Genomic DNA, 113,699 nt, shown 5'->3' with positions numbered 1-113,699 from the left:
CATTACACTCTCACCAACTTTTTCAGATGCACCGTAGAGAACATTCTTTCTGGTTGTATCACAGCTTGGTATGGCTCCTGCTCTGCCCAAGGCCACAAAACAAAACTACAAATGAAGCAGAGTCTTTCACTCAAGCCAGCCTCCCGTCCACTGACTCAGTCTACACTTCCCGCTGCCTCAGAAAAGCAACCAGCATAATCAAGGACCCCACACGCCCCAGACATTCTCTCCTCACCTTCTTCCTTCCTTCCTTCTAGGAGATTTTCACTTAAAGTCTGTCGAGAAAAATAATACGAAAGTCTCAGCTCACATCCCAACCGATTCAAGAACAGCTTCTTCCCTTCTGCCATCAGACTTTTGATGAGATCTACCTCACAGTAAATTGATCTTTCTCTGCGTCCTAATTATGACTGCAACACTCCATTCTGCAGTATCTCATTTCCTTCTCTATGTGTGGTATGCTTTGTCTGTATAGCTGTGCAAGAAACAATACATTTCCCTGCATACTAATACATGTGACAATAATAAATCAAATCCCAATCACAGTTTCTGTATTGAGAGAGTGCTGCACTGTCAGCGAATCAGTACCGGGGGAGCACTGCACTGTCAATGGATCTGAGGGAACGCTGCACTGTCAGAGGGTCACAGACTTCACAGAACCCTACAGTGCAGAAAGAGGCCCTTTGGCCCATCGATTCTGCACCGACCACAATCCCAACCAGGCACCACCCCCACATCTCGACACATTTACCCGCTAATCCCTCTAACTTACGCATCTCAGGACACTAAGGGGCAATTTTAGCATGGCCAATCAACCCAACCCGCATATCTTTGGACTGTGGGAGGAAACCGGAGTACCCGGAGAAAATCCACGCAGACACGAGGAGAATGTGCAAACTCCACACAGACAGTGACCCGAGCCGGGAATCGAACCCAGGTCCCTGGAGCTGTGAAGCAGCAGTGCTAACAACTATGCGACCATGCTGCCTGTTGAAGTCAGTACTGAGGGAGTGCTGCACTGTCAGAGGGTCAGTACTGAGGGAGTGCTGCACTGTCAGAGGGTCAGTACTGAGGGAGTGCTGCAGTGTCAGAGGGTCAGTACTGAGGGAGTGCTGCACAGTCAGAGGGTCAGTACTGAGGGAGTGCTGCACTGTCAGAGGGTCAGTGCTGAGGGAGTGCTGCAGTGTCAGAGGGTCAGTACTGAGGGAGTGCTGCACTGTCAGAGGGTCAGTACTGAGGGAGTGCTGCACTGTCAGAGGGTCAGTACTGAGGGAGTGCTGCACTGTCAGAGGGTCAGTACTGAGGGAGTGCTGCACTGTCAGAGGGTCAGTGCTGAGGGAGTGCTGCACTGTCAGAGAGTCAGTACTGAGGGAGTGCTGCACTGTCAGAGGGTCAGTACTGAGGGAGTGCTGCACTGTCAGAGGGTTAGTACTGAGGGAGTGCTGCACTGTCAGAGGGTCAGTACTGAGGGAGTGCTGCACTGTCAGAGGGTCAGTACTGAGGGAGTGCTGCACTGTCAGAGGGTCAGTACTGAGGGAGTGCTGCACTGTCAGAGGGTCAGTGCTGAGGGAGTGCTGCACTGTCAGAGGGTCAGTACTGAGGGAGTGCTGCACTGTCAGAGGGTCAGTGCTGAGGGAGTGCTGCAATGTCAGAGGGTCGGTACTTAGGGAGTGCTGCACTGTCAGAGAGTGAGCAAAGTTTGCTTCTTTCTTGACTGTTGACTGAATTGGTAGCTCTGAACCTTGTTCTATTCTGTGGTTATGAAGCTCTCGGCTCTCCCCGTCATTCTCTCTATCAAATTCTACAATCTTCCATACTTTCCCCGTCTGCCCTTTTCTGTCCTTCCCCCTGTGTATCTCTCTCTTCGGCACTCAGATGCATATATTTAAGTCTCTCTTACTTTGTGCGTCCCAGACCCATTGGTAATGCCTCCCTCCCTGTCACTTTCTGTTGTACTCGTTCATTGCCACTCTCATCCCCTCTCTCCGTTTCTGGCACTTGCACTCTCCCACCCTCTCTCTCTCTCGTGGCTCCACGTTGCCCTCTGTCCTCACCAGACTCTCGTGCAGTTGGCACTGCCCAGCTGTTTTAGTCAGTGCCTCCCTCAGTCCCCTCCCACCCAGTCCCAGGCCTCAATCGCCACCTCCTCAGCACCGTGACTACTTTAAAAGTCCAACAAGATGGGCCTGGAGGTTTGAATCGACTGATGTGTTCGCAATCGAATACTGTCGGGCAGAAAGACGGAGAGATAGAGTGGAACTGGAAAGAGAAAGAACGAGTGAAGGAGACGCACAGACAGAATGCAGAAATCTCAATGAGAATGCAAGAGGTTCATCCACTCTGAAATCCCAGCGACTCAGAAGTAGAAACACTGAGGCTCTGAGGTAGGTTCTCTATTCTTACTAATGACAGAATTCTCCCAATGTCAACACTGCCCCTTCTAGATGTTTGGGCGCCAAGCCCCGAAACTCAAAGTTGAGAAACAAACTAAATCTCCCACTAAAATGGTCCAGCAAACACTCCCAGGACAGGTACAACACAGGGTTAGATACAGCGTAAATCGCTCTCTATACTGTCCCCATCAAACGCTCCCAGGACAGGTACAGCACGGGGTTAGATACAGAGTAAATCTCCTGCTACACTGTCCCCATCAAACACTCCCAGGACAGGTACAACACAGGGTTAGATACAGGGTGAATCACTCTCTAAATTTCCCCATCAAAAACTCCCAGGATAGGTACAGCACAGGGTTAGATACAGGAAAAAAGTTCCCCGACATTCTCCGCATAAACATTCCCATGACAGGTTCAGAATGGGGTTAGACACAGAGTAAATCTCCACATACACGGCCCCATTAAAGACTCCCAGGACAGGTACGTCACAGCGTAGCTTAGAAAGTAATACAACCTGAGCATTGACACCAAGAAGAGGATGCTGACTGTCAGTATCAAGGGAGTGCTGCATTTTCAGAGGGTCATAATTGAGGGACTGCAGCAATGCCGGGTGGACAGTGCTGAGGGAGTACTGCGCTGTCAGAGAGTCAGTATTGAGAGAGGACTGACTGTCAGAGGGTTAGTACTGAGGGAGTGCTGCACTGTCAGGAGGTCAGTACTGAGGGAGTGCAGCACTGTCAGAGGGTCGGTACTGAGGGAGTGCTGCACTGTCAGAGGGTCAGTACTGAGGGAGTGCTGCACTGTCAGAGGGTCAGTACTGAGGGAGCGCCGCACTGTCAGAAGGTCAGTACTGAGGGAGTGCTGCACTGTCAGAGGGTCAGTACTGAGGGAGTGCTGCACTGTCAGGAGGTCAGTACTGAGGGAGTGCTGCACTGTCAGAGGGTCAGTGCTGAGGGAGTGCTGCACTGTCAGAGGGTCAGTACTGAGGGAGTGCTGCACTGTCAGAGGGTCAGTACTGAGGGAGTGCTGCACTGTCAGGAGGTCAGTACTGAGGGAGTGCTGCACTGTCAGGAGGTCAGTACTGAGGGAGTGCTGCACTGTCAGAGGGTCAGTACTGAGGGAGTGCTGCACTGTCAGAGGGTCAGTCGTGATGGAGTGCTGCACTGTCATAGGGTCAGTACTGAGGGAGTGCTGCAGTGTCAGAGGGTCAGTACTGAGGGAGTGCTGCACTGTCAGAGGGTCAATACTGAGGGAGTGCTGCACTGTCAGAGGGTCAGTACTGAGGGAGTCCTGCACTGTCAGAGGGTCAGTATTGAGGGAGTGCTGCACTGTGAAAGAGTCAGTACTGAGGGAGTGCTGCACTGTCAGAGGGTCAGTACTGAGGGAGCGCTGCATTGTCAGAGGGTCAGTACTGAGGGAGTGCTGCACTGTCAGAGGGTCAGTATTGAGAGAGTGCTGCACTGTCAGAGGGTCAGTACTGAGGGAATGCTGCACTGTCAGCGGGTCAGTACTGAGAGAGTGCTGCACTGTCAGAGGGTCAATACTGAGGGAGTGCTGCACTGTCAGAGGGTCAGTACTGAGGGAGTGCTGTACTGTCAGAGGGTCAGTACTGAGGGAGTGCTGCACTGTCAGAGGGTCAGTACTGAGGGAGTGCTGCACTGTCAGGAGGTCAGTACTGAGGGAGTGCTGCACTGTCAGAGGGTCAGTGCTGAGGGAGTGCTGCACTGTCAGAGGGTCAGTACTGAGGGAATGCTGCATTGTCAGAGGGTCAGTACTGAGGGAATGCTGCACTGTCAGAGGGTCAGTACTGAGGGAGTGCTGCACTGCCAGAGGGTCAGTACTGAGACAGTGCTGCATTGTCAGAGAGTGTGTACTGAGGGAGTGCTGCACTGTCAGAGGGTCAGTACTGAGGGAGTGCTGCACTGTCAGAGGGTCAGTCGTGATGGAGTGCTGCACAGTCAGAGGGTCAGTACTGAGGGAGTGCTGCAGTGTCAGAGGGTCAGTACTGAGGGAATGCTGCACTGTCAGAGGGTCAGTACTGAGGGAGTGCTGCACTGTCAGAGGATCAGTACTGAGGGAGTGCTGCACTGTCAGAGGGTCAGTACTGAGGGAGTCCTGCACTGTCAGAGGGTCAGTACTGAGGGAGTCCTGCACTGTCAGAGGGTCAGTATTGAGGGAGTGCTGCACTGTGAAAGAGTCAGTACTGAGGGAGTGCTGCACTGTCAGAGGGTCAGTACTGAGGGAGTGCTGCACTGTCAGAGGGTCAGTACTGAGGGAGTCCTGCACTGTCAGAGGGTCAGTACTGAGGGAGTGCTGCACTGTCAGAGGGTCAGTACTGAGGGAGTGCTGCACTGTCAGAGGGTCAATACTGAGGGAGTGCTGCACTGTCAGAGGGTCAGTACTGAGAGAGTGCTGCACTGTCCGAGTGTGTGTACTGAGGGAGTGCTGCACTGTCAGATGGTCAGCACTGAGGGAGTGCTGTACTGTCAGAGGGTCAGTACTGAGGGAGTGCTGCACTGTCAGAGGGTCAGTACTGAGGGAGTGCTGCAGTGTCAGAGGGTCAGTGCTGAGGGAGTGCTACACTGTCAGAGGGTCAGGACTGAGGGAGTGCTGCACTGTCAGAGATTCAGTACTGAGGGAGTGCTGCACTGTCAGAGGGTCAGTCCTGAGGGAGTGCCGCACTGTCAGTGGGTCAGTACTGAGGGAGTGCTGCACTGTCAGAGGGTCAGTACTGAGGGAGTGCTGCACTGTCAGAGGTTCAGTGCTGAGGGAGTGCTGCACTGTCAGAGGGTCAGTCCTGAGGGAGTGCTGCACTGTCGGAGGGTCAGTACTGAGAGAGTGCTGCACTGTCAGAGTGTGTGTACTGAGGGAGTGCTGCACTGTCAGATGGTCAGCACTGAGGGAGTGCTGTACTGTCAGAGGGTCAGTACTGAGGGAGTGCTGCACTGTCAGAGGGTCAGTACTGAGGGAGTGCTGCAGTGTCAGAGGGTCAGTGCTGAGGGAGTGCTACACTGTCAGAGGGTCAGGACTGAGGGAGTGCTGCACTGTCAGAGATTCAGTACTGAGGGAGTGCTGCACTGTCAGAGGGTCAGTCCTGAGGGAGTGCCGCACTGTCAGTGGGTCAGTACTGAGGGAGTGCTGCACTGTCAGAGGGTCAGTACTGAGGGAGTGCTGCACTGTCAGAGGTTCAGTGCTGAGGGAGTGCTGCACTGTCAGAGGGTCAGTCCTGAGGGAGTGCTGCACTGTCGGAGGGTCAGTACTGAGAGAGTGCTGCACTGTCAGAGTGTGTGTACTGAGGGAGTGCTGCACTGTCAGAGGGTCAGTACAGAGGGAGTGCTGCACTGTCAGAGGGTCAGTACTGAGAGAGTGCTGCACTGTCAGAGTGTGTGTACTGAGGGAGTGCTGCACTGTCAGAGGGTCAGTACTGAGGGATTGCTGCACTGTCAGAGGGTCAGTACTGAGGGAGTGCTGCACTGTCAGAGGGTCAGTACTGAGGGAGTGCTGCACTGTCAGAGGGTCGGTACTGAGGGAGTGCTGCACTGTCACAGGGTCAGTACTGAGGGAGTGCTGCACTGTCAGAGGGTCAGTACTGAGGGAGTGCTGCACTGTCAGAGGGTCAGTACTGAGGGAGTGCCGCACTGTCAGAGGGTCAGTACTGAGGGAGTGCTGCACTGTCAGAGGGTCGGTACTGAGGGTTTGCTGCACTGTCAGATGGTCAGCACTGAGGGAGTGCTGCATTGTCAGAGGGTCAGTACTGAGGTAGTGCTGCAGTGTCAGAGGGTCAGTACTGAGGGATTGCTGCACTGTCAGAGGGTCGGTACTGAAGGAGTGCTGCACTGTCAGAGGGTCAGTATTGAGGGAGTGCTGCACTGTCAGAGAGTCAGTACTGAGGGAGTGCTACACTGTCAGAGGGTCAGTACTGAGGGAGTGCTGAACTGTCAGAGGGTCAGTACTGTGGGAGTGTTGCACTGTCAGAGTGTCAGTACTGAGGGAGTGCCGCACTGTCAGAGGGTCAGTACTGAGGGAGTGCTGCACTGTCAGAGGGTCAGTAGTGAGGGAGTGCTGCACTGTCAGAGGGTCCGTCCTGAGGGGGTGCGGCACTGTCAGAGGTTCAGTACTGAGGGAGTGCTGCCGTGTCAGATTTGTTCAAAAGGAATGCTTTATGGGCTGATTTATTCTGAGTTTTATCTGCCCAAGAAATTTTGTTGGCTGTGTAAAGGAAAAGCTTCACTGGATACCTAACCCTGTGCATCACCCCAACTGCACTGTCTCTCGGGAGAGCCGAGAGCTTCATAACCACAGAATAGAACAAGGTTCAGTGCAACCAATTCAGTCAACAGTCAAGAAATAACCAAACTTTGCTCACTCTCTGACAGTGCAGCACTCCCTCACTACTGACCCTCTGACAGTGCAGCACTCCCTCACTACTGTCCCTCTGATAGTGCAGCACTCCCTCAGTACTGAACCTCTGACAGTGCAGCACTCCCTCAGTACTGACCCCCTGACAGTGCAGCACCCCCTCAGGACGGACCCTCTGACAGTGCAGCACTCCCTCAGTACTGACCCTCTGACAGTGCAGCACTCCCTCAGTACTGACCCTCTGACAGTGCAGCACTCCCTCAGGACTGACCCTCTGACAGAGAAGGTGGTAGAAGAGGGGGAGGCGTGGCATTGTTAGTCAAGGACAGTATTACGGTGGCAGAAAGGACGTTTGATGTGGACCTGTCTATTGAGGTAGTATGGGCTGAGATTAGAAACAGGAAAGGAGAGATCACACTGTTGGGAGTTTTTTATAGGCCTCCAAAAAGTTCCAGAGATGTAGAGGAAAGGATTGCAAAGATGATCCTGGATAGGTGCGAAAGTAACAAGATAGTTGTTATGGGGGACTTTAACTTTATAAATATCGATTGGAAAAGCTATAGTTCAAGCACGTTAGAGGGGTCAGATTTTGTCCAATGTGTGCAGGAAGATTTCATGACACAATATGTAGATAGGCCAACAAGAAGTGAGGCTACATTGGATTTGGTACTGGGTAATGAACCAGACCAGGTGTTTGACTTGGAGGTAGGTGAGCACTTTGGTGATAGTGACCACAATTCGGTTACGTTTAACTTAGTGATGGAAAGGGATAGGTATATACCGAAGGGCAGAAGTTATAGCTGGGGGAAAGGTAATTATGAGGCTATTAGGCGAGATTTAGGATACATAGGGTGGAGTAGGAAATTGCAGGGGCTGGGAACATCTGAAATGTGGAGCTTATTCAAGGAGCAACCGCGAGTCCTTGATAAATATGCACCTGTCAGGCAGGGAGGATGTGGTCGAGCGAGGGAACCGTGGTGTACTAAGGAAGTTGAATCTCTGGTGAAGAGGGAGAAGGAGGCTTATGTAAAGATGAGACGTGAAGGTTCAGTTAGGGCACTGGAGAGTTATAAATTAGCCAGGAAGGAGCTAAAGAGAGAGTTAAGAAGAGCTAGAAGAGGACATTAGAAGACTTTGGCGGATAGGATCAAGGAAAATCCTAAAGCTTTCTTCAGGTATGTCAAGAATAAAAGATTGGTTAGGGCAAGATTAGGGCCTGTCAGAGACAGCAGTGGGAAGTCGTGCGTGGAGCCTGAAGAGATAGGAGAGGCATTAAATGAATATTTTTCATCAGTATTCACGCAGGAAAAAGTCAGTGTAGTCGAGGAGAATACTGAGATACCAGGTAGTAAGATTAGACAGGATTGAGGTACATAAGGAGGAGGTGTTAGCAATTCTTGAGAGTGTGAAAATAGATAAGTCCCCTGGGCCGGATGGGATTTACCCTAGGATTCTCTGGGAGGCTAGGGAGGAGATTGCAGAGCCTCTGGCTTTAATCTTCATATTGTCATTGGCTACAGGTATAGTGCCGGAAGACTGGAGGATAGCAAATGTTGTCCCCTTGTTCAAGGAGGGGAGTAGAGACTATCCTGGGAATCATAGACCGGTGAGCCTTACTTCTGTTGTGGGCAAAGTTTTGTAAAGAATTATAAGGGATAGGAATTATAATCATCTGGAGAGAAATAAATTGATTAGGGGTAGTCAACAGGGTTTTGTGAAAGGTAGGTTGTGCCTCACAAACAAAGAACAAAGAACAAAGAACAACCCAGCACGGGAAACAGGCCCTTCGGCCCAACAAGCCCGCGCCGCCGCATCACCCTGTACCTATTCTACCCTGCGTGTCTACAAATAGAACCCCTAACTTAGCCAGATTCAGGGGAGAATAGTGTCAATTTGGTAAAACCAATCAGCCTAAGAGCACATCTTTGGGGTGTGGGAGGAAACCGGAGCGCCTGGAGGAAACCCACGCAACCACAGGGAGAATGTGCAAACTCCCACAGACACAGGCCCAAATTCATGTATCTGCACAGCTAGCAGTGCTAGTCACCGAGCTGTTGCGGCGCCCGTCTACCAGTCCAGGATCAAGCACACACACCGACACGAAGTACTAGGCCTTATCGAGTTTTTTGAAAAGGTGACCAAAGAGGTGGATAAGGGTAAGGCAGTTGACGTGGTGTATATGGATTTTAGCAAAGCGTTTGATAAGGTTCACCATGGTAGGCTACTGCAGAAAATGCAGATGCGTGGGATTGAGGGTGATTTAACAGTTTGGATCAGGAATTGGCTAGCAGATAGGAGTCATGATGTGGATGTAGCTTGGGAGTTTACTATCAAATAAATTGGTTGGACTAAAACCTGGTGTTGTCAGACTTTTAGCTGATAGAAGACAGAGGGTGGTAGTTGATGGGAAATATTCAACCTGGAGCTCAGTTACAAGTGGTGTACCTCAAGGATCTGTTTTGGGGCCACTGCTGTTTGCCGTTTTTATAAATGACCTAGATGAGGGTGTAGAGGATGGATTAGTAAATTTGCGGACGACACCAAAGTCGGAGGAGTTGTAGACAGTGAGGATGGATGTTACAGTTTGCAGAGGGACATAGATAAGCTGCAGAGCTGGGCCGAGAGGTGGCAAATGGAGATCAATACAGAAAAGTGTGAGATGGTTCACTTTGGTAAGAGTAACAGGAGTACAGAATATAGGGCTAATGGAAGGACTCCTAGTACTGTTAATGAGCAGAGAGATCTCGGGGTACATGTGCATAGCTCCCTGAAAGTTGGCACCCAGGGTAATAAGGTTGTTAAGAAGGCGTACGGTGTGTTAGCTTTTATTGGTAGAGGGATTGAATTTCGGAGCCGTGAGGTCATGTTACAACTGTACAAAACTCTGGTGCAGCCGCACTTGGAGTATTGTGTACAGTTCTGGTCATCGCATTATAAGAAAGTTGTGGAGGCATTGGAAAGGGTGCAGAGGAGGTTTACCAGGATGTTGCCTGGTATGGTGGGAAGGTCTTATAAGGAAAGGCTGAGGGACTTGAGGTTATTTTCATTAGAGAGAAGAAGGTTACGAGTGACCTAATTGAGGCATACAAGACGATCAGAGGGTTAGATAGGGTGGACAGTGAGAGCCTTTGACCTCGGATGGTGATGGCTAACACGAGGGGACATAGCTTTAAATTGAGGGGCGGTAATTATAGGACTGATGTCAGAGGTAGGTTCTTTACTCAGAGGGTAGTAAGGGTGTGGAATGCCCTGCCTGCAGCAGTTGTGGACTCACCAACTTTAAGGGCATTCAAATGGTCAGTGGATAGGCATATGGATAACATTGGAATAGTTTAGGTTAGAGGGTCATTAGATTGACTCCACTGGTCGGCGCAACATCGAGGGCTGAAGGGCCTGGACTGCGCTGTAATGTTCTATATACTATGTTCCATGACCCTCTGACAGTGCAGCACTCCCTCAGTACTGACCCTCTGACAGTGCAGCACTCCCTCAGTACTGACCCTCTGGCAGTGCAGCACTCCCTCAGTACTGACCCTCTGACAGTGCAGCACTCCCTCAGTACTGACCCTCTGACAGTGCAGCACTCCCTCAGTACTGACCCTCTGACAGTGCAGCACTCCCTCAGTACTGACCCTCTGACAGTGCAGCACTCCCTCAGTACTGACCCTCTGACAGCGCAGCACTCCCTCAGTACTGACCCTCTGACAGTGCAGCACTCCCTCAGTACTAACCCTCTGACAGTGCAGCACTCCCTCAGTACTGACCCTCTGACAGTGCAGCACTCCCTCAGTACTGACCCTCTGACAGTGCAGCACTCCCTCAGTAATGACCTTCTGGCAGTGCAGCACTCCCTCAGTGCTGACCCTCTGACAGTGCAGCACTCCCTCAGTACTGACCCCCTGACAGTGCAGCACTCCCTCAGTACTGACCCTCTGACAGTGCAGCAGTCCCTCTGTACTGACCCTCTGACAGCGCAGCTATCCCTCAGTACTGACCCTCTGACAGTGCAGCACTCCCTCAGTACTGACCCTCTGACAGTGCAGCACTCCCTTAGTACTGACCCTCTGACAGTGCAGCACTCCCTCAGTACTGACCCTCTGACAGTGCAGCACTCCCTCAGTACTGACCCTCTGACAGTGCAGCACTCCCTCTGTACTGACCCTCTGACAGTGCAGCACTCCCTCAGTACTGACCCTCTGACAGTGCAGCACTCCCTCTGTACTGACCCTCTGACAGTGCAGCACTCCCTCAGTACTGAACCTCTGACAGTGCAGCACTCCCTCAGTTCTGACCCTCTGACAGTGCAGCACTCCCTCTGTACTGACCCTCTGACAGCGCAGCACTCCCTCAGTACTGACCCTCTGACAGTGCAGCACTCCCTCAGTACTGACCCACTGACAGTGCAGCACTCCCTCAGTACTGACCCTCTGACAGTGCAGCACTCCCTCAGTACTGACCCTCTGACAGTGCAGCACTCCCTTAGTACTGACCCTCTGACAGTGCGGCACTCCCTCAGTACTGACCCTCTGACAGTGCAGCACTCCCTCAGTACTGACCCTCTGACAGTGCAGCACTCCCTCAGTACTGACCCTCTGACAGTGCAGCACTCCCTCTGTACTGACCCTCTGACAGCGCAGCACTCCCTCAGTACTGACCCTCTGACATTGCAGCACTCCCTCAGTACTGGCCCTCTGACAGTGCAGCACTCCCTCAGTACTGACCCTCTGACAGTGCAGCACTCCCTCAGTACTGACCCTCTGACAGTGCAGCACTCCCTCAGTACTGACCCTCTGACAGTGCAGCGCTCCCTCAGTACTGACCCTCTGACAGTGCAGCACTCCCTCAGTACTGACCATCTGACAGTGCAGCACTCCCTCACTATCCAACCTCCCTTGCATTTTCCCCCGGTTGAAAACTCAAACTGCCTGGATTGGTCACTTGTGAATCCTTGCATCACGAGATCTGCTCGGTCAGAATATCTGCAAACCCCCTTTCCCTCACCCAGCTCTGTCCCTCCAACCGCCTGACACTCTCGCAGTCAGAGCTTGGAAAGAAATCTCCCTTTGTGTGGCAGAATAGGACCCGTCATTGTTCAAATCGCATGCAAATCAGCTCAGTCAGAAAACCATGCACTGCTTCAGCACTGATTTCTAAAGCTTTCCGTGAGAGGGGGAGAGGGGGAGAGGGAGAGCCGATACAAAAGCATTCATTAATATGCACTTTCAGCCTTCTGAATTCTTTACTCAATCGCAGAGGGTTAGGATACGAGGGCATTCAGCCGAGCAAACATACACACGCAAACATTAATGAAACACTCCTTCTAAATATTAATGTCAACTTTGGAAGAATTCGATTCCTCTTCTCCAGAATACCTCTACACTGTCCTCAGCAAACACTGTGTGGAGATGCCGGCATTGGACTCGGGTAAACACAGTAAGAAGTCTCACAACAACCTGGTGTCTTGAGACATCTTACTCATCAATCACTCCCAGGACAGGTACAGCATGGGGTTAGATACAGAGTAAAGCTCCCTCTACACTGTCCCCATCAAACACTCCCAGGACAGGTACAGCAGGGGTTAGATACAGAGTAAAGCTCCCTCTACACTGTCCCCATCAAACACTCCCAGGACAGGTACAGCACGGGTTAGATACAGAGTAAATCTCCCTCTACACTGTCCCCATCAAACACTCCCAGGACAGGTACAGCACGGGGTTAGATAGAGAGTAAAGCTCTTTCTGGATTTTCAGAAGGCGTTTGACAAGGTACCTCACAAGACGTTATTGCAGAAGGTCAGGGGACATGGAGTTGGGGGTAGGGTGTTAGCGTGGATAGAGGACTGGTTGTCAAATAGGAGGCAGAGAGTGGGGGTCAATGGGTGCTATTCGGATTGGCGGATGGTGACTAGTGGAGTGCCCCAGGGGTCGGTGCTGGGGCCTCAGCTATTTACCATTTATATAGATGATCTGGAGGAGGGAACCGAGTGTATGGTGTCAAAATTTGCTGATGACACCAAGACTGGTGGAACGGCAAATTGCGCGGAGGATGTGGAGAGTCTACGGAAGGATCTAGATAGGCTGGGCGAATGGCCAGGAACTGGCAAATGGAATTTAATGTTGGCAAGTGCGAGGTTGTCCACTTTGGTAGGAATAATGGTAGGAAGGACTATTACTTATGTGGCGAAAAACTGCAGCAGGCGACGGTGCAGAGGGACCTCGGGGTCCTTGTGCATGAGTCGCAAAAACCCAGCTTGCAGGTGCAGCAGGTGGTCAGGAAGGCGAATGGGATGCTGGCCTTCATAGCGAGGGGGATAGAATATAAAAGTAGGGAGGTCTTGCTGCAGCTGTATAGGGCATTGGTGAGGCCGCAGCTGGAGTACTGTGTGCAGTTTTGGGCGCCGTACTTACGCAAGGATATTTTGGCCTTGGAGGGAGTGCAGAGGAGGTTTACTAGGCTGATGCCGGAGTTGAGGGGGTTGAGCTATGAGGAGAGGCTGAATAAACTAGGCTTGTACTCGTTAGAGTTTAGAAGAATGAGGGGGGATCTCATTGAGACGTATAAGATGATGAATGGGATGGATAGGATAGAGGTGGAGAGACTCTTCCCGCTCAGAAAGGATAGTAGGACTAGGGGCCACAGCCTCAAGATAAAGGGGGGGCGGTTTAGAACGGAGTTGAGGAGGAACTTCTTCACTCAAAGGGTGGTGAATCTCTGGAATTCTCTGCCCGTTGAAGTGGTGGAGGCTACCTCGCTAAATATTTTTAAGACGCGGGTTGATGGGTTTTTGATAAGCGAGGGGATTAAGGGTTATGGGGAGAGGGCGGGAATGTGGAACTGAGCCACGACAGATCAGCCATGATCTTATTGAATGGCGGGGCAGGCTCGAAGGGCTAGATGGCCTCCTCCTGCTCGTTTTTCTTATGTTCTTATGTTCTTATGTACACTGTCCCCATCAAACACTCCCAGGACAGGTACAGCACGGGGTTAGGTACAGAGTAAATCTCCCTCTACACTCTCCCCATCAAACACTCCCAGCACAGGTACAGCACGGGGTTAGATACAGAGTAAATCTCCCTCTACACTGTCCCCATCAAACACTCCCAGGACAGGTACAGCACGGGGTTAGATACAGAGTAAAGATCCCTGTACACTGTCCCATCAAACACTCCCAGGACAGGTACAGCACGGGGTTAGATACAGAGTAAAGATCCCTCTACACTGTCCCATCAAACACTCCCAGGACAGGTACAGCACGGGGTTAGATACAGAGTAAATCTCCCTCTACACTGTCCCCATCAAACACTCCCAGGACAGGGACAGCACAGGGTTAGATACAGAGTAAATCTCCCTCTACACTGTCCCCATCAAACACTCCTAGGACAGGTACAGCACGGGGTTAGATACAGAGTAAATCTCCCTCTACACTGTCCCCCATCAAACACTCCCAGGACTGGTACAGCACGGGGTTAGATACAGAGTAAAGATCCCTCTACACTGTCCCATCAAACACTCCCAGGACAGGTACAGCACGGGGTTAGATACAGAGTAAACCTCCCTCTACACTGTCCCCCATCAAACACTCCCAGGACTGGTACAGCACGGGGTTAGATACAGAGTAAATCTCCCTCTACACTGTCCCCATCAAACACTCCCAGGACAGGTACAGCACGGGGTTAGATACAGAGTAAAGCTCCCTCTACACTGTTCCCATCAAACACTCCCAGGAGGGAGACATGTGGATTAAGAGCAGCAGTAGACCACTCAGCCCCTCATGCACTCTCCACATTCAATAAAATCCGAGCTGATCTGACAGTAACCCGAAATCTGCATCCTGACCATCCCTGAAAACCCATCACTAACCCCTCCCCCCCCCACCTCCCACCCCACCGCTGCTAAACAAGGATCTATGCTGCTCTGCCTTCAAAATATTCAAAGTTTCTGCTTCCACTGCCTTTTGGGGAGGCAAGTTCCAGAGACTCCCCACCCTCTGAGAGAAAACATTTCTCCTCATCTCCGTCTTAAACGAGCCACCCCCTTATTTTTAAACATTGACCTCTTGTTCTAGATTATCCCACAAGAGGAAACATCCTCTCCACATCCACCCTGTCAACACCCCTCAGGATCCTAATGGCTTTGACCAGGCTGCATCTTACCCTTCTAAACTCCAGTGGATACAAACCTAACCTCTCCAACCTTTCCTCATAAGACAACCCACCCATCCTGATATTAGTCCAATAAACCTTCTCTGAACTGCTTCCAACACATTTACATCTTTCCTTTAATAAGGAGACCAATACTGTGCACAGTACTCCAGATGTGATCTCATCAATGTCCTGTATAACTAAAACATAACCTCCCTGCTTTTGTATTCAATTCCCCTCACAATAAATGAAAACATTCATAGAAGCCATACAGTGCAGAACGAGGCCATTCAGCCCATTGATCCTGCACCGATTCTCTGTCAGAGTGTCTTACCAAGTCCCTCTCTGCCACCCTATCCCTGTAACCTCACACACTTACATGGCTAATCCATCTAACCTACACATCTTGGGACATTAAGGGGCAACTTAGCATGGCCAATATAGTCAATAAAGTTAGTCACCCAAGCCAGGAATTGAACCTGGGTCCCTGACATGATGAGGCAGCAGTATGAATCATTGTGCCACCATGTCACCTGTAAATTTCTATTTCCTAATTACTGGTTGTACTATATATTAACCTTATTTAATCCATGTATTACAGCATCCAGATTTCTCTGCACTTCAGAACTCCAGTCTCTCACCATTCAGATAAACGTTTTTATTCTTCCTGTCAAAATGGACAATTTGACTTTGCGCACATCATACTCCATTTGTCAGAGTTTTGCCAACTCACTTCACCTATCGATATCTTTCGTAGCTTCCTTACATTCTCCTCACAAATTACTTTCCTCCCTATCTTTGTCTGATCAGCAAATTTAGCATCCATACCTTTAGCCCCCTTCATCCAAGTCATTCATACAAACTGTAAAATATCGCGGCCGCCACGATAATCCCTGTGGTACACCACTCATCACTTCCTGCCAACCAGAAAAAGACCCATTTATGCCAACTCTGTTTTTTGTTAGCTGACATATCTGCTGTCCATGCCAATATGTTACCCGTGCACCATGAGCATTTATTTACCGCAATAACCTTTAATGTGGCACCTTATCAAATGCCTTTTAGAAAGCTTTGTACACTACATCCAACAGTTCCCCTTTATCCACAGCACAGGTGACAGCCTCAAAGAGCTCCAATAGCTTGGTTCAACATGATTTCCCTTTCACAAAACCATGTTGACTCTGCCTGATTACTATGAAGTGTCCTGCTATAACATCTTTAATAATAGCTTCGAAAATTTTATCTGTGATAGATTTAGGCTAACTGGCCTGAATTTTCTCAATTTCTAGAACATAGAACATAGAAACCCTACAGCGCAGAAAGAGGCCCTTCGGCCCATCGAGTCTGCACCAAACACAATCCCACCCAGGCCCTACCCCCATATCCCTTCACATTTAACCCGCTAATCCCTCTAACCTACACATCCCAGGACACTAAGGGGCAATTTTAGCATGGCCAATCAACCTAACCCACACACCTTTGGACTGTGGGAGGAAACCGGAGCACCCGGAGGAAACCCACACAGACACGAGGGGAATGTGCAAACCCCACACAGACAGTGACCCGAGCTGGGAATCGAACCCGGGTCCCCCTCCTTTTTTGAATAATGGAATTACATTTGTAATCTTCCAATCTACTGGGGCCTTCCCTGAATGTAGGGAGTTTTGAGTAGTCAAAACCAGTGCACCAGCTACTTCATTAGACACTTCCTGTCAGACCCGAGGATTAAGTCCATCAGGATCTGGGCTCTTGTCAGCCCTCACTTCACTTATACCTGCGTCTGGGATGTTACTCATATCATCTATTGGACAGACTGATAAAAAAATACCTGTTCCATTCAAAATCCACCACCTTACTCCCCAGAGTCACTTTCTATAGGATCAATATTTCTTTTTAAAAATATTTACACAAACTCACTACCTGTTTTTATGCTTCTGACTAGCTTTCTCTAATTTTTCCCTCGGTATTCTTTTAGTCATCCTTCAATGTTCTGTCCAATCTTCTGGCTGTCTTTGCAAGATAAAATGCTTTATAAGAACATAAGAACATAAGAAATAGGAGCAGGAGTAGGCCATCTAGCCCTTCGAGCCTGCCCCGCCATTCAATAAGATCATGGCTGATCTGTCGTAGCTCAGTTCCACATTCCCGCCCTCTCCCCATAACCCTTAATCCCCTCGCTTATCAAAAACCCATCAACCCGCGTCTTAAAAATATTTAGCGAGGTAGCCTCCACCACTTCAACGGGCAGAGAATTCCAGAGATTCACCACCCTTTGAGTGAAGAAGTTCTTCCTCAACTCCGTTCTAAACCGCCCCCCCCCTTTATCTTGAGGCTGTGCCCCCTAGTCCTACTGTCCTTTCTGAGCGGGAAGAGTCTCTCCACCTCTATCCTATCCATCCCATTCAACATCTTATACGTCTCAATGAGATCTCCCCTCATTCTTCTAAACTCTAACGAGTACAAGCCTAGTTTATTCAGCCTCTCCTCATAGCTCAACCCCCTCAACTCCGGTATCAGCCTAGTAAACCTCCTCTGCACTCCCTCCAAGGCCAAAATATCTTTAAGTTTGATATTATCTTTAACCTTTGCAGTTAACCATGGATGATGGATCACTCCCTTAGACTTAAACTCTTGGGAAAAATCTATTCTATGTATTAAACATAGAAACTAGAAGCAGGAGTAGGTCATTAGGCTCTTTGAGCCTGCTCCACCATTCATTATGATCATGGCTGATCACCGAATTCAATCTCCTGATCCCCCCCTTCCCCCCATATCCCTTGATTCCTTTCATCCCAAGAGCTTTAGTATTCTGAAATATTCCTTTCAATGCTTGCCGCTGGAAGCCTAGTGACACTTTACAAGTTCACTTTAGTCCGCTCAGCGATTATGCCCTCATAATTGCCTTTATTAACTCAGGCTCACTTCTCTCTCCCTCTTAGGGGTCCATTCACTAAACCAGCTCGAGCATATCCTGCTCTCTAATGGGATCCAGAAAATGCTGTTTATAGAATCCTACAGTGCTGAAGGAGGCCATTCAGCCCACCGAGTCTGCACTGAGCACATTCCTACCCAGGTCCTATCTGCATCACCCTACTTATTTACCCTTCTAACCCCCGGGCACTAGGGTCAGTTAGCGCGGCCAATCAATCTAATCCGCACATCTTTGGAGCGCGGGAGGAAACTGGAGCACCCGGAGGAAAGGCATGCAGACACGGGGAGAATGTGCAAACTCCCCACAGACAGTGACCCAGGGCTGGAATCAAATCCGGGTCCCTGGTGCTGTGAGACAGCAATGCTAACCACTGTACCATCTTGCTGCCCTCAGGAAACTAAGAACCTATCCTTTCAACAAACACTTTGTCTAGTCTACCTTTGCCCATCTAACTTTTCCAGACTACATGGAAATTAAAAACTCCCAATATTATCCCCCCGACATTCTGACAATCTCTAATTATTTCAACCCTGACAGCCAAACATACAGTTACAGCATGTGGGTTAATACAGAGTAAAGCTCATGCTATACTATCCCCATTAAACACTTCCAGGACAAGTACAGCATGGGGCTTAATAAGAGTAAAGTTCACACTATATTCACCCATCAAACACTCCCACGACAGGTACAGCACAGGGTCAGATATAGAGTAAATCTCCCTCTACACTGTCCCCAACAAACACTCCCAGGACAGGTATAGCACGGGGTTAGATACAGAGTAAATCTCCCTCTACACTGTCCCCATCAAACACTCCCAGGACAGGTACAGCACGGGGTTAGATACAGAGTGAATCTCCCTCTACACTGTCCCCATCAAACACTCCCAGGACAGGTACAGCATGGGGTTAGATACAGAGTAAATCTCCCTCTACACTGTCCCCATCAAACACTCCAAGGACAGGTACAGCACGGAGTTAGATACAGAGTAAATCTTCCTCTACACTGTCCCCATCAAACACTCCCAGGACAGGTACAGCACGGGGTTAGGTACAGAGTAAAGCTCCCTCTACACTGTCCCCATCAAACACTCACAGGACAGATACAGAACGGGGTTAGATACAGAGTAAAGCTCCCTCTACACTGTCCCCATCAAACACTCTCAGGACAGGTACAGCATGGGGTTAGATACAGAGTAAATCTCCCTCTACACTGTCCCCATCAAACACTCCAAGGACAGGTACAGCACGGGGTTAGATACAGAGTAAATCTCCCTCTACACTGTCCCCATCAAACACTCCCAGGACAGATACAGCTGTCCTGATAAAGATGGAAAAGTAACATTCATGTCAGACATGAAGAACTCAATACTGCCGAAATCCGAGAGTAAGCGGATGAGCTGAAATGAAAAGGGAAGTTAGCCAAACAAAAGGGCTCTCCTGAAACAAATAATGAGAGGCAAAAATCAAGGTGGAGGCAAAGAAATACAATTGAAAAAAGAGTGGACCCTAAAAAGGAGGGAAAAGGTAACCTGTGTGTGGAGGCAGAGAACATGGTTATGGTTTTTAATCAATATTTGGGCATCTGTCTTCACGAACAATGCAGACATTGTAATTCAGGAGGAGGACTTTGACAAACTGGATGAAATTAATATAGGGAGAACATGTTATTAAGGGGATTAGCATCCTTGATGGTGGATAAATTACTCGTGCCAGGTGAAATGTACCCCAGGCTGTTAAGAGGAAGCTGGGAGATCATTGTGGAGGATCTGACTATCGGTTTGCAATCCCCATTGGAGACAGGTGAGTTCCACTGAGGGCTGGGTGTCAGCTAATGCTACAGCTAGTTTATGAAGGGGAGCAAGTGAGAGACCAAATAGCTGTGGATCAAACAGCCTTATCCTCAGCCACTGCAATCAATTCTGAGATCGGATAAATGTTCACTCAGAAAGGATCGGAATGACCAAGGGCAGCCAGCACTTATTTGCCAAGGGTAGCCCATCTCTGTCTAATTTGATTGATTTTTTTATTCAGGAAGTGAGGATTGATGAGGGTAGTGCAGATGATGTGATCTATATGGACTTTTATAGAACCCATAGAAGGAGGCCATTCAGCCCATCGAGTCTGTACCAACCACAATCCCACCCAGGCTCTTTTCCTATAACCCCACTTATTTACCCTGCTAATACCTCTGACACTAGGAGCAATTTAGCATGGCCAATCAACCGAACCCTGCACATCTTTGGACTGTGGGAGGAAACCCATGCAGACATGGGGAGAATGTGCAAACTCTGTACAGACAGTGACCGAGGCCTGAATTGAACCCGGGTCCCTGGCGCTGTGAGATAGCAGTTCTAATCACTTGGCTTTTGCCAAGTTTCCACATGGCAGACTGGTTAAGGAAATGGAAGTTCATGGGATCAGGGGAATGTAGTGTCGAATTGGCTCAGTGACAGGAAACAAAGGCTTTTTCCAATGGGATTTTTGTGCTCGATTTGCGATGGCGCAATAGTGGTATTATTGCTAGGGGGAATGACCTAGAGTGAAGGGCAAGGGTGATAGAAGTAGGGAACTCTGGATGACTCAGGATATTGAAGCCCGGGTCAAAAAGAAGAAGGGAGCATATAAACTGCATAGGTAGCTGGGATCAAGTGGGTCCCTTGAAGAGTACAGAGGGTGTAGGAGTAGAGTTAAGAGAGAAATCAGGAGGGCAAAAAGAGAACACGAGATTGTTTGGGCAGCAAAAGCAACGGGAATCCAAAGAGCTTCTACAATTATATAAAGGGCAAAAGAGTAACTGAGAAAGTAGGACGTCTTAAAGATCAGCAAGGTCACCTATATTATCTAAGGGTAAGAACCTAGATGAATAAATCTCAACAGTATTTACTGTTGAGAAAGGCATGGATGTTAGGAAACTTGGGGAAATAAATAGTGATATCTTGAGGAGTGTACATATAACAGAGAAAGAGGAGCTGGAAATATTGAAGAGGGTCGAGGTTGATAAATACGTGGATCTGAAGAAGTGTATCCCAGGACATTTTGGGAAGCTAGGGAAGAAATTACGGATCCCCTAGAATTTGACAGCCACAGATGTGGTGCTTGAAGATTGAAGAGCGGCAAATGCTGTGTCTTTCCTTAAGAAGGGCTGCAGGGAAAAGCCTGGGAACTACAGGCTGGTCAGCCTAATGTCTGTAGCGGGTAAGTTGTTAGCAGGTACTCTGAGAAACAGGATCGACAGGCATTTAGAAAGGCAAAAACTGATTAGGGACAGTCAGGATGGCTTTGTGAGTGGAAATTTGAAAATCTCACGAATTTGATTGAGTTTTTTGAAGGGATAACTTAAGAAGGTAAATGGGGCAGTGCAGTTGATGTTGTCTACATGGACTTCTGCAAGGCCTTTGACAAGGTACTGCACAGTAGGATGTTGCATAAGGTTAAATCTTACAAGATCCAGGGTGAGGTAGCCAATTGGATACAAAATTGACTTGATGACAGAAGACAGAGATGGTTGTAGAGGGTTGTTTTTCAAACTAGAGGCTGTGACCAGCGGTGTGCTTCAGGGATCAGTGCTGAGTCCACTGTTATTTGTCATATATATTAATGATTTGGCGGAGAATTTAGGAAGCATGGTTAGCAAGTTTGTAGTTGACACAAAGACTGGTGGCATAGTGGACAGTGAAGAAGGTCATCTAGAACTGCAATGGAATCTTTGGGCCAGTGGGCTGACAAATAGCAGATGGAGTTTAGATAAATGTGGGGGTGATGCGTTTTGGTAGATTTAACCAGGGCAGAACTTGCTCAGTTGGGGAGAGTTACAGAACAAAAAGATCGAGGGATACAGGTTCATAGCTCCTTGAAAATAGAATCACAGGTGGACAGGGTAATGAAGAAGACATTCGGCATGCTTGGTTTCATTGGTCAGGACATTGAATACAGGAGTTGTGATATCTTGTTGAAGTTGTACAAGACATTAGTAAGGCCACACTTGGAATAGTGTGTGCAATTCTGGTCACCCTATTATAGCAAGGCTATTATTAAACTAGAAAGAATACAGAAAAGAATTACCAGGATGGTTTGAGTTATCAGAGGAGGCTGGACAGAATGGGACTTTTTCCCCTAGAGTGTAGGTGGCTTAAGATTTTATAGAGGTCTTTAAAATAATGAGGGGCATAGATAAGGTAGATAGTCAACATCTTTTCACAACAGTAGGGAGTACAAAACTAGAAGGCATAGGTTTAAGGTGAGAGGGGAAAGACACAAAAGGGTCCAGAGGGGCAACTTTTTCACACAGAGGATGGTGAGTGTCTGGAACAAGTTGCCAGATGTAGTAGAGGCATGTGCAATTTTGTCTTTTAAAAAGCACTTAGACAATTACATAGGTAAGATTGGTACATAGAACATAGAACACTACAGCACAAACAGGCCCTTCGGCCCACAAGTTGCGCCGATCACATCATCACCTACCAACCTACAGACCTATCTATAACCCTCAATCTCATTAAACCCCATATACTCATCCAGAAGTCTTTTAAAAGACCCCAGCGAGTTCGCCTCCACCACCACTGACGGCAGCCGATTCTATTCACTCACCACCCTCTGAGTGAAAAACTTACCCCTAACATCACTTCTGAACCTCCCTCCCCGCACCTTAAATCTGTGTCCTCTCGTAGCGACCATTTCAAACCGGGGAAATAGCCTCTGAGAGTCCACCCTATCTATTCCTCTCAACATTTTGTAAACTTCTATCAGGTCGCCTCTCAACCTTCGTCTCTCCAGGGAAAAGAGTCCCAGCTCCCTCAACCTAACTTCATAAGGCATGCCTCCCAGTCCAGGCAACATCCTTGTAAATCTCCTCTGCACCCTTTCAATAGCTTCTACATCTTTCCTATAGTGAGGCGACCAGAACTGCGCACAATACTCCAAATGAGGCCTGACAAGGGTCTTATAAAGTTCCAGCATTACCTCCCGACTCCTAAACTCAATCCCTCGATTAATGAAGGCCAGTACACCATACGCCTTCTTGACCACCTCCTCCACCTGCGAGGCCGATTTAAGAGTCCTGTGGACCCGGACCCCAAGATCCTTCTGCTCCTCAACACTACTCAGACTTCTGCCCTTGATAGTGTACTCGTTCATCCCGTTGGTTCTGCCAAAATGGACGACTACACATTTATCCGCGTTGAAGTCCATCTGCCACTTCTCCGCCCAGTCCTGCATCCTATTTATGTCCTGCTGCAACTTTTGCCATCCTTCCAGATCATCCACAACACCACCGACCTTCGTGTCATCAGCGAACTTACTTACCCATCCCTCCACTTCCTCATCCAGGTCATTTATGAAAATGACAAACAACAAGGGTCCCAGAACAGATCCTTGAGGCACTCCGCTGGTGACTGACCTCCATTCAGAAAAAGCCCCATCCACAACCACTCTCTGCCTTCTGCAGGCAAGCCAGTTCTGGATCCACAAGGCCAAAGGCCCTTGGATCCCATGCCCTCTCACCTTCTCAAGAAGTCTTGCATGGGGGACCTTATCAAACGCCTTGCTGAAGTCCATGTACACTACGTCCACGGCACAGGGGGGATAGGGGCCAAATGTGGACAATTAGGATTAGTTTAATGGTAAAAACTGGGAGGCATCTACAAGTTGGGCCAAAGGCTCTGTTCCCTTGTTGTAAACCTTTATGGCTCTATGAGCAGGGAGTTTGCCATGTGGTTGATAGTGAGGAGAATTGTAGTCAATTGCAATAAGATATCAAAGGTTGAAATATAGGAACATAGGAATTAGGAGTGAGAGTAGGTAATTCAGCTCTTCAAGGGGGCTCCACCATTCTATATGATCATAACTGATCTCCATCTCATCCCAACTCCACTTCCCTGCCTTTTCCCTATAGCCCTTTATCCCACTTTTGATCGAATATTTACCTATCTCTTTTTTGAATCCATTGATTGATTCTGGATCCACTGCATCCTGGGGCAGTGAGTTCCATAGATTCACATTCTGCGAGAAGCAGCTGCTCCTTATTTCTGTCTTGAACCTGCCCCCTCTTACTCTACAACTGTGACCTCTTGTCCGAGACTGTTTTAGAAAGGGGATCATTTGGTTAGCATTTACTTTATCAATCCTGCTGAGTATTTTACAAACCTCAAACAAATCCCCCTCATTCTTCTGTACTCCAGCGAGTACAAGCCCAAGATACTCAACTGTTCCTCATGTGACAGCCCCTTCACATATGAACATAAGAAATAGGAGCAGGAGTAGGCCATCTAGCCCTTCGAGCCTGCCCCGCCATTCAATAAGATCATGGCTGATCTGAAATGGATCAGTTCCACTTTCCCGCCTGCTCCCCATAACCCTTAATTCCCCTGTCTATCAGAAATCTATCTACCTATGACTTAAATATATTCAACGAGGTAGCCTCCACCACTTCAATGGGCAGAGAATTCCAGAGATTCACCACTCCTTGAGTAAAGAAGTTCCTCTGCAAATCTGGCCCTATCTACTGAACTTTTTCTGAACTATCTCTAATGCCACTACATCCTTCCTCAAATAAGGTGACCAAAACTGAACACAATACTACAAGTGTGGCCTCACCAATGCCTTATACAACTGCAACAACACTTCTCTACTTTTATACTCTGGACCCTTTGCAATAAATGCCAAGGTTTGATTTGCTTTCCTTATACCATTCTGCACCTTCATACCCACTTTCTGAGACTCATGCACAAAGATACTCAGATCCCTCTGCATGGATCTGCATTTTGAATCTGTTTCCCATTTAAATCATAATTTGCTGTTTTATTTTTCCGGCCAAAATGAATAATCTACATTAAACTCGATCTATCAAATTCTGACCCATTCTCCTAGCCCGCCAATATCCATTTGTAAACTCTTTTATCTCCTCGTCACAGCCTGCTTTCCTACCTATTTTCGTGTTGTCAGTAGATTTTGCTATGTTGCACTCTGTCCCTGTTTGTAAATCATTGATATAGATTCTACGCAGTTGTGGTCCAAGAACTGAACCCGGCGGGACCCCACTACTTACAGATCGTCAACTGGAGAACACATTTGTCCCAACCCTCTGCTTTCTTTCAGTCAGCCAACCCTCAATCCAAGCTGATACTCTACCCCAAACCCCTTGGGATCTAACCTTCTGGATCAGTCCCCTTGTGTGGCATTTTTTTCAAATGCCTTGTGGAAGGAGAGATAGATCATTGGATCTCGTTATCTACCTTGCCCTTCACAAAACCGTGCTTTTAGGCTGATTGGTGTGAACAAATTGTCCCTAAATTAGACCTCTCTCAATCTGGCACACATAAAATTCTCTAAATTTGCACCCCTTTATTGTGGAGTCCAAGAACCGTAGACAAAAGTCATAGGTAGAAGAAGGATTGGAATGAGGCGCTCACTGAATGTTGAAATGGCGGCGTGGGCTCGGTGGGCCGAGGGGCCTGTTTCCTGTGCTGTGTTGTTCTTTGTTCTTTGACTCTGGAGAATCGAGCTTTGCTTTTCCAGGTGCTCAGTCACCTCCTCCTTAAAGATTGACAGCAGCAACTTCCCCAGCACGGAGATCGAGCTGATTCATACACTTCTCGCCTCTCACCTTTCTTGAACAAGGACATCACATTAGCATGTTTCCGGTTCACCAGTACGTTCCTGGAATCCAGGGAATTTGGGAATATCATAACTAATTCACTCACCATCTCTGCTGTCACCTCCTTTAGCACTGCAGGGTGTAGGCCATCTGGTCCTGGGGACTTGCCTACTTCCGTTTACTGAGTACCTTCTCCCTGCGTGTGGTAAATTCACCAAGTTCCACCGCTAACTGCAGTAGAAATGCGGCAAATGAAATTCTACTGGAAGAAGGACAAAGCGGTGCATTTGGGGAGACCAAACAAGACAAAGGAGATATACAACAAATGGGAGGGTAATGTGAGGGGTAGAGGAAGTGAGCGACCTTGTGGAGTATATCCAAAGATCTTGAAGGCAGCAAGGACAGGTAGATAAGGAGGTGTATGAATGTGAGAGTAGGGAGATTTTGTTGGAGCTGTATAAAACATTAGCTGGGCTGCAACTTGAGTACTGTGTGCAGTGCCAGTCACCTCATTACAGGGACAATGCAATTGCATTAGAGGGGGTACAGAGGAAATTTATGAGGATGCTGCCACCCAGGACTGGAAACTCGCAGCTCTGAAGAAAGATTGGATAGGCTAGCGTTTTGCTCCTTGGTACTGTGGTGGCTGAGGGGAGATTTGTTGGACGTACTAGATTGTGAAAGTCGGGACAGAGTGGGTGTAATGGACCTGTTCACCTCAGCTTAGAGGGAAGTACTGGAAGAAGGATAGGGTGCCGGGAGTGAGTGGGTGGAAGAGATGTGAAGGGATTAGTTGAGAGATTGACAGTGGATGAGGCAAGGCTTTTTCACCCAGATCTTTGTCGGGGTTGTCGAGACAGAAACCCCCAATTCATTTAAAAGTTGTCCAGACAGAACCTCAGGTGTTGCAGTCTGCAGAGAACATAAGAACATAAGAAATAGGAGCAGGAGGAGGCCACCTAGCCCTTCGAGCCTGCCCCGTCATTCAATAAGATCATGGCTGATCTGTCGTGGCTCAGTTCCACATTCCTGCCCTCTCCCCATAACCCTTAATCCTCTTGTCTACCAAAAACCTATCAACCCGCGTCTTAAATATATTTAGCGAGGCAGCCTCCACCACTTCAACAGGCAGAGAATTCCAGAGATTCACCACCCTTTGAGTGAAGAAGTTCCTCCTCAACTCTGTTCTAAACCGCCCCCCCTTTATCTTGAGGCTGTGCCCTCTAGTCCTGCTGTCCTTTCTGAGCGGGAAGAGTCTCTCCACCTCTATCATATCCATCCCATTCATTATCTTATACATCTCAATAAGATCCCCCCTCATCCTTCTAAACTCTAATGAGTACAAGCCCAGTCCATTCAGACTCTCCTCATAGCTCAACCCCCTCAACTCCGGTATCAGCCTAGTAAACCTCCTCTGCACTCCCTCCAAGGCCAAATTATCCTTGCACAAGTGTGGCGACCAAAACTGCACACAGTACTCCAGCTGCGGCCTCACCAATGCCCTATACAGCTGCAGCAAGACCTCCCTGCTTTTATATTCAATCCCCCTCGCTATGAAGGCCAGCATCCCATTTGCCTTCCTGACCACCTGCTGCACCTGCAGGCTGGGTTTTTGCGACTCATGCACAAGGACCCCAAGGTCCGTCTGCACCATAGCATGCTGTAGTTTTTCGCCATGTAAGTAACAGTCCTTCCTACCATTATTCCTACCAAAGTGGATAACCTCACACTTGCCAACATTGTATTGTATCCCATCTGCCTATGGACCCAGAGTTGGAATGAGGGATTAGGCTCGGGGAATAACTCATTTTTCAACCTGGATAGACACAAGGGACGGGTGGTTTCTTTTCATCATGAAAACTTTCAATGATTCTACACTGTCCCCATCAAACATTCCCAGGACAGGTACAGCACGGGGTTAGACACAGAGTAAATCTCCCTCTACACTGTCGCCATCAAACATTCCCAGGACAGGTACAGCACGGGGTTAGATACAGAGTAAAGCTCCCTCTACACTGTCCCCATCAAACATTCCCAGGACAGGTACAGCACGGGGTTAGATACAGAGTAAATCTCCCTCTACACTGTCCCCATCAAACACTCCCAGGACAGGTACAGCACGGGGTTAGATATAGAGTAAATCTCCCTCTACACTGTCCCCATCAAACATTCCCAGGACACATACAGCACAAGGTTAGATATAGAGTAAATCTCCCTCTACACTGTCCCCATCAAACATTCCCAGGACACATACAGCACAAGGTTAGATACAGAGTAAGTCTCCTCCACACTGTCCCCATCAAACATGCCCAGGATAGGTACAGCACGGGGTTAGATAGAGAGTAAATCTCCCTCTACACTGTCCCCATCAAACACTCCCAGGACAGGTAGAGCACGGGGTTTGATACAGAGTAAATCTCCCTCTACACTGTCCCCATCAAACACTCCCAGGACAGGTACAGCACAGGGTTAGATACAGAGTAAAGCTCCCTCTACACTGTCCCCATCAAACACTCCCAGGACAGGTACAGCACAGGGTTAGATACAGAGTAAATCTCCCTCTACACTATCCCCAACAAACACTCCCAGGACAGGTACAGCACGGGGTTAGATACAGAGTAAAGCTCCCTCTACACTGTTCCCATCAAACACTCCCAGGACAGGTACAGCACAGTGTTAAGTACAACATAAAACAGAGTGCATTGTAATGGTGAGAAGTGGGTGAGAGAGTTAATAACGCTCTGATAAGGGAACGGCTGCCCTGAAAGTGACTGGAGTGATATAGATCTGTATTAAAGATTTCAGAACATTAATTCGTTTCTCCCTTTGAGTGTGATACCCGAATGTAATCTCTCACTGCTTTGAATGAGAGACCTTTTCTAAGTGAAGCATAGATTTGTCTGAGATTAGATTCTCTAAGCGCTGTTTCACATAACCTTGGCTTGGCACCAATGCTGTACAGATTATACAGCTCACAAACCACTAAACATGTTTTCCCAGAGTGAAACTTAAGTAAAGCTCCCTCTCACTGTCCCCAGCACCAGGTTCATCGTAGGGTTAGATACAGAGTAAATCTCCCTCTACACTGTCCCCATCAAACACTCCCAGGACAGGTATAGCACGGGGTTAGATACAGAGTAAATCTCCCTCTACACTGTCCCCATCAAACACTCCCAGGACAGGTTCAGCACGGGGTTAGATACAGAGTAAATCTCCCTCTACACTGTCCCCATCAAACACTCCCAGGACAGGTACAGCACAGGGTTTGATACAGAGTAAATCTCCCTCTACACTGTCCCCCATCAAACACTCCCAGGACAGGTACAGCACGGGGTTAGATACAGAGTAAAGCTCCCTCTACACTGTCCCCATCAAACACTCCCAGGACAGGTACAGCACAGGGTTAGATACAGAGTAAAGCTCCCTCTACACTGTCCCCATCAAACACTCTCAGGACAGGTACAGCACAGGGTTAGATACAGAGTAAAGCTCCCTCTACACTGTCCCCATCAAACACTCCCAGGACAGGTACAGCACAGGGTTAGATACAGAGTAAAGCTCCCTCTACACTGTCCCCATCAAACACTCTCAGGACAGGTACAGCACTGGGTTAGATACAGAGTAAAGCTCCCTCTACACTGTCCCCATCAAACACTCCCAGGACAGATACAGCACGGGGTTAGATACAGAGTAAAGCTCCCTCTACACTGTCCCCATCAAACACTCCCAGGACTGGTACAACATGGGGTTAGAAACAGAGTAAAGCTCCCTCTACACTGTCCTCATCAAACACTCCCAGGACAAGTACAGCACGGGGTTAGATACAGAGTAAATCTCCCTCTACACTGTCCCCATCAAACACTCCCAGGACAGATACAGCACGGGGTTAGATACAGAGTAAAGCTCCCTCTACACTGTCCCCATCAAACACTCCCAGGACTGGTACAACATGGGGTTAGAAACAGAGTAAATCTCCCTCTACACTGTCCCCATCAAACACTCCCAGGACAAGTACAGCACGGGGTTAGATACAGAGTAAATCTCCCTCTACACTGTCCCCATCAAACACCCCCAGGACGGGTACAACATCGGGTTAGATACAGAGTAAATCTCCCTCTACACTGTCCCCATCAAACACTCCCAGGACAGGTACAACATCGGGTTAGATACAGAGTAAATCTCCCTCTACACTGTCCCCATCAAACACTCCCAGGACAGGTACAGAACAGGGTTAGATACAGAGTAAAACTCCCTCTACACTGTGCCCATCAAACACTCCCAGGACAGGTACAGCACAGGGTTAGATACAGAGTAAATCTCTCTCTACACTGTCCCCATCAAGCACTCCCAGGACAGGTACAGCACAGGGTTAGATACAGAGGAAATCTCCCTCTACACTGTCCCCATCAAACACTCCCAGGACAGGGACAGCACGGGTTTAGATACAGAGTAAATCTCCCTCTACACTGTCCCCATCAAACACTCCCAGGACAGGGACAGCACGGGTTTAGATACAGAGTAAATCTCCCTCTACACTGTCCCCATCAAACACTCCCAGGACAGGTACAGCACAGGGTTAGATACAGAGTAAATCTCCCTCTACACTGTCCCCATCAAACACTCCCAGGACAGGTTCAGCACGGGGTTAGATACAGAGTAAATCTCCCTCTACACTGTCCCCATCAAACACTCCCAGGACAGGTACAGCACAGGGTTTGATACAGAGTAAATCTCCCTCTACACTGTCCCCATCAAACACTCCCAGGACAGGTTCAGCACGGGGTTAGATACAGAGTAAATCTCCCTCTACACTGTCCCCATCAAACACTCCCAGGACAGCACTGCGTCAGTCGTGAGAGTTCAGGTATTTTATCATTTAAAATCTGGGGAGTTTTTGATGGGGACAGTGTAGAGGGAGCTTTACTCTGTATCTAACCCCGTGCTGTACCTGTCCTGGGAGTGTTTGATGGGGACAGTGTAGAGGGAGATTTACTCTGTATCTAACCCTGTGCTGTACCTGTCCTGGGAGTGTTTGGGGACAGTGTGGTGGGAGCTTTTCTCTGTATGTATCCGGATGTTGTACCAGTCCTGGGAGAGTTTGATGGGGACATGGATAATTATTGCTGAGAGTTGTCACTGGGACTCAGAGGGACCTTGGAACGGAGGTTTGGATAAAGACTTTGGTCTCAGGATCTCTTAGCAACAGGACAGAGGAAACGGCTGTTGACTGATTCGCTGTTTGTCTCCGGAGATTACAAATGTTAATCGTCAGGAATTGGAGGCAATGAGATACAGATCAAGAGAACAGTAGTCCCACTCTCCAGCTCCGATTCTCCATAAACAGCTCCCTTATTGTCCGAGCTGAGCTGGGAGAACAGATACAGCATGAAAACTGATCCCCGACAAACTACTCAGGATAGTGAATGGGACATTGTGGGAAAGCTCACAATCCTCAAATCCTCCCACTCCATTCAGAAAGTGAAGAGGGGTCTTACAGATTGGGGTCTCACTGTGTCCCCCTCGCCTCCACTTCTCTCTGCCCCTCCCTCTCAGCCCCTTGCACCCCTTCCCCCACCTCTCCCCCCTACTCATTCTCTCCTCCCCTCACTCTCTTACCCCCTCACTCTCTCAACTCCCTCTCTCTCACTCCCTTGCTCACTCACACCCCCTCTTATCCCCCTCAATCGCTCTCCCTTCTCTCACGCTCTCACACCCCCTCTCGCTCTCTCTCCCCCCTCTCTCTCCCCCTCTCTCCTCTCTCTCGCTCTCTCTCCCCCCTCTCTATCCCCCTCTCTCCCTCTCTCGCTCTCTCTCCCCCCTCTCTCGCTCTCTCTCCCCCTCTCCCCCCTCTCTCGCTCTCTCTTCCCCCTCTCTCACTCTCTCTCCCCCTCTCCCCCCTCTCTTGCTCTCTCTCCCCCCTCTCTCGCACTCTCTTCCCCCTCTCTCACTCTCTCTCCCCCCTCTCTCGCATTCTCTCCCCCCTCTCTCGCACTCTCTTCCCCTCTCTTGCTCTCTATCCCCCCCTCTCCCCTCTCTCCCCTCTCTCGCTCTCTCTCCCCCTCTCTCTCCCCCCTCTCCCCTCTCTCGCTCTCTCTCCCCTCTCTCTCCCCCTCTCTCCCCTCTCTCCCCCTCTCTCCCCTCTCTCCCCTCTCTCGCTCTCTCTCCCCCCTCTCTCGCACTCTCTTCCCCCTCTCTCGCTCTCTCTCCCCTCTCTCTCCCCCTCTCTCCCCTCTCTCGCTCTCTCTCCCCCCTCTCTCGCTCTCTCTCCCCCTCTCTCGCTCTCTCTTCCCCCTCTCTCGCACTCTCTCCCCCCTCTCTCGCTCTCTCTCCCCCCTCTCTCCTCCCCCTCTCCCCCCCTCTCGCTCTCTCTCCCCCCTCTCTCGCACTCTCTCCCCCCTCTCGCTCTCTCTCCCCCCTCTCTCGCACTCTCTCCCCCCTCTCTCGCTCTCTCTCCCCCCTCTCTCGCACTCTCTCCCCCCTCTCTCGCACTCTCCCCCCTCTCTCGCTCTCTCTCCCCCCTCTCTCGCACTCTCTCCCCCCTCTCTCGCACTCTCTCCCCCCTCTCTCGCACTCTCTCCCCCCTCTCTCGCTCTCTCTCCCCCCTCTCGCACTCTCTCCCCCTCTCTCGCACTCTCTCCCCCTCTCTCGCTCTCTCTCCCCCTCTCTCGCACTCTCTCCCCCCTCTCTCGCACTCTCTCCCCCCTCTCTCGCACTCTCTTCCCCTCTCTCGCACTCTCTCCCCCCCCTCGCTCTCTCTCCCCCTCTCTCGCACTCTCTCCCCCTCTCTCGCACTCTCCCCCCCTCTCTCGCACTCTCTTCCCCTCTCTCGCACTCTCTCCCCCCCCTCGCTCTCTCTCCCCCCTCTCTCGCACTCTCTGCCCCCTCTCTCGCACTCTCTCCCCCCTCTCTCGCACTCTCTTCCCCCTCTCTCGCACTCTCTCCCCCCTCTCTCGCTCTCTCTCCCCCCTCTCTCGCACTCTCTCCCCCCTCTCTTGCATTCTCTGCCCCCTCTCTCGCTCTCTCTCCCCCCTCTCTCTCATCCCTCTCTCTCGCTCTCTCTTCCCCCTCTCTCACTCTCTCTCTCCCCTCTCTTGCTCTCTCTCTCTCTCCCTCCCCTATCTCACTCTCTCTTGCTCTCCCTCCCCCTCTTTTGCTCTCTCTCCCGTCTCTCGCTCTCTCTCCCCTCTCTCCTTCTCTCGCTCTCTCTCCTCTCTCCCGCTCTCTCTCCCCCCTCTCGCGCTCTCTCCGCTCTCTCTCGCTCTCTCCGCCCTCTCCCTCTCTTGCTCTCTCTCCCCTCTCTCCCCCTCCCGCTCTCTCGCCCCACTCTCTCGCTCTCTCTCTCTCCCTCTCTCCCCTCTTGCGCTCTCTTCCCTCTCTCGCTCTCTGTCTCTCTCTCTCTCTCTCTCCCTCTCTCCCCTGTCTCGCTCTCTCTCTCCCTCTTTTGCTCTCTCTCCCCTCCTTCGCGCTCTCTCCCCCTCTCTCTCTTTCTCTCCCCGCTCTTGCTCTCTCTCCCCCTTCTCTCGGTCTCTCCCCCTCATGCTGTCTCTTCCCCCCTCTCTCGTTCTCGCCACTCTCTCTCGCTCTCTCCCCCTCTCTCCCCTCTCACGCTCTCTCTACCCCCCTCTCGCTCTCTCTCCGCTCTCTCTCGCTCTCTTCCCTTCTTTCCCTCTCTTGCTCTCTCTCCCTCTCTCCCCTCTCTTGCTGTCTCTCCCCCTCTCTTCCCTCTCTCGCTCTCTGTCTCCCATTAATGGTCCCCACATTACAGGAAGGATGTGGAGGCTTTGGAGAGGGTGCAGAGGAGGTTTACCAGGGTGTTGCCTGGTATGGAGGGGAGGTCCTATGAGGAGAGACTGAGGGATTTTGGGGTTGTTTTCGTTGGAAAGAAGGCGGCTAAGAGGGGACCTTATTGAAACATATAAGATGATTAGAGGTTTAGATAGGGTGGATAGTGATAGCCTTTTTCCTCGGATGGAGAAAGCTAGCACGAGGGGGCATGGCTTTAAATTAAGGGGTGGTAGTTATAGGACGGATGTCAGGGGTAGGTTCTTTACCCAGAGGGTGGTAAGGGATTGGAATGCCCTGCCTGCTGCGGTTGTAAATGCGCCTAGTTTGGGGGCGTTTAAGAGATCCGTGGATAGGTTTATGGACGAAAAGGGATTGGTTTAGATTAGTGGGTCAGTGTTTTTTTAAAAAAAACTGGTCGGCGCAACATCGTGGGCCGAAGGGCCTGTTCTGTGTTGTAATGTTCTATGTTCTATGTCTATGTTCCCTTCTCTCTTGCTCTCTCTCCCCGTCTCTCCCCCCTCTCGCTCTCTCTCCCCCCTCTCGCTCTCTCTCCCCCTCTCTCCCCCTTTTCTCGCTTCCTCTCTCCCCCTCTTTTGCTCTCTCTCCCCCCTCTCGCTCTCTCTCCCCCTCTCGCTCTCTCTCCCCTCTCGCTCTCTCTCCCCTCTCTCGCTCTCTCTCCCCCTCTCTCGCTCTCTCTCCCCCTCTCTCGCTCTCTCTCCCCCCTCTCCCCCGTCTCGCTCTCTCTCCCCCTCTTTTGCTCTGTCTCCCCCCTTTCGCTCTCTCTCCCCCTCTCTCGCTCTCTCCCCCCCCCTCGCTCTCTCTCCCCCCTCTCGCTCTCTCTCCCCCCTCTCCCCCCTCTCGCTCTCTCTCCCCCTCTCGCTCTCTCTCCCCCTCTCTCGCTCTCTCTCCCCCTCTCTCGTTCTCTCTCCCCCCTCTCGCTCTCTCTCCCCCCTCTCGCTCTCTCTCCCCCCTCTCGCTCTCTCTCCCCTCCCTCCCCTTTCTCGCTTTCTCTCTCCCCCTCTTTTGCTCTCTCTCCCCTCCTTCGCTCTCTCTCCCCCTCTCTCGCTCTCTCTCCCCCCTCTCGCTCTCTCTCCCCCCTCTCGCTCTCTCTCCCCCCTCTCGCTCTCTCTCCCCCCTCTCGCTCTCTCTCCCCCTCTCTCGCACTCTCTCCCCCCTCTCTCGCTCTCTCTCCCCCCTCTCTCGCACTCTCCCCCCCCTCGCTCTCTCTCCCCCTCTCTCGCACTCTCTTCCCCCTCTCTCGCTCTCTCTCCCCCCTCTCTCGCTCTCTCTCCCCCTCTCTCGCTCTCTCCCCCCCTCTCACTCTCTCTCCCCCCTCTCGCTCTCTCTCCCCCTCTCTCGCTCTCTCTCCCCGTCTCTCGCTCTCTCCCCCCTCTCTCGCTCTCTCTCTCCCCTCTCTCGCTCTCTCTCCCCCTCTCTCGCTCTCTCTCCCCCCTCTCGCTCTCTCTCCCCCCTCACTCGCTCTCTCTCCCCCCTCTCTCGCTCTCTCTCCCCCTCTCTCGCTCTCTCTCTCCCCTCTCTCGCTCTCTCTCCCCCCCCTCGCTCTCTCTCCCCCCTCTCCCCCCTCTCGCTCTCTCCCCCCCCCTCGCTCTCTCTCCCCCCTCTCGCTCTCTCTCCCCCCTCTCGCTCTCTCTCCCCCTCTCTCGCTCTCTCTCCCCCCTCTCTCGCTCACTCTCCCCCCCCTCGCTCTCTCTCCCCCCTCTCCCCCCTCTCGCTCTCTCCCCCCCCCCTCGCTCTCTCTCCCCCCCCTCGCTCTCTCTCCCCCCTCTCCCCCCTCTCGCTCTCTCCCCCCCCCTCGCTCTCTCTCCCCCCTCTCGCTCTCTCTCCCCCTCTCTCGCTCTCTCTCCCCCCCTCGCTCTCTCTCCCCCCCTCCCCCCTCTCGCTCTCTCTCCCCTCTCTCGCTCTCTCTCCCCCTCTCCTTTCTCTCGCTCTCTCCCCCTCTCTTGCACTCTCTTCCCGCTCTCTCGCTCTCTCTCCCTCTCTCGCTCTCTCTCCCCCCTCTCGCTCTCTCTCCCCCCTCTCCCCCCTCTCGCTCTCTCTCCCCCTCTCTCGCTCTCTCTCCCCCCTCTCCTTTCTCTCGCTCTCTCCCCCTCTCTCGCACTCTCTCCCCCCTCTCTCACTCTCTCTCCCCCCTCTCGCTCTCTCTTCCCCCTCTCGCTCTCTCTCCCCCCTCTCGCTCTCTCTCCCCCTCTCTCGCTCTCTCTCCCCCTCTCTCGCTCTCTCTCCCCCTCTCTCGCACTCTCTCCCCCCTCTCTCGCTCTTTCTCCCCCCTCTCGCTCTCTCTCCCCCTCTCTCGCTCTCTCTCCCCCCCTCGCTCTCTCTCCCCCCCTCCCCCCTCTCGCTCTCTCTCCCCCTCTCTCGCTCTCTCTCCCCCCTCTCCTTTCTCTCGCTCTCTCCCCCTCTCTTGCACTCTCTTCCCGCTCTCTCGCTCTCTCTCCCTCTCTCGCTCTCTCTCCCCCCCTCTCGCTCTCTCTCCCCCCTCTCCCCCCTCTCGCTCTCTCTCCCCTCTCTCGCTCTCTCTTTCCCCCCCTCTCCTTTCTCTCGCTCTCTCCCCCTCTCTTGCACTCTCTCCCCCCTCTCTCACTCTCTCTCCCCCCCTCTCGCTCTCTCTTCCCCCTCTCGCTCTCTCTCCCCCCTCTCGCTCTCTCTCCCCCTCTCTCGCTTTCTCTCCCCCTCTCTCGCTCTCTCTCCCCCTCTCTCGCACTCTCTCCCCCCTCTCTCGCTCTTTCTCCCCCCTCTCGCTCTCTCTCCCCCCCTCTCGCTCTCTCTCCCCCCTCTCGCTCTCTCTCCCCCCTCTCGCTCTCTCTCCCCCCTCTCTCGCTCTCTCTCCCCCTCTCTCGCTCTCTCTCCCCCCTCTCGCTCTCTCTCCCCCCTCTCTCGCTCTCTCTCCCCCTCTCTCGCTCTCTCTCCCCCCTCTCGCTCTCTCTCCCCCTCTCTCGCTCTCTCTCCCCTCCTTCGCTCTCTCTCCCCCTCTTTTGCTCTCTCTCCCCTCCTTTGCTCTCTCTCCCCCTCTCTCGCTCTCTCTCCCCCCTCTCGCTCTCTCTCCCCCCTCTCGCTCTCTCTCCCCCCTCTCTCGCACTCTCTCCCCCCTCCCTCGCACTCTCTCCCCCCTCTCTCGCACTCTCTCCCCCCTCTCTCGCTCTCTCTCCCCTCTCTCTCGCTCTCTCTCCCCCCTCTCTCGCACTCTCTCCCCCCTCTCTCGCTCTCTCTCCCCCTCTCTCGCTCTCTCTCCCCCCTCTCTCGCTCTCCCTCCCCCCTCTCCCCCCTCTCGCACTCTCTCCCCCTCTCTCACTCTCTGCCCCCTCTCTCGCTCTCTTTCCCCCCTCTCGCTCTCTCTCCCCCCTCTCCCCCCTCTCGCTCTCTCTCCCCCCTCTCCCCCCTCTCGCTCTCTTTCCCCCTCTCTCGCTCTCTCTCCCCCTCTCTCGCTCTCTCTCCCCTCTCTCACACTCTCTCCCCGCTCTCTCGCTCTCTCTCCCCCTCTCTCTCTCTCTCTCCCTCTCTCGCTCTCTCTCCCCCCTCTCTCGCTCTCTCTCCCCCTCTCTCGCTCTCTCTCCCCCTCTCTCGCTCTCTCTCCCCCCTCTCTCGCTCTCTCTCCCCCTCCTTCGCTCTCTCTCCCCCTCTCTCGCTCTCTCTCCCCCTCTCGCTCTCTCTCCCCCTCTCGCTCTCTCTCCCCCTCTCTCCCCCTCTCTCCCCCTCTCTCCCCTTTCTCGCTTTCTCTCTCCCCTCTTTTGCTCTCTCTCCCCTCCTTCGCTCTCTCTCCCCCTCTCTCGCTCTCTCTCCCCCCTCGCTCTCTCTCCCCCCTCTCGCTCTCTCTCTCCCCTCTCTCACACTCTCTCCCCCCTCTCTCGCTCTCTCTCCCCCTCTCTCTCTCTCTCTCCCCTCTCTCGCTCTCTCTCCCCCCCTCGCTCTCTCTCCCCCTCTCTCGCTCTCTCTCTCCCCTCTCTCGCTCTCTCTCCCCCCTCTCTCGCTCTCTCTCCCCCTCCTTCGCTCTCTCTCCCCCTCTCTCGCTCTCTCTCCCCTCTCTCGCTCTCTCTCCCCCCTCTCTCGCTCTCTCTCCCCTCTCTCGCTCTCTCTCCCTTCTCTCGCTCTCTCTCCCCCCTCTCGCTCTCTCTTCCCCCTCTCTCGCTCTCTCCCCCTCCTTCGCTCTCTCTCTCCCCTCTCTCACACTCTCTCCCCCCTCTCTCGCTCTCTCTCCCCCTCTCTCTCTCTCTCTCCCCTCTCTCGCTCTCTCTCCCCCCCTCGCTCTCTCTCCCCCCTCTCGCTCTCTCTCCCCCTCTCTCTCTCTCTCTCCCCTCTCTCGCTCTCTCTCCCCCCTCTCTCGCTCTCTCTCCCCCTCTCTCGCTCTCTCTCCCCCCTCTCTCGCACTCTCTCCCCCCTCTCTCGCTCTCTCTCCCCCTCTCTCGCTCTCTCTCCCCCCTCTCTCGCTCTCTCTCCCCCTCTCTCGCTCTCTCTCCCCCCTCGCTCTCTCTCCCCCCTCTCGCTCTCTCTCTCCCCTCTCTCACACTCTCTCCCCCCTCTCTCGCTCTCTCTCCCCCTCTCTCGCTCTCTCTCCCCCCTCTCTCGCTCTCTCTCCCCCCTCTCTCGCTCTCTCTCCTCCCCTCGCTCTCTCTCCCCCCTCTCGCTCTCTCTCTCCCCTCTCTCGCTCTCTCTCCCCCCTCTCTCGCTCTCTCTCCCCCTCTCTCGCTCTCTCTCCCCCTCTCTCGCTCTCTCTCCCCCTCTCTCGCTCTCTCTCCCCCTCTCTCGCTCTCTCTCCCCCCCTCGCTCTCTCTCCCCCCTCTCGCTCTCTCTCTCCCCTCTCTCACACTCTCTCCCCCCTCTCTCGCTCTCTCTCCCCCCTCTCTCGCTCTCTCTCCCTCTCTCGCTCTCTCTCCCCCTCTCTCGCTCTCTCTCCCCCCTCTCCCCCCTCTCGCTCTCTCTCCCCCCTCTCTCGCTCTCTCTCCCCCTCTCTCTCTCTCTCTCTCCCCTCTCTCGCTCTCTCTCCCCCCTCTCGCTCTCTCTCTCCCCTCTCTCACACTCTCTCCCCGCTCTCTCGCTCTCTCTCCCCCTCTCTCTCTCTCTCCCCCCTCTCTCGCTCTCTCTCCCCCCTCTCTCGCTCTCTCTCCCCCTCTCTCGCTCTCTCTCCCCCCTCTCGCCCTCTCCCCCCCCCTCGCTCTCTCTCCCCCCTCTCGCTCTCTCTCCCCCCCCTCGCTCTCTCTCCCCCCTCTCCCCCCTCTCGCTCTCTCTCCCCCCTCTCGCTCTCTCTCCCCCTCTCTCGCTCTCTCTCCCCCCTCTCCTTTCTCTCGCTCTCTCCCCCTCTCTCGCTCTCTTCCCGCTCTCTCGCTCTCTCTCCCTCTCTCGCTCTCTCTCCCCCCTCTCTCGCTGTCTTGCTCTCTCTCCCCCTCTCTCCTCTCACGCTCTCTCTCCCCCTCTCTCGCTCTCTCTCCCCCCTCTTGCTCTCTCTCCCCCTCTCTCGCTCTCTCTCCGCTCTCTCTCGCTCTCTTCCCCCTGTCTCCCTCTCTTGCTCTCTCTCCCCCTCTCTCACCTCTCTTGCTCTGTCTCCCCTCTCTCTCACCCTCTCTCCCCCTATCTCGGCTCTCTCTCACCCTCTCTCCCCCTCTCGGTCTCTCTCCCCCTCTCTCGCTCTCTCTCCCCCATCTCTCGCTCTCTCTCCCCCCTCTCTCGCTCTCTCTCCCTTCTCTCTCGCTCTCTCTCCCCTTCTCTTGCTCTCTCTCCCCTTCTCACACCCCTCCCCCTTTCTCTCGTCTTCTCCTTCCTCTCTTGCCCTCTCCCTCCACTTTCCCCACCTCTCTCACTCTCCATCTCTCTCACTCTCCATCTCTCTCACTCTCCCTTCTCTCTTGTGCTCTCTCTCCCCTATTCTGTCTGTCTCTCTCTCTATCTCTCCCTCTTCCTCTCTGCCCCTTCTTTCAGTCTCCCCCTCACTGTCCCCACCACATTCTCCCCTCCTCTCTCGCTCTCTCCCTCCTCTCTCTTTCTCCCTTTCTCTCTCTCTCTCCCCCTTTCTCTCTCTTTCCCCAGTCTCTTCCCCCTCTAGCTCTCTCTCCCCCTTGCTCTCTCACCCCCTCTTTCTCTCCCCCTGCCCGACCCTCTCCTCCCCTCTCGCTCTCTCTCTCTTTCACTCTCTCTCCTGCTGCCCTATTTCTGTTCCCTATTAGTTTGTAAATCAGAGGAAATGATCTGTCAAAAGGGAGACATGTTTGGGTTTACTGTGGAGAGTTGTGAATGGGGGTGAGAAGCCAGCAATTAATCTTGGTCACTCTCTGTCCGGCTCATTCACAATGTTTTGAGTGTTTGAATGCAGCGAGACTTGAAGCATTCTTTGAAATTCTGAGTGAATGGACGTTTAATTCCAATCTCCTCCCAAACACTATGGAGAATAGAGAGACAGAGACAAAAACAGAAAGAGTGCAAAAAGAGAGAGAGGGGCAGAGAGCAAAGAGAGAGAGAGAGCAAAAAAAGAGAGCAAAAAGAGAGAGAGAAAGGGGAAAGAGAGAGAGAGACAAAAACAGAGAGCGTGCAAAAAGAGAGACAGCAAAAAGAAAGACAGTGTGAAAAAAGAGAGACAAAAACAAAGAAAGAGCAAAAAGAGAGACAGAGAAAAAAGAGAGACACAAAGAGTAAAAAGAGAGCAACAACAGAGAGAGCGTGAAAACAGAGAGCAGAGAGATTGAGCGAAAACAGAAAGAGAGAGAGCGAAAACAGAGAGAGAGAAAGAGAGGGAAAACAGAGAGAGATCAAAAGCAGAGAGAGATTGAAAACAGAGAGACAGAGAAAACAGAGACAGAGAGGGAGCGAAAACAGAGAGAGGGTGAAAACAGAGAGAGAGCGAAAACAGAGAGAGCGAAAACAGGGAGAGAGCGAAAACAGAGAGAGAGAGAGAAAACAGAGAGAAGGTTAAAACAGAGAGAGAGTGAAAACAGAGAGAGAGCGAAAACAGGGAGAGAGCGAAAACAGAGAGAGAGAGAGAAAACAGAGAGAGGGTTAAAACAGAGAGAGAGAGTGAAAACAGAGAGAGAACAAAAGCAGAGAGAGAGAGAGAGTGAAAACAGAGAGAGATCGTGAAAACAGAGAGAGAGCAAAATCATAGTGGGAGCAAAAACAGAGAGAGAGAGAGCACAAAAACAGAGACAGAGTAAAAACAGAGAGAGAGAGAGCGAAAACAGAGAGAGTGAAAACAGAGAGAGAATGAAATCATAGTGAGAGCGAAAACAGAGAGTGAAAACAGAGAGAGAGCAAAAACAGAGAGAGACCATGAAAACAGAGAGGGAGCATGAAAACAGAGAGAGAGCACAAAAACAGAGAGAGAGAGCAAAATCATAGTGGGGGTGAAAACAGAGAGAGAGCACAAAAACAGAGAGAGAGTAAAAACAGAGAGAGTGAGAGCGAAAACAGAGAGAGAGTGAAAACAGAGAGAGAGTGAGAGCGAAAACAGAGAGAGAGTGAAAACAGAGAGAGAGCAAAAGCAGAGAGAGAGAGTGAAAACACACAGAGTGAAAACAGACAGAGAGAGCAAAAACAGAGAGAGCACAAAAACAGAGAGAGCGTGAAAACAGAGATTGTGAAAACAGAGAGAGAGTAAAAACAGAGAGAGTGGAAACAGAAAGAGAATGAAAACATAGAGAGCACAAAAACATAGAGACAGCAAAAACAGAGGTAGAGAGCAAAATCAGAGGCAGGGCGGAAACAGAGAGAGAGCGAAACCATAGTGAGAGTGAAAACAGAGAGAGAGCACGAAAACAGAGAGAGAGCACGAAAACAGAGAGAGAACGAAAACAGAGAGAGCACGAAAACAGAGAGAGAGAGCACGAAAACAGAGAGAGAACGAAAACAGAGAGAGAGAGCACGAAAATAGAGAGAGCGTGAAAACAGAGACAGAGCGAAAACAGAGATAGAACATGAAAACAGAGAAAGCACAAAAACAGATAGCAAGAACAGAGGGAGTGAAAAGAGAGAGAAAGTGAAAACAGAGAGAGCAAAAACAGAGAGCGTGGAAACAAAGAGACCAAGAAAAGAGAGAGAGCGAGAGCGAAGACAGAGGGAGAGCAATAACAAAGAGAGAGTGAAAACAGAGAGAGAGTGAAAACAGAGAGAAAAAGAAAACAGAGAGAGAGGAAACAGGCTGAGACCAAAAAAGGGACAGTGAGAGAGTGAAAACAGAGAGTGACAACAGAGAGAGAGCGAAAACTGAGACAGGAACTGTGAAAACAAAGAGGCTGAAAACAGGCAGAGAGAATGAAAGCACAGAGAGAGGGAGCAAAAACAGAGAGGGAGAGAAAACAACGAGAGTGCTAATACAGAGACAGAGTGAAATAGAGAGAGAGATAGTGAAATAGAGAGAGAGAGAGCGAAAACAGAGAGAGAGCAAAAACGGAGAGAGAGAGTGAAAACAGAGAGAGAGCAAAAATAGAGAGAGAGAGTAAAAACAGAGAGAGAGCAAAAATAGAGAGAGAGAGAGCGAAAACAGAGAGAGAGCAAAAATAGAGAGAGAGCAAAAACGGAGAGAGAGAAAGCAAAGAGAGAGAGCAAAAACAGAAAGAACAAAAACAGAGAGAGAGATCGAAAACAGAGAGAGCGAAAACAGAGAGAGAGAGCAAAAACAGAGAGTGAAAACAAAAAGGCAGCGAAATCATAGTGAGAGCGGGAAAACCGAGAGTGAAAACAGAGAGAAAGAGCAAAAACAGAGAGAGAGTGAAAACAGAGAGTGTGAAAACAGAGAGAGAGAGTGAAAACAGAGAGCGTGAAAACAGACAGAGTGAAAACAGAGAGTGAAAACAAAGAGAGAGTGAAATCATAGTGAGAGCACAAACAGAGAGAGAACGAAAACAGAGAGTGAAATCATAGTGAGAGCACAAACAGAGAGAGAACGAAAACAGACAGTGAAAACAGAGAGAGAGCACGAAAACAGAGAGAGAGCGCGAAAACAGAGAGAGAGTGAAAACAGAGACAGAGAGTGAAAACAGAAAGAGCGAAAACAGAGAGAGAGCGAAAACAGAGAGAGAGAGTGGAAACAGAGAGAGAGAGTGGAAACAGAGAGAGAGTGAAAACAGAGAGCATGAAAATAGAGAGAGAGTGAAAACCGAGAGAGCGAAAACAGAGAGAGAGTGAAAACAGAGAGAGAGCGAGAAAACAGAGAGAGAGCGTGAAAACAGAGAGAGAGCGAGAAAACAGAGAGAGAGCGTGAAAACAGAGAGAGAGCGAAAACAGAGAGAGAGCGTGAAAACATAGAGAGAGTGAAAACAGAGAGAGAGCGAAAACAGAGAGAGCGTGAAAACAGAGAAAGAGCGCGAAAACATAGAGTGAAAACAGAGAGAGAGCGAAAACAGAGAGAGCGTGAAAACAGAGAGAGAGCGAGAAAACAGAGAGAGCGAAAACAGAGAGAGAGTGAAAACAGAGAGAGAGCACAAAAACATAGAGGGAGCGAAAACAGAGTGAGAGTGAAAACAGAGGGAGCAATAGTGAAAACAGAAAGAGAGAAAAAACAGATAGAGAGAGAACAAAAGCAGAGAGAGAGTGAAAACAGAGAGATAGAGATAAAAATTGTGCGCAAACAGAGGTACAGAGTGAAAACAGAGGTAGAGAGCAAAAACAGAGAGACAGAGCAAAAGCAGAGAGAGCGGAAAGAGAGAGAGAGTGGAAACAGCGAGAGTGGAAACAGAGAGAGGGCAGAAACAGAGAGAGGGCGGAAACAGAGAAAGGGCAGAAATAAGGAGAGAGCAAAAACAAAGAGAGAGCGAAATCAGAGAGAGAGCAAAATCAGAGGTAGAGAGCAAAAACAGAGGTAGAGAGCGAAAATAGAGGTAGAGAGCGAAAACAGAGGTAGAGAGCCTGAAAACAGAGACAGAACGGAAACAGAGAGAGAGCATGAAAACAGAAAGAGAGCGAAATCATAGTGAGAGTGAAAACAGAGAGAGCGGAAACAGAGAGAGCAGAAACAGCGAGAGTGGAAACAGAGAGAGAGAGAGCAAAAACAGAGAGAGGGCGAAAACAGAGAGAGGGCAGAAACAGAGAGAGGGCAGAAACAGAGAGAGGGTGGAAATAGGGAGAGAACAAAAACAAAGAGAGAGCGAAATCAGAGAGAGAGCGAAATCAGAGAGTGTAAACAGAGAGAGGGGCAACAGAGAGAAAGCAACAGAGAGGGAGCGAAAACAGAGAGAGAATGAAAACATAGAGAGCACAAAAACATAGAGAGAACAAAAACAGAGGTAGAGAGCATAAACAGAGAGAGAGCGTGAAAATAGAAAGAGCGCGAAAACAGAGACAGAGCGGAATCAGTAAGAGAAAGTGAAATCATAGTGAGAGTGAAAACAGAGAGAGAGCATGAAAACAGAGAGAGAGCACGAAAACAGAGAGAGAACGAAAACAGAGAGAGCACGAAAACAGAGAGAGAGAGCACGAAAACAGAGAGAGAACGAAAACAGAGAGAGAGAGCACGAAAATAGAGAGAGCGTGAAAACAGAGACAGAGCGAAAACAGAGATAGAACATGAAAACAGAGAAAGCACAAAAACAGATAGCAAGAACAGAGGGAGTGAAAAGAGAGAGAAAGTGAAAACAGAGAGAGCAAAAACAGAGAGCGTGGAAACAAAGAGACCAAGAAAAGAGAGAGAGCGAGAGCGAAGACAGAGGGAGAGCAATAACAAAGAGAGAGTGAAAACAGAGAGAGAGTGAAAACAGAGAGAAAAAGAAAACAGAGAGAGAGGAAACAGGCTGAGACCAAAAAAGGGACAGTGAGAGAGTGAAAACAGAGAGTGACAACAGAGAGAGAGCGAAAACTGAGACAGGAACTGTGAAAACAAAGAGGCTGAAAACAGGCAGAGAGAATGAAAGCACAGAGAGAGGGAGCAAAAACAGAGAGGGAGAGAAAACAACGAGAGTGCTAATACAGAGACAGAGTGAAATAGAGAGAGAGATAGTGAAATAGAGAGAGAGAGAGCGAAAACAGAGAGAGAGCAAAAACGGAGAGAGAGAGTGAAAACAGAGAGAGAGCAAAAATAGAGAGAGAGAGTAAAAACAGAGAGAGAGCAAAAATAGAGAGAGAGAGAGCGAAAACAGAGAGAGAGCAAAAATAGAGAGAGAGCAAAAACGGAGAGAGAGAAAGCAAAGAGAGAGAGCAAAAACAGAAAGAACAAAAACAGAGAGAGAGATCGAAAACAGAGAGAGCGAAAACAGAGAGAGAGAGCAAAAACAGAGAGTGAAAACAAAAAGGCAGCGAAATCATAGTGAGAGCGGGAAAACCGAGAGTGAAAACAGAGAGAAAGAGCAAAAACAGAGAGAGAGTGAAAACAGAGAGTGTGAAAACAGAGAGAGAGAGTGAAAACAGAGAGCGTGAAAACAGACAGAGTGAAAACAGAGAGTGAAAACAAAGAGAGAGTGAAATCATAGTGAGAGCACAAACAGAGAGAGAACGAAAACAGAGAGTGAAATCATAGTGAGAGCACAAACAGAGAGAGAACGAAAACAGACAGTGAAAACAGAGAGAGAGCACGAAAACAGAGAGAGAGCGCGAAAACAGAGAGAGAGTGAAAACAGAGACAGAGAGTGAAAACAGAAAGAGCGAAAACAGAGAGAGAGCGAAAACAGAGAGAGAGAGTGGAAACAGAGAGAGAGAGTGGAAACAGAGAGAGAGTGAAAACAGAGAGCATGAAAATAGAGAGAGAGTGAAAACCGAGAGAGCGAAAACAGAGAGAGAGTGAAAACAGAGAGAGAGCGAGAAAACAGAGAGAGAGCGTGAAAACAGAGAGAGAGCGAGAAAACAGAGAGAGAGCGTGAAAACAGAGAGAGAGCGAAAACAGAGAGAGAGCGTGAAAACATAGAGAGAGTGAAAACAGAGAGAGAGCGAAAACAGAGAGAGCGTGAAAACAGAGAAAGAGCGCGAAAACATAGAGTGAAAACAGAGAGAGAGCGAAAACAGAGAGAGCGTGAAAACAGAGAGAGAGCGAGAAAACAGAGAGAGCGAAAACAGAGAGAGAGTGAAAACAGAGAGAGAGCACAAAAACATAGAGGGAGCGAAAACAGAGTGAGAGTGAAAACAGAGGGAGCAATAGTGAAAACAGAAAGAGAGAAAAAACAGATAGAGAGAGAACAAAAGCAGAGAGAGAGTGAAAACAGAGAGATAGAGATAAAAATTGTGCGCAAACAGAGGTACAGAGTGAAAACAGAGGTAGAGAGCAAAAACAGAGAGACAGAGCAAAAGCAGAGAGAGCGGAAAGAGAGAGAGAGTGGAAACAGCGAGAGTGGAAACAGAGAGAGGGCAGAAACAGAGAGAGGGCGGAAACAGAGAAAGGGCAGAAATAAGGAGAGAGCAAAAACAAAGAGAGAGCGAAATCAGAGAGAGAGCAAAATCAGAGGTAGAGAGCAAAAACAGAGGTAGAGAGCGAAAATAGAGGTAGAGAGCGAAAACAGAGGTAGAGAGCCTGAAAACAGAGACAGAACGGAAACAGAGAGAGAGCATGAAAACAGAAAGAGAGCGAAATCATAGTGAGAGTGAAAACAGAGAGAGCGGAAACAGAGAGAGCAGAAACAGCGAGAGTGGAAACAGAGAGAGAGAGAGCAAAAACAGAGAGAGGGCGAAAACAGAGAGAGGGCAGAAACAGAGAGAGGGCAGAAACAGAGAGAGGGTGGAAATAGGGAGAGAACAAAAACAAAGAGAGAGCGAAATCAGAGAGAGAGCGAAATCAGAGAGTGTAAACAGAGAGAGGGGCAACAGAGAGAAAGCAACAGAGAGGGAGCGAAAACAGAGAGAGAATGAAAACATAGAGAGCACAAAAACATAGAGAGAACAAAAACAGAGGTAGAGAGCATAAACAGAGAGAGAGCGTGAAAATAGAAAGAGCGCGAAAACAGAGACAGAGCGGAATCAGTAAGAGAAAGTGAAATCATAGTGAGAGTGAAAACAGAGAGAGCACAAAAACAGAGAGAGAGCATGAAAACCGAGACTGTGCAAAAACAGAGAACAAGAACAGAGAGAGTGAAAAGGGAGAGAAAGCAAAAACAGAGAGAGCGAAAACAGAGGAACATCAAAAACATAGTGAGAGCGAAAACAGAGAGAGAAAGGAATCAGGGAGAGTGCTAATACACAAACAGAGCGAAAATAAAGAGAGAGAGTGTGTGAAAACAGAGAGAGAGCAAAAACAGAGAGAGAGAACGAAAACAGAGAGAGCATGAAAACAGAGAGAGCGCAAAAACAGAGAGAGCGCATGAAAACAGAGAGAGAGCAAAAACAAAGAGAGAGTGAAAACAGAGAGTGTTAACAGAGAGAGGGGCAACAGAGAGAGAGAGAGAAAGAGCACGCAAACAGAGGTAGAGAGCGAAAACAGAGGTAGAGAGCAAAAACAGAGAGACAGAGCAAAAGCAGAGAGAGCAGAAACAGAGAGAGAGTGGAAACAGTGAGAGTGGAAACAGCGAGAGTGGAAGCAGAGAGAGGGTGGAAACAGAGAGAGGGCAGAAATAAGGAGAGAGCAAAAACAGAGAGAGAGTGGAACCAGCGAGAATGGAAACAGCGAGAGTGGAAGCAGAGAGAGGGCGGAAACAGAGGGCAGAAATAAGGAGAGAGCAAAAACAAAGAGAGAGCGAAATCAGAGAGAGAGCAAAATCAGAGGTAGAGAGCAACAACAGAGGTAGAGAGCGAAAACAGAGGTAGAAAGCGAAAACAGAGGTAGAGAGCGTGAAAACAGAGACAGAACAGAAACAGAGAGAGCATGAAAACAGAAAGAAAGTGAAATCATTGTGAGAGTGAAAATGGAGAGAGGACTCAAAAATAGAGAGAGAGCGAAAACAGAGAGAGAGCAAAAACAGAGTGATAATAGAGAGAGGGAGAATGAAAACAGAGAGAGGAGAAAAACATAGACAGAGTGAAAACAGGGAGTGCGAAAACAGAGAGAGCAAAAACAGAGAATGAAAGCAGAGAGAGAGAGAGTAAAAACAGGGAGAGAGCAAAAACAGGGAGTGAAAAAAGAGAGAGGGGAAAAACAGAGAGAGAGAAATCAAAAACAGAGAGAGAGTGAGAACAGAGCGAGAACGAAAACAGACAGAGAGAAAACAGAGAGAAAGAGAAAACAGAGAGACCAAAAACAAAGAGAGTGTGAAAATGGTTGGAGAGAGCATGAGAGCAAAAACAGAAAGAGAAAAACAGAGATCAGAGAGCAAAAATGGAAGGAGAAAACAGAGAGAGTGAAAACAGAGAGAGAAAAAACAGAGAGTGAAAACAGAGAGAAAGAGAAAACAGAGAGAGATGAGAAAACAGAGAGAGAAAAAACACAAAGACCAAAAACAGAGAGAGTGAAAACAGAGGGAGCAAAAACAGAGAGAGCAAAACTGAGAATGAAAGCAGAGAGAGAGAGTAAAAACAGGGAGAGAGCAAAAACAGAGAGTGAAAACAGAGAGACAGAGCAAAAATAGAGAAAGAGAAACCAAAAACAGAGAGAGACAGTGAAAACAAAGAGAGAGTGCGAAAACAGAGAGAGAGAGAAAACCAAGAGACAGTGAAAACTGAGAAAGAGACCAAAAACGGAGAGAGTGAAAACAGAGGTAGAGAGTGACGACAGACATGGAGAGCGAAAACAGAGAGAGACCGAAAACAGAGACAGAGAGCAGAAACACAGAGAGAGAGCAGAAACAGAGAGAGAGAGAGCAGAAACGGAGAGCGAGACCGGAAACAGTGAGAGAACGGGAACAGTGAGAGAGCAGGAACAGTAAGAGAGTGAAAGCTGAAAGAGAGCGAGAACAGAGAGAGAGCAGAAACAGAGAGAGAGAGAAAAAACAGAGAGAGAACAAAAACAGAGAGAGAGCAAAAACAGAGAGTGATAATGGAGAGAGAGAGAACGAAAACAGGGAGGAGAAAAACAGAGAGAGCGCGAAAACAGAGAGAGAGTAAAAACAGGGAGAGTGAAAACAGGGAGAGTGAAAACAGGGAATGAAAGCAGAGAGAGAGAGCAAAAACAGGGAGAGAGCAAAAACAGAGAGTGAAAACAGAGAGAGAGTGTGAAAACAGAGAAAGAGCAAAAACAGAGAAATAGAGCAAAGACAGAGAGAGAGTGAAAACAGAGACAGAGCGAAAACAGAGAGAGAGTGAGTGAAAACAGAGACAGAGAGAGCGAAAACAGAGAGAGAGATTGAAAACAGAGAGAAAGAGAGACAGAGAAAACTGAGAGAGAGCAGAAACAGTGAGAGAGCGGAAACAGTGAAAGAGTGGAAACAGAGAGAGGGCGGAAATAGGGAGAGAGCAAAAACAGAGAGACAGCGAAATCAGAGACTGTAAACAGAGAGGGGGACAACAGAGAGAGAGCGACAGAGAGAGAGCGAAAACAGAGGGTGAATGTAAACAAGAGAGAGCACAAAAACATAGAGGGAGTGAAAACAGAGAGAGAGCGAAAACAGAGAGAACAAAAACAGAGGTAGAGAGAGAAAACAGAGAGGGCGCAAAAGCAGTGGGAGAGCAAGGGAAAACAAAGAGAGAACAAAAACATAGCAGGAGTGAAAACAAAGAAAGAGAGCAAAAACAGAGAGAGAGAGAACAAAAACAGAGAGAGAGAAAACAGAGAGAGAGCGAAAACAGAGGTAGCGAGCGAAAACAGAGGTAGAGAGTGATAACAGAGAGAGAGAGCAAAAGCAGAGGGATAGCGAAAACAGGGTGAGCGAGAGCGAAACAGAGAGAGAGTGAAATCAGAGAGGGAGAAAGCAAAAACAGAGGTAGAGAGCAAAAATGGAGGTAGAGAGTGAAAACAGAGGTAGAGAGCGAAAACAGAGAGAGCAGAAACAGAGGGAGAGCAAAAACAGAGAGAGAGAGCGAAATCAGAGAGAGCGAAATCAGCGAGTGTAAACAGAGAGAGGGGCAACAGGCAGAGAGCAAAAGAGAGGGAGCAAAAACAGTGAGCGTAAACAGAGAGAGAGGCAACAGAGAGAGAGTGAAAACAGAGAGAGAGCAAAAACAGAGAGAGAATGAAATCAGAGAGAGAGCAAAATCAGAAAGAGAGCGAAATCAGAGAGAGCAAGATCAGAGAGAGCAAGATCAGAGAGAGAGCGAAATCAGAGAGTGTAAACAGAGAGAGGGACAACAGAGAGAGAGCGACAGAGAGGGAGCGAAAACAAGAGAGAACGAAAACAGGGAGAGCACAAAAACGTAGAGGGAGCAAAAACAGAGAGAGGGCAAAAACAGGGTGAGCAAGAGCGAAAACAGAGAAAGACAACAAAAACAGTGTATCTCAAGGATCTCAGTTACAAGTGGTGTACCTCAAGGATCTGTTTTGGGGCTACTGCTTTTTGTCATTTTTATAAATGACCTAGATGAGGGTGTAGAAGGATGGATTAGTAAATTTGCGGACGACACCAAAGTTGGAGGAGTTGTAGACAGTGAGGATGGATGTTACAGTTTGCAGAGGGACATAGATAAGCTGCAGAGCTGGGCCGAGAGGTGGCAAATGGAGATCAATACAGAAAAGTGTGAGGTGATTCACTTTGGTAAGAGTAACAGGAGTACAGAATATAGGGCTAATGGAAGGACTCCTAGTAGTGTTAATGAGCAGAGAGATCTCGGGATTGGTTGCACTGGTCAGCGCAACATTGTGGGCAGAAGGGCCTGTACTGCGCTGTAATGTTCCATGTTCTGTGTTCTAACAGAGAGAGAGAACAAAAACAGAGAGACAGCGAAAACAGAGAGAGAGCGAAAACAGAGAGAGAAGAGAAAGCGCAAACAGAGGTAGAGTGCGAAAACAGAGAGAGAGCTGAAACAGAGAGACAGCATGAAAACAGAAAGAGAGCGAAATCATAGTGAGTGAAAACAGAGAGGGAGCACGAAAACAGAGAGAGCGCAAAAACATAGAGAGAGCAAAAATAGAGTGATAACAGAGGGAGGGAAAACAAAAACAGAGAGAGGAGAAAAACATAGAGAGAGTGAAAACAGGGAGATCAAAAACAGAGAGAGCAAAAACAGTGAATGAAAGCAGAGAGTGAGAGCAAAAACAGGGAGATCAAAAACAGAGAGAGCTAAAACAGTGAATGAAAGCAGAGAGAGAGAGCAAAAACTGGGAGAGCAAAAACAGAGAGTGAATACAGAGAGAGTGTGAAAACTAAGGGAGAGAGAGCAAAGATGGAGAAATAGAGCAAAAACAGAGAGAAACCAAAAACAGAGAGAGAGAGAGAGAGAAAACTGAGAGAGAGTGAAATCCGAGAAAGAGAACAAAAACAGAGAGAGTGAAAACAGAGATAGAGAGTGACAACAGAGATGGAGAGCGAAAACAGAGAGAGAGCAAAAACAGAGAGAGAGCGGAAACAGAGAAAGAGCGGAAACAGTGAGAGAGCGGAAACAGAGAGAGCGCAAAAACATAGAGGGAGTAAAAACAGAGAGAGTGAAAACAGGGTGAGCGAGAGCGAAAACAGAGAAAGGGAGCAAAAATAGAGAGAGAGAGAACAAAAACAGAGCAAGAGCAAAAACAGAGAGAGAGAACGAGAGAGCGAAAACAGAGGTAGAGAGCAAAAACAGAGGTAGAGAGCGAAAACAGAGAGAGTGAAATGAGAGAGAAATAGCAAAAACAGAGAGAAAGCAAACACAAAGAAAGTGAAAACAAAGAGAGGGAAAGCAGAGAGTGTGAAAACAGAGAGAGCGCAAACAGAGAGAGAGAGCAAAAACAAAGGGAACAAAAACAGAGAGAGAGCCACAAACAGAGAGAGAGAGCTAATACAGAGCAAAAAGGAAGAGAGTGCAAAAAGAGACAGAGAAAAAAACAGAGTGAGAACAAAAAAAAATGAAAAAAGAGAAAGTGAAAACAGAGCAAGAGCAGAAACTGAGAGCGAGCAAAAGCAGAGCGAGAGCAACAGCAGAGAGAGAGAGAAAACTCAGAGCAAAAACAGAGAGGGAGCAAGAACAGAGAGGGAGCGAGAACAGAGGGGGAGCGAGAACAGAGAGGGAGCACAAAAACAGAGAGAGGACAAAAAATAGAGAGAGCAAAAAAGAGCGAAAACAGAGAGACAGAGCAAAAACAGGGTGAGCAAAAACAGAGTGAAAACAGAGAGAGAACAAAAACAGAGGGAGCAAAAACAGAGAGAAAGCAAAAACAGACAGAGAGTGAAAACAGAGAGAGCAAAAACATATTAAGAGCGAAAACAGAGAGTGAAAACAGAAAGACAGAGAGCAAAAACAGAGGGAAAGAGAGGGAGTGAAAACAGAGAGAGAGACAGAGAGTGAAAACAGATTGAACGAAAACAAAAGAAAAAGAGAGAAAACAGAGAGAGAGAAAACAGGGAGAGAGAGAAAACAGGGAGAGTGACAACGGAGAGAAAGAGAAAACAGAAAGAGAAAAAATGGAGAAAGCAGAAACAGAGAGAGTGAAAACAGAGACCAAAAACAGAGAGAGCAAAAACGGTTGGAGAGATCGAAAACAGTGAGAGAGAGAGAGAGCAAAAACAGAGAGAGAAAAACAGAGATCAGAGAGCAAAAATGGAGAGAGTGACAAAAGAGAGAGTGAAAAAACAGAGAGCGCAAAAAAAAGAGAGCACAAAAAAAGAGAGCGCAAGAAAACAGAGAGCGTGAGAAAACAGCGTGAGAAAACAGAGAGCGTGAGAAAACAGAACGAAAACAAAGAGCGAAAACAGAGAGAAAGTGAAAACAGGGAGAGAAGGAAAACAGAGAGGGAAAAAACAGAGAGAGCAAAAACAGAGAGAGAAACAGATATCAGAGAACAAAAACAGAGAGAGTGACAACAGAGAGGGAGAGAAAACAGAGAGAGAAAACAGAGAGAGAAAAATCAGAGAGCGAAAACAGAGAGAGAGAGAAAACAGAGAGAGAAAAACAGACAGACAAAAAACAGAGAGAGAGTGAAAACAGAGAGAAAGAGACAGAGTGAAAAACAGAGAGAGAGAGTGAAAACAGAGATAGAGTGATAACAGAGAGAGAGCGAAAACAGAGAGAGAGGGAGCGAAAACACAGAGCGAAAACACAGAGCGAAAGCAGAGACACAGTAAAAGCAGAGCGAAACCAGGGAGAGCAAAAACACAGAGAGAGCGAAAACAGAGGGAGAAAGCAAAAATAGAGAGAGAATGAAAACAGAGAGGGAGCGCGAAAACAGAGAGAAAGAGCAAAAACAGAGAGAGCGAAAACAGAGTGCGAAAACAGAAATAGAGAGCGAAAACAGAAATAGAGAGCAAAAATAGTGAGAGATTGAAAACAAAGAGAGAGTGAAAGCAGATAGAACGAAAACAGAAGAAAGAGGATAAAATCGAAGACAGACCAAAAACAGAGAGAGAGAGCGAAAACAGGGGGAAAGGGAGCGAAAACAGAGGGAGAGTGAAAACAGGGTGAGAGCGAAAACAGAGAGAGCAAAAACAGAGAGAGCAAAAACAGAGAGAGAGCAAAAGCAGAGAGAACGAAAACAGAGAGAGCAAAAATGGAGAGAGAGCAAAAATGGAGAGAGAGCGAAAACAGAGATCAGAGATCAAAAACAGAGAAGGAGCGAAAACAGAGAGTGACAACAGAGAGAGAGAAAGAATACAGATGGAGAGAGCAAAGACAGAGAGTGAGCGAAAACAGAGAGAAACCAAAAACAGAGAGTGAAAACAGAAAGAGAAAAAACAGAGAGAGCAAAAACAGAGGGAGCAAAAACAGAGAGAGCAAAAAGGGTTGGAGAGAGCAAAAACAGTGAGAGAGAGAGAGCAAAAACAGGGAGAGAAACAGAGATCAGAGAGCAAAAACAGAGAGAGTGACAACAGAGAGAAAGAGAAAACAGAGAGAGCGAAAAAACACAGCGAAAAAACACAGCGAAAACAGAAAGAGCGAAAACAGAGAGAAAGAGAAAACAGAGAGAGAAAAAAACAGAGAGACCAAAAATATAGAGAGAGTGAAAATGGTTGGAGAGAGTGAAAAGTGTGAGAGAGAGAGAGAGAGAGAGAGCAAAAACAGAGAGAGAAACAGAGATCAAAGAGCTAAAACAGAGTGAGTGACAACAGAGAGAAAGAGAAAACTGAGAAAGAGAGAAAACAGAGAGAGAAATCAGCCCCAAGTCATAGTTCATGTGGGGGCGCATGACATAGGGAGGTTAAGGGAAGGGGATATTAAGCAGAAATTTATGGAACTGGGGTGGAAACTAAAGGCCAAGTCAGACAGAGTGGTTATCTCCGGACTCTTGCCTGTGCCACGGGATAGTTTAGAGAAGAACAGAGAGAGGGAAAGTTTGAACTCGTGGCTGAGGGGATGGTGCAGGAGGGAGGGGTTCAGGTTCTTGAGCAATTGGGGCTCATTCTGGGGTAGGTGGGACCTCTATAAGAGAGATGGTCTACACCTGAATCAGAGGGGAACCAATGTCTTGGGGGGAAAATTTGCAAAGGCTATGCAGGGGGGTTTAAACTGATTCAGAGGGGGGGTGGGATCCTGAGTAGCAGGGATGAAAGTGAGGGGGGCATAGATGAGGACTGTAAAGCACAGCATCGTGGGGGTGGAGTAGAGCATGGTTTGAAATGCGTATACTTTAATGCGAGGAGTATTCGCAATAAAGTGGATGAACTTGCAGCGTGGATCAGTACCTGGGACTTTGATGTTGTGGCCATTTCAGAGACATGGATAGAGCAGGGACAGGAATGATTGCTGCAGGTCCCGGGGTTTAAATGTTTTAGTCGGAGTAGAGAAGGAGGTAGAAGGGGGGGAGGGGTAGCATTATTGGTCAGGGACTGTATCACAGTGTTAGAGAGGAAGTTTGATGAGGACTTGTCTGTTGAGGTAGTATGGGCTGAGATTAGAAATAGGAGAGGAGAGGTCACCCTGTTGGGAGTCTTTTATAGACCTTCTAAAAGTTCTAGAGAGGTAGAGGAAAGGATTGCGGAGACGATCCTGGTTAGGAGTGAAAGTAATAGGGTAATTGTTATGGGGGACTTTAACTTTACTAATATTGATTGGAATAGCTCGAGCTCTAGCTTGTTAGAGGGGTCAGTTTTTACACAAAGTGTGCAGGAAGGTTTTTTGACTCAGTATGTAGATAGGCCAACTAGAGGTGAGGCTATATTGGATTTGGTGCTGGGAAATGAGCCAGACCAGGTGTTAGACTTGGAAGTTGGTGAGCATTTTGGTGATAGTGACCACAATTCGGTTACGTTCACCTTAGTGATGGAAAGGGATAGGCATGAACCTCGGGTCAGTAGTTTTAGCTGGGGGAAGGGTAATTATGAGGCTATTAGGAAAGAATTAGGAAGCATAGGTTGGACTAGGAGATTACAGGGTCTGGGAACGTCCGAAATGTGGGGTTTTTTCAAGGAGCAGCTACTGCGAGTCCTTGATATGTATGTCCCTGTCAGGCAAGGAGGAAATGGTCGAGCTAGGGAACCATGGTGTACTAAAAAAGTTGATTCGTTGGTTAAAAAGAAAAAGGAGGCTTATGTCAGGATGAGACTTGAGGGCTCAGGTAGTGCACTGGAAAGCTTTAGATTGGCTAAGAGGGAGTTAAAGAGTGAATTAAGAAGGGCTAAAAGAGGACATGAGAAGACTTTGGCTGATAGGATTAAGGAGAATCCTAAGGCATTCTATAGATATGTTAAGAACAGAAGATTGGTTAGGGCAAGATTAGGACCAGTTAGAGACAGCAGTGGGAAGTTATGTGTGGAACCGGAAGAGATTGGAGAGGCATTGAACCAATATTTCTCTTCGGTGTTCACGCAGGGAGACATAAATGTAGCTGTGGAGAACACTGGGTTACAGGGTTGTAAACTGGATAGTATTGCAGTTGATAAGGAGGATGTGCTAGATATTCTTGAGGGTTTGAAAATAGATAAGTCCCCTGGGCCGGACAGGATTTACCCTAGGATTCTCTGGGAGGCAAGGGAGGTGATTGCAGAGCCTCTGGCTCTGATCTTCAGGTCGTCGTTGGTCACAGGTATAGTGCCAGAAGACTGGAGGATAGCGAATGTTGTCCCATTGTTTAAGAAGGGGAACAGAGACTTCCCCAGGAATTATAGACCGGTGAATCTTACTTCTGTTGGGGGCAAGGTTTTAGAAAAAATTATTAGGGATAGGATTTATAGTTATTTAGAGAGTGATGAATTGATTGGAGATAGTCAGCATGGTTTTGTGGAGGGTAGGTCGTGCCTTACTAACCTTATTGAGTTTTTTGAGAAAGTGACCAAAGAGGTGGATGGGGGTAAGGCAGTTGTCGTGGTATATATGGACTTTAGTAAGGCGTTTGATAAGGTTCACCATGGAAGGCTTCTGCAGAAAATGCAGATGTATGGGATTGAGGGTGATTTAGGTAATTGGATCAGGAATTGGCTAGCAGATAGGAGACAGAGGGTGGTGGTTGATGGTAAGTATTCGTCATGGAGTTCAGTTACGAGTGGTGTGCCTCAGGGATCTGTTTTGGGGCCACTGCTGTTTGTAATTTTTATTAATGATCTGGATGAGGGTATAGTTGGGTGGATTAGTAAATTTGCTGATGACACCAAAGTCGGAGGTGTGGTAGATAGTGAGGAGGGGTGTCATAGTTTACAGAGAGACTTGGACAAGTTGCAGAGCTGGGCCGAGAGGTAGCGGATGGAGTTTAACGCGGAAAAGTGTGAGGTAATTCACTTTGGCAGGAATAACAGATGTGTAGAGTATAGGGCTAACGGTAGGACTCTGAATAGTGTTGATCAACAGAGGGATCTAGGTGTATGTGTACATAAATCCCTGAAAGTTGGGAATCAAGTAGATAAGGTTGTTAAGAAGGCATACGGTGTCTTGGTGTTTATTGGTAGGGGGATTGAATTTAGGAGTCGCAGCGTCATGTTGCAACTGTACAAAACTCTGGTGCGGTCTCACTTGGAGTATTGTGTGCAGTTCTGGTCCCCACATTACAGGAAGGATGTGGAGGCTTTGGAGAGGGTGCAGAGGAGGTTTACCAGGATGTTGCCTGGTATGGAGGGGAGGTCCTATGAGGAGAGACTGAGGGATTTGGGGTTGTTTTCGTTAGAAAGAAGGCGGCTAAGAGGGGACCTTATTGAAACATATAAGATGATTAGAGGTTTAGATAGGGTGGACAGTGATAGCCTTTTTCCTCGGATGGAGAAAGCTAGCACGAGGGGACACAGCTTTAAATTAAGGAGGGGTAGTTATAGGACGGATATCAGGGGTAGGTTCTTTACCCAGAGGGTGGTGAGGGATTGGAATGCCCTGCCTGCTGCAGTTGTAAATGCGCCTAGTTTGGGGGCGTTTAAGAGATCCGTGGATAGGTTTATGGATGGAAAGGGTTTGGTTTAGGTTAGAGGGTCATTGTTTTTTAACTGGTCGGCGCAACATTGTGGGCCGAAGGGCCTGTTCTGCGCTGTAATGTTCTATGTTCTATGTTCTAAAAAACAGAGAGACCAAAATCAGAGAGAGAATGAAAACAGAGAGAGAGAGAGAGACAACAGAGAGAATGAGAAAACAGAGAGAGAGTGAAAACAACGAAAACAGAAGAAAGAGAGCAAAAACAGACAGTGACAACAGAGAGAGAGCGAAAACAGAGAGAGAGCGAAAACAGAGAGAGAGCGAAAACAGGGAGAGCAAAAACAGGGAGAGAGAGAAAACAGGGAGAGAGTGAAAACAGTGAGAGAGAGAGAGCAAAAACAGAGAGAGTGAGCAAAAACAGAGTGAAAATAGAGAGAGAGAGTGAGAGAGAGAACAAAAATAGAGAGAGCAAAAACAGAGAGAGAGAGAAAACAGACAGAGAGAGAAAACAGAGAGAGAAAAAACAGAGAGAGAGAGCGAAAACAGAGAGGAGACAGGGTGAGAGATAGAGACAGAGGGATCGAGACCAAGGGAGTGAGACCAAGGGAGCGAAACAGAAGGAGCGAGACAGGAGCGAGACAGAGGGAGCGAGACAGAGGGAGCATGAGATAGAGGGAGAGAGAGACATAGGGAGAGAGAGAGAGGCAGAGGGAGAGAGAGAGAGACAGAGGGACAGAGAGGGAGAGAGACAGAGGGAGCGAGAAAGACAGAGGGAGTGAGAGAGAGAGAGAGAGACAGAGAAACAGAGGGAGAGAGACAGAGAGAGAGAGACAGAGACAGAGAGAGAGAGAGAGACAGAGAGACGGAGAGAAAGAAACGGTGAGAGGAAGACAGTGCGAGACAGCAGAGGAGACAGGGAGGGAGAGACAGAGACAGAGCCAAGAAAGAGCATGGAAACACAGAGACAGAGAGGGAGAGAGATACCGACAAAGAGAGAACAAAACGGAGTGTGAGAGAGAAAAGAGTGGGGTGAGAGACAAAAAGATTGGGGGAGGAGGCAGACACAGAGAGAGGAGGGGGGGCATTAATTGGAGGTGAGAGAGAAAGGTGATGTAATCGACCAAGAAGGGGAGGAATGGGGGGTGGGGGGCGGTTGGGGTTGGGGGGAGAAGTGCTACAGTACTGACCCTCTGACAGTGCAGCACTCCCTCAGTACTGACCCTCTGACAGTGCAGCACGCCCTCAGTACTGACCCTCTGGCAGTGCAGCACTCCCTCAGTACTGACCCTCTGACAGTGCAGCACTCCCTCAGTACTGACCCTCTGACAGTGCAGCACTCTCTCAGTACTGACCCTCTGACAGTGCAGCACCCCCTCAGTACTGACCCTCTGACAGTGCAGCACTCCCTCAGTACTGACCCTTTGACAGTGCAGCACTCCCTCAGTACTGACCCTCTGACAGTGCAGCACTCCCTCAGCACTGACCCTCTGACAGTGCAGCACTCCCTCAGTACTGACCCTCTGACAGTGCAGCACTCCCTCAGTACTGACCCTCTGACAGTGCAGCACTCCCTCAGTACCGACCCTCTGACAGTGCAGCACTCCCTCAGGACTGACCCTCTGACAGTGCAGCACTCCCTCAGTACCGACCCTCTGACAGTGCAGCACTCCCTCAGGACTGACCCCCTGACAGTGCAGCACTCCCTCAGTACTGACCCTCTGACAGTGCAGCACTCCCTCAGTACTGACCCTCTGACAGTGCAGCACTCCCTCAGTACTGACCCTCTGACAGTGCAGCACTCCCTCAGTACTGACCCCCTGACAGTGCAGCACTCCCTCAGTACTGACCCCCTGACAGTGCAGCACTCCCTCAGTACTGACCCTCTGACAGTGCGGCACTCCCTCAGTACTGACCCTCTGACAGTGCAGCACCCCCTCAGTACTGACCCTCTGACAGGGCAGCACTCCATCAGTACTGACCCTCTGACAGTGCAGCACTCCCTCAGTACTGACCCCCTGACAGTGCAGCACTCCCTCAGTACTGACCCCCTGACAGTGCAGCACTCCCTCAGTGCTGACCCTCTGACAGTGCAGCAATCCCTCAGTACTGACCCTCTGACAGTGCAGCACTCCCTCAGGACTGACCCTCTGACAGTGCAGCACTCCTTCAGTACTGACCCTCTGACAGTGCAGCACTCCCTCAGTACTGACCCTCTGACAGTGCAGCACTCCCTCAGTACTGACCCCCTGACAGTGCAGCACTCCCTCAGTACTGACCCTCTGACAGTGCAGCAATCCCTCAGTACTGACCCTCTGACAGTGCAGCACTCCCTCAGTACTGACCCCCTGACAGTGCAGCACTCCCTCAGTACTGACCCCCTGACAGTGCAGCACTCCCTCAGTGCTGACCCTCTGACAGTGCAGCAATCCCTCAGTACTGACCCTCTGACAGTGCAGCACTCCCTCAGGACTGACCCTCTGACAGTGCAGCACTCCTTCAGTACTGACCCTCTGACAGTGCAGCACTCCCTCAGTACTGACCCTCTGACAGTGCAGCACTCCCTCAGTACTGACCCCCTGACAGTGCAGCACTCCCTCAGTACTGACCCTCTGACAGTGCAGCAATCCCTCAGTACTGACCCTCTGACAGTGCAGCACTCCTTCAGTACTGACCCTCTGACAGTGCAGCACTCCCTCAGTACTGACCCTCTGACAGTGCAGCACTCCCTCAGTACTGACCCCCTGACAGTGCAGCACTCCCTCAGTACTGACTCTCTGACAGTGCAGCACTCCTTCAGTACTGACCCTCTGACAGTGCAGCACTCCCTCAGTACTGACTCTCTGACAGTGCAGCACTCCCTCAGTACTGACCCCCTGACAGTGCAGCACTCCCTCAGTACTGACTCTCTGACAGTGCAGCACTCCCTCAGTACTGACCCTCTGACAGTGCCTCACAGTGCCAGAAACCCAGGTTCAATTCTGGCCTTGGGTCACAGTCTGCATGAGGTTTGCACATTCTCCTAATGTCTGCGTGGGTTTCCTCTGGGTGTTCCGGTTTCCTCCCAGTTCAAAAATGTGCTGGAATGTTGAACTGGCCGTGCTAAATTGCCCCTTAATGATAGGGGGATTTGTAGGGTGAATGGAGGTCTGGTAAATGGAGTTCTGCATGGAGGTCGGTCACCAGTGGAGTTCTCCAGGGATCTGTTCTAGGACTCTTGCTGTTTGTCATTTTCATAAATGACCTGGATGAGGAAGTGGAGGGATAGGTTAGTAAGTTTGCTGATGACACGAAGGTTGGTGGTGTTGTGGATAGCCTGGAGGGATGTCAGAGTTTGCAGCCAGACATAGATAGGATGCAGGACTGAGCGGAGAAGTGGAGATGGACTTCAACGCGGATAAATGTGTAGTCGTCCATTTTGGCAGAACCAATGGGATGAATGAGTACACTATCAAGGGCAGGAGTCTTGGTAGTGTTGAGGAGCAGAAGGATCTTGGGGTCCGGGTCCACAGGACTCTTAAATCGGCCTCGCAGGTGGAAGAGGTGGTCAAGAAGGCGTATGGTGTACTGGCCTTCATAAATCGAGGGATTGAGTTTAGGAATCGGGAGGTAATGCTGCAACTTTATAAGACCCCTGTCAGACCCCACTTGGAGTACTGTGTGCAGTTCTGGTCGCCTCACTACAGGAAGGATGTGGAAGGTATTGAGAGGGTGCAGAGGAAATTTGTTGCTTGGATTGGGAGGCATGCCTTATGAAGATAGGTTGAGGGAGCTGGGACTCTTCTCCCTGGAGAGACGAAGGTTGAGAGGTGACCTGATAGAGGTTTATAAAATGTTGAGAGGAATAGATAGGGTGGATTCTCGGAGGCTATTTCCCAGGGCTGAAATGGTTGCTACGAGAGGACACAGGTTTAAGGTGCTGGGAAGCAAGTACAGAGGAGATGTTAGGGGTAAGTTTTTCACTCAGAGGGTGGTGAGTGAGTGGAATCGGCTGCCGTCGGTGGTGGAGGCGAACTCGCTGGGGCCTTTTAAAAGACTTCTGGATGAGTACATGGGATTTAATGGGATTGAGAGTTATAGATAGGCGTGGTAGGTAGGGATATGATCGGTGCAACTTGTGGGCCGAAGGGCCTGTTTGTGCTGTAGTGTTCTATGTTCGAAATAAGTGGAGTTACAGGGATAGGACCTGGGTGGGATTGTTGTTAGTACAGGCTTGATGGGCTGAGTGGCCTTCTTCTGCATTGTCGGGATTCTGTGGTTGGTTAAGTACGTGGGCCAAAAGTTGGCAAATGGAATATATTATGGGAAAACGTGAAGTTTGGAAGGAAGAACAAATGAACAGTATTATTTAAATGGAGAAAAACTGCAGAAAGCTGCAACACAAAGGGACTTGGGGGGGTAAAAAGAGCTAGCACACTGGTGCAGCAGGTAATCAGGAAGGTAATAATGAAATGTTGGCCCTTATTTCAAGAGGGTTGGAGTATGAGGGTCGGGAAGTTTTGCTGCAACTGTACCAGCTACTGGTGAGACCACACCTGCAGTTCTGGGAAAAGGTTTGGTCCCCTTATTTAAGGAAAGATATTTCACTGGAGGGAGTGCAGAGAAGGTTCATTGGGATGATCAGGCTGGGAATCCACTCACTGGAATTTACAGGAGTTAGAGGTGATTTCAGTGAAACATACAGGATTAAGGCGCTTGACAGGATAAATTCTGGGAGACTGTTCCCCCTCATGAGGATCAGAGGGCAGCATCTCAGAATGAAGGGGCACCAATTTAACACTGAGGTGAGAAGGAATTTCTTCTTAGAGGGCACGTGTTTGGAACTCCTTGCCACAGAGAGCTGTGGGAAAAGAGTCCTTGTGTGTATTTAAGGCTGAGATTAATTTTTAATCAGTTAGGGAATCCAGGGTTACAGAGAAAGGGTAGGAAGGTGGGCATGACACATGTCAGATCAGCCATGATCCTAGTGAATGGTGGAATAGGCTCGAGGGGAGGAATGGCCTATTCCTATTTCTTATGGTCTCACACTGTCCCCATCAAACACTCCCAGGACAGGTACAGCACGGGGTTAGATACAGAGTAAATCTCCCTCTACACTGTCCCCATCAAACACTCCCAGGACAGGTACAGCACGGGGTTAGATATAGAGTAAAGCTCCCTTTACACTGTCCCCATCAAACACTCCCAGGGCAGGTACAGCACGGGGTTAGATACAGAGTAAATCTCCCTCTACACTGTCCCCATCAAACACTCCCAGGACAGGTACAGCACAGGGTTAGATACAGAGTAAATCTCCCTCTACACTGTCCCCATCAAACACTCCCAGGACAGGTACAGCACGGGGTTAGATACAGAGTAAATCTCCCTCTACACTGTCCCAATCAAACACTCCCAGGACAGGTACAGCATGGGGTTAGATACAGAGTAAATCTCCCTCTACACTGTCCCCATCAAACACTCCCAGGATAGGTACAGCATGGGGTTAGATACAGAGTAAAGCTCCCTGTCTGCACCCTGTATCCTGATATAAATCAAGTTATTCAAAATACTCCCCAACCAAGAAAAAATGTTGGGAGTCTGAATCTGACATAATTCTTGACATTCTCCTCCGCAGTTCAGCAGTTGTACCAAGATGGCGTCCCCTAAGGTTTTCTTCTCCCAGACAACACAGACGGACAGCCAGCCGCTGCTGAGGACTGGGCGTCAGCGGAGACGAGTGATGACCAAAGATGGACACAGCAATGTGAGGATTGACCATGTCCGTGACTGGCGCTTCCTCTATCTGAAGGACCTCTGGACCACATTCATCGACCTTAAGTGGCGCTACAAGCTGGCCCTCTTCTCTGCCACCTTCGTGGGGACTTGGTTTCTTTTTGGGCTGGCCTGGTACCTGGTGGCACTGCTGCATGGTGATATCGCAGTGCCCCCTGAGCCTGGCGCCAACCACACCCTCTGTGTTGCCAACATGCAGACCCTGACAGCGGCCTTCCTCTTCTCCCTGGAGTCACAGACCACCATTGGCTATGGCTATCGCTACATCTCCGAAGAGTGCCCGCTGGCCATCGTGCTGCTGATTGGCCAGCTGATTTTCACTAGCCTGCTGGAGGTCTTTGTGACGGGCACCTTCCTGGCCAAGATTGCCCGGCCCAAGAAACGGGCTGGCACCGTGCGTTTCAGCCACCATGCCGTGGTGTCCAGCCGAGACGGCAAGCTTTGCCTGATGATCCGCGTGGCCAACATGCGCACCAGCCTCCTGCTGGGCTGCCAGGTGTCGGGGAAACTCCTGCGGGCACACCGGGCGGCCGAGGGGGAGAGCTTCCGGCTGCAACAGGTCAACGTGGAGTTCCAGGTGGACGCCGGCACCGACAGCCCCTTCCTCATCCTGCCCCTCACCTTCTACCACCTCATTGACGAGACAAGTCCGCTGCGGCGGGCAGCCCTGGCGCCTAGCCGCGACCAGGAGTTCGAGCTGGTGGTGATCATGAGCGGCACCGTGGAGTCCACCAGCGCCATGTGCCAGGTTCGGACCTCCTACCTGCCCGAGGAGATCCTCTGGGGCTACGAGTTCTGCCCCGCCATCTCCCTCTCACCCAGCGGTAAGTACGTGGCCGACTTTGCCACCTTTGACCGGGTCGCCAAGGTGGCGGGGGGGCCCGAGTCCTCCTGGCCTGGGGGCGGCGACCCGGAGAAAAGCAGGCTCGAGGAGACCCTGAGGGCGCCCCCCAGGAAGGACGCCAGCCCGCGGAACATGAAGATCAGCAACGTCTGACCGAGGGCAGCGTCAGGAGAGGGGGCCGGTGAGGCGCCAGGGTGGGTGTGCGAGGCACCAGTACAGTCACCGGCACACAGCCCTCGCCCCCTCACTCTGGGATCCTCCTCCTCCTCTCCAAGGGAACGTCCTGGGGGTGGAGAGCTCCAGGTTTCACACGGAGTGGCTCCCCCTCCCATACCTCTTCCTACCACCCCTCCCTTTCCCATCCACTTAACCAAGCGCTAGTTAGGCCACAACTGTGTTATTGAGCCCATTCAGGGGCGCCAAATTATAGGAGGACGTGAGGGTTGTTCGACTGGGCGCAGAGCAGATTTGGCACAATGCTCCCATGGATGGAGGTTGTTCTCCTCGGAGCAAATGAGATTGAGGAGGGATAAGAGAAAGAGACGCAGGCGACAATGTAACATTTTGATGGGATCTAGGCACTGCTGACTTGGTCCAGTTTCCCTAATCGCCCCTTGAGAAGATGACCCACCTCCTGGAACTCCTGCAAACCTCTGAGGTGCAGGTACACCCACAGTGCTGTTAGGGAGAGCGGTTCCAGGATTTTGACCCAGCAACAGCCAATATATTTCCAAGTCAGGATGGCGAGTGACTTGGAGGAAGCTTGAAGGTGTTCCCATACGTTTGCTATTCTCATCCTTCTAGCTGGTAGAAGATACAGGTTAGGAAAGTGCTGGCAAAGGAACTTTGGTGAATTCCTGCAGTGTATCTTGTAGGTCGTGCACACAGTTGCCACTGTGCGTCAGTGGTGGAGGGAGCGAATGTGGATGTGGTGCCGATCAAACGGGGCTGCTTTGAACTGGAAGCTTCTTGAGTGTTATTGGAACTGCACCCATCCAGGCAAGTGGGGAAGCACTTGTTACACAGCTAGTGGTGAATACCAGAAGCTTGCTATCCACGAGGGAAGTGGGAGCAGAGATGACAATGGAGTTGATGGGCCAAATGTCCTTCCATTCTCTCCCACTGCTCACATCCCAAGACCAAGGGTGTGTGTCCGGGGAGTGAACAATCAAATCTTTCTTACTCTCACTCAATGCACATCAGCTGTGCATTGATGTAGCACCATTTGTACCATCTCCCAGAAAGCTATTCTATTAGCCCCTACTCTATTCAATTCAAACACAATCATCACTCCACTCAATCCAAATACAAACATTCAGTGAGATGAAGGAATATGCAACTCAAAAAGGAGACCATTCACCCATCGGGCCTTACCTTGGAAAGAACTACACAAAATAAACCATCGGGACCAGAATCACTCCATTCAGATCAAGTACAACCATTGAATCCCTAGGGTGCAGAACGAGGCCATTCAGCCCATTGAGTCGGAATCAACTTTCCAAAAGAGCATCCCACCCAGGCCTTTACCTCTGCCCTATCCCTGTAACCCCACACATTAGCAAGCTACCTAACCTGCACATCTTTGGAGTGTGGGGGGAAACCAGACAAAACCCACTCAGACACAATGAATGTGCAACCTCCACAGTCACCCGAGACCAGAATTGAACCTGGGTTCTCGGGGCTATGAGGCAGCAGTGCTAACCACTGTGCCACAGTCACTCCATTCCATTAATCTACAAATATTCAGCGAGAGGGAGGTTCACTCAACACTGAATGGAGCCGCTCTGTCAAGCCCTGTCTAGCAAATACATACCTTCCCCAATTTCACAAGTCTGTCCCCCTTGGCCCTCTAGATGGCAATTATCACAGGTCTGGATAGTGCTGCCTAAGGAACCTTGGCGAGTTGCTGCAGTGCATTTTGTAAATGGCAGACACATGGCTGCCACTGTGTGTCGGTGGTGGAGGGATCGAATGATCGTAGAATGGGTAGCAATCAAGTGGGGCTGCTTTGCCTGGATGGTGGGCGAGTTTCTTGGGTGTTGTTGGAGCTGCACCCATCCAAGCAAGTGGGGAAGTATTCCATCACACTCTCGACTTGTGCACTGTACATAATGGCTAGGCTTTGGAGAGTCAGGATGTTAGTTACTTGCTGCAGGATTCTCAAACTCTGAGCTGCTCTGGTAGCCGCAGTATTTATATGCCTGGGCCTGTACAGTTTCTGATCAATGGTAACCCCTGGGATGTTGATAGTGGGGGATTTAGTGATGGTAATGCCACTGAACGTTAAGGGGCGATGGTTAGATCCTCCCTTGTTGGGAGATGGTCATTGCCTGGTACCTGCTTGAATCAAACATTTGCCACATCTCAGCCCCAGTCGGGATGACACTCAGGTCTTGCTGTATGTAGATGCTAATCTGGCCTATATTACGGGGCTCAGTGAGCTAAGTGGAACGTATAACTTTCTGACATGGAGAGAGACACACGCACACACACTGACACACAGTATACACCAGGCTAAGCCCCCAGCTGACAGCAGAATTATTCTGTTTCTCGTACAAATCCCCCCCCCCACCCCCATTTCTCACACTGCCACACTCCCCTGTTCGTGGGGAGGGAAGGGGGCGGGCTGACTGCACCAGCACATCAACGCAACAAATAACAGCTTTATAACTAAACTGTGCAATAAATTCTCAATTAATCGCTTAACCAGAGACATGTCAAAACTATAAAGGTACTAAAATTGACTGCAGGTGGGGTCCTGTTTTCAGCCCTTGTCTGGGCCGAGGCCTACTTTTTCCCTGGCACCAAATCGAGGCCAGCCTCAAAGTGGGAGCCGAGCGAAGGTGTGGCGGACAATTACAACAACGGATTCCTGCACATCAAGAGGAGGTGCGTGACCTGGCAGGATCCTCCACACACCCTGAGCCAGATGTTATATATATTTGCAAACTGTATGGAATGCTATTAAAAAATGTCAGACATAATAAAAATATTAATGGCAAAGTGTATGCTGCTAAAGTCATTGCCTGGGCATTTCTGGCAATGTGCGCATGCAAATGAGAGAAGTGGGGGAGTAAGCGAGTGACGGGGATGCGAGCAGTTCCGGGGGTGGGGGTGGTCGAGCAGTGGAGGCCGAAAAGAGTGGGGAGGAAAAGGGGAACTCCAAGGTGTGGGGGGGGTATACGCCGAGAAGGGGGGTTGGGGAAAGAGAGGGACGCAAAAGGGAGGGGCGGGAAACAAGTGGGCCACCGGGGGGGGGGTGGGGGTGGGGTGTCAAACGCCGGGGTGGGGGAATGCCAAGAGAACGAGGGTGGTTGTAGTACTAGAGAGAGTTGCAGAATTACATGGAGAAAGGATTTAGTAAGCACAGAGACATCGCACATCTGAAAGAGAAAGAATTTTGTCCACCATTAAGTCTGATAGAGTAACTTTATTTTATGCAGTGGGGGAGGTGGGGTTATTATTGATAAAAACAGCAATGGCTTTTTTTCACAACAATCGAGAAAGCAGCTGATCGACAATTCTTCCACATATACAGTCCATCTCTTTACTGGAGGCTATCGCTCCTTCGAGGATACCTACAAAGCCACCAGCTTCTCGTTCAAGGCAATCTGAGCCTGCGTGAGGTTGGAGAGGTAAGTCACCATCAGCAAGTCCTGCAAGAGATCATTGAACAAACCTGTTATGCTGCTATACATGCACAAATAATACCCCCCCATTCCCCATTAGATACCAGTCCTTCTATATATAAATCACACTGAACCCCTTGATCAGATTCCAGTCTGTAACTCACTCTCAGGTATCTGTTATTCTATACACAAACCACCCTGAACCTCGCGATTCGATTCCAGTCTGTAACTTATTCCCGGATATCTGTTATTCTATATATAAACCACCCCAAACCCCTTGATTAGATTCCAGTCTGTAACTCACTCCCGAGTATGTTATTCTATATATAAACCACCCTGAACCCCTCGATTAGATTCCAGTCTGTAACTCACTCTCAGGTATCTGTTATTCTATACATAAACCACCCCAAACCCCTCGTTTAGATTCTAGTCTGTAACTCTCTCTCAGGTATCTGTTATTCTATATATAAACCACCCTGAACCCCTCGATTAGATTCCAGTCTGTAACTCATTCCCGAGTATGTTATTCTATATATAAACCACCCTGAACCCCTCGATTAGATTCCAGTCTGTAACTCACTCTCAGGTATCTATTACTCTATATATAAACCACCCTGAACCCTCGGTTAGACTAGATTTGGGAACTCACATTGATGTTACTATTCAGCATAGCTTCGAAATCCTGGGCTGAAATCTTTGGGACCTTGTTAACCAAATCAATGAGGAATCTTCCAACTGTGTTGTCAGCTGTGACTTTGCCTGACTGGAAAGATGGAGGAAGAACAGGATTAATAAATGTGCCCTGCGAACTCAGTTCAGGGGATTAGGCAAGGAGTTAAAAGGTAGGACCGCTAAGGTAGTAATCTCAGGATCACTCTGTGACATGTGCTTGTGAGGTTTGGAACAGAGAGATAGTGCATCTGAACACGTGGCTAAAGAGCTGATGTAGGAGGGAGGGTTTTAGACATATGGATCACTGGGACGTCTTCTGGGAAGGTGGGACCTGTACAAGGAGGACGGGTTGCACCTGAACTGGAGGGGCACCAATAACCTGGGTGGGAGATTTGTTCATGCTGTTCGGAGGGTTTAAACTAGTGCGACAGTGGGGTGGGAACCAGAACTGCAGCCAGTAAGTTTATGGAATGAGGTAGAAAGTGAGACTGAGATAAAGAGAGTGCAGAGTGAGAGCAAGCAGAGGGAAGCAGCAGGGCTCAGTGGGACTGGAGGTCTGGAGTGCATTTGCTTCAATGCAAGAATTATTACAGGTGAAACATAAACTGAGAGCCTGGATTACTGCATATAATTATGCTTTTGCAATTACAGAGACATGTTTAAAGGAGGGACAGGACTGTCAGCTTAACATTCCTGGAAATTCACTGATAAGTGAGGTGATTCATTTTTGTAGGACAAACTTGAATGTGGATTACAGGGTCAACAACAGGGTTCTAAGGAATGTGGAGGAACAGAGAGATCTTGGGGTTCATATCCACAGATCTCTGAAGGTTGCCACTCAAGTGGACAGAGCGGTGAAGGCTTATAGTGTGTTAGCATTTATTAACAGGGGGTTTGAGTTTAAGAGCCGTGGGTTATGCTGCAACTATACCAGACGTTGGTGAGACCACATTTGGAATATTACGTGCAGTTCTGGTCACCTCATTATAAGAAGAATGTGGAAGCATTGGAGAGAGTGCAGAGGACATTTACCAGGATGTTGCCTGGTTTGGTGGGTAGGTCTTATGAGGAAAGGTTGAGGGAGCTGGGACTTTTCTCTTTGGAGCGGAGGAGGATGAGAGGCGACTTGAGGTTTATAAGATGAGAGGGATTGATAGAGTGGACTTGCAAAGACTATTTCCTCCAGTGTTTGTAGCTGTTACTAGGGGCATAACTATAAGGTTCATGGTGGGAGATATAGGAAGGATGTCCAAGGTAGATTCTTCACCCAGAGAGTGGTTGGGGTGTGGAATAGACTGCCTGCTGTGATAGAGGAGTAGGACGCTTTTGGAACTTTCAAGCGGTTATTGGATAGGCACATGGAGCACTCCAGAATTATAGGGAGGGGATAGCTTGATCTTGGGATTGGACATAATAGCTCGGCACAACATTGAGCGCCGAAGGGCGTGTACTGTGCTGTAATGTTCTATGTTCTGTATCATTTTAGACGGGACAGAAGAGGAAACAAAAGGGGTTAGGGGAGTTACATTGCTGATTAGGGAGCACATCACTGCTGTATGAGGGAGGACACATTGGAGGGATCTCACAGTGAGACATTATGAGTGGAGCTCAGGAATAGGAAGGGTGAATTCACTATGTTGGGGGAGTGTATTATGAACCTCCCAACAGCCCGCAGGAGACGGAGGAACAGATGTGTAATCAGCTTCTGGAAAGGTGTGAAAAAAGCAGGGTATTTGTGATGGCTGACTTTAACTTCCCCCATATTCACCAGGACTCCCTTACAGCCAGGGGCTCAGGTGGAGAACAATTCGTTTCATGTGTCCAGGAGGGCTTTTGGATACAGTGAGTTGCCAATCCAACCAAGGAGGGGTCATACCAGACTTGGTATTGGGGAATGAGCCAGACCAGGAGATCGATATTTCAGTGGGGGGGCATTCTGGGCTTGGCAACCGTAATTCCATAAGATTCTGGGTAGTCATGGATAAGGATAAGAGTCGCTCTCAGCGAGGGTGCTTAACTGGGCAACGGACAAATCCATCCAAATTAAAACAGTAACTGGGGAATGTGGATTAGGAGCGGCTATTTGAGGACAAATCCATGTCTGACATGTAGAAGGCTTTTAAAGGCCAGTTAATTGAAGTGCAGGACACGCATGTCCCTGCAAAAAATGAATAGAAGTGACAGGATTCAGGAACCATGGACAACAAGGGAAATTGTAAACTCAGTCAAAAGGAAAAAGGAAGCATACAGTAAGTCTACACAGCTAAAAACTGACAAAACCCTTGTGGAGTATACAGGAAGTAGAAAGGAACTTAAACGTGGAATTAGGGAGGCTAAAAGAAGCCATGAAATATCTTTATCACACAGGGTCAAGGAAAATCCCAAGGCTTTTTATGCATCTATTAGGAGTGGGAGGGTAGCAAGAGAAAGAGTAGGCCCTCTCAAGGACAAGGGAAGGAAGTTGTATGTGGACCCTCAGGAAGTGGGTGAGATCCTTCATGAATACTTTATATCAGTTTTCACCAAGGAGGACAAGTCCCCAGGACCGGATGGAATGCATCCAAGGGTTCTGAAGGAAATGGCGGAGGTGATAGTGGATGCCTTGGTGATTATTTTCCAAACGTCACCGGATTCCGGGGAAGTGCCGGAAGATTGGAAAACGGCTAATGTTACACCGTTGTTTAAGAACCGTTGTTTTAGCGTGGATAGAGGATTGGTTGTCAAATAGGAGGCAGAGAGTGGGAATCAATGGGTGCTATTCGGATTGGCGGTTGGTGACTAGTGGAGTGCCCCAGGGGTTGGTGCTGGGGCCTCAGCTATTCACCATTTATATAGATGATCTGGAGGAGGGAACCGAGTGTATGGTGTCGAAATTTGCTGATGACACCAAGATTGGTGGAACGGCAAATTGTGCAGAGGGTGTGGAGAGTCTGCAGAAGGATGTAGATAGGCTGGGCGAATGGGCCAGGAACTGGCAAATGGAATTTAATGTTGGCAAATGTGAGGTTGTCCACTTTGGTTGGAATAATGGTAGGAAGGACTATTACTTACGTGGCGAAAAACTGCAGCATGCGACAGTGCAGAGGGACCTTGGGGTCCTTGTGCATGAGTTGCAAAAACCCAGCCTGCAGGTGCAGCAGGTAGTCAGGAAGGCAAATGGGATGCTGGCCTTCATAGCGAGGGGGATTGAATATAAAAGTAGGGAGGTCTTGCTACAGCTGTATAGGGCATTAGTGAGGCCGCAGCTGGAGTAGTGTGCGCAGTTTTGGTCGCCGCACTTACGCAAGGATATTTTGGCCTTGGAGGGAGTGCAGAGGAGGTTTACTAGGCTGATTCCGGAGTTGAGGGGGTTGAACTATGAGGAGAGGCTGAATAAACTAGGCTTGTACTCGTTAGAGTTTAGAAGAATGAGGGGCGATCTCATTGAAACGTATAAGATGTTGAATGGGATGGATAGGATGGAGGTGGAGAGGCTCTTCCCGCTCAGAAAGGACAGTAGGACTAGAGGGCACAGCCTCAGGATAAAGGGGGGGCGGTTTAGAACAGAGTTGAGGAGGAACTTCTTCACTCAAAGGGTGGTGAATCTCTGGAATTCTCCGCCCGTTGAAGTGGTGGAGGCTGCCTCGCTCAATATTTTTAAGACGCGGGTTGATAGGTTTTTGATAGGCAAGGGGATTAAGGGTTATGGGGAGAGGGCGGGAATGTGGAACTGAGCCACGACAGATCAGCCATGATCTTATTGAATGGCGGGACAGGCTCGAAGGGCTAGATGGCCTACTCCTGCTCCTATTTCTTATGTTCTTAGGACATGACTGATATTGAGGTACAGGATAGGTGTGTGAACGCTCTAGAAAATGTCAATATATCAAAGGAGGAAGTGTTAATCATCCTAAATTGCATTAAAGTAGACAAGTCCCTGGGGCCGGATGGAATCCATCCCAGGTTACTGTGGGAGGCAAGGGGGAAAATAGCTGGAGCCTTACCAAATATCTCCACATCCTCTTTGACCATAGGGGAGATTCCAGAGGACTGGAAAATAGCCAATGCTGTTCCCTTGTTCGAGAAAGGAAGCAGGGATAATCCTGGAAATTATAGGCCATGAGGCCTGACGTCAATTTTGGGGAAGCTTTTGGAGAAGAAATTGAAGGACATGCTATATGCACAGTTGGAAGAAAATGGACTGATTATAGTTATAGGAAATTATAGAACATTAAGCCTAATATCAATAGTGGGGAAAATTCTTGAATCTATTGTCAAGGACTTTATAGCAGATTATTTAGAAAGCAGTGGCATGATCAGACAGAGTCAGCATGGATGAAGGGGAAATCATGCTTGGAAATCTGTTGGAATTCTTTGAAGATGTAACTCGTAGAGTTGACAAGGGGAGCCAATTGATGTGGTATATTTGGACTTTCAGAAAGCATTTGACAAATCCCACATAAGACATTATCGTTCAAGATTAAAGCGCATAGGATTAGGGGAAGTGTATTGAAATGGATAGAAAACTGGTTGGCAGAGGGGAAAACAGAGTAGGAATTAATAGATCTTTTTCAAATTGGTAGACAGTAACTCATGGGGTGCCACAGGGATCAGTGCTGGGACCCCAGCTATTCACAATATATATTTATGTTTGGATGTGGGAATAAAAATGTAACATCTCAAAGTTTGCAGATAATACCAAGTTGGGTGGGAGGGTGAACTGTGACAAGAGATCCTTCAGTATGATCAGGACAGGTTGAGTAAGTGGGCAGATACAGTATAATTTGGATAAATGTGAGGTTATTCACTTTGGAAGCAAAAACAAGGCAACAGATTAATACTTGAATGGCTGTACATTGGGAGAGGGGAGTGTGCAGCGGGACCTGGGTGTCCTTGTGCACCAGTCACTGAAGGTAAGAATGCCGGTGCAGCAGGCAGTAAAGGCAACAAATTCCATATTGGCCGTTTTTGCGAGAGGTTTCAAGTACAGGAGCAGGGATGTGTTGTTGCAATTATACGTGGCCTTGGTGAGGCTTCACCTAAAGTATTGCCTGCAGTTTTGGTCTCCTTTTCTGAGGAAGGATGTTCTTGCTCTCCATGGGGTGCAGCAAAGGTTTACCAAGCTGATTCCAGGGACAGCAGCACTGACGTACGAGGAGGGATCGACTAGGTCAGTATCATTTTCACTGGAGTTCAGACGAATGACGGGGATCTCATTGAGACTTAGATTCTAACAGGACTAGACAGGGTAGATGTACAGAGGATGTTCTCAATATCCAGAACCAGGGGTCACAGTCTGAGGATTCAGGGTAGACCATTTAGGACAGAGATGAGGGGACACTTTATCCAAAGAGTGGTGAACCTATGGACTTCATTTCCACAGAAAGTAGTTGATGCCAAAACACTGAATCTTTTAAAGAGGCGGCTGGATATAGCACTTGGCACAAATGAGATCAAAGATTACAGGGAGAAAGCAGGTTTAGGCTATTGAGTTGGATGATCAGCCATGCTTGTGATGAATGGAGGGACAGGCACGAACGGCCAAATGGCCTCCTGCTGCTCCTATCTTCTATGTTTCTACGAGTGACAGGCAGCATAGTTTTGTACAGGGAAGGTCATGTCTCACCAACTTGATCGAGTTTTTTTGAAGAGGTGAAAAAGAGAACTGATGAGGAAAGGGCTGTGGATGTAGTTTATATGGACTTTAGTAAGGCGTTTGACAAGTTCCCACATGGCAGACTGGTACAAATACTAAAATCCCATGTGATTCGGGGTGGGCTGGCTGGCTGGATGGATACAGAACTGGCTTGGTCATAGAAGACAAGAAAGGATGTCCCGAAGCATGGTACACCGGGGAGACAATGCAGATGCTGCGACGACGGATGAGTGGGCATCGCTCGACAATCACCAGGCAAAACTGTTCCCTTCCTGTTGGCGAACACTTCAGTGGTCACGGGCATTCAGCCTCTGACCTTCAGGTGGGCATTCTCCAAGGCGGCCTTCACGACACACAACAGCGCAGAGTCGCTGAGCAGAGACTGATAGCTTAGTTCCGCACACGAGGACGGTCTCAACAAGGATCTTGGGTTTGTGTCGTACTATCTGTAACCCCCGTGACTTGCCTGGGTTTGCAAAATCTCACTTACTGTACTGTCTGGAGACAATACACATCTCTTTAACCTGTGATCAGTGCTCCTTCCACTCACGTTGTTGGCCACTTTAAGACTTGAACAGCAGGTTAGGTGTAAAGATTTGCATTCTAATCAGTAATCTGTAAACTGTCTGTGCTTTATATGCTCTGTCTGAGGCCAGAACTCTCCATTCACCTGACGAAGGGACTAACCCCGAAAGCTAGTGAGTGTATTATCAAATAAATCGGTTGGACTTAAATCTGGTGTTGTCAGATTTTTTTACTTGGTCATAGAAGACAGAGTAATGGTGAAAGGGTGTTTTCCAGAATAGAGATCTGTAGCTAGTGGTGTTCTGCAGGAATCAGTGCTGGGACCCCTGTTGTTTGTAGTATATATACATAAATGACCTGGAGGAAGATGTGGGTGATCTGTTTAATAAGTTTGTCGATGACAAGATTGGTGGAGTTGCTGATAGTGCCAAGGATTGTCAGAGGATGCAACAGGATGCAGATAGATTGGAGACTTGGACGCAGAAATGGTAGATAGAGTTTAATCTAGACAAATGAGAGGTGATGCGTTTAGGAAGATCAAATTTAGGTGTGAATTATACTGTAAATGGCAGAACGCATGAGGAACATTAACATACAGAGGGATCTGGGCATGCAGGACCACAGTTCCCTAAAAGTGGCAACACAGATGACCAAGTGAGAAAGAAAGCATATCGCATTCTTGCCTTAAATCAGCTGCGTCTTTGAGTACAAGAGTTCGGAAAGCATGTTGCAGCTACGTAAAATCTTGGTCAGGCCGCATTTGGAGTACTGCGAGCAGATCTGGCCACCACACTACCAGACAGACATGGAAGCTTTGGAGAGAGCCCAAAGAAGGTTCACCAGGATGGTGTCTGGTCTCAGGGGCATTGGCTATGAGGAGAGGTTGAATAAACTAGGATTGTTTTCACTGGAAAGACAGAAGTTGAGGTCTACAAAGATAGAGGTCTACAAAATTATGAGAGGCATAAAGCTTGGATAGTCAGAGATCTTTTTTCCCCCCAGAGTGTAAGCGTCGATTACAAGAGGTCACAGGTTCAAGGTAAAAGGGAGAAAGCTTAAGGGAGACAGAGGGGGGGGGCACGTAGTTTTTCATGCATAGAATGGTGGGTGCCTGGAACATGCTGCCATTGGGTGCAGTGGAAGTAGGTCCATTAAGAGGCATCTGGATGGGTACACGAATAGGGAAGCAATAGAGGGATACGGACCAAGTGAGGACATAAGGTTTTTTTAATAGCTTAGTTAGGACTTTACAACTGGCACAGGCTTGGAGGGCCGAAGTTCGTGTGATGTACTTTTCTTTGTTCTTTCTTTATGTACGTGCTGGGCCCGTGGCCCTGTCGATTCATTTTTCACAGAACATGGGGGCGCTTGCTGGCCAGTATTTATCGCACTTCCCTAGTTGCCCCTTGAAAAGATGGTAATGACTGTTCTTGACGTAGAGATGCCGGCGTTGGACTGAGGTAACCACAGTAAAAAGTCTCACAACACCAGGTTAGAGTCCAACCAGTTTATTTGATAGTAATCCCACAAGCTTTCGGAAACGGTGTTCCTTCGTCAGGTGTGTGGAAGGTTCTGATCAGAGAAGGGCATATAAAGTCACACAGTTTACATAATACTGATTAGAATGCAAGTCTTTACAGCTAACCTATTCAAGTCTTAAAGATGCAGACAGTGTGAGTGGAGATAGCATTAGCATAGGTTAAAGAGATGTGTATTGTCTCCAGACAGGACAGTAAGTGAGATTTTACAACCCAGGCAAGTCATGGGGGTTACAGATAGTGTGACATGAACCCAAGATCCCAGTTGAGGCCATCCTCATGTGTGCAGAACTTGGCTATCAGTTTCTGCTCAGCAACTGTGCGCTGTTGTGAAGGCCACCTCGGAGGACGTTTACCTGAAGATCAGAGGCCGAATGCTCGCGACCACTGAAGTGTTTGCCAACAGGATCTTCAGTAAGCGTTCTCCGAGGTGGCCTTCACGACACACTATGTGTAACCCCCATGACTTGCCTGGGTTGTAAAATCTCACTTACTGTCCGGTCTGGAGACAATACACATCTCTTTAACCTATGCTTCATGCTATCTGCACTCACATTGTCTGCATCTTTAAGACTTGAATAGCAGGTTAGCTGTAAAGACTTGCTGTCAGTATTCTGTAAACTGTGTGTGACTCTATATGCCCTTCTCTGATCAGAACCTTCCACACACCTGACAAAGGAACACCGTTTCCAAAAGCTTGTGGGATTACTATCAAATAAACCTGTTGGACTCTAACCTGGTGTTGAGAGACTTCTTACAATGCCTGTTCTTGACAGGGGAGGCTGGAGTGTGTGACTGGGAATGAACACAGACAGAAACCACCCTCCACCCCGTTCACCCCGCCCCGACTCACCAGAACCTCCTCGGCGTACTGAAGCACTGTGGTCAGCATGTCCTGGATGTGGGCGGCTGATGTACCCACTTGCTGCAGGTCACTAGACAAGGTGATGGTCCGATTGGGGCTAGTCCTTGTTCTCTGGATCACATCCACTGAAGGGTTGGGGGGCGGGGGGAGAGACAAGGACACAGAGAGCCATTAAAATGACAAAAGGCCATTCAGCCCATCTCTCCTCAGCCTACAAGTCACCTAGTACCACATTCCCACCCCCGCTCCCCTCACCCTGGAGTTTTTGTCCCTCCTGGAAAGCTTTGCTCAAACCTGACCTCAGCCACACTCTAAGGCAGTGCATTCCCAGAACCGAACCACTCACTGGGGGAAAGTTTCTCCCTCATGTCTCTGTTACTTCTTTCACCTTCAGTCTCTGCCTCTCTCGTCTCGATCCTTTCACCAATGGGAACAGTTCCTCCCCATCTGCTTTGTCCAGACCCCTTGTGATTTTGAACACCTTGATCCAGATCTCCTCTCGGCTTCCACTTCTCCGAGGACAACAGGTCCCAACTTTTCCAACCTATGCCCAGAACTGAACCTCCTCACCCTGGGAACCAGTCATAGATTCAGACTTTTCCAACATCGGAGGAGGCCACTCAGCCCATTGTGTCCAACCTGGTTGACAAAAATTCAACGACATTAATGCCAGTTTCTAACACTTGAAGGTTATGGCAGCACAAGTGAATATCTAAATACTCCTTCAATGTTGTGAAGGTTGCCACCTCCACCATGCTTTCAGACAGTGAGTTCCAGACTCCCACCACCCAGTGGGGTTCTCCCCAACTCCCCTCTTAGCCTTTTACCTCTTACCTTAACTCTATACTCCCTGGTTATTGATCCTTGGAAAACATACTGTCCTATCCACCCTATCTATGCCCCTCATAACCTTACACACCTCTATCAGGTTCCCTTTCAACCTTCACTACTCCAAGGAAAACAGCTCCAGCCTTTCAATCTTTCCTCAAAGCTCAGATCCTCCAGCCCAGGCAACATTCTGGTGAATCTCCTCTGCACTCTTTCCAGTCCAATCACATCCTTCCTATAGTGTGGTTAGCAGAACTGCACACAGTACTCTAGTTGTGGTCTCACCAGTGCTTCACACAGCTCCATCATTACCTCCCTGCTCAATGCATCAGCTAATAAAGGCAAGTATTCTAAATGCCTTCTTACATAAGAACATAAGAAATAGGAGCAGGAGTAGGCCATCTAGCCCTTCGAGCCTGCCCCGCCATTCAATAAGATCACGGCTGATCTGTCGTGGCTCAGTTCCACTTTCCCGCCCTCTCCCCATAACCCTTAATCCCCTCGCTTATCAAAAACCCATCAACCCGCGTCTTAAAAATATTTAGCGAGGCAGCCTCCACCACTTCAACGGGCAGAAAATTCCAGAGATTCACCACCCTTTGAGTGAAGAAGTTCCTCCTCAACTCTGTTCTAAACCGCCCCCCCTTTATCTTGAGGCTGTGCCCCCTAGTCCTACTGCCCTTTCTGAGCGGGAAGAGTCTCTCCACCTCTATCCTATCCAGTGTAGGGATATGGGGATAGGGTCTGGGTGGAATTGGGTCAGTGCAGACTCGATGGGCCGAAGGGCCTCTTTCTGCACTGTAGGTAAAAAAAGAAAAAAAAGTCTCTCGGTCCCATCTCTCACTGACACTGTGGACGCTGCAACATCTCGATCCCGTCGCTCTCTGGGGGGGAAGAATCTGGAGACATGGGTCTTTCAGTCCCCTCTCTCACTGAGGGGAGACTGGAGACAGGAACGTCTCGATCCGAGGAGAGGGTCTGGAGTCAGGGGTCTCTCATTCCTGCCTCTCACTGAGGGAAGACTAGAGGCTATTAGCTGGGATGCCACTTACCTCCAATTCGCTCTGTGTCGTAATACACATACTTCACTGTCAGGGGTGTGAACATCACTCCCATGGTCTTCCCTGGAACTCCAAGAGGTGTGCTGCAAGTCAAGAGGGAGAGATGTAGCAAGTATAAAGCCACACAATACCAATAGCAGACCGTTCATATAAGGCACTGCAAAACATGGCAAAGGCCTCAACTTCCAAACTGAGGCAGACTGCAAGCACAAAGCTACCCTGTCGTACCTCACATAGGCCTTGATACTCATTCGTCCATCCTGTAGCATCGTATCCACGGTGACATGCACAGGATTTTGGGCTTCCCGGCTGTAATATTCGTGAATGAGCACCGAGTGTTCCGTGATATCATGGCCAGTGGCAAACCTAAAAATTAAACACATTTCAAAATCCTTAATAACAGCTCATTTCTCTCAGATATCTGTACACCAACAGGAGTCTCTCAGGGAGGTATCTGGACACTGACTGGTGTGTCTCCCAGTCCCCCTCTCTCAGGGAGATGTCTGTCCACTGACAGGTGTCTCTCATTCCCACTCTATGAGGTATCTGTACATGGACTCGCCTCTCTCAAGGAAATATTGTACACTGACTGGTGTCTCTCAGAGAGATATCTGTACACTGACTGGTGTCTCTCAGTCCCTCACTCACTGTACTTACCAGCCCACTATCACTTCATTGGGCGCCACTTTCTTGTGAAGCTCATACATGTTCTTGGCGAACTCCATATCAACAGCCACCTGCAAAATGTAAGAAAAATAACTGTGAGAGAGAGGATCACTGTTAGCATCAGTGGGGAAGAGCAGGATAATCACTGAATTGCTGCAGTGCAGGAGGCGGCTTTTCGGTCCATCGAGTCTACACTGACTTTCCAATGGATCACCTCGCCCAGACCCATCCCCTGGCCTATCATTACAGCCCCACATATTTACCCCACTAACCCCCTTAATCTACACATCTGTGGACACTAAGGGACAATTTAGCCTGGCCAATCCACCTAACCTGCACATCTTTGGACAGGAGGAGGAAACTGGAGCACCCGGAGGAAACCCACACAGACACACTGAGAACATGCGAACTGTGCACAAACACCCAAGGCCAGAATCGAACCCGGGTCCCTGACACTATGAGGTGCTAACCACTGTGTCACCATGCTGCCCAATCCTGCTCTCCCCAAAACTGCAAGAAACTACAAAAGGTCATGAACGTAGCCCAATCCATCATGCGATTATAGCCTCCCATCCACTGGCTTAGTAAAGCAGCCAGCATAATTAAGGACCCCATGCACCCCAGACATCCTCTCTTATGCCTTCTTCCATCAGGTAAAAGATACAAAAATCTCAGGTCACGTACCAACCGACTCAAGAACAACTTCTTCCCTGCTGCCAGACTTTAGAATGGACCTACCTTGCATTAAGTTGATCTTTCTCTACACTCTAGCTATGACTACAACATACATTCTGCACTCTCTCGTTTCCTTCTCTTTGAACTGTATTCTTTGTCTGTATAGCACAAAAACAATATTTTTCACTATATACCAATATATGTGACAATAATAAATCAAATCAAAAAACATTTATTGCTTCGCACCAAGTGAATACTTCAAATTTCCCCTATTTTAACAAAAATGGCTATTTCACAGAGGTTCATATATCACATCACAGAAACACAACCCTCGTTCCACCCCAGTCAAAAGAACAGTACAGCACAGGAAGAGGCCCTTCGGCCCTCCAAGCCTGCACCAATCATAATACCTGCCTAAATTAAAACCCTATGCACTAATGGAGTCTGCGTCCTTCCATTCCCATCCTATTCATCTATCCTTCTAGTTGCCCCTTAAACGCCACTACCATACCTGCTCCCACCACCTGCCCAGGCAGCGTGTTCCAGACATTCACCACCCTCTGTGTAAAAAAACTTGCCTCAAACATCTCCACTAAGCTTTCTCCATGCACCTTAAACCTACGTCCCCTAGTACTTGACTTTTCTACCCTAGGAAAGAGCATCTGACTATCCATTCTATCCATGCCACTCAATCTTATAAACCTCTATCAGGTCACCTCACAACCTGCATTGTTTCAGTGCGAACAAACCACGTTGATCCAACCTCTCCTCATAGCTAATACCCTCCAGATCCTGGTAAACCTCGTCTGTATCCTCTCCAAAGCATCCAATCCTTCTGGTAGTGTGGCAACCAGAATTGTACACAATATTTTAAATGAGGCCTAACCAAGGTTCTATACAGCTGCAGCATGACCTACCAATTTTTATACTCAATGCTTCAACCAATAAAGGCCTTCTTGACTACTTTACCCATTTGCTTTGCCACATTGTGATCAGTGGACACGTATACCCAGATCTCTCTATGTGTCAATACTCCTAAGGATTCTACCATTTACTGTATAATTCTGCAATGGACCTTCCAAAATGCAATATCTCACACTTATCTGGATTAAATTCCATCTGCCATTTCTCCACTCCAGTCTCCAACTGGTCTATATATTACTGTATCCTCTGACAATCTTCTCCACTATCTGCAACTCCACCAGTTTTTGTGTTGCCTGTGAACTTACTAATCAGCCCAGCTACATTTTCTTGCAAATCATTTATATATACTACGAACAACAAAAGATCCCAGAACTGATCCCTGTGGAACACCGCTAGTTCAGAAAAGCACTCCATTCAGAAAAGCACCCCTCTACTGCTAACTTCTGTCTTCTATGGCCAAGCCAGTTCTGTATCCATCTTGCCAGCTCTCCTCTGATCCCATGAGACTTCACCTTTCGTACCAGTTTATCATGAGGTACCTTGTCAAAGGCTTTACTGAAGTCCACGTATACAACACCCATCTATCATCTTCATCACTTCCTCAACTTCCCCTTCACAAAACTATGCTGTCAATGCAGGCTGGAGTGGAGGGGATAGTAGGCAGACCGGGGCGGGGCGGGGGCACAGAATGGTGAAGGAGAGAGAGGGAGACGGGCAGATGTTTGGGGGGTGGGGTGGGGGGGGGTGGGGTGGGGGGGGGGGGGGTGGAGCTGTACAGGCACTAAATGTCCATTAGTTTCCAAATGTGAGTAAATCCTACCCTGAAGAATCTTTTCCAATAATTTCTGTACCACTGGCATAAGGCTCTCCGGCCTATAATTTCCTGGATTATCCTTACTGCCCTTCTTAAATAATGGAACAACACTGGCTATTCTCCAATCCTCTGGAACTTCACCTGTAGCCAGAGGATACAAAGATTTCTATCAAGACCCCAGCAATTTCCACCCTTGCCCCCCTCAGTATGCTGGAGTAAATCCCATCAGGCCCTGGGACTTGTCTATTTTAACGTTTTTTAAGACACCCAATAGCTCTTCGTTTTTAATATCAACATGACCCAGAATACCTACACACACTATCCTAGGCTTCTCATCTATCAAGTCCCTCTCTTTGGTGAATAGTGAGGCAAAGTATTCATTTAGTATCTCTCCCGTTTCCTCTGGTGCTATGCATAGATTCCCTCCACTATCCTTGAGTGGACCAACCCTTTCCCTGGCTACCCACTTGTTCTGCACAAACATACAAAATGCCTTAGGATTTTCTTTAATCCTGTTTGCCAAGGACCTTTCATGACCCCTTTTAACACCTTACTTAAATTCCTTGCTATGTTCTTTATATACTTCAAGGATTCTTCAATCATATACAAGCCTCACTCCACTCCATCCCCAGGTTTTCTTACCTCATCTTCTGACTCGTTGTGTGGAACAGAGAAACAGTTGGTGATCTCTACAGTCTGTTTATCCACAGTGCCTAAAACAGAGAGAATGAGATATAGAAACAGTACAGAGTGAGCACAGGGTGACTGTCAAGACAGGCTGGGGTGGAGGGGATTAGGGAAGAGATAGGCAGACCGGGGCAGAGGGGGGAGCAGAATGGTGGTGAAGGAGAGAGAGAGAGGGACGGTCAGATGCAGGGGCAGGAGGGCTCAGGCAGACCCGGGGGGGGGGGTTCAGGCAGACCCAAAAAGGGACGAAAGGGTTCAGGCAGACCCAAAAAGGGGGTGGGGGTCAGGCAGACCCGGGGGGGGGGGTCAGGCAGACCCGGGGGGGGGGGTCAGGCAGACCCGGGGGGGGGGGGGTCAGGCAGGCCCGGGGGGGGGGGGGTCAGGCAGGCCCGGGGGGGGGGGGGGGTCAGGCAGGCCCGGGGGGGGGGGGGGGGGGTCAGGCAGGCCCGGGGGGGGGGGGGGGGGGGTCAGGCAGGCCCGGGGGGGGGGGGGGGGGGGTCAGGCAGGCCCGGGGGGGGGGGGGGGGTCAGGCAGGCCCGGGGGGGTGGGGATCTAGGCAGGCTGGTGGGGGGGGGGGGTAGTACAGGTAGACCCTCAACCCCACTTCTTCGTCTTCCTCACCCAGCAGGGTGCCGATCACCCGCTTGGCCTCCTCGTTGCGGCGTTCGCTGCTGTCCGCGATGGAGCACAGCACCACCGGGTGGATCCGCAGCAGCGGCCCGTAACCCGCCATTACAGCCGGACACACACCAAACGGAACAGGGCTCCCGGCACAATGGCGGCTCCGTGCGCTGGGTGGACCAACCTCTACACGTCACAACCCCAGCCTTCCCATTGGACAACCTTGGCCGTCAATCAGCGCATTTCCGTCTTTCCATTGGACAGCTTCAGCCGTCCATCATCCGGCTACCGCACGCCCATTGGAACAGCCGTCTCAGCCAATGCTGCATCGCTATTGGCCAGTGCTGCCCGTCCATTGGACAGCCTCAGCCGTCAATCAGCGCATCCCCGTCTTTCCATTGGACAATCTCAGCCGTCCATCATCGGGCTACCGCACGTCCATTGGAACAGCCGTCTCGGCCAATGCTGCACTCTGAATGGACAGCCCGGCCGGAGCGCACTCTGCCATTGGACAACCAGGGCTGCCATCGGCCGATCTTGTCCATGGACGTCACAATGCGGTACCACCCTCCTGATGAGTCCACGTGTGAGTGAATGAGCCTGCTGTTAGTCTGAGTTCCAGGCAAGAGGAGGCCATTCAGCCTTTCCAGCCTGCTCTGTCATTCATCATATACAAAGAACAACACAGTACGGGAAACAGGCCCTTCGGCCTAACGAGCCCGCGCCGCCATTTTAACATTGTGAGTTCCCTCTTCCACCTATGACCTTTGCCTACGCTTATGGCACTCCACATTGAGGGGAGACTCACTTCGGGACAATTTGTTGCACCAATCAGCCTAAGAGCACATCTTTGGGGCGTGGGAGGAAACCGGAGCACCCGGAGAAAACCCACGCGAGCACGGGGAGAATGCGCAAACTACCACAGACACCGGCCCAAATCCATGTGTCTGCACAGCAATCAGTGATAGTCACTGAGCTGTCGTGGTGCCGATCAGCTGGATTATGGAATATTGCTAGTACTTGGATAGAATACAGAGGCTAAATAAAAATATTAATAATCTTGATGTACGTTACTGAGGATAATGAGATTACATTGGGGCCAGCTGTATTAGTGGGTACAGAGACACATACAGTGATACAGTGACATTATTCGGAGTTTTGGGGTACATTGCTAGGACAGAGATACAGTGAGAAAATTACTCCGATATGACATTTGGAATTTTGTTATTCCTAGGTTACAGAATGGGAGTGGAGGGATATACATTGATGTTAACGAGGCGCAGTGCTGGTAATAAAAGGATACACACACTGAATATTGGAGTAATGAACTTGTGATTGGGAGCCAGATGTTTGGTATTATGGGAGCAGTGGACTGGAGGATTTACAGTCAGAGTTTGGATAAAGGGGTACACACTTGGGGTAGCGGGATTACAGAGAGTGTTGGGGAACAGTACTGTGACAACAGAACGTAGGGGCAATGAGAATATTCGTATTATTGGAATACGTTACTCAGGGTAGAGGGATATTGAGTAAAAATATTGCCATACAGAACTGTAACAATACCCTCAGGGCTATACACTGAGGGTATTGTCACAGTTGGGGTGCAATAATGGAAATAAAGGGGTGTACAGCATGTGTCATTGAATCATACAGTGCAAAGGAGACCCTTCGGCCCATCGAGTCGACACCAACTCGAGAGCAACACCTGAACTCCCGCCTCATCCCATTTACCAACACTTGGCCAATGTGTCAAGCGTTCATACATGTTGGTAATAATAAAGATGTGATTGCACTGGAGGGGGTGCAGAGGTGATTCACCAAGACCCTGCCTGGGATGGAACGTTTCAGTTACGAAGAGAGGTTGGGTTGTTACTGTTGGAGCAGGGAAGACTGAGTGCAGAAGGACACCATTTGGCCCATCGAGTCTGCACCGGCCACAATCCCCCCAGGGCCCCTATCCCCCAAAACCCCATGCATTTACCTTAACTAGTCCCCATGACACTTAAGGGGTAATTTAGCATGGTCAACCCGTTGGAGTGTGGGAGGAAACCGGGGCCCCAGGAGGAAACCCACGCAGACACAGGGAGAATGCGCAAACTCCACACAGACAGCGACCCGAGCCGGGAATCGAACCCGGGTCCCTGGTGCTGCGAGGCAGCAGCGCCAACCCACCGCGCCATTCGTGCCACCATTAGTTGAAGGGTCAGTCACGAGGGGACATGGGTTCAAGGTGAGGGGCAGGAAGTTTAGGGGGATGTGGGGAACTGAATTGAAACAGGAATCAGCAATTACTAAAGTGACAGCTGATTGTCTGGCTCGCTGTGGTTTGATTCATCTGTTTGCGAAACGGATGTGTCGTTTAGTTGTTTTATTTTTCCATCACTGTATAGGGTATCATAGAATCATAGAACCCTACAGTGCAGAAAGAGGCCCTTCAGCCCATTGAGTCTGCACCGACCACAATCCCACCCAGGCCCTACGCCCCATATCCCCACACATTTACCCACTAATCCCGCTAACCTACACATCCCAGGACACCAAGGGGCAATTTCAGCCTGGCCAATCAACCTAACCCGCACATCTTTGGACTTGGGGGGGCGTTGGTGAGCTATCCTTCCCTTATTACCATAGAAGCTTTATTAGCGCTGTTAATCAGCACTGCTGCCTCACAGCATGAGGGACCCGGGCTCAACTCCAGCCCTGGGTGACAGTCCGCGCGGAGCCCGCACACCCCCCCCGTGCCTGGGCGGGCCCCCTCCAGCCGCTCCGGTCTCCCCCCACACTCAGGTTAGGGGGGGATTGGCCATGCTAAATTGCCCCCCAGTGTCCAGGATGTGCAGGTTAGGGGGATCAGTGGGGTAAATACATGGGATTGTGGGGATGGGGAGGGTGGCTGAGCCTGGGTAAGATGCTCTGTTGCAGAGTCGCTGCAGATTGGATGGGCCGAATGGTCCCCCTGTGCACTGTCAGGATTGAACTGTTACAAGCAGAGGGACGCCCCCAACGATGTGAGATAGGGAACTCCGAGTCAGTGACACTGGTGGAGTGGCGATATGCATGAAGATTGGATTGATGGAGCAGGGCATGTAGTTCGTATCATTGGAGCTCCATCACACTCCTGCCTTCTGCCTTGTAGATCATAGAATCACAGAGTACAGGAGGCCACTCAGCCCATCGACACTGCACCAACCACAATCCCACCCAGGCCCTATCCCCATAACTGCACACACTTACCCTGATAGTCCCTCCACACTAAGAGGCAATTGGCCAATCCCCCTAACCCGCACATCTTTGGAGTGTGGGAGGAAACCGGAGCACCCAGAGGAAACCCACGCAGACACAGGGAGGACATGCAAACTCCACACAGCGACCCGAGGCAGGAATTGAACCCAGGCCCCCGGTGCTGCGAGGCAGCAGCCCTAACCACTGTGCCACCTTGGTGGACAAGCTTTAGGGAGTCAAGTGGTGAGTCACAAACCCCTGAAAATTCAACCTCCGACCTGCTCTGGTGTTTTCGACAGAAGTTCTTCTAACTGAAAGAAGAAAATAATCTCCTTTTCTCTCCCCACAGATGCTGCCTGGGATTATCATTTAAAAGGCGAAAAGCTGCAGCATGCTACAGTGCAGAGGGACCTGGGGGTCCTTGTGCACGAATCGCAAAAACCCAGTCTGCAGGTGCAGCAGGTGATCAGGAAGGCGAATGGGATGCTGGCCTTTATAGCGAGGGGGATTGAATATAAAAGTAGGGAGGTCTTGCTGCAACTGTACAGGGTACTGGTGAGGCCGCAGCTGGAGTACTGTGTGCAGTTTTGGTCACCGCACTTGCGCAAGGATATATTGGCCTTGGAGGGAGTGCAGAGGAGGTTCACCAGGCTAATACCGGAGATGAGGGGGTTGGACTATGAAGAGAGGCTAAATAGACTGGGTCTGTACTCGTTGGAGTTTAGAAGGATGAGGGGGGATCTTATAGAGACGTATAAGATAATGAAGGGGATGGATAGGGTAGAGGTAGAGAGATTCTTCCCACTCAGAAAGGACAGCAGGACTAGAGGGCACAGCCTCAAGATAAGGGGGAGGGTGCAGTTTAGATCGGAGTTGAGGAGGAACTTCTTCACTCAAAGGGTGGTGAATCTCTGGAATTCTCTGCCCGTTGAAGTGGTGGAGGCTACCTCGCTGAATATATTTAAGTCACGGATAGATAGGTTTCTGATAGACAGGGGAATTAAGGGGAGAAAGCGGGAAAGTGGAACTGATCCACTTCAGATCAGCCATGATCTTATTGAATGGTGGGGCAGGCTCGAAGGGCAAGATGGCCCAATCCTGCTCCTATTTCTTATGGTCTTATTCTGCAGCTACTTCAGCTAAGCTTCTGGTTATCGATGCACACTCCCACTGTCGGAAATTGGTGGTGGAGGATATGGTGATGGCAATGCCATTAAATGATATGGGAAGGTCATAGAGCCTGAAAGCGCAGAAGAGGCTCTTTAACCCATTGGTGTGCACTGACAGTAACTACCACTAAAAGTGCGCTAATCCCATTTTCCTGCACTCGTCCCAAATTCCACGAATATTGTGAAATTCCAAATGTCGCCCAAATATGTATTTTTAAAGGGTTGTAAGGTTTCTGACTCCATGACCTTCCCAGGCAGTGCATTTCAGATTCCCACCACTGGCGACTTAGTTGCCCAGGACTGAATATTGTCCAGATTTGGCTACTGGTGGGTAAAGGACTGTTTCAATATGTGAGTTACAAATGGGACTGTTCACTGTGCAATCATCAGCAAACATCCTCTCTTTGACCGTATGATAGAGGAGAAGGTCATTGGTGCAATTATGAGGTTTATAAGATCATTATTGTTTTGGAACTGTCTTTATGGTAAAATGGGGTCATGTTAGCTGTTGTGAAATCTACTTGACCGTTAATCTGGGTGAGTTTCATTGCCTGGCTCTATCCTTGTAACCGTGGTTAGAACTGCTGCCTCACAGCGCCAGGGACCCGGGCTCCACTCCCAGCCTGGGTCACCGTCTGCATGTTCTCCCCGCGTCCGCATAGGCCCCCCCCGGGCGCTCCAGCGCACCCCCCCCCCCCCCCCACCCCCCCCCCCGAGCCCGAAAGACGTGCTGGTCAGGTGCCGTGCCAAATTCTCCCTCGGTGTTACCCGAACAGGCGCCGGAGTGTGGCGACTGGGGGATTTTCACAGTAACTTCATTGCAGTGTTAACGTAAGCCTACTCGTGACATTTATAAATAAACTTAAAAAATGTGGAGAGAGGGATAGCGCATGAGCCGAGACAGTAAGTGGGTTTGCGGGGATGTTAGAGGAAATCGACAAACAGCATCAACGGCATGGTAGGGGAGGACAAATACATCATCCCCTGTGACTGCAAATCTGACACCAAATTACACCATCCTATACGAGAGGTAAATGCCAAATGAGTAATGCTCTGGGGACCCAGATTTGAATCCTTGAAATTTGAACTCAGTGAAGATCTGGAATTAAAAGTCTAATGATGTCCATGAAATCCATTGTAAAAATCCACCTAGTTTACTAAAGCCAGGCACCGTGCCTTAATGACTATCGGCCAGTGGCTCTGACATCCATCATTATGAAATGCTCCGAAAGGTTAGTCCTGGCATGAATCAATTCCAGCCTCCCGGACTACCTGGATCCACTACAGTTCACCTGGACTACAGCAGTCGCCATCTCCCTGGCCCTGCACTGAACACCTAGATGACAAAGACACCTACGTCAGACTCCTATTTATTGACAACAGCTCAGCCTTCAACACTATTAATCCTGTAAGACTCCTCATAGCTGATCATCAAATTCAATACCCTGATCCCTGCATTCACTCTCTGAGCTCTGACCCTGACTTTGTCATCAAACATACTGACTGGGATGGTGCTGTTGTTGTTTGGCGTTCTGACCTCTCCCTCACAGAGACTGAGCATCAACTCTTAAGACACTTCCTCCTGCTACACCCACCCTCCACAAACCCCAGCTTTTTTTTGTTTTTATTCCAATTCAATCCAATCAAGTCCAATTCAGAGTCTCAACAAGTTCTCACCTCCTGCCTTGGGCTTGATCTACATGATCCAAGCTGATTGGAGTTGGCATTGCTCCCCCTCCAAGGCTTGATCTCATTTGCATCTTAGCCAAAAGGCTGAGATGCTGCTTTTAAAAATTGCTTCAAATGAAGCTTAAATGTAACCTAATGACTTCGACCAAGCACAACATGTCGATCGATACCACACTTGATCTTAGCCAAAAGGTCAAGAACCCCAGCACCCAACATCAAGCCACTGTTTCCAGGACTGACATTGACCTAATCCTCCAGTGAGTCTATCTACACTTCCTGCTACCTAGGCAAAGCTGTCAGCATAATTAAGGACCCTATTCACCCCAGACATTCTCTCTTCCACCTTCTTCCATCAGGAAAAAGCTACAAAAGTCTGAGGTCACATACCTACCGACTCAAGAACAGCTTCTTCCCTGCTATTGTCAGACGTTTGAATGGACTTACCTTGCAGTAAATTGATCTTTCTCCCCACCTATGATTGCCAATGCTACATTCTGCACTCTCGTTTCCTTCTCTATGAACAGTATGTTTTTTCTGTATAGTGTGCAAGAAACAATACTTTTCACTGTAAATACATGTGACAATAATAAATCAAATCAAAAATCTCCAGAGATCTTCCCTCCACAGTTTCCAATCTCAGTCACCCAACGCTGGACAGCTCATTTCAATCTCCTTCCCAAAATCCACAAACAGAATTGTCCCAGTAGGCCTATCGTGTCAGCCTGTTCCTGTGCCACTGAACTAATTTCCTATCTTTTATTCATTCATGGGACATAGGTGTCACTGACTGGCCAGCATTTATTGCGCATCCTTAGTTGCCATTGGAGGGCAGTTGAGAGTCAACCACTTTGCTATGGCTCTGGAATCACATGTAGGCCAGACCGGGTAAGGATGGCAGATTTCCTTCCCTAAAGGACGTTAATGAACCAAAGGGGTTTTTACGACAATCAACGATGGTCATCAGTGGATTCTTAATTCCAGATACTTTTAATTTGATTCAAATTCCACCATCTGCTGTGGCGGGATTCAAATCTGGGTCCCCAGGCATTAGCTGAGTTTCTGGATTAACAGTCTAGCAATAATACCACTAGACCATCCCCTCCCCCTAATTCCAACCTCTCCTTATCCTGTCCCTTCCCAGCTACATACGCAATTCCTCCGATACCCTATGTCATGCCCTACGTCATATCAACAACTTCCAGTTCTCTGGCCCACACCGTCTCCTCCTCATCATGGACACCCAATCCCTCTACACCTTCATTCCCAATCAGGACGGCCTGAGAGCTCTTTGCTTCTTCCTCAAACAGAGAAACAATACTGTTCACTGTATACTGATACATGTGACAATAATAATCAAGTCAAACACAAACGAGACCAGGCGTCATCTGAGTATATTGCGACCTTGGGTAGGCCTTGAAGGATGTTCCCCATAACTCTTTGAAAGATTGCACATGCCGATCAGACCCCGAAAGGCAAACGGGTATACTCGTAGAGTCCCTAAAAGAGCAAAGAACAGTACAACACAGGAACACGTCCTTCAGTCCACCAAATCTGCACTGACACATGACACCTTTCTAAATGAAAGACTTTTTGACTCTATGTGGTCTGTATCCCTCTATTCCCTGCCTATTCATGTATCTGTCAAGATGCCTCTTAAATGTTGCTATTGTATCTAATTCTACCACCTCCTCTGGCAGTGCATTCCAGGCACTTACCAACCTCTGTGTAAAAAAACTCACCTCTTGCATCTCTTTTAAACTTTCCCCCTTTTACTGTAAACTTCCGTTCCCCAATAATTGACAATTCTACCCTCAGAAAAAGACTCGTTCACTATCGAATCTATCAATGCCCCTCATAACTTTGTAAATTTCTATCAGGTTTCCCTTGAGCTTCAAATGTTCAAGCAAAAACAAATCAAGTTTGTCTGTCCTCATTGCTAATACTCTTCAAACCAGGAAACATCCTGGTAAACTTTTTCTGTGCCAACTCCAAAGCCTCCACATCCTTCTGGTAGTGTGGCGACCAAAACTGTACCCAAAATTCCAAATGTGGTCTAACTAAAGTTCTATCTAGCTGCAACATGACTTGCTAATTTTTATACTCGATGCCCCGACTAATAAAGGCAAGCCTGCCATATGAGGAAAGGCTGAGGGACTTGAGGTTATTTTCATTAGAGAGAAGAAGTTTAAGAGGTGACCTAATTGAGGCATACAAGATGATCAGAGGGTTAGATAGGGTGGACAGTGAGAGCCTTTTACCTCAGATGGTGATGGCTAATACGAGGAGACATAGCTTTAAATTGAGGGGTAATAATTATAGGACGGATGTCAGAGGTAGGTTCTTTACTCAGAGGGTAGTAAGGGCGTGGAATGCCCTGCCTACAGCAGTTGTGGACTCGCCAACTTTAAGGGCGTTCAAATGGTCAGTGGATAGGCATATGGATAACATTGGAATAGTTTAGGTTAGAGGTTCATTAGATTGGTTCCACTGGTCGGCGCAACATCGAGGGCCGAAGGGCCTGTACTGCGCTGTAATGTTCCATGTTCTATGTTCAAACTTCTCTCTCTATGCCTCTATTTCTGGTGATAAACTATCCATCAGTATTATTACAAACCCACCAACTCCCATAGCTACCTTGACTACAGCTCTTCACACCCCACTAAGGACTCTGTGCCTTCAGCTCTGGCACTGATGATGCCACTTTCCAAAATGGTGCTGCCGATATGCCTTCCTTTTTCCTTGATTGTGGTTTTCCACCTACTGTGGTTGACAGGACTCTCAACTGTGTCTGACCCATCTCCTGCACTACTGCTCTCATTCCGTCCCAGAACCAGGATAGGGTCCCCTTTGTCCTCACTTTCCACCTTACCAGCTCCCACTGCCATTTCTGTCAACTCCAACATGACGTCACCACCAACATCTTCCCGTCAGCATTCCAGAGGGACCGTTCCCTCCGGGACTCCTGGTCCACTCCTCCATCACACCCAACATCTTGTCCCCCACCCATGGCACCTTTGCATGCAGTGAGGGAGGTGCAATAATTTTATCTCCTTCCTGCCCACCAGCCCAGGTCCTAAACACTCCTTTCAGGTGAAGCAGCACTTCACATGCACCTCCTTCAATCTGGTCTGTTGCATTCACTGCTCCCAATGTGCCCTACAGTACAGAAGGAGGCCATTTAGCCCATCGAACCTGCAATCCCACCCAGATCCCATCCCCATAAACCCACATATTTATCCTACTAATCCCCCTGATACTAAGGGGCAATTTAGCACGGCCAGACTACATAACCCACACACCTTTGGACTGTGGGAGGAAATCAGAGCACCCGGAGGAAACCCACGCAGACATGGGGAGAATGTGCAAACTCCACAAATACAGTCAAGCTGGTATTGCCAAACAGGCCATCTAAAATGGCGACTTGTAAAGCATTCTGGGACAATTGGGCAAGAACTAAAATGACAGGCTGCAGCCTAAAAGACAGAGATAAACAGACTGCAACTCAGACCAGTGAATACACAGGATACGGGTCATCTCCAGGACAAAAGAGACTTCCTGGTCAAACTGGGTTGCTTACCGGACGTAGGCGTACTGTAACCCCTATTTGGGAGGGAGGTGTGAGCCCTATGTGCCCCCAGCACCTACAGACATGCCCGTTGGGGACACACCCAGAGATTGGTGTGGCAGCACCCAATTGGACTTTATCGATCAGGGTGACCAAGTTCTGATCGATTGATTGGTAATGGCAAAAGGAGTGCGAAACCCAACAGGGTATAAAGGGTGCTGAACAACCAAGAATCTCTCTCTCTCTCTCTCTCTCTGACCCCACGAACGAGCAAAAAACCCGGTGACCATCGCCAGTGACGGCCAGCATGAGGAGAGCCACCACACCTGAAGACCAGAGCCAGAGTGCCAGACCAGACCAAAGAACCAGACTACGCAGTGGACAACCAAGACCGGCGCACAGATAAAGGCCAATATCTGCTTGGGTACTTGCCAGTCACACAAAGTTAAGTCAAAGTCTTGTATTGGACTTGAACACTAATATTTCCTGTAAAGATAACTTATTGTTGGTTGGGTGGGTGATTATTGATTGTGTGTCTTAAATAAATATTGGTTGTACTAACAAGACGTCTATTCGCAGTTATTTGTCCACCACATAAGGATTAAAACAGACTGTGCGACAGGCACAGCATCAGGAATTTAACCTGGGTCCCTGGCGCTGTGAGGTAACAGTGCTAACCACTGTGCCACCCATACATCTATATTGAGAGCTGAAACACAGACAGGGTGACTGCTTTACAGAATACCTTTGGTCTGTCTGCAAGCAGGACCCAGACCTTCCTGTGTCCTACCACTTCAACACACCACCCTGCTCTGCTGTCCACATGTCCATCCTTGGTCTTTTGCAATGTTCCAGTAATAATGTCCCAACGCAAACTGGAGAAACAGCACCTCATCTTCTGATTGGACACTTTCCAGCCTTCTGGGCTAAACATTGAGTTCAACAACTTCATAGAACATAGAACATAGAACACTACAGCACAAACAGGCCCTTCGGCCCACGAGTTGCGCCGATCACATCAACACCTACCTATCTATAACCCCCAATCCCATAAAACCCCATATACTCATCCAGAAGTCTTTTAAAAGACCCCAGCGAGTTCGCCTCCACCACCACTGACGGCAGCCGATTCCATTCACTCACCACCCTCTGAGTGAAAAACTTACCCCTAACATCACTTCTGTACTTGCCTCCCCGCACCTTAAACCTGTGTCCTCTCGTAGCGACCATTTCAACCCGGGGAAATAGCCTCTGAGAATCCACCCTATCTATTCCTCTCAACATTTTATAAACTTCTATCAGGTCGCCTCTCAACCTTCGTCTCTCCAGGGAAAAGAGACCCAGCTCCCTCAACCTAACTTCATAAGGCATGCCTCCCAGTCCAGGCAACATCCTTGTAAATCTCCTCTGTACCCTTTCAATAGCTTCTACGTCTTTCCTATAGTGAGGCGACCAGAACTGCGCACAGTACTCCAAATGAGGCCTGACAAGGGTCTTATAAAGTTGCAGCATTACCTCCCGACTCCTAAACTCAATCCCTCGATTAATGAAGGCCAGTACACCATACGCCTTCTTGACCACCTCTTCCACCTGCGAGGTCGATTTAAGAGTCCTGTGGACCCGGACCCCAAGATCCTTCTGCTCTTCAACACTACCAAGACTCCTGCCCTTGATAGTGTACTCGTTCATCCCGTTGGTTCTGCCAAAATGGACGACTACGCATTTATCCGCGTTGAAGTCCATCTGCCACTTCTCCGCCCAGTCCTGCATCCTATTTATGTCCTGCTGCAACTTTTGACATCCTTCCAGACCATCCACAACACCACCGAACTTCGTGTCATCAGCGAACTTACTTACCCATCCCTCCACTTCCTCATCCAGGTCATTTATGAAAATAACAAACAGCAAGGGTCCTAGAACAGATCCCTGGGGCACTCCACTGGTGACTGACCTCCATTCAGAAAAAGACCCATCCACAACCACACTCTGCCTTCTGCAGGCAAGCCAGTTCTGGATCCACAAGGCCAAAGGCCCTTGGATCCCATGCCCTCTCACCTTCTCAAGAAGTCTTGCATGGGGGACCTTATCAAACGCCTTGCTGAAGTCCATGTACACCACGTCCACGGCACTTCCTTCGTCAATGTGTTCAGTCACATTATCGAAGAACTCAACTAGGCTTGTAAGGCACGACCTACCCTTGACAAATCCATGCTGACTATTTCTGATCATGTCAAACCTCTCCAAATGGTCGTAAATCTTGTCCCTCAGAAGCCTCTCCATCAGCTTACCAACCACGGAGGTCAGACTCACTGGTCGGTAATTTCCCGGGCTATCTCTGTTCCCTTTCATGAAAATAGGGACTACATCCACAATCCTCCAATCTTCCGGAACCTCTCCTGTCTCCATTAACGACGCAAAGATCATCGCCAGGGGCTCTGCAATCACTTCCCTCGCCTCCCACAGTATCCTGGGGTACATCCCATCTGGTATCCCAACTTCAGACCATGAACTCTCTCCACCATCTTCACCCTGTTTCCATTTATTTATTTTATTTCATTTCATCAGCAGATCCACTCGTGGGGATACCTGGCCGCACAACAGATGACAGCGCAGTTTCAGAAAAGCTGGTGGGAATGAGGATTCAAGAAACACACCCAAATGGTGGCAGACTGTGGTGTGGTCTGTTAGAAAAACAATCCAGGACCATCACGGTAATACCCCAGCTAAGGTCCCCTGCACCGGCAGGACTATGCCAGGATTTACAAGTCAATGAGATATCTTTCTCTCCTTGTCAAGGATATAAGGACACTTTGGTCATTGTGGACAGACTCTCCAGATGGATAGAGGCTGTCCCAGTGAGGCAATCCACTGCAAACACACAGCCATAGTTTTGTTTAAGGACTACATTCCCAGGTGTGGAGTCCTGAACAGTATTGACTCCAATCAGGGGACACATTTCACAGGACTGGTTGTAAGGGGGGGTCTGTAGACTGTTAAACATCACCTGGGATTTACACTGTCCTTATCACCCACAGTCATCTGGACAAGTGGAGTGAATGAACCGAACTCTGAAAGAACAACGTGTTAACTAGCACCAACAAGGGACACCATGGCCCTAGGCACTACTGATAGTCCAATGCAGTATCAGAGCAACCCCAATTAGGACCACCGGCTTCAGTCCATTTGAAGTAAGACCAATATCATTGCCTGGATCTATTGATTTGCGAAAAGCTGATTGCTGCTTGATGAGTGACACTTTGTCGGATTATTGTAAAAATCTGACAATGTTATCAGTTCTGATTTCCAGCAGGTGTCCGCAGCCTGGGGTGACCCTCCTGAAGGCAGCCATGACCCCGTATCGGGAAATTGGGTCTACGTGAAGAAGATACAATGAGAACCCCAAGAAGCCTATATAAGACCCTTGTCAGACCCCACTTGGAGTACTGTGCGCAGTTCTGGTTGCCTCACTATAGGAAGGACATGGAAGCTATTGAGAGGGTGCAGAGGAGATTTACAAGGTTGTTGCCTGGATTGGGAGACATGCCTTATGAAGATAGGTTGAGGGAGCTAGGACTCTTCGCCCTGGAGAGACGAAGGTTGAGAGGTGACCTGATAGAGGTTTATAAAATGTTGAGAGGAATAGATAGGGTGGATTCTCGGAGGCTATTTCCCAGGGCTGAAATGGTTGCTACGAGAGGACGCAGATTTAAGGTGCTGGGAAGCAAGTACAGAGGAGATGTTAGGGGTAAGTTTTTCACTCAGAGGGTGGTGAGTGAGTGGAATCGGCTGCCATTGGTGGTGGAGGCGAACTCGCTGGGGTCTTTTAAAAGTCTTCTGGATGAGTATATGGGATCTAATGGGATTGGGGGTTATAGAGAGGTCTATGGCTTAGTAGGTATAGATGTGATCGGCGTAACTTGTGGGCCAAAGGGCCTGTTTGTGCTGTAGTGTTCTATGTTCTATGTTAAGCCAAGTGGGAGGGTCCATTCTAGGTGTTGCTAGCAACTCAAGTGGCAATGAAGTTTCAGGGGAAGAAGTCCTGGATACATGCAGCACACATGAAGAGAGCCTCCAGTGGCTCCAACTGAGAGATATTTGCTCTTTTACCTGTTGTACATATCACAGTGTTTCAACATGTTTATACTCAGTATTGCGTTGTTTTGTATGTTAAGCATTAATCCATTCCCAGCCTGCCAGTTCTTTGCACCTGGGAACCCAAAACAAGTGACCAAAGAGTTACAGGTGAACACTTTTGTGTACATGGTCTACACTTAGGCCAAGATAGTTAACGTCCCCCACAGTTCAGAAAATATCACCAACTCGGCACCTTAAAAAGGAATAAAGTGAAACAGCCTCCACCTTCCACCTTGTGGGGCTGGGTGACTGGTTGGCGAGGTTCAATTGGAAATTCCCTGGTGCAAGGGCTTGGGTTACCTTTTATTATTCTTGTAATGATTTCCTCCACAGTCTTATTTCTTAAATGCACGTGTAACCATTTAATAACAATGGGGAGGGGTGAATCAGTGATGATGATGAAGGTTAAGGAAACGGGAAGCAAACCATTCCCACAGCTGAAGGAAGTTTCATATGTTTGATTCAAGGTGGATATATTGAATCCTAGAAGGGAATTGTGCGATCTTCTGTACGCTTTGCCCAATTAAAAGGCTTCATTTTAAGGTAATTCTGCCTAATGTTTATCTAATTGTGCTACGCTTTAAGCTAATTTGGCCACATCAGCTTGGAATTCTGGGTTCAGCCTAGAAATTTAGCTACATTCTCTGAAAGTACAATGTTAAGGAAACAGAAACTCTCTCATGGCCACAGAAGTAAATTGTTGATGCAGCTGGAGACTGCTGTACCCAACATTTTAATAATGTAAGATACATATACAGCCATTTTGTAGACATAGATCAATGATTTGTTAGTTCAATCCAGATTATGTTTTGAGTTGTTCAATCTCAGTGCTGGTTTTTGGCTGCTCTCTCTCATTCTCTCTCTCTCTTAAGTAATCCTTGTTTCACTTTCTGTAGAATGCTTATAAAAGGCACTTAAATAAAGAAGTATTTACTTCGGACCAGCCGTGCTAAAGTTTATTCTGAAGTAATGAACTGACCCTTTCGGGCAGGTCAACCTGTCCATCAGGCTCTTCCATCCAGTAGTTACAAAGTGGCATCACAATGTGAACACCGCTCCTCCATGGACTATTGGACAATCCGTGACTCACAATGGGGGTATAAAATAGGACACCACAATATTGGAAAAAATGGCCTATCACCCAGCCTGCTAAGGCAGCCCAACATCCCATCGGCAGAAAGAACAATCAGGCAAAAATATATACGACAGTGCAGCACTCCCTCAGTACTGACCCTCTGACAGTGCAGCACTCCCTCAGTACTGACCCTCTGACAGTGCAGCACTCACTCAGTACTGACCCTCTGACAATGCGGCACTCCCTCAGTACTGACCCTCTGACTGTGCAGCACTCCCTCAGTACTGACCCTCTGACAGTGCAGCACTCTCTCAGTACTGACCCTCTGACAGTGCGGCACTCCCTCAGTGCTGACTCTCTGACAGTGCAGCACTCCCTCAGTACTGACCCTCTGACAGTGCAGCACTCCCTCAGTACTGACCCTCTGACAGTGCAGCACTCCCTCAGTACTGACCCTCTGACAGTGCGGCACTCCCTCAGTACTGACCCTCTGACAGTGCAGCAGCACTCCCTCAGTACTGACCCTCTGACAGTGCAGCACTCCCTCAGTACTGACCCTCTGACAGTGCAGCACTCCCTCAGTACTGACCCTCTGACAGTGCAGCACTCCCTCAGTACTGACCCTCTGACAGTGCAGCACTCCCTCAGTGCTGACCCTCTGACAGTGCAGCACTCCCTCAGTACTGACCCTCTGACAGTGCAGCGCTCCCTCAGTACTGACCCTCTGACAGTGCAGCACTCCCTCAGTGCTGACCCTCTGACAGTGCAGCACTCCCTCAGTACTGACCCTCTGACAGTGCAGCACTCCCTCAGTACTGACCCTCTGACAGTGCAGCACTCCCTCAGTGCTGACCATCTCACAGTGCGGCACTCTCTCAGTACTGACCCTCTGACAGTGCAGCACTCTCTCAGTACTGACCCTCTGACAGTGCAGCACTCTCTCAGTACTGACCCTCTGACAGTGCAGCACTCCCTCAGTACTGACCCTCTGACAGTGCAGCGCTCCCTCAGTACTGACCCTCTGACAGCGTAGCGCTCCCTCAGTACTGACCCTCTGACAGTGCAGCGCTCCCTCAGTACTGACCCTCTGACAGTGCAACACTCCCTCAGTACTGACCCTCTGACAGTGCAGCACTCCCTCAGTACTGACCCTCTGACAGTGCAACACTCCCTCAGTACTGACCCTCTGACAGTGCAGCACCCCCTCAGTACTGACCCTCTGACAGTGCAACACTCCCTCAGTACTGACCCTCTGACAGTGCAGCACTCCCTCAGTACTGGCCCTCTGATAGTGCAGCACTCCCTCAGTGTTGGCCCTCTGACAGTGCAGCACTCCCTCAGCACTGACCCTCTGACAGTGCAGCACTCCCTCAGTACTGACCCTCTGACAGTGCAGCACTCCCTCAGTACAGACCCTCTGACAGTGCAGCACTCCCTCAGTACTGACCCTCTGACAGTGCAGCGCTCCCTCAGTACTGACCCTCTGACAGTGCAGCACTCCCTCAGTACTGACCCTCTGACAGTGCAGCACTCCCTCAGTACTGACCCTCTGACAGGGCAGCACTCCCTCAGTTTAACATAGAGCTGAATTCCCATAAATGTATTAAAATACTCCCCACTTGCCTGGGTGGGTGCAGCTCCAACAACATTCAAGAAGCTCGACACCGCTCAGGACAAGGCAGCTCACTTAATCTGTACCCCTCCCACAGACATCCATCCCCTTCACCATTGACGCACAGTGACAGCCGTGTGTACCATCTACAAGATGCACTGCACAAACTCACCAAGGTTCCTTAGGCAGCACCTTCCAAACCATGACCACTACCATCTAGAAGGACAAGAGCTGCAGATGTCTGGGAAAGCCAGCGCCTGGAGGTTCCCCTCCAAGTCACTTATTATCTGGACTTGGAAATATAGAACATAAGACGCTACAGCACAAACAGGCCCTTCGGCCCACAAGTTGCACTGATCATATCCACACCTACCAGGCCTATCTATAACCCTCAATCCCATTAACTCCTGTGTACTCATCCAGAAGTCTCTGAAAAGACCCCAGCGAGTTCGCCTCTACCACCACCGACGGCAGCCGATTCCACTCACTCACCAGCCTCTGAGTGAAAAACGTACCCCTGACATCTCCATTCTATATCACCATTTCCTCATTGCCGCTGGATCAAAAACCTGGAACTCCCTCCCTAACAGCACTGTGGGTGTACCTACACCACAGGGACTGCGGCGGTTCATCACCGTCTGAAGGGTCGATTCGGAATGGGCAATAAATGCTGTCCCAACCACCGATGCCCACATCCCACAGGTGAAAAAGAAGTACTTTGCACTTGGGAGCATCAACCTAAATTTTGTGTGCTGAAATCTCCGGAGGGGGACTTGAACTCACAAAGCTCTGCCACTGAGGCAGGAGACAGTGGCTGCTGGGACGTTGTGCTCAGTGCTCTGTCAGCCAGCTTTGCACAAGTAGATAAACAGATCCACGTCTGAATACGTCTCATTTATGCCTGCAATACATCGATAACTGCACTATCAAAACTAATCCAGCTTTCAACAACAACATAAACACAAAATGCTGGAAAATCTCAGCAGTCTGACAGCATTGAGAGAACAGAGCCAATGTGTCAAGTATAGAGTCTACTATACTGGAATGTCTGGGGGCGATGACCCACTGTCGCTATGGTTATGGCCTCTGGTTGCTGTGACAACAGAAGGTAAACAATCCGAACAAAGACATCCAAGAGGCTGAGAAGGACAGATAGCTAGAGGGAGGGAGGGTGAGAGGCAGCGGGATTGGGAAAGCAAGAGAGAAGGATAGAGGAGAGACAGAGAGGCTGACAGAGAAAAAGATAGTGAGTAGAGAGAGAAACATACTCTCTACCTGTCTCTTTCTCTGTAAGGCAGGGTGAGACAGGGAGAGGGAAAGACACAGAGAGTGAGACAGAGAGAGAGAGAGACAGGGAGAGAGAGTAAGTCACGGAGAGAGAGACAGAGAGAAAGAGAAAACAGGGAGAGAGTGAGACAGAGAGAGAGAGAGTGAGTGTAAGACACGGAGAGTGAGTGAGACAGAAAGAGAGGTGTAATTCAGGGAGAGAGTCAGAGAGAAAACAGGGAGTGAGAGACAAAGAAAGAGTGAGAGAGTGAGAGGGAGAGAATGTGATGACACAGAGAGAGAATGTGAGACAGTGAGACAGGGAGAGAGACAGAGTGAGTGAGACAGGGAGAGAGACAGAGTGAGTGAGACAGGGAGAGAGACAGAGTGAGTAAGACAGAGAGAGAGTGAGAGAGAGAGAGTGAGACAGGGAGAAGAGAAAAAAAACAGGGAGTGAGAGAGAAAGAAAGAGTGGAGAGTGAGAGAGAGGGAGTGTAAGACACAGAGAGAGTGAGACAGGGAGAGAGACAGAGAAGAGAGAGTGTGAGACATGGAGAGAGTGTGAGACAGGGAGAGAGAGAGAGAGAGAGAGGAAAAACAGGGAGTGAGACAGAGAGAGAGATTGAGATGGGGGAGAGCGAGAGAGTGTGAGACAGAGAGAGTGAGACAGGAAAAGAGAAAGTGAGACAGGGAGAGAGATAGGGAGAGACAGGGAGAGGGAGAGAGAGAGAGACGGAGAGAGAGAGACAGGGAGAGACAGCACAATAGGGAGAGAAAGAGAGAGAGAGAGACACACACAGACAGATAGACAGGTACATACATACACACAAAGAGAGAGAGATACAGACAGAGTTTAAAGACAGAGGGAGTGGGACTGACAGAGGCAGCGAAAGTAGAGAGAGAGTATAACTGAGAGACAGGGAAAGATAGAGAGATCAGTAGACAGTGAGCTTGAGTGAGATTGAGACAGAGAGCGAAAGAGGTACAGAAAGAAACAAACAGTTATTTCCGGAGAGAGGAGGAGAGAGAGAAGAGTAGACAGAGAGAAAGACACATACACAGAGGGACAGCGAGAGGGAAAGAGACAGAACAAAGAGGGAGGGAGGACTGGCAAGAAATGGCATACAGTTTCCATGCCAACCAGGTATTGGGGGAACCATTGCCAATGAACCCTCCCCATCCATCCTCCACACTTTCCCACTAACTGCGTCCTTTCTCCCCATTCCCCCCTTTCCCTCTTATTGGGTGCTGGGAGAGTTTGGGGGGGGCAGGGGGGGTGTGAGGGGCAGAGTAGTAATGAAGGCTCAGAACTGAATTAGTTCGAAGGCTGAGGCCTTGACTGAGACTGGGCCTGGGTGAGGAAGGAGCAGGGGTGAAGGTCAGCAATAACACAGCGACAAGGACACAGGGCTGCTCAGAGACAGCCCATTGGGCTCCCAATCTCCACACGCTTCCTTCCCAACAGCTATGCGACTGTGGGGGCGGCGCAGGTTGACAGAGGGCGGGTAGGAGGGTCCAGTTTCTTTAAATTAAACAGTGTTATCTTTCCCCAGTATGAAAACGCCTACAATAACACACGCATGACCAGCTGGTGTGTCCCCAAAGACAAGGATCAAACGGCAAAGGTGAGAACGCAAAGCAATCTTTTATGGTGAAACCATTAACCCGGCACTGAGTACACAGGAGGGTACAACGCTCGGTGATCTGCCTCCTTTCCCTCTCTCCCCGCAGCTACCAAAATTCCGGGAGGGATCGAGTTTCTACATCGCCAATGACCGCGGCCACCTGAAGCCAGGAGTCCCCAGGTCAAAGGTGAGAACATCTTCTGGTCCAATCGAATTGCGTGTACCTGTCTTGCGAATGATATGGAGAAGCTGGCATTGGACTGAGGTGGGCACAATAAAAAGTATCAACACCAGGTGACTCACCTGATAAAGGAGCAGCTCTCTGAAAGCTAAATAAACCTATTGTACTTTAACTTGGTTATGTGAGACTTCTTGCATCTTGGGAATGTTTGATGGGGACAGTGTAGAGGGAGATTTACTCTGTATCTAACCGTGTGCTGTACCTGTCCTGGGAGTGTTTGATGGGGACAGTGTAGAGGGAGATTTACTCTGTATCTAACCGTGTGCTGTACCTGTCCTGGGAGTGTTTGATGGGGGACGGTGTAGAGGGAGACTTACTCTGTATCTAACCCCGTGCTGTACCTGTCCTGGGAGTGTTTGATGGGGACAGTGTAGAGGGAGATTTACTCTGTATCTTACCCCGTGCTGTACCTATCCTGGGAGTGTTTGATGGGGACAGTGTAGAGGGAGCTTTACTCTGTATCTAACCCCGTGCTGTACCTGTCCTGGGAGTGTTTGATGGGGACAGTGCTGAGGGAGATTTATTCTGTATCTAACCCCGTGCTGTACCTGTCCTGGGAGTGTAGAAGGTTTAACTTCATGTTTACTGCATCTTCACATGCAGGAGAGTCCATGGGGTACATTCATGGGGACCTGGGACATGCCACATCACATTCCAAATCCGTATATAAGCACCACAGGCCGACATCCTGAAGCAGCAAAGAAACTGTTGAACCAAGTGAAAGCTTCACCTCTGAACCACGTCAGAAATGGATTTGTCCCACATCAATTATTCCCGGTAAGTCACTACACACTAACCCCAATCCAGGGTCAGTACTGAGGGAGTGCTGCACTGTCAGAGGGTCAGTACCGAGGGATTGCTGCACTGTCAGAGGGTCAGTACTGAGGGAGTGCTGCACTGTCAGAGGGTCAGTACCGAGGGAGTGCTGCACTGTCAGAGGGTCAGTACTGAGGGAGTGCTGCACTGTCAAAGGGTCAGCACCGAGGGAGTGCTGCACTGTCAGAGGGTCAGTACTGAGGGAGTGCTGCACTGTCAGAGGGTCAGTACTGAGGGAGTGCTGCACTCTCAGTGGGTGGCACGGTAGCACAGTGGTTAGCACTTCTGTTTCACAGCTCCAGGGTCCTGGGTTCGATTCCTGGCTCGGGTCACTATCTGTGTGGAGTTTGCACATTCTCCTCATGTCTGCGTGGGTTTCCTCCAGGTGCTCCGGTTTCCTCCCACAGTCCAAAGATTTGCGGGTTAGGTTGATTGGCTATGCTAAGAAATTGCCCCTTAGTGTCCAGGGATGCGTGGATTAGTGGGTATAATGTGTAGGGATACGGGGGTAGAACCCGGGTGGGATTGTGTTTGGTGCAGACTCGGCTGCTTTCTGCACTGTAGGGTTCTAGGACCTGTCAGAGGGTCTGCACCATTGGGAGTTCAGTACTGAAGGAATGCCAGACTGAGGAGGTTAGAACGTGCTCTTTTATTTGAGGTCTGTCCCTTGCATCTACAGTCTCATTAAACTTCAGGTCCAAGAGGGTGGAGGCAGAATATCAGTGAAATTAATAAGTATCTATCCCGGCTACCATCCAACTCTCCCCTCAGTCTCTCCAGGTTGACCAGCTCTCCCTCTCTGTCTCACACTCCCTCTCTCTCGCTGTCTGTCCTCTCCTCGCTCTCCATCGCTGTTCCCTGCTTGCTGTGTCACTCTCTCCCACTCTAACCCATTCTCTCTCTCTCTCTCTCTGGCAGCATTGCATGGAGAAGCTGCCGGGGGAGACGGACGAAGAGAGATGCCGGAGGCTGCAGGGTTTCCCTCATGTGTCGCCACCACCACAGGCAGAAGCTGAGAAGCTGCCTGCCACTGTACAGGAGCAGCTACAGCCGGAGTGGACTGGGCCTTCACTGGAGCCCTGCCCAGGCAGTCGAGGGATGGCAGGAACCAGCCCACTCAGAGAGTGTCCCACTCGCCCAGAACCTCAGCAGTACCCCGTGGAATATGGCCAAATGCAGCCCAGGAGCCCACTAGGCGTGTCAGAGCAGCAGGAGATGTGTGCAGAAGCAGCAAAGCAGAGGGTGGTCAAGCTGGACACAGAGGTGGAGCGCGTGGAGACACCACCGGAGAAACAGGAGTGCAAGCCATCATTGATCGGCTGACAGGAAACAAGGGGAATAGGCTTCAGGGTTCAGTGGGAGGGGCAGGGTCAAGACTGGCCCCTAAATCTCCACAATAAACACACAATGAAAATGTTCCACTTGTCGTTACTTAACGCAGCACGAGGAGAAACTGAAAAATAGCACCACCTGTCGGAGGGTCAGCGCTGAGGGCGCGCCGCACCGTCGGAGGGTCAGCGCTGAGGGCGCGCCGCACCGTCGGAGGGTCAGCGCTCAGGGCGCGCCGCACCGTCGGAGGGTCAGCGCTCAGGGCGCGCCGCACCGTCGGAGGGTCAGCGCTCAGGGCGCGCCGCACCGTCGGAGGGTCAGCGCTCAGGGCGCGCCGCACCGTCGGAGGGTCAGCGCTCAGGGCGCGCCGCACCGTCGGAGGGTCAGCGCTCAGGGCGCGCCGCACCGTCGGAGGGTCAGCGCTCAGGGCGCGCCGCACCGTCGGAGGGTCAGCGCTCAGGGCGCGCCGCACCGTCGGAGGGTCAGCGCTCAGGGCGCGCCGCACCGTCGGAGGGTCAGCGCTCAGGGCGCGCCGCACCGTCGGAGGGTCAGCGCTCAGGGCGCGCCGCACCGTCGGAGGGTCAGCGCTCAGGGCGCGCCGCACCGTCGGAGGGTCAGCGCTCAGGGCGCGCCGCACCGTCGGAGGGTCAGCGCTCAGGGCGCGCCGCACCGTCGGAGGGTCAGCGCTCAGGGCGCGCCGCACCGTCGGAGGGTCAGCGCTCAGGGCGCGCCGCACCGTCGGAGGGTCAGCGCTCAGGGCGCGCCGCACCGTCGGAGGGTCAGCGCTCAGGGCGCGCCGCACCGTCGGAGGGTCAGCGCTCAGGGCGCGCCGCACCGTCGGAGGGTCAGCGCTCAGGGCGCGCCGCACCGTCGGAGGGTCAGCGCTCAGGGCGCGCCGCACCGTCGGAGGGTCAGCGCTCAGGGCGCGCCGCACCGTCGGAGGGTCAGCGCTCAGGGCGCGCCGCACCGTCGGAGGGTCAGCGCTCAGGGCGCGCCGCACCGTCGGAGGGTCAGCGCTCAGGGCGCGCCGCACCGTCGGAGGGTCAGCGCTCAGGGCGCGCCGCACCGTCGGAGGGTCAGCGCTCAGGGCGCGCCGCACCGTCGGAGGGTCAGCGCTCAGGGCGCGCCGCACCGTCGGAGGGTCAGCGCTCAGGGCGCGCCGCACCGTCGGAGGGTCAGCGCTCAGGGCGCGCCGCACCGTCGGAGGGTCAGCGCTCAGGGCGCGCCGCACCGTCGGAGGGTCAGCGCTCAGGGCGCGCCGCACCGTCGGAGGGTCAGCGCTCAGGGCGCGCCGCACCGTCGGAGGGTCAGCGCTCAGGGCGCGCCGCACCGTCGGAGGGTCAGCGCTCAGGGCGCGCCGCACCGTCGGAGGGTCAGCGCTCAGGGCGCGCCGCACCGTCGGAGGGTCAGCGCTCAGGGCGCGCCGCACCGTCGGAGGGTCAGCGCTCAGGGCGCGCCGCACCGTCGGAGGGTCAGCGCTCAGGGCGCGCCGCACCGTCGGAGGGTCAGCGCTCAGGGCGCGCCGCACCGTCGGAGGGTCAGCGCTCAGGGCGCGCCGCACCGTCGGAGGGTCAGCGCTCAGGGCGCGCCGCACCGTCGGAGGGTCAGCGCTCAGGGCGCGCCGCACCGTCGGAGGGTCAGCGCTGAGGGAGTGCTGTGCTGTTTCATCTGTCTCTTTCGCTCCCCCTAGTCTGTTTCTTTCGCCTTGATTCCTCTGTCATCTTTCTCCCCCTTTTTGTTATCCATCTTGGTTGCTCCCCCCCCACCACCCACTCCAATCTATTTCTGGCCCATTTCTGTCTGTCGCCAGTGTCTCCCTCTCTCTCACCTGAATGCTACAGGCCAAAACCTTTACTTCTATTGCTAATACCTGCTCAGCATGCAGACACAGGCACTGGCTACTTGTCTTGAGCGTGCATTACAAGTCTGATCTTTCCTTCTCCACCTATTCTGGATCTACTCAAATGTTCTTTCCCACCAGGAAGGAAGGAGTGGGATAAAAATTGGAATGATCTCAATCCCCTCCCTGCCCCATGGAACAGTCTCCTGTGGGAAATGCGCAACATCGTGGGCCGAAGGGCCTGTTCTGCGCTGTAATGTTCTATGTTCTATGAATGTTTCCCACCCACCCCTGCCCCCTCACAGCTGTGTAAGGAAGTCAGACCCCAGTCTGTACTCTGCTGTCACCTGCTGCTAATTTGCATGTATGTAACTCAATCATTCCCCCTCTCACGTGCCTGGGTTTTGTACTGGACTCTGCAACCCTCATGGCATTGCTCATGGTGTGAGTGGCTCCCTCGGTGGTTCTAATCCGTCCTAATCCTCCTGCTGCAAAGTCACAAACACAGCCGTAGAGTTCCAGCGTTTTTATTTCAAACCAACACAGTCAGAGGTTTTTTGTACCCCCTTCTCCTCTCCACCCCCCCCCCCACCCCACCCAGATTCCCCAAAAGTCCCATCACATGGCAGCTAGTCCAGCACAGGTGGCAAAGGTGAGTGCCAACACCAGGTATCCCGTCTTCTCCACTTGCGGTAGTTTCAGAGCACTTCCCGAATCCCAGGCCTGACAGAGGAGGAGGAGAAAAACATCTCTGATGAATTCCCAGCTCTCTCGCTTGTTCCACCTCACTCTCCCTCCCAAGTTGCTCCTCCCAATTCCGCATTCTCCTTCCCTCGCCTTTCTATCCCCCTCTCTTTCCTTCCCTCCATCTATCTCCCACTCACCCAGCTCTGGTCATCTCCTTCTGTCCCCTCTGCCACCCACTCCCTCCACCCCCAACCATCCCCTGCCCCTCCGTGCCGTTACTTCCATTCCTCCCAGTCCTTTCCCTCCCCTTCTGCATTCCCCCGTTGATATACTCTCTGCTTTCGCCTCTCAATCACACTTTCCCCCTCCACCCCTCACTCCTCCCCTCCCATTCCCTTCCCTGCTCCCTCCACCCTTTCCCGCCCTCTCTCCCCTCCTTCGTCCCTCTGTCTCTCCCTCCCACTCCCTTTCCCTTTCTCTGCCCCATCAGCTCCCTCCTCTGCCCCCCCCCCCGTCTCCCCCTCGCTCCCGCCCTCCCCATTCCTCCACCCCCACTCGCTCCCTCTCCCCCATCTCTCCTCTGCCTCCTTCTCCCCTACTCTCCCCCACCCCTCCCTCCCTCCTCTCCTCCCTGCTCCCTCCCTCTGTGAACTCCGATCCCCTCACTCACCAGATGTCGAACACCATTCCAGGTGTGGTAAGCAAATGGGAAGCAGACACTGAATTTGCCAGCGTAGATCAGAGCACGAGGTAGATCCATATTCCGGAACAGATCCACATAAAATGTGAAGTCACCGGGGAGGAGGAGAGCGGCAACCGCGAACATAGAGATCCCTGCGGACATCAGGAGAGAGACAGAGAGAACGTGAGAGGGGGAAAAGAGAGAGAGAGAGAATGTGAGAAGGGGAAAAGAGAAAGAGAGAGAGAGAACGTGAGAGGGGGAAAAAGAGAGAGAAAACGTGAGAGAGAAAAGAGAGAGAGAAAACACGAGAGGGGGAAAAAAAGAGAGAGGGAGAGAACCTGAGAGGGGGAATATATAGATGATTTATTATATAGATGATCTGGAGGAGGGAACCGAGTGTATGGTGTCGAAATTTGCTGATGACACCAAGATTGGTGGAACGGCAAATTGTGCGGAGGGTGTGGAGAGTCTGCAGAAGGATCTAGATAGGCTGGGCGAATGGGCCAGGAAATGGCAAATGGAATTTAATGTTGGCAAGTGCGAGGTAGTCCACTTTGGTAGGAATAATGGTAGGAAGGACTATTACTTACGTGGCGAAAAACTGCAGCAGGCGACAGTGCAGAGGGACCTCAGGGTCCTTGTGCATGAGTCGCAAAAACCCAGCCTGCAGGTGCAGCAGGTGGTCAGGAAGGCGAACGGGATGCTGACCTTCATAGCGAGGGGGATTGAATATAAAAGTAGGGAGGTCTTGCTGCAGCTGTATAGGGCACTGGTGAGGCCGCAGCTGGAGTACTGTGTACAGTTTTGGTTGCCGCACTTACGCAAGGATATTTTGGCCTTGGAGGGAGTGCAGAGGAGGTTTACTAGGCTGATGCCGGAGTTGAGGGGGTTGAGCAATGAGGAAAGGCTGAATAAACTAGGCTTGTACTCGTTAGAGTTTAGAAGAATGAGGGGAGATCTCATTGAGACATATAAGATGATGAATGGGATGGATAGGATAGAGGTGGAGAGACTCTTCCCGCTCAGAAAGGACAGTAGGACTAGGGGGCACAGCCTCAAGATAAAGGGGGGTGCGGTTTAGAACGGAGTTGAGGAGGAACTTCTTCACTCAAAGGGTGGTGAATCTCTGGAATTCTCTGCCCGTTGAAGTGGTGGAGGCTGCCTCGCTAAATATTTTTAAGACGCGGGTTGATGGGTTTTTGACTGGCAAGGGAATTAAGGTTATGGGGAGAAAGCGGGAAAGTGGAACTGAGCCACGACAGATCAGCCATGATCTTATTGAATGGCGGGGCAGGCTCGAAGGGCTAGATGGCCTACTCCTGCTCCTATTTCTTATGTTCTTATGAAAAGAGAGAGAGAGAGTGAGAGGAGGAAAAGAGAGAGAGAATGTGAGAGGGGGAAAGAGAGAGAGAGAATGTGAGGGGGGAAAAGAGAGTGTGAGAGAGGGGGAAAAGAGAGAGAGAACGCAACGCGAGAGGGGGAAGTAGAGAGACAGTGTGAGGGGGAAAAGAGAGAACGTGAGAGAGGGAAAAGAGAGAGAGCATGAGAGGGGGAAAAGAAAGAGAGAACGTGAGAGGGGGACGACAGCAAGCAAGATTTTTGGGGTCTCACAGAGAGAGGACATGTCCTCTTCGTGCTTTGCCACGAAGGATGTAAGAGGGGGAAGAGGAGAAAAGGAGACTTAGAGAGAAGGGTGGGGTGGATGGGGAGAAGGGGAGGAGGAAGGATAGAGCTGCTGGAGGAATAACACTGACCCGCTGTTTCTCACCTGCGCTTAATGTGGCTCCTGTCCCACGATGCAGCACTGACATCGCCATCGGTAATGACCAACTGTGAGACAGGAAGAAGAGAACGATCAGAGAGAGTTTAAAGTTTTATTTGTTCGTGTCACAAGTAGACTTACATTAACAGCACAATGAGGTTACTGTGAATATCTGGGGGACAGGCAGTTTAAGAAGCGGGTTGATGGGTTCTTGATAAGAGAGGGGATTAAGGGTTATGGGGAGAGGGCGGGAAAGTGGAACTGAGCCACAACAGATCAGCCATGATCTTATTGAATGGCGGGGCAGGCTCGAAGGGCTAGATGGCCTACTCCTGCTCCTATTTCTTATGTTCTTATGTTCTTAAGTAGGAAGTGACGAGATTCAGGAGTACAATATCAAGAGTAGGAGTCTTAGCTGGGTTGAAGAGCAGAAGGATCTTGGGGTCCGGGTCCATAGGACTCTTAAATCAGCCTCACTGATTTAAGGAGGATGTGGTCAAGAAGGCGTATAGTGTACTGGCCTTCACTAATCGAGGGATTGAGTTTAGGAGTCGGGAGGTAATGCTGCAACTTTATAGGACCCTTGTCAGACCCCACTTAGAGTACTGTGCGCAGTTCTGGTTGCCTTGCTACAGGAAGGATGTGGAAGCTATTGAAAGAGTGCAGAGGAGATTTACAAGGATGTTGCCTGGATTGGGAGACATGCCTTATGAAGATAGGTTGAGGGAGCTAGGGCTCTTCTCCCTGGAGAGACAAAGGTTGAGAGGCGACCTGATAGATGTTTATAAAATGTTGAGAGGAATAGATAGGGTGGATTCATGGAGGCTATTTCCCAGGGCTGAAATGGTCGCTATGAGACGACACAGGTTTAAGGTGCTGGGAAGCAAGTACAGAGGAGATGTTAGGGGTAAGTTTTTCACTCAGAGGGTGGTGAGTGAGTGCAATCGGCTGCCGTCGGTGGTGGTAGAGGCGAACTCGCTGGGGTCTTTTAAAAGACTTCTGGATGAGTATATGGGATTTAAAGGCATTGGAAGTTACAGACAGTTCTATGGCTTGGTAGGTATAGATGTGATTGGTGCAGCTTGTGGGCCGAAGGGCCTGTTTGTGCTGTAGTGTTCTATGACCTTAGGGAGGCCAAGAGCCAGAGCTGGAGCGAGGTTGTGGGGTGAGGGAAGGCAGTGAGATTGGGGTGAACGCTTACCCATAGATGGTCAGATGTGGCGACAGAGGCCGGTTTAACCGTTCATTCTTCTTCCAGAATCGGTCCATTTCCTCCTTGGCACTGGTTGCCATGGGTACAATCCTGCACAAACAGAATTAATCTGTTATCAGACAAGGTCCTAAAGAGACCATTGTAATGACAACACTCTCCAACCCCGCCAGACTGAGACTCCTAAATCCCTCAGACCGAGCGACCCCTCACCCCCACCATCCCCTCCATCTCCAGACCGAGAGACCCCTCACCCCCCTCCATCTCCAGACCGAGAGACCCCTCACCCCCCTCCATCTCCAGACCGAGAGACCCCTCACCCCCCTCCATCTCCAGAGACTCTTCACCCCACTTCCCTTCAGACTGTGAGACTCCCCCTCCCCTGCCCCATCCCTCCAGACTGAGATTTCTTACCCCATCCCCAAGCTCTCAGGGTCACTCACCATCGCGCACCAAGGGCAGGAACCCGTGGATTCCGCAAACAATGGCGACCAGCTGCCCTGGGAGTGAAAGAGAGTAATTACAATTCAATGTAGTCAGCAAGAAGGACAAAGGTGTTCAGAGAAAACAAGAGAGAAAGATCTACAGTGAGACACAGTGTGGACTGTTTGTCAGTCCTGCACTCCCGCCACACTGACCCTCCGACAGTGCAGAGCTCCCGCCACACTGACCCTCCAACAGTGCAGAGCTCCCGCCACACTGACCCTCTGACCAATAACAACGTTGCTTACGTTACTCCTTTTACTGATCCTCTGACAGTCCAACACTGTCAAACGGTCAGACTGGTTACACAGCAGGATTATGCCATTTGTTCTATTGAACTTGCTTTTTTTTTAAACAATAACAGTGATGCTTACACTAGTCCTTCTACCCTTGCCTTTACCACGCAGTACTGAAGGCACTTTGTCCCCTTTTCAGTGTCTGACTCATCTGACCAGAGGTTCTGGGTCCTTCACTATAACAAAGTTCTGTTTAATGTATAGTTTCAAAAAAGGATCATACTGGTCTCGGAACTTTAATGCTGTTCCGCTCTCTCCTGATATAGATGCTGCCTGCCCTGGAGTTTCTCAGCCCTCTCTGCTTTTATTCCTGTGTAAACAGGTCACTCGGCCACTGCAGTGGCCCCAAAGGGCAAGGAGGGTGCAACTGCAGCGTGACAATTACATAGAAAATGAAGATTCTAAAATGCCAATATTTTGCACTGGGGAGTGCAGGTGGATGAAGGGTATTGGATTAAACAGTCTTGCAAACATACAGTTATGAAGGTATGGTCTGTGCCTTGCCTATGACAGACTATGATGTGGAGACCTGGTGTTGTGAGACTTCTTACTATGACAGACTATGGCAGTACCCAACCAGCCTGTGCTTGCAGAACTCAAAATACAGTGTCCAACATTAGACATGACTCTGTGATTGGACAACATTTGCTAAATACACCGACAGCCAATTTAAGATTATCAGTTGGATTCAGAGTGCGGAACATTCATGTATATTGGAAACTATCTGTATTAATTTAGAGGGCCCTGTTCTTTGCAGACAGAAAGAACAGATACACATATTGCCTGTTTCAGCTAAACTAAATAAGCAACAGCCATTCACTGGTCTATTCCTCATGAGCGATGCCATGACCAGAGTCAAATTGACACAGAACCATAGAATCCCTACAGTGCAGGAGGAAGCCATTCAGCCCATTGAGTCTGCATCGACGGTCCAAAACAGCATCTTGTCCCTGTAACCCTGTGCATTTACCATGGCTAATCCACCTAACCTACGCATCTGTGGACACTAAACTCCTTGGCAGTTAACTGTCAGTCAACATCAACTGATGCGTTCACCTTGGCAGTACACCTGCCGATCAGAGTCAACCAATCCACACTCTCTTCTCATGTAGTACAATGTGGAGTTGCTGGCATCGGACTGCGGTAGGCACAGTAAGTAGTCTCACAACACCAGGTTGAAGTCCAACAGGTTTCTTTGGTACCACAAGCTTTTGGAGCATTGCCCCTTCATCAGCTGAGTGAAGAATTCAGTTCACAAACAGGGCATATATAGACACAAACTCAATTACAAGATAATGGTTGAGATGCTTGTCTTAACAGGTAATCAAGCCTTTACAGATACAGAGAATGTGAGTGGAGAGAGGGCTAGGCACAGGTTCAAGGAGGTATGAATTTTCTCCAGCCAGAACAGTTAGTGAAATTTTGCAAGCTCAGGCAACTCATGGGGGTTACAGATAGTGTGACATGAACCCAAGATCCCGATTGGGGCTGTCCTCATGTGTGCAGAACTTGGCTATCAGTCTCTGTTCAGCGATTCTGCGATGTCGTGTGTCATGAAGGCCGCCTTGGAGAATGCTCATTTGAAAATCAGAGGCTAAATGCCCTTGACTTGCTGAAATGTTCCCCAACAGAAAGGGCACACTCCTGCCTGGTGATTGTTGAGCAGTGTCAATTCATCCATTGTTGTAGCATCTGCAAGGTCTCCCCAACGTACCATCCTTTCCTGCAGCGTATCAGGTAGACAATGTTGGCCAAGTCACAGGAGTAGGTATTGTGTATCTGGTGGATGGTGGTCTCAAGTGAGACGATGGCATCTATGGTCGGTGATCTGGCATATCTTGCAGAGGTTGCTGTGGCAGGGTTGTGTGGTATCATGGTCACTGTTCTCCTGAAGGCTGGGTAGTTTGCTGGGTATAATGGTCTGTTTGAGGTCGCGTGATTGTTTGAAGGCAAGTAGTGGAGCTGTGGGGATGATCTTGGTGAGATGTCTGTCTTCATCAATGACATGTTGAAAGCTCCAGAGATGATATCGTAGCTTCTCCACTCCGGGGAAGTACTGGACAGCGAAAGCTATTCTGTTCTCTGTGTCCGATGTTTGTCTTCCGAAGAGGTCTGTGCGGTTTTTCACTGTGGCACGTAAGAACTGTCGATCAATGAGTTGAGCGCCATATCCTGTTCTTACGGGACGTCTTTCAGTGTCTGTAGGTGTCTATTATGATCCTCTGTATATGGAGGGCTTGTCCGTTGGGGGTTGTTTCTTTAATGTGTTTAGGGTGGAAGCTGGAGAAATGAAGCATCATGAGGTTATCCATGGGCTTGTGGTACAGTGAAGTGCTGAGGTGACCGTCCTTAATGGAGATGTGTGTGTCCAAGAATGCAACCGATTCTGGAGAATAGTCCATGGTGAGTCCTGATGGTGGGATGGAACTTGCTGATGTCATCATGTAGTTGTTTCAGTGATTGTTCACCATGGGTCCAAATGAGCCTTCAATATGTCATTGATGAAGACGAACATCTCGCCAAGGCCATCCCCACACCTCCACTACTTGCCTTCAAACAATCGCACAACTTCAGACTATTGTATGCAGCAAACTACCCAGCCTTCAGGAGAACAGCGACCACAACACCACACAACCCTGCCACAGCAACCTCTACATGACATGCTGGATCATCAACACGGATGCGATCATCTCACATGAGAACGCCATCCACCAGGTACATGGTACATACTCTTGTGACTCGGCCAACGTTGTCTATCTGGTACGCTGTGGAAAGGATGTCCCGCAGCTTGGTACGTTGGGGAGACCATGCAGACGCTACAACAACGGATGGATGGACACCACCCGACAATCACCAGGCAGGAGCGTTCCC

The 113,699-nt window shown here is 49.8% G+C and overlaps 4 protein-coding genes across 5 annotated transcripts in view; 2 read left to right on the top strand and 2 right to left on the bottom strand.

Annotated features, from left to right (window-relative positions):
• Positions 1–2,197: 2,197 nt before the first annotated feature.
• Positions 2,198–65,889, top strand: LOC145351576 (ATP-sensitive inward rectifier potassium channel 10-like). Of its 2 annotated transcripts, none has more exons than XM_080201169.1 (2): positions 2,198–2,384; positions 61,989–65,889. In XM_080201169.1, exon 2 carries the CDS (start codon positions 62,002–62,004, stop codon positions 63,136–63,138), a length of 1,137 nt encoding a protein of 378 aa, XP_080057295.1. In that variant the 5' UTR covers positions 2,198–2,384; positions 61,989–62,001; the 3' UTR covers positions 63,139–65,889. The 2 variants fall into 2 exon arrangements, with proteins under 2 accessions (XP_080057295.1, XP_080057294.1); XM_080201168.1 differs by having other exon boundaries at positions 61,984–65,889.
• A 480-nt stretch (positions 65,890–66,369) lies between these two features.
• eif3f (eukaryotic translation initiation factor 3, subunit F) lies at positions 66,370–82,281 on the bottom strand. Its single transcript, XM_080201167.1, has 8 exons — positions 82,126–82,281; positions 81,460–81,530; positions 78,396–78,475; positions 77,967–78,104; positions 77,730–77,821; positions 75,838–75,974; positions 67,264–67,377; positions 66,370–66,641 (listed from the first exon to the last, which is right to left on the bottom strand). The coding sequence occupies exons 1-8, from the start codon at positions 82,235–82,237 to the stop codon at positions 66,564–66,566; spliced, it is 822 nt and encodes a 273-aa protein (XP_080057293.1). The 5' UTR covers positions 82,238–82,281; the 3' UTR covers positions 66,370–66,563.
• An 18,064-nt stretch (positions 82,282–100,345) lies between these two features.
• On the top strand, positions 100,346–103,975 carry cfap126 (cilia and flagella associated protein 126). The gene is made up of 5 exons (XM_080201166.1): positions 100,346–101,001; positions 101,411–101,482; positions 101,589–101,669; positions 102,327–102,500; positions 103,458–103,975. The coding sequence occupies exons 1-5, from the start codon at positions 100,975–100,977 to the stop codon at positions 103,860–103,862; spliced, it is 759 nt and encodes a 252-aa protein (XP_080057292.1). The 5' UTR covers positions 100,346–100,974; the 3' UTR covers positions 103,863–103,975.
• Positions 103,976–106,297: 2,322 nt separating this feature from the next.
• Positions 106,298–113,699, bottom strand: part of sdhc (succinate dehydrogenase complex, subunit C, integral membrane protein) — a 23,409-nt gene continuing 16,007 nt past the window's right edge. Inside the window, exons 2-6 of the mRNA XM_080201165.1 lie at positions 110,493–110,549; positions 110,041–110,142; positions 108,846–108,907; positions 107,066–107,229; positions 106,298–106,431 (exon numbers count right to left, since the gene is read on the bottom strand). Of these exons, the coding sequence (XP_080057291.1) occupies positions 106,327–106,431; positions 107,066–107,229; positions 108,846–108,907; positions 110,041–110,142; positions 110,493–110,549 (490 nt within the window). The 3' untranslated portion in view covers positions 106,298–106,326. The remainder of the gene's footprint in view (positions 106,432–107,065; positions 107,230–108,845; positions 108,908–110,040; positions 110,143–110,492; positions 110,550–113,699) is intronic.

The sequence above is a fragment of the Carcharhinus amblyrhynchos genome, chromosome 13 (genome assembly GCF_965287045.1).
Source record: "Carcharhinus amblyrhynchos chromosome 13, sCarAmb.v2.hapA, whole genome shotgun sequence".
Taxonomy (NCBI): Eukaryota; Metazoa; Chordata; class Chondrichthyes; order Carcharhiniformes; family Carcharhinidae; genus Carcharhinus; species Carcharhinus amblyrhynchos.
The sequence above is the reverse complement of the archived record's forward strand: the minus strand, read 5'-3'. Positions and strand labels throughout refer to the sequence as shown.

Bases quoted from the DNA above. Each gene is read 5' to 3' on its own strand.
- LOC145351576 (XM_080201169.1), top strand. From the start codon at position 62,002: ATGGCGTCCCCTAAGGTTTTCTTCTCCCAGACAACACAGACGGACAGC.
- eif3f (XM_080201167.1), bottom strand. From the start codon at position 82,237: ATGGCGGGTTACGGGCCGCTGCTGCGGATCCACCCGGTGGTGCTGTGC. The intron at 77,822-77,966 runs GTACGACAGGGT...CTTGACTTGCAG, and splicing joins AGTATCAAGGCCTATGTGAG to CACACCTCTTGGAGTTCCAG. The intron at 75,975-77,729 runs GTAAGTGGCATC...CCAACCCTTCAG, and splicing joins CGACACAGAGCGAATTGGAG to TGGATGTGATCCAGAGAACA.
- cfap126 (XM_080201166.1), top strand. From the start codon at position 100,975: ATGGCATACAGTTTCCATGCCAACCAG. The intron at 101,483-101,588 runs GTGAGAACGCAA...CTCTCCCCGCAG, and splicing joins ACAAGGATCAAACGGCAAAG to CTACCAAAATTCCGGGAGGG. The intron at 102,501-103,457 runs GTAAGTCACTAC...TCTCTCTGGCAG, and splicing joins TCCCACATCAATTATTCCCG to CATTGCATGGAGAAGCTGCC.